General features: G+C 39.9%; 12 protein-coding genes across 17 annotated transcripts; 6 read left to right on the forward strand and 6 right to left on the reverse strand.

Annotated features, from left to right (window-relative positions):
• Positions 1-16,531: 16,531 nt before the first annotated feature.
• r3hdml (R3H domain containing-like) lies at positions 16,532-19,568 on the reverse strand. The gene is given in 6 exon segments (XM_076102631.1): positions 16,532-16,693; positions 17,562-17,677; positions 17,926-18,028; positions 18,147-18,265; positions 18,894-19,214; positions 19,554-19,568. Coding segments are annotated over 6 exon segments (807 nt in total). The 3' UTR covers positions 16,532-16,560.
• A 5,692-nt stretch (positions 19,569-25,260) lies between these two features.
• fitm2 (fat storage inducing transmembrane protein 2) lies at positions 25,261-28,022 on the forward strand. The gene is made up of 2 exons (XM_076098514.1): positions 25,261-25,446; positions 26,353-28,022. Exons 1-2 carry the CDS (start codon positions 25,274-25,276, stop codon positions 26,960-26,962), a joined length of 783 nt encoding a protein of 260 aa, XP_075954629.1. The 5' UTR covers positions 25,261-25,273; the 3' UTR covers positions 26,963-28,022.
• A 3,733-nt stretch (positions 28,023-31,755) lies between these two features.
• gdap1l1 (ganglioside induced differentiation associated protein 1-like 1) lies at positions 31,756-42,892 on the reverse strand. 4 transcript variants are annotated; one of them, XM_076091810.1, is made up of 7 exons: positions 42,713-42,892; positions 40,039-40,047; positions 38,071-38,263; positions 35,217-35,390; positions 33,736-33,830; positions 32,341-32,455; positions 31,756-32,257 (listed from the first exon to the last, which is right to left on the reverse strand). In XM_076091810.1, the coding sequence occupies exons 1-7, from the start codon at positions 42,890-42,892 to the stop codon at positions 31,914-31,916; spliced, it is 1,110 nt and encodes a 369-aa protein (XP_075947925.1). In that variant the 3' UTR covers positions 31,756-31,913. The 4 variants fall into 4 exon arrangements, with proteins under 4 accessions (XP_075947925.1, XP_075947934.1, XP_075947942.1 ...); XM_076091819.1 differs by lacking the exon at positions 40,039-40,047; XM_076091827.1 differs by lacking the exons at positions 35,217-35,390; positions 40,039-40,047.
• Positions 42,893-45,758: 2,866 nt separating this feature from the next.
• jph2 (junctophilin 2) lies at positions 45,759-63,970 on the forward strand. Its single transcript, XM_076091841.1, has 6 exons — positions 45,759-46,137; positions 49,000-49,816; positions 59,075-59,193; positions 61,461-62,350; positions 63,758-63,858; positions 63,947-63,970. The coding sequence occupies exons 1-5, from the start codon at positions 45,759-45,761 to the stop codon at positions 63,836-63,838; spliced, it is 2,286 nt and encodes a 761-aa protein (XP_075947956.1). The 3' UTR covers positions 63,839-63,858; positions 63,947-63,970.
• Positions 63,971-66,308: 2,338 nt separating this feature from the next.
• On the reverse strand, positions 66,309-68,762 carry LOC142956802 (tubulin alpha chain-like). Its single transcript, XM_076098550.1, has 4 exons — positions 68,646-68,762; positions 67,682-67,904; positions 67,448-67,596; positions 66,309-67,339 (listed from the first exon to the last, which is right to left on the reverse strand). The coding sequence occupies exons 1-4, from the start codon at positions 68,646-68,648 to the stop codon at positions 66,362-66,364; spliced, it is 1,353 nt and encodes a 450-aa protein (XP_075954665.1). The 5' UTR covers positions 68,649-68,762; the 3' UTR covers positions 66,309-66,361.
• Positions 68,763-71,142: 2,380 nt separating this feature from the next.
• Positions 71,143-75,215, reverse strand: LOC142956777 (tubulin alpha-1C chain-like). Of its 2 annotated transcripts, XM_076098527.1 has the most exons (4): positions 75,075-75,215; positions 73,283-73,505; positions 73,038-73,186; positions 71,143-72,163 (listed from the first exon to the last, which is right to left on the reverse strand). In XM_076098527.1, the coding sequence occupies exons 1-4, from the start codon at positions 75,075-75,077 to the stop codon at positions 71,189-71,191; spliced, it is 1,350 nt and encodes a 449-aa protein (XP_075954642.1). In that variant the 5' UTR covers positions 75,078-75,215; the 3' UTR covers positions 71,143-71,188. The 2 variants fall into 2 exon arrangements, with proteins under 2 accessions (XP_075954642.1, XP_075954637.1); XM_076098522.1 differs by lacking the exon at positions 75,075-75,215 and having other exon boundaries at positions 73,283-73,544.
• Positions 75,216-76,772: 1,557 nt separating this feature from the next.
• LOC142956791 (tubulin alpha chain) lies at positions 76,773-79,576 on the forward strand. The gene is made up of 4 exons (XM_076098539.1): positions 76,773-76,792; positions 77,668-77,890; positions 77,988-78,136; positions 78,248-79,576. Exons 1-4 carry the CDS (start codon positions 76,790-76,792, stop codon positions 79,226-79,228), a joined length of 1,356 nt encoding a protein of 451 aa, XP_075954654.1. The 5' UTR covers positions 76,773-76,789; the 3' UTR covers positions 79,229-79,576.
• A 2,663-nt stretch (positions 79,577-82,239) lies between these two features.
• LOC142956813 (tubulin alpha chain-like) lies at positions 82,240-83,800 on the reverse strand. The gene is made up of 3 exons (XM_076098561.1): positions 83,583-83,800; positions 83,332-83,480; positions 82,240-83,220 (listed from the first exon to the last, which is right to left on the reverse strand). The coding sequence occupies exons 1-3, from the start codon at positions 83,701-83,703 to the stop codon at positions 82,240-82,242; spliced, it is 1,251 nt and encodes a 416-aa protein (XP_075954676.1). The 5' UTR covers positions 83,704-83,800.
• A 5,203-nt stretch (positions 83,801-89,003) lies between these two features.
• LOC142956822 (tubulin alpha chain-like) lies at positions 89,004-90,477 on the forward strand. Its single transcript, XM_076098572.1, has 3 exons — positions 89,004-89,139; positions 89,237-89,385; positions 89,497-90,477. Exons 1-3 carry the CDS (start codon positions 89,019-89,021, stop codon positions 90,475-90,477), a joined length of 1,251 nt encoding a protein of 416 aa, XP_075954687.1. The 5' UTR covers positions 89,004-89,018.
• A 591-nt stretch (positions 90,478-91,068) lies between these two features.
• pmelb (premelanosome protein b) lies at positions 91,069-98,586 on the reverse strand. Its single transcript, XM_076091853.1, has 12 exons — positions 98,529-98,586; positions 96,173-96,268; positions 95,725-95,871; positions 95,030-95,158; positions 94,477-94,638; positions 93,638-93,970; positions 93,233-93,457; positions 92,197-92,334; positions 92,003-92,105; positions 91,704-91,909; positions 91,536-91,626; positions 91,069-91,228 (listed from the first exon to the last, which is right to left on the reverse strand). Exons 1-12 carry the CDS (start codon positions 98,584-98,586, stop codon positions 91,069-91,071), a joined length of 1,848 nt encoding a protein of 615 aa, XP_075947968.1.
• A 3,218-nt stretch (positions 98,587-101,804) lies between these two features.
• On the forward strand, positions 101,805-107,943 carry sarnp (SAP domain containing ribonucleoprotein). Its single transcript, XM_076098584.1, has 11 exons — positions 101,805-101,861; positions 102,803-102,902; positions 103,149-103,192; positions 103,285-103,361; positions 104,101-104,152; positions 104,367-104,440; positions 105,153-105,190; positions 105,894-105,919; positions 106,011-106,079; positions 106,564-106,641; positions 106,778-107,943. Exons 1-11 carry the CDS (start codon positions 101,829-101,831, stop codon positions 106,817-106,819), a joined length of 633 nt encoding a protein of 210 aa, XP_075954699.1. The 5' UTR covers positions 101,805-101,828; the 3' UTR covers positions 106,820-107,943.
• A 929-nt stretch (positions 107,944-108,872) lies between these two features.
• On the forward strand, positions 108,873-115,643 carry ccnt1 (cyclin T1). 2 transcript variants are annotated; one of them, XM_076098605.1, is made up of 9 exons: positions 108,873-109,074; positions 109,715-109,796; positions 109,890-110,018; positions 111,896-111,956; positions 112,642-112,704; positions 112,831-112,876; positions 113,062-113,225; positions 113,332-113,402; positions 113,498-115,643. In XM_076098605.1, exons 1-9 carry the CDS (start codon positions 108,902-108,904, stop codon positions 114,773-114,775), a joined length of 2,067 nt encoding a protein of 688 aa, XP_075954720.1. In that variant the 5' UTR covers positions 108,873-108,901; the 3' UTR covers positions 114,776-115,643. The 2 variants fall into 2 exon arrangements, with proteins under 2 accessions (XP_075954720.1, XP_075954712.1); XM_076098597.1 differs by having other exon boundaries at positions 112,642-112,703; positions 112,821-112,876.
• Positions 115,644-116,385: the final 742 nt, after the last annotated feature.

The raw sequence follows: 116,385 nt of genomic DNA on the forward strand, positions 1-116,385 counted from the left end.
GCTAACCAGAGAGAGGTGGAGTGTCTCTTTCTGGTTGATGGTTAACTAGCCCCTTCAATGTTGAATCACAGGGTTGTTTTTTGGAGGTTTATTTTGGAAGAGATAGCACAACTTTGATATCTGACATCTCTTCTTGGTTCCCTTGTCACGAATGGATAAACAATTCCTGCACGTGAGCTAAATCAGGTCAATCCTTTGCCAAATCACTCCTCCGTCACTTCAAACCCAGCTTTTTACAGCCAGCACATTCTGTAGCATGCTGTTATCACATGCACACAAATTTACAGCGTCCACATTAAGTTATAAAGCAACCAAGACCAAATGAAGGTGCAGCTTAGCTTTGAGTGTCTGCAGGGAGACCCAAAGTGATAAGTGGTTTTAATGAAGTACTTTACTGTGCAACGTTCAAGGTGGTTTTACATGAGTATTTCCACTTCATGCTACTTTATACACACACTACATTTCAGAGGGGGAGTTCACTACATTTATCTGAGAGCCACGGGTGGGTTATAAGACAGTGGGCCACAACTTCTCCTACATAAGTGTCTGGACATTTTGCAGGTGAAGCATAACTATCAGGTGTTAAAAAAATGCAAATGAACTTCAGTGTTAAGTTAAAATCTGAGATGAAGAGTCTGTCAAAAAGCTTCCTGTCACAGCAAATCCAGACTTAGGTTCTTCTCTACAGATATTATACAAAACATTATAGAAAAATATAACAGGAAACCATCAAAGAAAGCCTGAAATACAGGTAATATTTTCTGCTGTAAGACTGATTTAAGTTAATCATTGTATTGTACTTTATTGAAATTTTACTGCAGGGTTGAATTAAAAAATAAAGGTGGATTAGATTCTTAACATTAAAAGAGTCTGATCAGGAGCAAAACACACATGGCATCCCAACGTTTAACACTGTGACTAACATTCACTTACAAAAAACACAAATTCATTAATGCTGACAGCTAAATTCCCTTTTTGCAAGATTTGACTTACAACACATATGATCAATTTACAACCTGTGATGCATTATGATAGATGAAACTCCCCAACAACATATAGTGTCACATTAGAATGCTTCTTACATGTAAATGCCTTATACGTAAATTTCTGACTTCTGTTAAATTTGACTGCAGGACTGTTACTTGCAACAAAATATTTTAAATAAATTAATTTTACAGTGTTATTGCTATGAAACCCACGAGTCAGATCATATCAGTCCGTCACATTCAGACCCACTTCCATGTATAATACGACACTGGTAAATCTGACTTAATTCCAGCATAATTAACAGAGGAAATAACTCTTGCGAAAGCAAAGTGATGCCTTTATGTAAAAGCCTTCATTGTTTGTGAAAAGGGCTGACCCAAAAGCGCAACTCTTTTTGTTGGGAAGGCAGCTGCATTTTTAAGGTTTATTTTAGAAAAATATAAAGATCAAAGGATAAATTGATCAGTAGGAATGGAACCTGATTAATTATTAAAGGTATTTTCAGTAGTTCTTCATCATAAACATGTCTAGAAGGTCTTCGACTGTAAATCAATCACCTAAAACTCAATCAAAACCCAAATTATGTATTACAGTGATTCTCAACCAGGAGTATTACTTGCAGCTCAGCAGATTTGAGAAAATATAAATGATAATGGTAATAAATACAGTCTATATAAGTAAATGTGTGTGTGTTTAGGAGAAAAATAACCACAAATATAGGGTCACAAATTGGTGTGAGGCTGATCTTTAGTATATCTATTGTCACAATAACTAACAAACTATAGGATATGACAGGCAGACTGTGGAGCACGTAGAAAATAATTTATTTAGAATTTATAACTAATGTAACAGTTAAATAGATACAGATGCAAATTTGACCTGCTTAAAAAACACAAAGAGCCTAAACATTGACAATTCAGGGATCATTATGGCTAATGTGAAAATGTTTAGTATCAACTTATACGCATTTGGAACATGACGTGTGATGTTGATGAAAAGTTTTGCCGGGTTAAATTATAAAACTAGTTTAAAGGAACATTTCACTGAATTGAAGGTTATAAGAAAATATGTAATTATCCATGCGCTTATTGGTGTAATTCATTTATAAAATCTGAATGTTTGTGGCCGTGTTTTCAATTTTTAAGATGCGTTGATAATTATTTGTAATAATATTTTGTATGAGTATGTTCCAGGAAGTATTTAATACATTGATAACAACTAAAGATGTTTTGCAACTATATTTTAATGGGTTATAAAAAACATATCAAGTATTTATACTTCTTAGTGAGGCTACCTGGACAATTTAAATAATTAAATTATGATTAAATATTGCTAATCGAGTCGAGTTTTTAGTTTTTAGTTTTTAGTTCATGGCGACAGACTATTTACAAGGTGTGTGAGCGTACTAGAGACCAGCGTTGGTTAATACAACACACACACACACACAATGGTCAAAATATATTTAATTAATTAATATATTCTTTTGGGCCTAAATTCTTTGAATATTCATAAAAACTCCATCTGCTTGTAAATGCAACAGAGGTGGAAGACATTTCTGGACAAAATCCAGTAAGTGGACCTTAAGTTAGAATTTTTATTCATCAAACTATATATATATACTGAACCTGAGCACATATATAAACATATATAAACATATATAAACATATATAAAGCCATCTGTGAATGATTTAGATGATATGTATATAATCATAAATCATTACATGTCATTACAGTTATACTGTGATATCAAGCATTCACTAACAGTTAATGTGCCAGTTATGGATGCTTTACATGAGGAGTTATAACTTTTGACAAATACATTACACATTATAATGCGTTGTTAACTATTTATCAAGTGTTTACAAATGCTTATAATGCTAAAGCGACGTGTTACTTTTTCATCAACTATTTACAGTCTTTTGGGTGGTTTTCTTACACATGTGACTTTTTGAACACACTCCTGAATCCTGAATTCAATTGTTTTCAAAAAGTAAATTATCTGCTTGCACAAAGTGTTCAACTCCACATGTCACACACAGCAAACAGTAGTCTTGTATTTGAAGAGAAAGTGCCAGTACATAGCAGTAGGTCAACGATCCTGAGTTCAAGCCGGACCTCAGAAGCAGTAAACCCCACGTAGGTGAACCCGTTAACCACACACTCATATTATACTGGGGGCTAATAAAATCATCTTTATTCCAGCAGGCAAACTCCGTAACATTCCCGAGGGGCTCCTGCTTGATACTGAGATGATCTGTTTGATGATCATATTGACAAAAAAAAACCGCTTAATCCCATCAGAAATGAAATTAGAAGTGATCAACCTGTGATTAAACATACAGAAGCTATTCATTTCACTCTGTCATAGAATTAGATTAATTGTTCTTTGGAATCTTTAACAACCTGATTAACTCAGTCAGGCTGAACAAGTCATGATCAGAACATGATTAGCATCTTCTTTACACACGACACTACACTAACAGATGATTATACTGAATCAAACTCTGCAGCTCAGTCACACCATGTTGTTTCACTTGTGTGTACAGAGGTCGTGCATTACAACATTTCTGCATGTTCGATCCGTACTGCTCGTCTGCAATGCCCATATTTGCTCAAGAAGTGTGCTGATTATTTCAAAGCAGTAAGCAGAGGAGGAGGGGGGGGGGGGGGGGGGGGGGGGGGCTATGAATGAGTCACTCAGAGAAAATCTTATCTTCCCCGTCATTAAAGTGCTTTTATCGCTGCTCCCATCTTAAATTTCTGTGAACTCCTCAAGGAACAGTCGTATATACGGGACTATAAAGTATAATCTGTGGTTATAGCTTTGTTAATCACAAACTGACAAACTGTTCTGAGGTGTTCTATGAGATTCTCTCATAGTTTATCTGCATTTTCAGGTGGGGGGTTAGTCTTCATACTGTACCTACATTCCCGGCTGGATTGACACATGCAAGGGGCTGTAAAATACAAAGATCTGAACAGAATAAAGTTAAAGATGCTGTTCATTCTCGTGTCAAATACTAATGTCACGATGCAAAACCACAAAGTGTGAAGTTCTGCTGAAGACAAAACTTTCAGCTCCTGCTGTTATCTGGAAATATAATTTGTTCAGAAATCTATAGACTGTCTCAATATTTAATATTCTAAAAGTAAAAGCTTTTTGATTTGGAGGAATAAGCCACATTTCACTCCATCTCCTGCAGAGTAAGATGAGCAGTCCTTTCAGGTTAAAATATCTCAACAAATATTGGATGGATTGCCATGAAAGTTTGGACATTTGTGGTTCCCACACAATGAATCCTGGTGACTTTGGGCGCCACCATGAGATTGACAATCAAGACTGGAAACAAGGGGAAACAGCCTGGTCCTAACAAAATAGTAATCCCCCTACCAGCACCTCTAAATCTCATTAATCTTGTTTGTTTAATCCAAACAAAAACCGAAGTGAAAAACATTGTGTTGTGGTTTTACTGCAGCTAGCTGTTTGTGCCTGTTTTCTGTCTTTGTGCTAAGCTAAGCTAACCGACTGCTGGTTAGGCAGGCATGGTAGTGGTGTCAATCTTGTCATCTAACTCTCGGTTTTGAGTGTAACGCATCTATTGGATGGATTATCATGTTATTTTGTACAGACATGCATGTTCCAATCAGGATGAAATGGCTACCACCTTTTAATCTAGCGGCATCATCTTTGGTTTGTGACACCTGGAAACCCCAGAGGAACTTTATTTAAAGCTAATTAGCAAATCTTAGCATGCTAACTTGTTAAGCTAACTATGGTAAACATGGTAAAATATTATCAGTTAGCATGTTAGCATTGCCATTGTGAGCATGTTAGCATGCTGACATCAGCATTTATCTCAACTCTGCCTAAGTATAGCCTGCTATAGACTTGTTAAGCATACCATGGACTTTCTGCAAAAACAGATTTGACAAAATAAGATAAGAACACGGAAATAATACATACGTGTTTTCATCCTGTGTCATGCTTCAGTTTCATGCATAAAACATAACTTATTTAATTTTATTTTCCAATGTGGTTAATATATTTTATTTAGTTTTTATTCTTGTTTGTGTGTGTGTGTGTGTGTGTGTGTGTGTGTGTGTGTGTGTGGTGAATATTTTTGATTAGTGTGTTATGTGTTGTTTATGGCAGAATAAAATCAAATCATATTTTCTTATTGTGATGTTTGTGAGCACAAAATAAACAGGTGAAAAGCTGCTATTCATGCTGAAGCACATTTCCACAACACTTTGTTAATGGCTGCAGCTGACAACAACTGCCTGACGTTTAACTGTTAGATACCTGCTAAATACTGGCCGATCATAGTGCTGTCTTATAATCAGTCACCCAAACTCCTGCCCCGGGGCTAAAAGTCAAAGGATCGCTGAGACCTGATGTAACACTTGTGATTCTCCCCTTTGAAACTCCAGTTTGTGAACAAAGTCCTGTCTATCTTCTGAATAGGAATCTCCGACCACTGACCAAACTCCATTTGCAACCACAGCCTATTTGTACCTTCTCCTCAATGACTACATTTCATTTTCCCAAGTCCGATCTCAAAGGCAGGCGGCAGGGAAGCAACATAGTAAAAATCAAAATGACACGAACCGGCAGCTGGGAGGAAAAGACAATCATGGTGGCCTGGAATAGTTAATAAGATGTGGAATATACACTGTCTGTGGACTTATTTTGTTTCTTTCTAAGAGAGCTGCACCACAGGGGAAATGTGAGTGTTGGTAAAGCACCATCCAGGAGCGCGATGATGTTGATAAGAGTAAAACAGAAGGAGACAATGTGCTGGCTGCAGCATATTTGAGGCTGCTGCTCTGCTCTCCTGCAGTAGATGGAGGAGATAGGTGAGTAGAGTGTCATGGCAAAGACCTTGTCAACAGATAACTATCTGCAAATAACACAGCTTATGCAAGCCCCTGTGGCTGACCGCAGGAATATCATATTTTCTTTGCCATTACTTCTCGTTGCTTCCAGTGACACTGATTGATTCATTTTTGTCAAGATCCAATTGATTTTTTTAAAATCCTAGTGTTATGTTAGTGTGTTTAATCTGACAAGTTTTGTCAGACCTTTCTCCTGCTTTTATAGTGGAAACTACTTTTGGACAGTCCTGCTTAATAACTTATTTTAAATTTTTCTTGTCAAATAAAAACCTTTTATACCTCCAGTTATGTCCTCACAGGCCTACAAACCCCAAAACCATCCTCTGTAGTGGTGTACGGTGTGTTAAAATGACAAATGTAATTATGTATGTAATCAGTTTACCAAACAGATCGTTGAAGAGGCCTTTCTGTGTTATATAAAAAGATGAAAATGTACTGTCGAATGTTTTTTCTTCAGCGATATAACCTGACTTTTTTAAGGAGATGTTTAATTGTGTTTTATAAAGATGATTTCAATAAATTGAAAATGGAAAGACATTGAAATCAGCTCTTTTCTCTGAAAGAACAGAAGAGTTGACAAATCGTCCTCACCCACGATGACTCTTCGGTCTCACGGTTTAGATGAACGGCTAGTGCCTATTTAATTGCTCAGTATCTCATAATATTATTGGGTGACAAAATAATGAAGAAATGATTCAGTAGGAGAAGGATAATATAACACGAAGATGTGTTAGGTTGCTTTTCTATTTCTGACTGTGTGCGCTGTATTTGTGTCTAAAATGTCAGTAACAACGATTTACAGTGCATTTCTTTATATGAACTAACTTTTGTAAAGTGCACAACTTTCTAGTTCTCATGCAAAAACAAATATGTCTCCCCGTTACATACTGTTAACACCAAAATAACCCTTCAACACATCAAGTTTGTAATGTTTCAAGCTGTAGACAATATTCTCAAGATAAAATCTTTAATCTACAAAAAAACAGGTTTCATCTTGTTACACATCTAGTCAGACTGAAAAACTCCAGTAGCCTCTGTGCCACTAAATAAGTAAACAATTGCATCAATAAATACGAAGACCCATGCAAGACGTAAATCAATCACAGTTTGTGATAAGGCTCTGTAATCATTAACTCTGTTTTGCTGAGAATTCATTTTGACTGCTGGCCCAATCACCTCTGTCAGCAGCTCTGCTCTGAGCACTTTTATCTCTCTGATCCTCCATAAGGTCCTTCAGTCAGCAGCCAATCAATAGACATTTAACCTCCACCGCTTGAATAACAAGGCACTACATATTTAGGGATTCAACCTTATCCTGTCAGCGCACTATGGCCGACATCAAAAAGGACTTCATCCTAAATTAAAACTGATTAACACTTTTGAAGACATTCCTAAGTATTTGTAATTTTACTTCATTCAAGAATTTAAACCTATTACAATTCATCTGCTGACTGCATCGGTAACACTGACACCTCCTTACATTTGGGGGGGACAGTTTCAACTCATCAGCTCATTTTTCCTCATTCATTTATTGCTGTCTTACTACCCTCTGAGGTCACATGCTGCTCTCTTCTGGTCACGTTCTGTTTGAACAAACCAACTCTGTGGTCCGATCACACTATCGTTTTTTATTTCAACGTCACAGGCCAGTCGACGGCGGTGGAGGAAATTATCCAAATTCTTTTTCTTGTTAAAAAAGAAGCAACACCACAGTAAAAGAAGACAATGAATACTCCTATATAGACCTCTGCAGTGGTGTATTCAGATTCTTTACTTAAGTAAAAGTAGCAATATGCAATATTAAAATACTCCGTTACAAGTAAAAATCCAGCATGCATTGAAAATGTCACTTCAGGAAAAGCGCAAGCATTGTCAACAAAATTCCCTCAAAGTATCTAAAGTAAAAGTACTCATGATGCAGAAAAAAAAGATATGATCCGTTTGATGGTAATATAATATTTTTGGGTTATTTCTATGTTAACTTAATGTTAAATATATGTGAAGATGAGATGTAAGTTGTATTTTAATGTTGTGTAGATGATTAAGGTGGAGTTAATTTAAACTACAAACAGTTGAGTACTTTCATCTATAACAGTCCATCATATTTTATGAGCTCAGCAGAGGTATTGCATTTAAAAATATGTTTCACCTAAATCTGTCAGATAAATGTGGTGGAGTAAAAAGTATATTCTTCTCTGAAATTGAAAAGTATCAAGTAGCATGAAATTGAAATACTCAAGTTCAATTATAAATAAATTCAGTACATTAGTTAATGTACTTTGTTCCTTTTCACCACCAAGTTAAGTGTCTGAAAATCATACCTGAGTCTGGTACTTGAGTGTACTAGTTACTTTCTACCACTGTCAGTCAGGCAACATGAAATCACTGCTTACTACTGCCATCTTGTGGACACATAGCACACAACGTCTACATTCAATTCACTGTTCAGTTAACTAGCCTCATGCTAAAAGTTTCATTTACAAACAGATGAATTGCTGAATTATTCTGCATCCAAAATATTCATCTCATAGAATCCAATAATTGGGGTTGTCAAGATATTGTAACCAAATATACATGAAATATTTCCCTTAATGAACCAGCTCTTGTAAACAGTCAAAATTCAAAGCTTTCCTCTCTCAAAACACCTTAAACAACACATTTCTTTTGAATGATTCAAGCAGCAGTAAACCAAAATCACCCAGTTTCATAGGATCACTTTTCACACATCAGCACTGCTTTCAGTCGGTTAGCTTCCAGCTGCTTTACTTCCACAACCCCAGGGTTTTAACGCACAAACAGCAGCTTGTTGTTTGCCCTCGATTCTGGAATAATCTGCCTGATTCTCAGAGCTCTGTCTGCCTCCGTTACGTTTACCTGGGTCGGTGAGGTGCAGCGTCCCATTCTGGCCATACATCCCTCTGAAGGCCGAGCCCTGACAGCTGAGTGAAGGCCCATGAGCCTCAGCGGCTCTCTCAGGCCCGGCCAGGCTGAGACAGCCTGGGAGGAGAAGCAGGGCCGCTGTTACTGGATAGTGCTGTTTGCCGGGGCCACCGGGCCGGCTGTAAGGGCCCACAGCACCTAGGGATAATCCCCCCTAATGCCTGTCACAATGAGATTTGATTGGAGACTTGAACACCCGGATTAATAGTGTCAAGTGAGCAGCGTGTAATACGAACCCTCCAAACAGGCCAAATATTGGGTTTTCTGCCTCTGTTTAACACCAGATAGGCACATTTAGATCATATTTTTATTGCAGTACAGATTCAATTTCACTTCATTAGCTGAGTGATTTATTCACCAGGATGCTGTTGCTTTTATATAACAAGGATACTACTTTCTATACAGCTATAGGCTACTTTATAATTTTAATCTTATAGTAAATTACTTCAGAGATCAAGTTCATGTCACACATTACTGCTGCTGTTACTATCTGATCATATGGTGACTCGGGCTAAACTCTGGTGGCTAAAGGGAAAGGAAAGCACCTCGCCATGGACGCAGTCAGAGATTTTATTACTACAGTAAATGAAACAAAGCTGTACCTGTCTCAGTGTTTACATTCAAAATCATTAATGATAAACACTGAGAAAAAAAAATTCAACAAAAGGAATATTGTATGATATAGATTTAGATATGTCTGCCAAATAAGGATTCCATCTGTTAGCATCTTATGAAATTCACATTTGGCCGGTTAAATTGGCATTGTGTTTATGAAGAGAACCCAAGATGACTTGATGTTTCATTTCATGGATCATCAAATCTCACAGCTGACAGACCTGAAGGGTCTTTGGTATTGCATATATTTTTTAAGTGGGTAGAAATATGTGTAAAAGCACTCAATTTACTTCAAAAACTGTAAAGAAAAAGTCTATCAAATGCTTGCATGAGTGTTTTGTAAAGTAGCTGTTTGTTAATTGAAAATTAAGCAACACTAATGTCATGTGGCAAAGCACTACAAAGAAGCTAGAGATGCAAGTTGATGTTGAGTGTCAAAGCATGTAGGAGAGGAAAGTTAACGACTGAATGAGAATCATTCAGAATTAAATATCATTGCAGCTTAATACATGTTGATCCTGTGTACTGGGAGGGGGAGAGCACAATGCGTGTGTTGAATGTGTAGTGAGAGACGTTTTTGCGACCACGGTCATAATAATCCGTCCATGCTTCCTCAAAGTGTAGCAGCTCTGCAGATGTAAACTGTTAAAATTACTTGACTGAAAGAATCAAACAATGACTTCTATGTTGATGTCCAGACTACAGCACTTCAGTGTGTATGTAAAAAACGTTCACTGCATTGAGCTCTGCTGAAAAAAAAAGAGCTCAAAATCTTTTTAAAAACAGGTTTTGTTGTGTTAACAGCAGTCTGCAGGTGGTCTTTCAATGAAAGGATAAACATCTAATCAGTGGTGGACTCAATTACCTAATTACAATTTTGAAGTACTTGTACTTAACTTGAGTGCCTCTATTTTATGCTACGTTGCACTCATTCTCCAATATTGTACATTTTACTAAACTAAAGCTATGCAGTTACTTTACAGATTCATATTTTATACGCAATAGATGCAATCAACCTCTAAAATATGATGCATTATTAATGACCGAAATACCCAACAGTAGACCTTTATAATTATGGATTGAAATCTTTGAAACGGAAGTTGACCAACCAATCTCACAAGTGCTCAGAAAAAATGAATATGTGAACATTTCCATCACAGCAGGGCAACTCTATCTGATGAGGATGATCATGTGATACGGTTGAAAGCTCTAGGACAACTAATGGAGCTTGTTGTGAATACTTCTACTTCTTTTATTTTAACATTTTGCTGATAATACTTTAGTTTTGTTACTTAAGCAAAAATAATTAAAGACTTTTTCTATGTTTACTGAAGTAAAAGATGTCAATACTTTGTTTTAGTTCAAATTGATTTGAATCAATTCAAACTTTTCACATTCAAACCATGAATAAATGCATTGCAATGCATCCACTTTTAGTGATTTTCTAAAATGTTTTCTCATGACAAATCTTCATTACGACCCACATAGCAGCATGCAAGATAGTATATGCCACAAACGTTATTTGTAATAAGTGCCTGTGTAGACAATATGTTGTTGTGTTTGTGAATTCAGTTTATTTGAGCCGTTAACTTTGTCTTCGTCACTCACATTAAGTAACCTCTCTGTGCCCCTCTGTCAAGTAATTCAGCTTTGTAGGCAAACAAATATCCGCTGAGGAGCTGGTCAACGGCTGCTGTCATGTTTACATTCACCAAGTAATTCTGCCAACAGCAGAGTTTGGGAGTTTGTCCAGGCTGTGACCGTTGGGCAATTAATCCCATATGTCTGACACAAGTTGCACGTGTTTTAGGATATATAGTGCATGTTACTTTGCTAAGAGGAAGGTTTGTGAGCTTGTCTCAGTAGCTGAGACTAAAGGAATAAAAAGGCTGTTTTGGTAACTTGTACCAGACACAGCTCAGATTTTGTAGAAGTGTATCCATTTAAACTATAGCAAGCAGCAGTAATCTATGGTGGATACAAGCAATCTTAAACCTTTCAGTAGAAATTATAAAGAAATTTGAGCATGAAATTGTGATACTTGCTTGAGTCATAATAGCAGCGAACGTTGGAGGCAAGCTGAACAGTGATTTGCAGTTTGTTTGGACACAGAGGCATGTTATAACCCGATCTAGGCCAAAAAGAGGCTTAGTGTAGGCAGCTGCCAAAGAATGCATTTTAAACATGAATGTCCCCGTTTTGGAACATTTGTTAAGCATATATAAGGCATAAACAAGAAGAAAATGCTGCCAGTGTACTCAAAAACAGTGCAAATCAGATGAGACTACTTTTTGGTCATGGATGAAAGAGGTGGCTAATCAGTGAATGGGGCATACATAGATACATACATACAACACAGTGAGTTCTTATGCACTTCTTTGTATTGCTCTTATAGCATGAAGTCTGAAGGAAAAAGCTGAAAAAGAGCCAAAAGCAACAACATGTTAGTCCATCTCTCAATAGTTTCTTGGCTTCCCTACCCTGTCTGAAGCACATTTGTTCCCACTGAAGAAGTAAAACATTAAAACATGCCATGAATATATATTTTCATGTTTGAAAAAGGCCAAGTTATTTCCTTAAACAGCTGGGCACTGTAGTTTTTAGCAAACATTACACAAACAGGAGTAAACAGAGTGTCTGTGGCGCTCTTTTCAGTGGCAGATTAATACACAATTGGTGCTTTAGTGAAACTTTACAGCAGCAGATTGGTAAGTTCAAATAAGTGACCTTGTTCATCAAATAGACTGTCAGATGTGGACGTAAACACCGTGATGTCATCCATTGGTTTGTGGACTACAGTTTTGAAGCCTCGAGTTTGGCAACGTGGCCGCCACCATCTTGTTTCATTTGCAACCAGAAGTGAAACGAAAGGGTGGAGCTATAAGTACAACCGAATGCTAAATAAGACATTTTTAGGCAACCAAAATATTACGATTAAATTTCATGAACTGTAAACACACTACGAAAACATGTACAATTCCCAGACTGGACAAGCTGTGGTAGTGACCTGTCAATCACAAGATAGCCACGCCCTAAATCATATTCTTTATTGTCTATTTTACTTTAAATGGGACCATAATTTACCAAATAATCATCAAGTTGTATTGAAGACTTGAAACTAGTAATTAGAAGACCATAATCTCATGTATACAATGTTTACTGAGGTAATAAATCACGTGAGAAGTAGGGTCATTTTCTCATAGAGTTCAATGCAATCAGACTTCTTTTTGAATAGTGAAGAGTGCCCCCCCCGCTGGCTATTAGAAAGTATGCAAGTTTAAGGCACTTCTGCATTGGCTTCACTTTTCAGACCCGGAGGTTGCTGTCTAGTTCATCATGATGAAAGAACATGTCAGCCAGGGCAACAGCATGCAGTGGGGTGTGTTTTTTAATAGTTATTGGACACAAATGGAGGAAGACTGTCCTACAGATCAGTTAGCAGTTAGCTCGCCAGCTACAGTAGATTACCAACTAGCCTTGTGAGTAGTCACAATGTCACCAAGCTTCTAGAACAAAAATGTTTGCACTGCAGTCATTTATGTTCTTAACTCACATATTTTTAAAGAAATCAAGTTCATGTTGCACGTCACTGTCACTGTGAATGATCACATGGTGACGTTTGGATGAAAGAAGAAAACAGTGTTACGAACGGGCTAAAGGAAAAACAAAGGTTCCTTGCCACTGTCTGTTACCAGGTCTTTAGAGAGAAGTGATAGTAATGGGTTGATGCAGTAGAGTTCAAAGAAATGAAGAAAGCAGGTGTGGGATACCTAGAAACACTTTACTCTCAGGGCTTCCAAAAGAATATTTAGCTCAATGAAATAACATGAATACAGCAACATCTGTTCAGGGAAAAAACTAAATTTCAGCCACATTAATATATTTTTATCACAGTTTTTTCTCATTTGGCCAGGGCTTTGTGAAATTTGCATCTCCACATTGTTACATGCAAATCATTGAATGAATAACCTCACGAGTAAAAACAAAACCTTCATCTGCTGTATTAAAAAACTGTTGTGAGAGGCAGTAATGTACAGTAAGGCCTTCACTTTCTTTGACATGATTCAAAAGACAGCGGTAACACTCTGTATGTTCGATAGCCTGTAGCACGAATGTAAAGAGAGATGTGACTGATGTGTTTCTGTGTTTGTGTAGCATCATGTAAATGTAAGCTTCATCAAAGTTTCATATTTCAGGCTTTGCCCAGTTACAAAAAGAACGTTTTCAGCACCTCAGGTCGAGAATAAAAATACGTCAGACTTCATCCAGGACCGCAGCTTCTCACAACTCCTTGTTGTATCAACTGCACCGACAACATCAAGCTCAAATCCTCTCACCCCCTTTAGACTCTATGCACTGCAACGGCTCTGATATCTCAAAAACCTCTGTACCATCATCACCATCAGGCCCAGCTCCCTTGGCCTTTTTTAACAACCTCCATGTCTCTGACACACCTCCTGAATTACAGCCGTGTGAAAAAGGCAGACACAAATGGCGATGATATTTCCACCCTGAATCTGTTGTGATCCAGCAGCGCTCCGGACCTCGAATCACCGAAAGAGAAAGAAAAAGCAAGCAGCTGCCACACTCAACCTTTTTTCCCAATGAAACCACCGGGTTGATAAAAACAAAAGGAAGTGTATACTCACCAAATGGAAGTTCCATACTTGAACTGACTTGTGTATTTACATTGACCATTTCGTCCTCTGCTCCCTCTCAAACGTGTGTTTAAAATCCACTTTTTCCTCCCTCGCCATAAGGTGTAAAATGTGGAAGTTTGCCGCAGGTTGCTGTAGTGTGAGAAGGGTGTTGTTGGTGCAAGGTAAGGCCGGTGTTGCCGCTGTTATCTTATTGATTTTCCTAATCTGGGCAAATGTGGGTGGGGAGGTTAAACAGTAACCAGGCTCGTATGGACACCAATCTATATAGCAGCTGTAACTAAGGCAACACGATGATAGAAACTCAAATAGACATTAAGTTATTACATGCTTTTCCCTCTTTCTCATCACCAAACATTTCTCTATTCAGATGTGGAGTGAGTAAGAGCACTTAATGAGAAACTGAGTTTATAAAAAAAATGAAAGAGAAAAGCTGGAGGGTGGGGAGAGACATAAAAGACAGAGGAGTGGAGAATGTACTGAAGGTGGCAGCGAACAAACTGTGTATGATGAGTGACGTCACCAGTTTTTATTTTGACTGAGGGGGAAATTTCACTGACTGCTGAGCTGTTGGATGTATAATCACCTGCGAGACATCCACTGAAATCTATTTTTAAAATGTGATTTCCACAGTCTCCCAGCTAAAATGGTATTTTCACACCTGTTTCACTCCATAAAGGCAAGTTTTGCTCCATCCAGCTCCTTCTGATACAATTATGCCTCTTTCACAGGCACGTTTTCTTTGGACATTCTCAAAATACTATGACAGTTTAACCTGATTTACGTGTACAACCCTGTCCATATTAAGACATTCAGAATTAATCACACACTGTAACAACCATGGTGTGTTTTTATGGTCTTTATGTGATTTACGGTCTCTTCATGAATAATTCGACATTTGTGTGAAATACAGCCTTTTGGCTTTCTTGCCAAAAAATTGGATGAGAAGATCGATGCCATTCTTTTATTTGTACATTAAATATGAAACTACAGCCTGCAGCCAGTTAGCTTAGCTTAGCATAAAGCCTGGAAACAGGGCAAAGCTAGCCTGGCTCTTTCCAAAGGTAACAAACCCTCTAGTCTAAAACTTACTAATTAACATGTTAATGCACATTTGTTTAATCTCTCTTTAAAATATAGACAAAAACAAGTTATGGTTTTACGGGGGTTCATCAGCTGGACTATTTCTCTGCATGACTTCGGGAAAGAAAACACAATTTGTGGGTTTTACAGTTCAGTTTTTGAACAAATTAAACATGGTATGCTTATTAAGCAGCTTTAGATGTGCTGATAAGCAACTTTGTTACCTTCAGGCAGAGATTGTTTCCTTCAATTTATGTCTTATATGCTAAATTAAGTTAACGGTCTCCTGGCTGTAGCTTAATATTGACAGCACAGACATGAATGGCATCTAACTCTCAGCGAGAAAGTGAATACCGGTAAGCTTATTTCCCAAAATGTCAAACTATTTCTTTTAGTATCTGTTGAGGCATTAACGGGTGATTACAACTTGAAGACTACCAGTAATTTTATACAGAGTTAAAAACAACCGATGTAATTATAGCCTACTAACCAGAACTGCACATGAGAAAGCTGAGCAGACACTTTCCATTTCTGGACAAAGAGCTCTTAAATAAACAGTTGTTACGGTAAGTGAAGGGTTGAGCTTGGCTGCACTTTACGCTCTTGTTTTTTGCTGGGCGAAAATGGTTTCTATATAAAATATTTTACATGTTTGCTGTTAGTGGCTCAGTGTACGTGTGTGTTTATGAATTGGTTGGTAGGCACAGCTGATTCCCTCATATTACAGACCATAAAAGCTGCATTAGTCTCTTGTTTTATGGCACAGAGATTTAATGAGGTGAAATGCAGGACAGACAATTTCCTGCAGCAGCAGTGAATGAACACGAAGAAGTGAAAAGCCAATATATAAATATACAGGGATATACAGAGTCATCAGTTATTTATAACTTAATTAATGTTCAGTCAGGCAAACAGACAACCGTGATTTAATCACGTTGACTGCAGGAATGACTTGACAGTTTTTCACACTGAACAACAATATTTAATCAGGTAAGAAAGAGAATCAATAACATATTCAAGGTTATATATAATCTGTACAAGAAAAGTGCTTCATTTTTGCTCAATGCCTCTCAAAAGTCAATAAAATTAATCAATTACAAGTGCAAAAACTCTAGATAGAAGTCTTCAAGAAGTATAAACTGGGCAACTATTTCAAGAAATGAAAGACATTATTTAGTTTCTCACAAACAGCAACAAACAAATAAACATTCATACCATTAACTCACTTGTGTGTGAAACATTCATTCATTAAGATGTACTTTGAATGTAGTGGTAACTGGACAGCTGCATCATTTTGTTATAGCCTTTGTGTTGGTTAAAACTTGACTTTGGATGATGACTTTTTTCTTCCATTAAAACACGTTTCAAACACTGTGTTGCGTTAATATCTTGTAAGTCTTTTGGGTTTTCTCTTTGGGGAGCACTGGTTTCTCCAGCAGGAGCCGCCGTAGCTGGACGGACAGACAGAACAAGGCTTCCCGCTCTTATAGGGAGCCTCTCCCACCCAGTTCCCCCTGAAACACAAATGAACATAATAATATAGCCATAATATTAATAATAACTTTATTCATGTAGAGTTGACAAAGTGCTTTGACAGACAAAGCAGCAAGGCAATAATAACAACAGAAAGCAGTGATGCCCAACAAAGCAAGACAACTAAGGTAAGAGTTAAACCTGGATAAAACAGTACAATAGATGAAATGGGGAAAAATACAATAAAAATAAAATTAAAATAAATACAATAATTTAGTGAAATAATTTAGCAAAATCAACAGTAAAAAATAAAGCAGTAAAGCGACGACATCACATAAAAGCCAGTCTGTAAAAATAGGTTTTAAGAAGTGATTTAAAAGAGATTACTGATCGTTCCAAAGCCGAGGGGCCCTGATGGCCAAAGCACGGTCACCTTTAGTTTTCAGCCTCGACTTTGGAACAGAAGGGCCCCACCTGAGGATCTAAGGCTGCGTTTTGGCTCATTAGGATTCAATATTTCCTCTATAGATCTCTGTAGTGTTGTAAAAATCACAATGTTTGCATATTTTCTGGACAAGAAATGTGTTTTGAGTTGTTTTCTCTTTTTGAATAGCCAACGATCAATAAAGAAAAAAAAATGTTAATGTTATTAATGGCCAATTTATTAAGAAATTCACACCACTATTGCAGAATACAATTTTTTGCGGAAATACACTTATTGTTATATCGTAACCACTTTCAAATCTTTACACTAAATATCATCTGGTTATCTTATTAGCAGACTTTCCTACAGAGCTAGCAAGTTGTTTCCCACGTTTGTAGCTTTTCAAACTTCTCCTCTAACTCTCGACAAGAAAGTGATTAAGTGTATTTCCCGAATGTCAAACTCTTCCTTTAAGCTCTTCTTACTTTATGGAGTAGTTGCAGACCAGCAGTGTTGCCTCCTTCCACGTGCTCCCAAACACGTACATGTTAGAGCACTTCTTCACAGCACATCCCACTCTGTTGGTGCTCGCCCACACCATCTGAGAGGAAACACAAAACACATGTTGATGCTTTTATTCTAGTGGTGTTGCAATATACCCGTATTGACAATAACCACGATATTTAAATATTAAATACAACATTATATGCAGTTAAACTCATCTGTCCAAGTTAATACCAACGTAATTTTTAGGGGAGAGCTTTTATTTAATAGTTATAAACGTCATAAACATATTTACTTAAGCTTCGCTGAGCTTTCTTTAAATGCACAAGATGAATAACTCATAACCTGAGTGTAGTGAGAGCACACTGATCCACTGCATCAGTTCGGGAAGGAGAAGTGATGCCTCTCCTCGTACCAGGACCGGACCAGATCAGTGATGGGCTGGTACCTGTCACATCCAACACACATTCATCCACATCTTCCAAGATATATATATTTATGATTTATCCAATATATGTTAAGACCATAGTCATAAAACCAAGAGTTGATTCTTGTGTCTGAACTACCTTCCTGAGGTGATTGACAGGTTTTGGCCCATGTATCTCATGGCTTGTGTCGGACCGTGATCCCAAACGCATCGTGATGCCCAAGAGCCTGCTGACTTAGCGAGTCCCTCATCCCAGAGCTGTAGAGCCAAGAGGGAGGAAAAGAGAAAGAGACAGGGGTTGTTCATTTCACTCGGTTCTGTATGGAAACAAATAAAAAAAATAAAAACTCTGCTCTTTGCCTTAAAATACACTAAAACATCCATCTGCTCCCTGCTGTCTTGGTAGTTTTTTGTACCACAAAATAAGCAACATGTTGTTTTGTGTTACTATAAAATGGAGTTTTTTTTTTGTTAGATACTAGGATATATTTTAAGATTTGTGGGATCAGGTGTGCAGTTTTTCACTTGAGATGCACTTTTTTTCTCTCTCAAAATCCAATGGGTATAAATGTATTGAAGTCATTTTTATCTCCTCAAACTGGGCTTCCACATATTATAGAGATCACAAAATATATTAAAATATATTACTTTATTTATATTGTGTGTTAATAATCTAAGTCTGCAAAATACCTTGTAACTAATGCTTTAAAATAAATGTAGTTGAGTACAATATTTGCCAAAATGTAGAAATATAAAAAGTAGCATTAAATGGAAATACTCAAGTAAAGTACAAGTACCTCAAAATTGTAGGCTACTTAGGTACAGTACTTGAGTAAATGTACTGAGTTACATTCCAATACTGGTCTGAATCACCATGTTTCCTCACCAAGAACTCCATATTAGCTGCAGGAGGGAAGACCTGAGAGCGGACTCGGTTGTGGTAATCCAGCAGAGCGTTGATCTCTCTGGATGAAATGGCTCGTTTACGTCTGCTGACAGCTCCAGTGAGCATCCTAAAGCCTGACTGTGTCTCAGCTCCGGACCTGGTTGTGTTGAGCAGCTCTGTGGAGCTCGACAGCACAGCAGCAGCTCCCATGTGAGGCGTCATCCACAGGGTGGCAGCCAAGAGGAGCTGAACACCAGCAGCACCCATCTGAGGCCTGTGGAGCAGGAGGAGGCTGCAGCTGCACCACCTCCCTGCACGACTCTGAAGTGGAGGCGAGTTTACATCAAGACTGACATTGAAAGAATCTAAGAGAGGTTTTTTACGATTGCACCCTATTCTTTTGGAAGATTCTGATATGTATTAATCGAGGGATTCAGAACAATGAAAATAAACTAAATCTCCAACATATTAAGTATTGCTGCCAAACTCTCTGAAGACTTCTTTTGCAAAAACAGATGACGGCAATTCTTAAAATGAATAGACCAACACCAGTTTAACGGATATTTCCTGGTGGGCACAAAAATATGATTTAGGAAAAGCAGAGATATCCGTTTTTGCAAATATACCCTTATCAGATAAATAAAAAACATAATGACGAACACTTGCAGTCACCATCTCCGACAAAAACATGCAGCGTGTTTAATCAATCAATCAGTCAACAGAGAGCACATTTGTTACGTAAAAACAGGGGGAAAAAACGAGTTTCATACCTTCCTCAGTGGATCCTTTCAAAGAGCAGAGAGCGACGAGGACATCCTCACTTCAACACGAGCCTCTGCAAACAAGCCGGGTTTTCATGTGTGGCTTACAAAAAAACCTCCCGTTTTTCTTCTTCGTTCCTGAACCTACAGTCTGTCTCTGACTTTCCCTCCACTGGAGAGGAAATCACAACCACGGGAAATTGGCTTTCAGAACACAAGTCATGAAATATTTTACTGGTTGTTGTTTAAAAGTTCAACAGCATGTCGGATTTGTTTTATGAAAGAAATACACAAACACACATATATGTATATACATATGAGAACAAAGATCAGACACATGGAGAACAACTGGAACATGAAATGAAAGCTAGGACACAAAATCCATTATGAAATTATATTTGGTTACCATCGTGTGATTGGCACCTTTTGGAAACCCACTGCAATAATGTATTCATGCCCCTTAATAAGGCAAGTTTAATGTAAATTATAGATATGCCATAGAGAAGGTCACATGATCAACTTCTCTGTCACCTTTAGAGTCACTTTTTCCCTTCCGCACCCTGGTAGTAAATGAAGTTGTGCTGGATAGCAATATGTGACTTCTGCAATAGCTCAGGTAGAAGAGAGATAACTCAATTGTCGAAAAATAGTGGTTTCGATTCAATAAGGAAACAAGTGGAATCCACCTGAATGAACAAAGTATCACTCTGAGGATTTTTGTGTGACACCTGATCACTCAGGTAAGCTCTCTGAAGTCAACCCTTCAAAGGTTTTCAGCAGACTTCCACACAGGTTGGGCAGAGTGCAGTCAGAATTTGTGACGTTGTGTCTAAAATGCACAGAGGGCTCCATCAAAGAGACTGCCAGGGCCTCTGGCATGGGCCTACAGAAGGTCAACAACATTTATGGTTGACTTAAAACCCAGGGTCACATCTTGTTGTTGGTCTTGACAACTATTATCTGTGAACCTTTGCACTTGTAGAGTCAGACAGTTAAATATAGCAGTGGCCACATGCATGCCAGTTCTGTCACATAGTTAATATTTCTATCATCGTACATCAAAGAGGGGAGAAATGTTAAGCAGCAATATAAAATAGCAGACAGAATGACACATGGAGGAGTGAGTGCAGTATGTTTGACTGAGGAGTTAAAGCCCTTGTAGATTAAAGATTTTTGGAAAATTCGTGCTGGATAATTTGAAAATCTGAAGTAAAGGAAGAGCGGTGCAGCCAGAAAGTAAATCTACTCAGTGAGTGAGCTGCTTCACACTGAGCAGAAAGAAGGTGGAAATGTGAAAATGATCCATACAGACTTTAGGCTAAAAGAACAGAAAATTGCACTCAGCTGAGCACTAATCTCATCTGAGAATGATTGGATTAGTTTTGCAGGTATGAATATGAGTATTGCACACATAATGTCGATTGATGAAAAGAAGAAGGGATTGCCAAACAAAAATTGCAATTTTTCCTGAGGGGGACATGAATATGAAAAGCCAGAACATGTCGAGACATTTCAATCAAATCCTTAAAGCGAACCTCCTGGTGGTGCCAGAGGAAAGGTCAGAGGATCATCAAAAAGTCAGTAGGATGCATTTGTGCCAATCCATCTAGATGTGGAAATAATTCACGATAAGTGACCTGTTGGTGGCGCTACAGGAAAAGTCAGGGTAGTACCAAATTCACTAGGATTCATTCTTTTTGCAGTATGTATTTCTGTACCAAATTCCATGGCAATCCATCCCATATTTGCCATCGAGCAGTCTGAGGACTGGTTTCTGGGTAAATGACATCGCAAGGATGTCACAACATACATATGCCATATTTGTGTTGAAGCTATAATGAGTGAATGCGCTGATACAATCCACAGCTTTAGTTACTTTGACTTGAACAACAGCCTGAAAAATTGCAATAATTTAATTTCCTATACTGTTTTGAAAATACTAAAACACAAAGCAGTGTCCAGGTGGTAACAGGGGACATTTCTGCAGGCATGAGTCAGGAAATCTGAGAAGAGAATCTTCTGCAGGACAGTCCAAAAGGGACCGGACCAGACCAGACTCCCTACAGCATGACATCATCCGTCTGGTCCGAGACGCTGTCGGGCTTTCATGTACAAAAGCTTGCAGTGACCTTGTCGTGTCTGAAAGGTGAAGAGGAGAACACAGTGGCCTTCCGTATTTACCCGAAAGGGAACATAAAATAAACCTTGCACCAACTGTATTTGAGGTCCCCTGAGCCGCAGCTTTTCTGGTGTCAGAGTGGCCTTTCAGCTGTCTGAGTAACAGCATAGCAGCTGGTTCCTCTCACAGGGTTGGAGTACCACACAACTCTTTCACAGCAGCACTTACACTAGAATTACAGCCTGTTGAATTACATGGCGAGCCAGTGTTTCTGAGAGATTTATGTGTTAAGCAACCTAACCCTAAAACTTGTCATGGGTGGAACTAAATGCTTTTGTCTGAGACGTATGAAGAAGATGCATGCTTTAATCAATGATGAACTCAAAGAGAATCACTAAACTCTGCCATTCCTCCCGACTTTAAAGAGCATTTTGGCATCTTTTTGCTCGTTGTTTTGTTTTTCCAGTAACTTTACTGCTGTGGTTCACTCACAGCTCTTTTTGATGCTGTCCAGCTGCCGCAGGGAGCCGGTATTAATCAAAAAAGCTGTGACCCGACTGTACGCTACCTGCTTAGCACCAAGCAGACAGGCTAGCAACTAGCTGGTGAACAGAGTGGAGCATTTATCAGTGAAAGAGACAGATAGTTCTCACAAGAGCTGGTTGAGACCAAAACAAAGCTAAAAGGAGAGTGAATATTCATTAGGTAGCCGGAAACACAATTTCAAATGAATGCTGCATGTAACTCTGCTGGAGGTGCATAGAGAGGCAACAAGTTAAACTTAGGATCAATGTTATGTTTTAAGGTTATTGCCTTGCCCCCAAGTGGAAAAAAATATTAAATTAATGCAGGTTTAAAATGATTTCCCCTGAAAAGATTCTCTGAAAGGTATGCGTCCATTTTGCAACGGATATAATCAAATGTTCTTACTAGTCATTGAAGGAGAACAAAGCATCGTTCTTAGCAGTGTGAGCAGGCAGCTGGACAGTAAAACAGTGTTGTCAATGGGCAGCCTTTTCTCCTGAGTGTTGGAATAATCTTAGAGCTCAGTGGGAGAAGTTTGTTTTTATAATTCACAGTAACATTTTCCACTTTGCACAGAAAAGGCCTCAGCCGTTTGATCAACCTGACAAGATGTCTCAAGGAGTTTCACCCCCTTCCTCATATTTGCTTGAGATATTCTTTCTCAAAGAGGCTCCTGTCAGTGTTTGCATTTAGCATGTTCACATCGGGGATTTCTGCAGTCTGGCAGCAATAGAGGCCAATTGTGAATGTTCTGCATTATATGCATGCATGTTTTATAGTGTATAAAGGATTTAATCTAACCACAGAAATACTTTAAATTAAATTATGTTGGTGAGATGTCTTCACTGTAATATGAAACCCTATGTTTAGATGCATTTATTTGTGTCCTGCCAGAGTTTGTAGTCTTGCATCAGTGCTTAAAGAACAATCCGTCAAACACCAGACGTGCCTGGAAAATGTCCTTTCTGTGAGGCTTGTTTGCCAAGTCAGAGTGCATCAAGGACAAACTTTGTCCTGCATTCAGATGGGAAAAGATGTATCTTCCTCCAGTGCAATCGTAATGACTCAGCTAGTTTGCCATCATCTGCACCAGGCAGTGCATGAATTAGAATGTTGCACACAATCAGTGAAGATTTATCCAAGTTGTTTATTTTTGATCATTTATTTAATCCGTTTATTCAAGTACTCAAATTCAAGATATCTTTTTCAAGAAAGACGTGTGCACAAGATAAGACGTAAGCACTACAACACATCATAAACATACACAAAAGACCACATAAAGCAAAAAGTTACAAGGGGCATTCAAATGCTTGTGTACAATGTTTGATTTGTTCAGTTTGAACATGCAGTATAGCTCAGATCAGAGGTTGGGTACTTGTTACAGTAGAGCTTTATAGATAAATAATGTAGAAAGTAAGATACCAATGATGAGTAAACGATGTATTCCCTGTGATAAAGCACAGTGAGACATGAATTATTGAGGTATTTTTTAAATTCAATTTTGACTTTTCGTTTTCTTGTCCATCGGTCTTAAAAGCGAGTCTGTCATCCACTCAGGTCCACAAATATTTACAACATTTGAATTATTTCTATCTGGTTACATTGTGTCTGTGACTGCGGTTTCATTGCATTGTGGTGGTCTCTTGTTGAGGACAGCTTGTGCCATAAAACCTGACACCGTGACCCCCTGACTTACATCCACATGCCACACTACAAAGCGCCGTCTGAGCAAACACGAGCCACAGCAAGAAAGGAGTGTCTGGCTGAAACTATCTCTCATTCAATACTAAAATGTCTCTCATATGTTCAAATATTTCAAACAATGATCCTGAAAGATACTAGATTCAAATTTATGTCAACGGTCCTTTTTTGCAGCCAATAAATAACGTCTTTGGTCCCTAGCAACAGTTGCTGTGGAAGAAAATAAATTACCACCAAAATAACGACAAATAGGACACAGCCTACAGGACTTTATATGTGTTTCTGCCTGATGACCCCATTGAAAGCGAGATGGTGTATCTCAAGTTTAATGTTTATCCTCAAGTTAAAAATGTACATAAATGAATGTACAAATACAAGTACAAAACTTGTACTTAATTACAGCACTTGAGTACTCAGTTACATTCAACTGGTTTATTCACTTCCTTCTGATTGGACATATTTTCAGTCTCATTTTGGCTGTTTTAAGAAAAGATTGTGTCTCTGGGTTTTTGCGGGTGCATTATTTACAGATCTGACAACATATAATAAGAATTTAACAGTGGGGGAAAGTAAGTAAGAAGAAGTAAGTAAGTAAGTACATTAACTCAAGTACTGTACTTAAGTACACATTTGAGGTACTTGTACTTTGCTTGAATATTTCCATTTCATGCTGCTTTATACTACTTTATACAAATATTGTACGTTTTACTCCTCTACCTTTATTTTAAAGCTTAATTTCCTTTGTATATTTATTTAATTGATACACAATATAAATACTAATATAGAAGAACTATTATATTATTATGTTTCATTACAGGTTAAGCTATACCCAACTGTATATAAAATAATTAAATTCAAGCCCACCCTCACCAGCTGCAACATTTAACATGATGTACACATTAATGCATCAATAATCACCACACATATAACTTAATATACATACAACTGAAATGGACCATTCTGCATGAGTACTTTTACTTTAAATATATTTTGATGACAATACTTGATTAAAATATCCTACTTCTCCACCGCTGTTTACACTTGTGTTTACATATCTTTAATAAAAGTATAATAAACATGTAGTCACAAAGCAACTACTGCGATATGGTAATACGGTCGTACACTATTATAGACAATAGGTGGCGGTATGCACCTGAATTCAGCGACTTGCTCTCCACATTTAAAAACAGAGCGAAGAAGAACACCCGGCCGAAAAGCCTCATTGGTTGAGCCGCAGTGACGTCAGAGTCACTCGGCTGGTCAGCGCTGTCAACATGGCGGCGGTGGATGTCATTGTGGACAACTTGGTGACTCTCTGGAGGATACCAGCCGTCCGACAGAACTTCCACTGGATGTTTTTGCTGATTTCGGCGGTGGGATCGATCCTGAAAGAGCTGGAGCTCGTCCCACAGACATATTTCAGCAGCAGCAGAAATGCGCTGAATGTGTGAGTAGTGCTAATAGGGGGTTGTTTTGCAAGCTGAGGGTTGACGTTATCTAACAGAAATAATGAGTTTAAACTCTTGTGCTCACTGTGGTTAAACGCTTTGTGGTGACCTGCTGGTAACAGTGAGGTGAAATGACCATCTTCTGATTTTCCCGGACTGCGTTGAATTAAAGTTAAGCTCCGCCCACGTAATTTGGGTCAAAGGTAGAATGTGGCTTCTGCTGACCGCTTGTGTAGGCTAATGTTAGCAAACTATCGGTAAATGATAACCTCTAGTGTTCCTGCAATATGTTTCAATGTCTTTCTCAGTGAAACCTCAGGCGTTATCCTCTTATTAAAATGTTGTATGCTAGAATTCATTAGATCCATAAATAAATGTCAATATTTTAAAGCTCACCTCTTTAGCTTTAGTAGGAATTATTAGAGACAACTGATAACATTTGCTGATTCCAGCTTCTCAGACGTGAGGATTTGATGCTTTCCTTCATCATGCATGATAGTAAACTGAATATATATTTATATATATTGGGGTTTTGGACTGTTGGTCAGACAAAACAAGACGTCTGAAGGCGTCAACTTGGGCAGTGGAAACATATTCCAGACATTTTTCACCTTTTTATGACATTTTATAGCCAAAACGAAAAACTGAACTCATTTTCTTCCAGTGTGAAATATTGCAGGAACACTTGTTATCTCCTCATTCTAAGGTGTGTTAAATATGGGAGTATTCATGAAGTAATAAAATGATTTTCATGGATGGAATTACTTAAGATGGATAAATCTATGTATTAATACCCAAAGGGGAAACTAGTTTGGTCGCCCATGCACAGTGGCAAATAAGAGTGCTGATAAATGTAGTCATGCTAATTATTACATGCTAATGTCAATGCCCCTTTCCTTTTGCAGGTATTTTGTCAAAGTATCCTGGGGGTGGACGTTGCTGCTGCTGACCCCCTTCCTCCTCCTCTCCAACTCCACCTTCAGCAGGAGCGCGTCCTTCCTCGGCCGGCGGCTGATGTCTCTGGCGGTGGCGACGACCATCTGGTACGTCTGCACCGAGACCTTCTTCTACATCGAGGACGCGACGGGCTCGTGTTTTGAAACTGACGGCGTGGACGTTATCAACAAGGAGTTCACATCCAAAGCCAGCTGCAGGCGGGCCGGCTTCCAGTGGCACGGCTATGACATCTCGGGGCACTCCTTCATCCTGGCCTACTCGGCTCTCTTCATCATGGAGGAAACGGCACCCATGGCCTTCCTGAAGACGGCCAGTCTCTCTGCACTGCCCAGGATGGTCCTAAACCTGCTGTACGTAGCCTTGAATCTGATAGTGATCGTTTGGGTGTGGATGTTTGCCTGCACCTCTGTTTACTTCCACGACCCATCTCACAAGTTGCTAGGGACCATATGCGGCGTGCTGGGGTGGTATCTGACATATCGGGTTTGGTATCTCAAACCTTTGTCACCAGGACTCCCTCCTCAGCGCCACCCAAAAGGACTGAAACAACACACCTGAGCTGCAGTCATACGTTCCTGTTGTTGCAGCCATCCTCAAAACAACGCACTACTTTTCACGTTATCTGTCGTCTGGTCCAAGCTGGCCGTTCTATTTTAAGCTATTCCCTCCTCACAGAAAGGTTGTTTAGTACAGGATGGTGTTTGGCAGCTGCTGTTCCCAAAATGACTCTTGGTAATCTGAGATAAAAAGCAAGACGCTGCTCTGCTGCCCAGCTTTCAGCCTCTCACCTTCAGCCTCTGAGGCTTGCATGCTGCACCATTGTTTCTACCCCAGTTTGTTGCCTTATAATGTTTGACTTTTGGATGAGTCATCACATATTTTAGATGACTGAGTGGGAATATTTGAGAATGTTTACAGCTCCAGCTGCATAGCACTGATGTGTATTTTTTACCAATGTAAAGAAGCTACACTTTCTTTTCTTTTTTTTTAATAGGAAACTACCTGCAGAACAAAGTCAGATCAGACACTAACTGCAGTGGGCCTAAATTATTTACTAATTGATGAGACGAGCTGTCGCATATGGTTTGGAGTTACTGTGACTGTGTGCCAACACTCTATGTAAAGTTTGCTCAGAGGATGGAGAGCTTGAATAGCGGGTTTAAAGTTAATTTTAGTTGATCATCATACAGACTTTAGCTGTAAGCCAGCTCTGCACGTGGCAATTATTTAAAAAATGCGCTCCGGTTTAGGCTGGAAATATCAACAATTGTTGTCGTTATTAATTAATCTGCCCAATATTTAAATGGTCAAAAATGTCCATTACAATTTGTATTCAAATGTGATGAATGCAACAAATCCTCACAATTGAAAAGCTGGAATCAGAGTGTGTTTGGCTTTTGTGCTTAGAAAAATAACTTCACGGATAATTTGATTATCAAAAGTGTTGTAGTTTAGTTTTCTGTTATTGAACTAATCGATTAATCAACTAATAGTTTCAGTTGTAACTTGATTTGTTGTCAACACCATAAAGAGACCAAAACTGAATTGATCAAACGCCTGATGTATACTGTTCCTCTGTACCATGGAGCGCCAAACTATTAAAAACACATCAATGATTGATATGGACACTGACCTTTATTTTCACTCCCTTATACAGCGTCCCGCTCTGATACGTACTCCCTGGATAATCTGTTTCATTCTGCATCTGAAAATCGTCCCCAACAAATGCTCTATAATCTATAATGAGCTGCCAGGAAGTTACTTTTATTAATAATCTGAAAGTTTAAGTAGAAACCAATGGGCTTGAGTCTGAGTGCCACAGACTGAGCAGGAAAGTTATAAAGTGTTAAAATAAGGTTAAAAAATGTGTTGGTTTTGGTACCAGCCTTATCTATGGGTACATGTAGATCATAGTGGTATTTTTTATGAATATAGATTTCTAGCATTGATGTGTGCAGTTTCTTGATGTGTCAAATACACAGTTACAAGCTCTATAGAGCAGGAACATATAGGTTAAAATAAAAACCAGGATCTGTTTCTTCCATTTTCATTATTTATTTGTCATTGATGGCAACTGAATAAATTAAGGCTTATGAACAAACATCATAAAAAGCACCATAAATAAATGCATATATATATATATATATATATATATATATATATATATATATATATAGAAATATAAAAAAAAAATGAAAAGTAAAAAATAAAAAAATACTATAGTGAAACATAATGGCCACAAATCACAACTAGGATTTCTTGACTTGAACTCTTTGTGTGTGTGTGTTCAAAGAAGTACAGATCCGACCCCTCGGGCGGCGTGATTTCAGTCTGAAGAAGCAGTGGAGTCTGAACCGCTGTGCTTGTAATCGAGAAGCATTCACAATGATTGGCTGATTGTGAAGACTCTTGACATTTCCCCCTGCAGTGTCATCTGCTGTTTCGTCAATTAACAAAAGAAGTGAGTGTCTGAGAATCAAAAAGTAAACATAAATGACAATTAAGCAAATTTTATAATTAAATGGCAACAGGAAATAGTATTTTACACTTTGTGTCCTCTTCCTTACTTCCAAACTGGGAAAAATTCAACATATATATTTTTTTTAAATCTTCTCTTTTGTGCCATTTACATCACTGCTGGTCATGCAAAAACAGTTTGAAACCAAACACCCTCCATGTTTCCTTTAATGCACATCTCAAACGTCTTCTTTTCAAATGGCTGTACAGCACTATCCATATCAAACATGAATCTGAACACAGTGAACTCCAGGTTCTACACCTCTGCTTTCTGCACAAGAATCAGATTTATTATCGGCTGTGACACAGCAAGTGGATGCTGCTTTTGAAAGGAGCATTGGGCGTCGTCTTTGGTTCAACGTTTTCTGCCCCAGCAGCTAATCACCACCTGCAGAGACGAGTTTCTGTAGCCGGAGAAAACAGTGAGCCTCCTAACTGGGGGAAAAATAAATGACCTTTCATTATCAAAGGCTTGAGCTGTACAGAAACACTGTACTGACTCCTTACTGCAAGAAATGTCTGTATAACCAGCCATAAAACCAAAAGCAGCTTAGAGCTCCAGCCAGTACCTCGCATAATGAGTCAAACCTAAAGAGCGCACTGTTCAGGAGCAGAATTAGAACATGTTAAACCCTGGAATTCTGACGAAGAAAGGCTCCCATTAGGGGTGAACAGAGTGTGGAGCGGGAAATGTACACTGCATCGACAAACAGCGAGACAGCTGGCAAGGCTAGCCAAGGGGGGGGGGTTCTTTTTTCTCATCGTACTCCTTTAAAGCCTTCAGATGAGTCAGCTTCTCCTCCCCTGTTCCCCTTATTCAACCTTTAATCTCATTAAAAGTTCAGCCCAGTAAAATGAATGAAACAAATGTATAATTAAAAATATCTATCTGTAAAAACAATCTTGCATCTGTCAGGAGGAGTCGGCGACAAACAAACAGCAGTTAAATCCAGTTTTTCTTTGCTCCGTATTGCTGGAGGACCATTGTTGAACACACGGTACACTGCAGGTGCTTCAAAGGTTACAGTTAGCAAGAGAATATTTAGGAACTCTGTGGTTTTAATGTTCGGTAGTGATCATAAATTCTGCCTCTGGGCAGCGTTCGTCCATCACGAAACGCTTACACAATGAGAAAGTACCCATGCAATGAGATATACATCCTAAACCTAATGCAACACTATTTGTGCACATAGATGCAGAATTTACAATTTTACTACCAGTTCAGCCAAAGTGTAACTTTTCAAACACCCAAGTTTTGTATCGTCTGAACTCCTGCTCGGCGACAGAGAGGGTGACGGTGGACCAGTGTGTGCCGTGTGATCCGTGGTGCTCTAAATAAACTGACTTAGTGTGTGTCTCTTGTGTTTTGCTGTGTGAAGGGTGTACAGTTAGTTCAAATGAGTCGTTCCACATTGTGGGAAATGCAGTTATTCACATTCTTGCCGAGAGAAGATCGACAGCTCCAAGGCCCGTCCGTAAAATTGTATGCAGCAGCTTGATAATTTAGCTTACACATATAACCCCAATGTGTGCCCGTCATGTACAGTGCATTCAGAAAGTATTCAGGCTCCTTCACTTTTTACATGGTATGTTGCAATCGTTTCTTGCTCTGATGTGCATTCTCAGCTGTGAGTCATTGAATAGACAGGTTTGTGCCTTTCCCAATTATGTCCAGTCAGTCGAAATTGACCTCAGGTGGAATCCAATTGTACAAGGTGTAAAAGCTTCTGAAAGATGATAAACGGGAGACACCTGAGCTAAATGCCAAGTATCATCGCAAAGGGTCTGAATACTTTTTAATGCTTTTGCAAAACAAACTCATGAATCTGTTTTTCTCCTGGTCATATTTGGCTATTGAGTGTAGATAGATTTGAGCAAAAGGCTTCAACATAATGTGAAAAGGTGACGGGGTCTGAATACTTTCTGAACGTATACAAGTAATCTTTGATAAACCCAGAAGGTCATTTAATAAAATCTTTCCAATGAAATTTCCTGAATCGTCAAATACACTTCTGCCCATCTGGATAAAAGAAAGTTTTCTGCACAAACAAATAAGTGTTTCTTTTCAATATTTTACATTTTCAAATGAAATAATGTATATGTTTGACTAACAGAGCGTAATTTCTGGCTACTTAGATAAAAAATAAAAAAAAGAATACAGTCACAACTTGGGAGACAGGTTAAAAGAGTCTTTAAGCATTGTTTCCAGTAATAATGCTAAGCTAAGCTAACCAGCTGATAGGTCCAGCTTCAAAATTAGTGTTCACACACGATACCTTCAGAACAGGAGTCCATCCTTCTGGGTTTTTCAAAGATTGCTGGGTTTATATTTTTCCGAAAGCTAGCTTTGCAGTCTTTATGCTAAGCTAGGCTAACCATCTCCTGGCTGTACAGCTTCATATTTAACGGACAGACTTGAGAGTGGATCCACGTCTCTGTGAGAAAGTTAAAAACAAATTTCCCCAAATGTCAACCTATAGCTTTAAGTTTGCCTCCATCCTTTCATCATTCTGGCAGTTTCTGGCAGCAGCACTTAACAGAAAGTCTGTGTCATGTAACATCTTCCTGCGGTTTTTAGTGGGTGAACCTCAGGCTGATGAAGGAGTGAACAGCAGGTATGAGTAATGACTGTAATAGTGGCATGCGAAGGTCAGTTAACCCCTGTTGGTGTTACTGTGTTTAACATTTCGTCTGGGTTTCTCCTTTAAGTTTTCAGTATAAGAAGACCCGATGCGTGCCTGCAACAAAAGTTAAGCAAGGACTTGTTGGCCGCAAGTTGCCAGAAATTAAACTCGATGAAGGCCTTGATTACCAGAAAATGTGCTGTCAACAATTTCTTATTATGGAATGTTTTAATATTCTTTGTTCACCCAGGTAAGTAATAGTGTTCTCTATATAGATTCATTATGTTTTCCTGCAGTCATAAAACATTACAGAAAAGTTGAAACATCACACAAATACACAGACATTTAACACAACAAGAGGGCATTCACTACATGTATTTCTTTTTTAAATACCAGTAGGCAAAGTAGCCCATTCCTCCCAGCGAGCCCATGAGAAAAGAGGCCCCGAAGAAGGACGGCGGCTTCTTTTTTACCATCCGGAAGGCATTGGGTAGGACTGCAGACAGAAGGGTTGTGTGGATGTCGCCCAAGACCTTGCGGAAAGCGTAGCGTTTTTGCACACGCACAAAAAAGGACTGCAGGTTGGCTCGGCTGCCGTCCTCCCAGTATTTCTTAGAAAGTCCCAAGAACTTGAGCCTGTGCAACAAAGCTCCGAGGCAGACGTCAGCTAGTGTAAATTCAGGTCCACATAGCCACAACTCACACTTTTGACCTGCAAGGAAATGAAAAATTCATAACTAAACGTTGTTGGAACATGTTTTGGTGCCATTATGATGGAAGATAACTATGACATACCTTGATACTCTAGTTTTCTTTTCTCCAGCTCAGCCTCCACTTGATCTAGAACCATAGCTAACTCCCCCAGAATTTTCTTCAGGTAGTTCACATTATCGTGGTCCAAGATTTTTGCCTGACAATCGTTTACAAAAAGAATTTTAAAAATATATAGTTGTATAAACTTAGATCGAGCACGCATAGCTAGGAAGTCCATCATCATAAAGTAGAATTATTGTGATAAATATGGATTGCGTTTTTCTCCAAGTACTTTAAGATGAGTGACAGCTGATTTGAAGTTCTCACTAATAAAATGTTAAACACAAGATATGCATGCCCCCCAGTACTTGCATGTAAAGGGATGAAGTCCCCATGTTTGAAAATACCCACAGCCACAAAACCAGCCGCATGAACTTGTTGTGTTCGACCCAATCAACATATTCGACCGACATCCAGTCAAATTGCAGAGTTCATCCATGTCTGTCCAATATGTCACCCCTTCATTAGTTTATCTTATTAGAGATTTGTGTGAAATTGTCAAAATTAGCAAATTTATTCTTGAGTTATGGCCAAAAGCGTGTTTCTAATCAGGTCATTCTTAAGTCAAAGTAGACATCTGTTACAGGATTTTTCCTTTTTTCAGCTCTTCAGTCGTGTATTAAGAGGAAACTGCTGAAGGCTGTTCATTATGAAACTTCCCTCAGCTACAGACGTGTGAATTAAACGATCTGTTAGTGTGTTAAACCTTAATAAAGACAAGTGTGACTTTTGGTGAGCTTGTCTTTCACAAAATATTAAGGCAGTAAATAAGCCAGTAGAGCTGTAAAACTATTATATCCATTATAGTTATGCTACTGTTCATGGGTCTGAAGTATTTTCAGGATCAAATTGATTTTATTTAATTAGATTTTTAAGGCCTGGATTTGGCTGAATCAATTAACTTAAATATCAAGTTTTGTTTTTTCTTTTGAAAATAGTATTACAATTATATTTTAATTTGTAACTTAAAAATAACTGATGATATTTTTTCAGGGGTTCGTCTGTGAAGGGGTTTTAAGAGGATAACCTCCTTAAAATTACACCAATTTTCAACTAATTTGAAATACAAACACCCTCACAGTACAAAGTAAGGGATGGTTTTCATATTATTATTAATTTTGAGGAATTTTTACCCCTTAAACTGAAACTAATCCATTAAATAATACCTTAATTATTACAAACCATTATTTAGTTAATTATTTTCCCTTCAATCACATTAAAACGACTTGTTTTCTATCATCAGTAATGTGCACATTACTGATGAGATTCAGGGGTGGTGCCTCCCTTATACACAACATTATAATACAGTATATATATATAATGATGACAAGTAATAAATTAAATTTTAAATCACATTAATGAACACATAAAACTCACCATGAGCTTCTTCTGCTTGGACAGATACGGTTCTGTGAGCTCTGGCTCCTCATGGTCCAGCTTCATCAGCTCTGTTGCAGCATTAGCCAGATGTCCTGAACACACACACACACACACACACACACACACACACACACACACACACACACACACACACGTAGTCTCTCAAAACTGATATTTGAACAAATCTAAATAATGTAGTTTTTTTGTATAATCTGTAATATCCACATTGCCTTTTAGAAGATGTTGCTTCGGAGATAATCTATGTGTGCTACATTCAGCAGGCAAAGTATTACGTTGTAGATATTATTATGCTTAATCTTTGCACAGAACAGACATATTAGGTATGAGAGTGTTTAATCCCCCCACAGGAATTATCTGACTGTCTGGAGATTTACTCTTATCTGTGCTCCCTTCAGGGTCCCTTGCAGGCAGAGGGAGACACTTGTGTTGTTATAATCCATACTGAAAAATATATTATGCTATATATCGTTGGATATTCTGAAATGTTTCAGTTTGCAAAACCCATTATAAGTATTTATTGTTGCTGCGAACAAGATGAACCCAGAGCTATGAAAATGTTTTTAGCCTTCAGTCAGCCACATAGTATTACAACTCAGAAGTTTTCAATGTGACTCTGACAAGAGTGTTTTTAATACTGCAGTGAAATATGATTGAATGTAAAACAAACACAAATGGATAATCACATACAAAAATCCCTGATTCTTTCTATTAAATTCTCCATGAAGTTGTTATATTAGATACACAGACTTACCGGAGTTTCACTATACAATAAAATGTGCTGCAGAATTTAATCTAGTCCGGCTCATTTGATTTGATTTACATGCCGAGGTCAATTACCTGATGGAAAGAGCACTACAGATCCCTGATATCAGCTGTTGGCATTTATAAACCTGGCGTCACTGCAATATGCCGCATTTAGGCAATTCTGGTATTGAGTAGCGTTAAATTACACTGATGCACATAAATGCTGCAAGGAAGATGCATAGCTTTGCATTCATATTTTTTTTTTGCTGAGGCAGATCAGTTGGTCCTGAAGTTGGAGCTCATTCAGCTCACCACCTCGAGCTTGTAAATGTTCAGAATAGTGAGTTCAAAACACTGAAATCTATTTGTATTACTTCAAGAAAGCAAATCAGAGTTTGTCCCAAATGTTAAACTGTTCCTTTAAATATCTTCCTTAAACATACTCCTATTGATCAGTTTACCCTGATTTTACATGAATCGTTTTATTTAATTATTTGATATACTGGAATTGGTTTTATCTATTTTATTAAAAAATCGGATCCATTTGGACTTGATTTTCACTTTTAGGTTGATTTAAATGTTTAACTATAATATATACAAGTTACAAATTGTAAATAATAACACACACAAAAAAAAAAATCCACGCTGTCTACTTGTAATGCTGAATTGTAAACAACCGTGTCTACACAATACGGTGAGCTAGCTTCACTTACTACGTATTTCTGCGGTGGCGTACTTTGGGATCATAGAGTCGGTGGTGAGCTCTGGATGGAGGATGCAGCCGTGTGTGTAAGCGTCCATAGGCAGATCGTCCAGTAGCTGACGGTACTGCTGCACACGGTCGTGGAGAGGCGAATCTGCTTCAGGAACCAGCTGAGCCACCGTGTCTGCGGGGGCGAGACACCGATGTGACAACAGCAATACAGAGGAAATATAGCTCAGGACCTTGTCATTGCTCTCTGAAGATGACAATCACAGGCACAGAAAAACATGCATGAAGTTTCAACAAAATGTGCAAGCAAAACAATAAAAAAATTAATCCTGAGCACAGTTGCACTTTGGTATTATTCTTGGTATATTTTCATAAACTTCCCTGAACACTTGAGGTTTCTAAGCAACCGTTATTAAGCTTTTGCTTTTACATCCCTCCAACATAACACAATTCTCCCTGCTTCCAGCATGGCAACCTGGTAACAGATGACACCTCTCGTTCTCTGCAACACACCGGCGCTCACTTTTCACAAAGCCTGACATTTAGACAATACGGAAGCAGTAGGAAAAAAAACATCTGGAGAGTAAAAAGGGCTTCTGGGAATCTATTTGGAGTGGAAGAGTAAACAGGTTTAAACTAAAAACACAGTTCAACCCCATGAGATGAAATTCAAGCACAATCCAGTTGAACAACAACACAAAATGCTCAGGAACGTGTGGCCACAGTTTCATAATACACACGGGTCAATTCTTCTATGACAGCACCAATCCTCTACTGGCCTGATCTGCTCTATGCATCTGCTGTTGCTCACGTCAAAGGAAAAGCGCTTATTTGCTGTCATGCCGAGAGCTATAGATGAGAGGATGAAGACGACTCTCACATGGTATCTGTCCGTTATACTGTACTTTTATTAAGTCATGATACTCTTAAAAGACAGATTTTAAAAATGTAGAAATACTAAAGAGACAGATATTAGAGTGATATCGATTTTCTCATCCAACTCTCTGCCATAAAACCACTTTTCAGATTTTTGTACAGATCATTTCCCGAAATGTTGAACTCGTACTTTTAAAAATGAGTGAGAGAACCAGCTTTTGTATTTTGCTGTCTCAATTCTTGTGCTGACTTCATGCTGCATGGCTGGGAGGGATAATGTTCAACGTAATGACCTGCTGCTGAGGTTCAGAATTAAGGATGAAACAGGTTAGCAGAACAGAGTGAGCTTTTATCTCTGTGCAGGGTCACAGCCAGCCGAACTCAGGCGCGGCATAGCTGACAGTTGGCTGGTTGAGGATGTCCGGGCCGACGGAGAAGCTTGAGGAGGGGTGGAGCTGCACCTGGCAGAGTTCCAGAAAGCTGAGTAATCACTCCCTGAACCTGCATGCTGACCTGGGCATGCCATGCGGCGGTCCTCTACGTGGTCTGCTGCAGCACAGGGGCGGAAGTATCATGTCAGTAACTAAGAGCCATCTGAAGAACAACGCATTGTCTTGGGGACCGCGACGCTCAATACAGATTATAAGAGCAACTGATTGTTTGATTGTAAGTCAACAAACAGTTTAACACGGTAAGAGCCATCTGCTGCATCTCAACAACACAGTGGAGTGGTCTGAGTTGGCACCACGTTGCTCTGTGCCGGTATTAGAGTCTCTTTTCTGAGACATCTGCACTTTCCAGGCCAGCTGCAGCCCACGTCGCCAGCATCCGTGAGGGATTTACACACAGAGAAAAAGCATTTATTTATGTCTTTTCTAGCAGGTTGACTTCTGGTTTCTAAACGTGTTGTATGTTTCACAGAATACCCCAGCTGAAGTGTTACATTACACTTCATAGTTGCAGACTTCAAACCAACTTGTTCCAAAAGAAATGAATGCAATGACCCGCATGCAGCCCTCTATCAAACAGCTAAAATGAATGTGTCTGAGCGAGAACAAGACATCGAACACCAGGGTCCGTAACCGCCTTCTATTACTGAGCGAGCAGTCAACCAGATCGTCTGCAATGCTTTCAAGCATTGCTGCTCCGAACGAGTGACCACAAACTATGCTAAGACAAGGGAGATAGTTACTGGCCAACATCCCTCAGGCCTTTACTGGTTTGAGGCTCGCCGGACAATTACATAACGGCATAATGTCTCAACTGACAAATAGGACATGCCACCCACAGAGATTCAGAGAGAGCAGGATTCAGTGTATGCATCATAACGTTTGCTTACTCTTAGAACAGCATAGGCAGTGGATGAACCTGAGTCACCGCCTCACAATGCACATTTCACATATTTGCACATCTTTACTTATTCATTTGTTGGGCTCAATGTTTTAGTAATAATTCATTCAATCAATGAAGTTCTTGCCACATTTTTCTCCCAAGAGATCACTCCAGTTTCATCTGATCTAATCCGAGGAGTTCACACTGCTGCAGAGGCATCGTCTCAACGACTTGCACAGTTTCACAGCACAGTACACATCGACACACACCATACACGGACGACAGATGGCCACGAAATGATGGCTTTCAATGGTCTTTGCTACTCCAGCTCCACAAACTGGGAGGTTTGCAGCCTCATATTCTCAGGCAACTGCCCCAGAAAACCCTGGATCATATGTGTGTCAACTGGTTTGTAGTAAATTAATTAATTAACGGAAAGTTTATTTCACAAATGCACAACTAAAACTATGGCGAACCGGGTCAAACTGTTGCTGTTTGGGTTCTATATGTTATTAGTAATGTTTGACAGAAGCAGGCATTTCATTTTTAGCTTTCTTTTTAGATCCATGAATTGGTTGGAAAAAGCTGTCTGTTTCTGATGTTTTAATATTTGCAGGTGACATGTTTTAAAACGGACCATACCATACCTCCCACAAAGTGTTTCTCCAGGTAATCTATAATCTGATTGTAGTCACTGATGATGGTGTCGCCGTGGAGGAAGACGGGCACCTCCTCACCCAGGTTCAGCCTCATGAACCAGGGCTCCTTGTGCTCCTGCAGCGGCATGCTCACATCCCTCTCCTCGCAGACCAGACCCTTCTCATTAATGACTAGACGTACCTGCAATCACAAGCACATGCAGCTGATGAGCAGGAAGGATGAGACAGGAAAAGCGTTCATCGTTGCACTGTCTGTCTTTTTGTTCTAGGGAGTCAAACTAAAAAACAAGACTGACAAGAGGAAAGAAAAGTTAGCCTAGGCTCTAAACAAAACATATTGAATAATGAATCAATATACATGTGAATATCTGTATGAGGCAAAACAAAAACATTGCACAATAATCTTGTTTGTTGCTTGTTGAAAAGGAGTATTTGCAATAACACCAAAGCTGTGCAGGGTAGCTAATACATTCAGCTGTTAGTTCATGACATAACACAACTTATCATGTTTGTGTTGTGTATAATAAATAACCTTATCTGAATTGTTTGTATGGTCTGGAAAAGTAACGAGATGCTTTACAGCGTGCTAACGTTTCAGCAAAAACCTTCAGGGATGAAGGATAAGCCAAGGTCCATGGAGAGCTATTAGTGGGAATAAGATTAGAGAAAGTAGATGACACTTGGGCTATAAAGTGCTACATTTGGCCGCTTCGAAAGAACAACCAAATGGGAGTTTTGCCGAACATGGTCAGACATGGTGTAATGAAATAATACTGAATGATTTAGTAACACAATCACAGTAATTACAGCCTTGTTCAGTAAGAAGAACAAATCTATGATTGCAGCTGCAAAGTCAAACCAGAAAAAATAGCTTTTTATATCTCTATCGCCAGAACTTTACACACTTCATCAAGGATGTCTATACAGAACTCTGTTTCAGGTTCCAGTCATACACTGCTAGGTGAAGCCCAGAGCAACATAGTATCTGCTGCTTTAAGAGTTTGTTATATAATAATATTAGTCACCTCTTAGTAATGATGCCAAGTAGTTCAGCTGCCTGGGAACTACAAAATAAACACCTCTTACTTGACTTCAGGTACATGCATGTTACTATGTTTGTGGTTAACAGTGGTGGAAAGTAATCAGTAATACTGAACTTAAGTACAATTTTGAGGTACTTCTACTTGACTTGAGGATTTCTATTTCATTTTGCTTAATACTTCTACTCCACTATATTTATCTGCTATAGTTACTAGTTAAAATATTACGTTTTTATAGAATAAAAACATATGATAAACTTATAACATACAACATATAATTATATTAGGTGTGACGCCTTATAAAAAAAGCAGTGTCGAGTTCTTCGGTCATGGTTTCATTTAAATGGCCAGTGTGTAGGATTTAGGGGGATTTATTGGCAGAAATTGAATTTAATATTCATAACTATGTTTTCATCACTGTATAATGACCTGACACTAAGAATCGTTGTGTTGTCGCCAGCTTAGAAAAACTTATACATATTTACATAGGGAGTGGGTCCATGAAGTTGCTGACAAATACGTGCGTTATAAGTACAAGAAAACATTCGCAAGTAAAAACACAATACATCTGTTCAACCAACATGTACACAAAAGCGATTATATGTTCCTGTATTAGGATTAGCAATAATCTAATACAAATATCTGCAGAATGAGTACTTTTACTGCTAATAATTCTGTATTTGTACTTAAGTAGGACTTTGAATGAAGCACTTTTACTTGCAAATTAGTATTTTTTCATTGTTGTATTAATGCTTTAATACTTTCTAAGATGTGAATACTTCTTCCACCACTGGTTGTTAATGCAAACTCTTAAATGACTGACCAGATACTTGCTGGCGTCCTGACACACTGCCTCTACACAGACGGAAAGTGTTACAGCCTCACTGAAGGTGTGTTGAAGGTGTAAATCTCTAACCTGCAGGCTCTTAGGTTTGCAGTGCTCTATTGATTTGTGAAGCTGGCCTCTAAATGTGCCGTTATTCCAGGGTATTGAGCTCTATCTGTCTCTATCTGTATTGAGCTCTATCTGTCTCATCTTTATCATATTTGCTGTCTTCTCGAGACATCACTCATGTGAGGTAGATGAATATAGTGTATGACCCACTTCAGACCATGGGAGCACAGTTACATAGGCAGTTGTTCATGAAGCATTATAAACACAGGAAGGATAAAGAAAGTGTCGTGCAGGAGAAATGCAATGGCTCAGCTTCCCTCCTCTGCTCAGGAATTTGCTGAGGCATACAAGGACTTCCCCCTGAATATCTGATGACAATATCGTCTTCACAGGGTTGTTGATCTGTTGGAGAAGTGATTCCTTTGTCATTGTCACTTGCTCAGTGTCTCATTGCCAAAGTGTTATGTGCAGGTTGTCTTTTTAGTAAAAAAAAAGTGGTTTCATGTCACACAAGATTGACTAAATATAACACTACCTTTCAAGGTGCTGCGGAGAAACTTCGCCAATCACGACGTAAGCATTTGTGTTGCATTTAGGCCCAAAATATGCAGTTCAATTCTGGTGGAGTGGACAACCTAGTGCTTGGCCCCTTAATCTCATAAAAGCCATCCTCAAAATGCAGTTTAAAGCACGCATCAGCTTACATAACAACAAATGTCACACGCTGTTGTACAAATACATAGAATCAAGAATTCCGTGCTGCAATTTTATTGAAATCCATGTGTGTTGTTCCTAAAAAAATGCATGCCAAAGTATCTGTTCATTGACAGCACAGTCACACATGATCGTGAAGTCACTGCAGCTACTCCAGCTCCAGGACGAAGGCAATAATCATGACAGTGAGCCTGGTGTTTACCCTCTGCTGAGTGACAACCGGCACAATCAGCAGCTCAGACTTCGGTGGCTGTGAGCAAACAATTGGTCCTCATAAGTGACGTACCGGCATGAGACTGAGCATCCACTCAAGGTTGTTGGAGAGTATCTTAGCGACCTTTACCGAATGCAAGTCCATGAGCGAGTTGAGGGGCCAGCTGGTTCAAATATGTATATAATCACCAGGGCTACAACTAACAATCATTTTTAATATAAATTAATCTTGCGATTATTGTCTCAGTTCATACTTTAATCTGTGAAATGTAGAAATATACTGAAACCGGCAATCACAACTTCCAAAGTCCAAAGCATCAGTCCAAAACAGAAACAGAAATAATATACAATTATATGTGACAAAAAGACAAGCAGCAAATCCTTGTAAGATACTGAAACCAGAAAATATTTCGCTTTTTCGCATTAAAAATGACTGAAACGATTAACGACATAAAACAATTCAATCAGAATAGTTGCTAATCAAATTTCTTTCAATCGACAAATTGTTGCAGCTATAGTAATAACAGCGGGACAAAGGACCGAACACTGTAGAGGTTTTCAAACCGCAGAGATTACAGACGAAAAGTATGAAAAGTATGGATGTCACAAAGCTCTTGCTGTAAATACCTGTGCTGGTAATCGCTGTAGTTTTTTCTGCCCTCGCAAAGAAAAATCACAAAAGGTTTCAGTTTCTATCAGCAACAGCTGTAGTGGATGCCAGTTTCTCTTAGAATATGAAAAGCAAACCTCAAGACCAGCATATTATTTTCATAAAGACTGACGAAACAAATGCAAACTGAGAGATTACATCAAGTTATGGGAGCGACTGGAACAGAGACAAGACACGACGTGACATCAGGACTTCTGCTCTCTATCAGACCCTCACTGTCTGGCAAATATCATGTCCTTCAGACTCCACACCCCCAGTTTGAAAGAAATAACCCCTGTGATACCATAGTGATGTCACCCGGGGGTTATTTATTTTAGGACTTCTCAAAGCTGCAACACAGCCTGTAGAAACGCATCATGTACAGTGTCTTATGTGGCTCCAGAGCACTACCTTTGACTAGTGAACTGAACTTTATCTGTACAATTCATGGAGTGCCCCTTTAATATGCATGCTGCTTGTGAGGTAAAACCCTATGGATCATACACAGAGCCGAGCTTTATAGTTATTTCTGTGAATGAATTGCTTTCAGAGCTTTATTTTTTTCAAACATGCTCATTTAATATGGGAAGGTACAGGTTACTGTCTATGTTACCAATGGCAGAGTTAAAGAAGCCCTTGAAATAACAACATATGGTATGATTCGGCTGCAGAAGGGGTGAAGATGGCCTTTGGTTTGTTTTGCACATCATTTCAATCAATTATTTAGGATGTCATGTGTCAGAGCACATAGGTTGTAGACACATTTACCAGCCATAGGGAGCCAGAACAGCTTCAACGTGTGGTTAAAAGGTGGAAGCTCATGAGATATGAGGGGTGATTTATACAGTGGTAAATAAACTGAATATTTGTCACCAATCCAGATCAATGTCGAGGAAATGAGCCCTATGCTGCAGCGCATTTCTAAGCGTCTCAAACGGGAGACCTGCCCCGCTGCATGATCATATTCATATTCCGGGGCAATATGTGCAAGAATAAACATGCACAGAAAATCATGTTTTGATCATAATAAACAGACAAGAGCTCCATGCTGTAGCATCATGCAAAGGGACGTGGAGCCACCTCCATTTTCAAGCTCTGCCCTTTTTCTTTTTTTTTTACCTTTTGGGAGGTGAAAGACTGCGTCCAGTGGTACAAAACGAGCCTGTCTTTACTGAAGGGTTTGGGCTCTGCCGTCGGTTCTTCGCACTCCTCCCCGTCTGTGATTTTGCCGTCTTCGTCCATGGCTGAGATGGGCCACCAGCTACAGTTGGTGGGGGTAACATTGTTGGAAGACGCCATGACAGAGCGTTTTGTGCGTGTGGAGGAGAGGAGCGAGGAGGGAGAGAAGAGGAGAGAGAGAGAGAGAGAGAGAGAGAGAGAGAGAGAGAGAGAGAGAGAGAGAGAGAGAGAGAGAGAGAGATTTCAGCAGCTCGAGCTCAGCAGCATCATCAGTTCACGCGGCAGCAGCATCCGTCAGTTTCGGACAGCTCCGGTGCTGAAATCGGCTTCAACGAATGAAAACCAATACCATTTTTTATTTTTTTCTAAATCAAACAAAATCCATATGCAAATAGCTACTTACTCGAGCATACCGCTGCACTTTCGATTCAATCAATGTGTAACCGAGGGCTATTACATCACATGATGAGCCACGCACAAACATGCGCGGTGAAACCCGCGGAGGAAGCGTTTTTTCACAGGAAGGTCAAGCGGCTCTCTGTAAGGACATGGAGGCTGTAGACTGTAGGGCTGGAGTCAGGGTTAAATTATTTAAATTGTATACGCCTACACGTGTTATACTAGACAAAAAAAGGAAGCAGTTATTAGCAACATGTGCCTATAATGCCTCCAGCAAAACAATAAACTTTACTCAACACTTTACTTAAGTAGCCTACTTTTCTTGAGTTTTTCTGCTTTATACTTCCAATGGAATGTTGTAGCCCACTTTTTACTCCACTCGGAGCTGTTGGTCAACTGGTACATTTTCAGATTAAGACTTTAAATTTGAGAAAGAAACATGATAACCCTATAAAATACAATGCATTTTTTTTTTAAATGAACCAGTCGTTTCCTAATAAGTTTTGTCTTGTGATCCCTTAAAATAAAAATAAAAATTGTATACCCTACTCTTTTCCTTCATTTTTCTTTCAAAAAACAAGGTCGATATAATAGTCTTTTTAGAGCCACGAGTAAACAACAACAAGTCATATATTATATCAAACGTAAGCTAATCAAATGGTGGTGGAATGTAACTTGTAGGCTATTTTATACTTCTACTCCACTACATCTCAGAGGCATGTGGTGTACTTTACTGTGTTTTACTCCTTTGACTGCAGCTTAATAAGCTACTTACTCGATTACAGTTTTTCATACCCTTCCTTCTCAGTGAAAAACATAAATGTATCTCCCTCTGATTAACGATTTAAACCACTATTGCAAAGTAGCCTGCTAGCTTAATGGGATGTGTACTGCATTAAATATACTAGCCACCAGCGCCATTCTTACTTTTTAGATTAAGCATTTTGACTGAAAATAGTATGATTTTGACTTAAACTTGTATTACAATGTTCTATAGCATATGATGCTTTTAATTAAGTAAAATATCTGAGTAGTTCTTCTATCACTGCTCATTTCGAAAAGTTTAACACAGTTTACAGACATTTTTGAGTAGGATACTTTATATTTAGCTGATTGTACTTTTGCCCAAGTAGGATTTTGAATAAATCAATATATACTTTTATTTGGGATTAATTGTTTTAGCATTAATGTATTTGTATTTTTATTTAAGTAAAATATTTCAGTACGTCTTCTGTCACAATTAGTATTCTAAAAAGGTTTAACACCTATGAAATTTGAATATCTATGATGCAGTTACCGACATTTGCCAGCAGGAGGCGTGAAGAGAGTGAAGAAGGCACACTGTACAACTTGTCCCATAGTGAGAAACATTCATTCCCACTGTTAGTAAATTAAATTAGGTCACAATAATAAAAAAGGGATTGATTGGGTAGACTTAAGTAAACTCCTCTAGCTATCTGGCAAACTAACATCCGATCTATGATACATGCTTTTATATTAAATCAATAGGCATATCACAAAATGTACTGTAATGAGAACGCCATTATTAATATTAGATTATATAAGATATGAGACCACATGGGTTCAGCAAAATTGGCCAAAATCGTTATTTTATATCTCAAAAACAAAACATATCAAGATATAGCATGTTTTCTGGTTATTTAATAAATAGTTGATGGAATAACCTCATGGTTTTGTACCCTTGTTTCGATTAAATATACTTGACAGGTGAAAGCACTGAGTATTTTCTCATTTAATTAAGACCTTTAGAGCAAATAATCATTTTGGTGCTTGTGATCAATTTAGACGAAGTAATGGTGTCACAATATATCGTTATGTGATTGAATGACGATATTCCATTGAAAGAAAAATAAATCAGCCCTATAATACCACAGAAACATCAATGGGAAATAACAGGTCTGTATCAGATATCTCTTTTATCAAGCTTAGCCTTTATTACATAGTTACTGCATTAACTGCAGGGGGAAACCTTTTGGGGGCAGAGTCCTCAATGGCATGCACTTCAGCCCCGAGGTGGCAAGACTCTGGCATGGCTCCTTGCAGGCAGCATCATAAGGATTGGGTTGTATTTTTGGAAGGGTGTGGATTGGTCGCCTTGTTGGGTCTGCTGAAATATGTCCAACGGCAGCGACTGTCAAGAGAGCTGGGTGGCAGGGACAGGGGGAAAGGGGCTTTTCTCTGTGGCCACCTGAAAAAAGCCATGTAAGATCAGTGGCTCGTCAGGACATAAATAATTCCATTTATTAACCCAGTCATCCAAAGAAGAAAGAGGAGATTGATGAGTGAATTCGACGAATCCAAGAAGAAGACACTGGAGTTCAAGAGGACGAAATAAAAGTTTCTGTTAAGGGTGAAGACGTGCGCACTGGAGCTTCATGGACACGCGCAGAAATCCTCAAACCAACTCCAAAAAAAGAAACCCCCACAAGTTCAGCACCAAGGATATCTCCAATCAGTTTTGATGTCAGGTGAAGGTGAAGTCAGACTGACGGAGGTTTTATCTTTAGCCAGGTAACAGACTCAAACTTAACTTTCCGATCGGTGGTTTGTAGGGCTGCGGGGAGGCATGAGTGGAGGTCGCTTTGAGTTTGACGACGGCGGAGCTTATTGCGGAGGCTGGGAGGGAGGCAAAGCCCACGGCCATGGCATCTGCACCGGACCCAAAGGCCAGGGCGAGTTCTCCGGCTCCTGGAACTACGGCTTTGAGGTGGTGGGAGTCTACACATGGCCCAGCGGGAACACTTATGAGGGGTACTGGTCGCAGGGGAAGCGTCACGGCCTGGGAGCAGAAACCAAAGGACACTGGATTTACAAAGGGGAATGGACTCATGGCTTCAAAGGGAGATATGGCATCCGGATCAGTATTGGCAGTGGAGCGAAGTATGAAGGAACATGGAATAATGGGCTTCAGGATGGATATGGAACAGAAACATATGCTGATGGAGGTGAGATTTACAAATTGAGACTTTTGACTTTTTTATAATGCAAAAAAAAAAAGTAACAAATACTGTAAAAGTAACAAATACTATCTTACAAGGTGAAGTTGTAACAGAGTTATATTTCTCTGAAATGTTGTGGAGATGTATGAAGTTGCATAACATGGAAACACTAAAGTAAAGTAGCCTTCCAGTACCATAATATTGTTCTTTAAATGCAGTGCTCGAGTAAATGTAGCCTACTGGAGCTCAGCTTTACTGTGATTACACAGTGGTGGAAGAAGTATTCACATCCTATTAGGCCAACCAAAATGTAGAAAGTCTCTACAAGTAAAAGTTCTGCATTCAAACGTTTATTTCACTAAACAAACAATAGTATTAGCATCAAATTATACTTACAATTATTTTAAAGCTATTCCAAAGTTGCTGTTTTCAGGAGGACCACAATTTACCTGTCAGGAAGTTTAATCCCAAAAGTAAAATGCATTTCTTTTTTATTCAATTATTATTTGTTTAAATTAAACTGCTTTATATATTTCTGGGTAGGTTGTGAATTTCCCTCTAGGGATCAATAAAGTCATATTTCATGATTATATTTGTATTGTCAATCTGAAAAGTAAAGTTATCAAATAAATGTAGGAGAAAAACGTAAAATATTTGCCTTTGAAGGATATAGTAGTATATAAAGTATTAAGTACTTGGAAATGGAATTACTCAAGTACTTAAATTGTAAAATGAAAAAAAACTACAATACTTAAGTAAATGTACTTGCAATGTGGATGTGCATTCAAATTGCAACTGCAGCAGAGGATACATTCAGATCCTTTACTTAAGTAAAAGTGACTCCTAATTACTCTATCCTAATCCATACAATGTGTCATATTTTATTTGTTAATCATATGTTGTGTGTCTAAAATGTGAACCTGTAAAGTAACTAGAAAGATAAATGCAGAGGAGTAAAACAAATAAAGTAGCATGAAATGGAAATACAGACGTAAAAGACGGACTTCAAAATATTACTGAGGTACAGCACTTGATTACTTTCCCACCACGGAAATAATAATAACTAAATAATACAACATTAAGACCAAAACCCCCGAAGCCAAGTGTGGCCATAAGGTCCACTGTACAAAGTTCATTGCAGGCAACATGGAGACAAATCACAAACAGGGCAGCCTAATGATCCTCATGGTCGTTTGCGATGTCTGTGTGTAACCAGAAGAAAATATCACCCTGCTGCTGTCAGTCAAGAGCTGCTCAAAGCTGGTTGGAAATCAAAACCCCACAGGACTCTTTCCATTTTGTTAAATTACACCATCAACAGTGGTGGTGGAAGTAGTATTAGACGTTTTCAGATGTTTTACTGAAGTAAAAGTAAAGATGTAAAAATACTTAGTCACAGGGGGAAAAAATTCATGATACATTATATGGATTGCTGTATAAGCATTACTTTCATACACTCACTCACACACACACACACACACACACACACACACACTGTTGTGTAGTTCAATCTATACAATGCATCATATTGTATACACTAATCAGTTGTATTTGTGTATGTAAAACCTGGATCTGCAAAGTAATAACCAAAGCTGTCATATAAATGTAGTGAAATGAAAAATAAAGTAGCATAAAATGTAAATACTCAAGTAAAATACAAGTACTTTAAATTGTCCTTTGGATAAAGTTCTTGAGTAAATTAACTATTTTTACTTTCCACCACTGATCATCAAGACGTTCTTGTTAACAGGTCAGATTAGGCTAGATAAAATGAAAGGTTACAAAAAATCCTGAACATTTAAAGTTAAGTTTTACTTCCGGGAAGCTTCTGGTGCCCCACCATCCATCTGATCCCCCAGCTCATCCATTTGAATGTGTAGAGGAAACCAAACAGCTCAGACAAATAAAATTGATTGTGTTGATCTCTGCTTGTATAATAGCGGTGGTTCCCCTCTTCAGCAGCTGACTCATCAGCTTTAAAGCCCAGTCTGGTGGAAGTAGCAGTGGGGGATGTGATAGCATCAGATGTCAGGATGTAATAATAGCCCACAGGCCCCATGCACTCCTGGCCTCACGGGTTGAGACCTAGCTGTCACTATAATCCACACTCATGTCAATTTTAGCATGAGACCAGACCTCTAGATGACTAGATGTCAGTGAGGGCATTAATGCACATTTCACACTAAAGATATCCATGACATTCTGTCAAAAAGTGAACAATTTTCACTCCAAGCCATGTTTTAAAGTCTACAGCCATGCTAGCAGCTCTGTGAGGCTGTAGACGAAATGCTAACATACTCACAATGACAATGCTAACATGCTAATATTGGGCAGGTAGAGGCTAATGCTCACCAGGTTCACCATCTTAGAATGCTAACATTAGCTAATACGCACGAAACACAAAGTACAGCTGAGGCTGATGGGAATTAGTTTTTGCTGGCATTTGGTATTTTAACAGTGTTGGACATTAAAATGTTCACTTGATAATGGTGCTATACAAAGTCAGGAGATCACCAAACATGAAGGGGTTTGCTGTCTAGAAACCACGAACGTCTGTTCAAAATGGTGTGCCAATCCATCCAGGTGTTGAGGTATTTCACAAGATAAGTGATAACTTTGACCTGCTGGTGGCATAGAAGTCAGGCGATCGGCAAAATTGGTAGGACCTCTGGGTTGAGTGAATGTTTGTACCGAATTTCATTGCAATCCATCTGACAGTTGAGATATTTCAGTCTGGACTAAAGTAGTAGACAAACCAACCATGACAAAGCCATCTAGAGCTACGTTACTAGCATGCCTATAAAGTAGCCTCTGATTGGTCTGTGGTGCAGTTGGAAAACAATGATTCCCTGTTTTTTCTGTGTCCAGGTACTTTTCAGGGTCAGTTCACTGGCGGGATGCGGCACGGCTATGGAGTCCGGCAGAGCGTCCCTTATGGCATGGCAGCAGTTGTCCGCTCCCCTCTTCGTACCTCCCTGACCTCACTTCGCAGCGAGCACAGCAACGGCACCGTCTTGCAGCAAGACATCCCCATCATCACCGCCACCAACGCCTCAGGTGAGGAGTCACCCGTCGCCACCCCTACCCATCTGGGACCGTCCCGCGGAGGCTTTGCCCTCACTCTCCAGGTGGACCCAGAGGCTGTGAAACCCAAGAAGAGGGGTCTGTTTCGCAGGGGCTCCCTTTTGGGTAAGCTGAAGAAGTCCGATTCAAGTACCTCGTTGTCCAGCCAGAAGAGCAAGATCAGCTTTCTGAGGACAGAATCGGCTCTCAGCTCCAACGCCAGCGACACCAACTCCACCATCAGCATTGGGGACGAAAGCCTAGCCGGAGCCGAGGATTACCCCCCAGTGGAGGCCGACATTGACGCCACCACCACAGAGGTCTACATGGGAGAGTGGAAGAACGACAAACGCTCAGGATATGGAATAAGCGAACGGTCCAGCGGGCTGAAGTACGAGGGCGAGTGGCTGAACAACCAGAGACACGGCTACGGATGCACCACCTTCGCCGAGGGAGGGAAGGAGGAGGGCAAGTACATGAACAACTTGCTGGTGAAGGCCATGAAGAAGAGAGTGATCCAGCTGAAGGGAACCAAGATCAAACAGAAGGTGGAGCGTGCGGTGGAGGGAGCTCAGAGGGCTGCAGCCATCGGCAAGCAGAAGGCAGAGATCGCTGCTTCCAGGTAAGAGCAGATGGGTGGAGACATGATTTTCCTTATTCATCTTGTTTATAGAGGAAATATTTATAAAGACAAACAAGACTCTTGAGTTTTCTCTTGTCCTAGTTTGTATATCTCATGTAGTCACATTGCTACAACAACACTTTCTCGTTAGTGTGTTAGTCCAGTCCAGTTATAATACACTGCAAGTTTAGGGGAATGGTCTGCAGATACTACAGAAAGGAGAGATAATGTGACACTTTACATGAGGCATTTATTGCCAATTAGCGCTTTCTAAAAGCCGACAGTGTACTGCCACCGGCTGTGAGCACAGCTGCTCTGTCTGTCTGTGGTGGTTGAAGCTGTGGATGTGGTTATTGCTCTGACTATGGCTGCACTGGTGGTTGAAAGACAGCTACAACATCATCCGATTACTATAATCATCATCAGCTTTGGTTTACTTCTAAAAAATATATATATTACCTGGTGATGAAAAACACAAAAAGTGATTTAACAAAACGTAAAGCTGTTGTGAAGGTATTTCCACAATACTCAAAGCCTCCTCTAACCATCTGGATGAAGAAATATTCTATCCACTGCAAGCTGCAAAACCTGTTTCTTGTTGTTCCTCTTTTGCCAAATCCAAACTAAGATGGTAGACAGGAATTGTGTGTCCATGCTCAATTTGTCAACATTACATTTAAAAAAAAAGTTGTATTATCCATTTTCAGTGATATACTACATTTATGTTATATTCTATTTTGTGCAAAATAAAAAATTTTGCCAAAAAAATGTAAAACAGATAGATTTTTTATTTATTTAAATGGTTAGAAGGATCTTTAAGGATTCTGGAAATACCTTCAGAACATTGTTAGGTGATGTTAGAAAACCTTCCAGGCTTTTCTAAGATGACAGAGCTTTATTGCCTAGAGGCACAAGCTGGTTTTTGGTTTACTCAGAGGGCAGTGTATGAAGGTAAATGAGGTTCATGTAGAGATAATAGCAATAAAAAGAGACACTTCATTCATTCAGAGTCACTAACTCCCTTCACTGACTCTGGCTGCTGGCCACAATAATTCCCATAATAGAAAAAGCAACCAAAGAATCGTTATATTTTCTATTACTGTATTACAGACAAGAAGTAATGAGCGCAGTGGTTGAAGAGGCTGTTTAGAGTCACACTGTTTGAACCACAGGATTGTATATCACGCTCTGGATTACAAAATGTTCAACCCATCATGGGTTTCCATAATAAATGTTGCAATGATTGCAGCGTTAAGAGAAAAAGAAAACCGAATTTCCCCCTCTGTTTCTCCGTTTCTGTAGCCTAATCTGTCAGAACTGTAGTATGTATGACATTTCAACAACCTAGGTTATAGCCGTAAATGTTAAAATTGGTAATTTCATCTTCACCAGTGTTCTTTGTGCATGCAGAGATGGTGGTAATATTAACAATACGTTTTCATTAACTTTTCTAACACATTAAGACCACAATGCAACACAAGATGGTTCCGCGGATATAAATACAACACAGCTCATAAGCAAGTGCCTGGGTATGAAGGGTTGGCATATATATATGTACCACACCTAGCTTTAGTTGTGAGGCTTGGATTACATACTACACTGTACAAGATCTTACAGTAAATCATAGAAGAACAGATCAACTCTGGGTTCAAACGAGCAGATAATACCAATAAAATAAGACAAAAACAGAAAAGTGCAGATAAATACAACTTAAATAATACAAATTTGATCAGATTCAAAATGGCCAATATCCATTAATTTCACCATTCAGTAAAATCTTTTGGCTTTATCTTACTCTTCCAGAAGATTAAAAACTTAACTTTAAAATGTTTAGGATTGTTTGTTACCTCTTGGTGTGGAGGAATTACATTTGATCTGACCTAATATGGTATGTTAACAACAAATTCTTAATGAGTGGTGGAAAGAAAAGTTATTGATTTACCAAAGTACTGTATTTAAATAAATCCAACTTTTAGATTTCACTTTCTGGGTTTAGCTGATCACTTCCTGAGTGGCCCAAGGATTTTGCCACCAGTAAAAAAATATTGACCCCCGCAATTAATTTGAGCAATACAGTATGAACATTTATTGGATATCATTGCAGACAGGAATAGTTTGGGGATTTATTTCCTAAGTAAAGATATATATATATATATATATATATATATGCTTACAGGCAGGTACAGGTACAGGTACTACTGGCTCACAGTCAGAGTCAGAGTCAGGTTCTGATGAGTGGAAAGCAAAGGCCCAAAGCAGCATGGCAACTGTGACGATCTGGCAGGGTAGGAGTGGAAATAGGCCAGTTATATACTGCAGACTGCAGACTAACGAGAGAAATGGGGAACAGGTGAGTAGGGGGGGAGGGGTTCCTGCAGGGCAGATGAAGGAAAGTGGAAACCGGACAGAGAGACAGAATATGACAAAAAAAACTATTGCTTAGTGCAAGACTAAAGGAATAGTATCTCGCCAAGAGCTTTAAGAGAAGACCACTCTCATATGTGTCTGTTAAATATGAAGCTACAGACAGTTAGCTTAGCTTAGCATAACAACTGGAAACAGACGGAAACAGATAGACCGTTCAAAGGTAACAATTTCTGTCTTGTTAGCTGGTAGATATTATTGTTCATATGTCTACCTTTTACCGTTGCCTGTGACCGTACAAGGCGGCGATATTTTTCTCCGCAGTCGTCTTCAGCACCTGATGTAAGCTCAGTGTTTACAGCAGTGAGACTCGCACTGATGGACTGCAGACCTCTGTCCCAGCAGATTGAAATCTAAATATTGTACTCGCAAGGATAAGCAGTATATAAGAGTAATAGGCCAGTGTTCATTGCATCAGGGCTTTAAGCTCACCTACAGCACATGAACAGGCGCCTGGACAGAGCTGAGACTGGAAGCTCAGTATTTATGTAGGACTGCATTCAGAAACACCTCGGTGGCCTTTACAAACCAAACACGACCTGAGAGGAAATACGGTGTACCTTCAATGTGTGAAACTCCAGACTACTGGAAGACCAGAAATGGATTGTACATTTACTCAAGTACAAGTACAATTTTGAGGTACTTCTACTTCCATTGTATTCTTTATGCTTTTCCATTACATTTCAGAAGGACATATTGTATTTTTAAGTTCACTACATTTTTCTGACAGCTGGAGTTTCTACTTTTCAGATTACTCTTTTAGATAGATAGATAGATAGATAGACTTTATTTCAGACTCAGGGTCCAGAGAGACAAATACATAAAAGACAAACACAAACAATAAAAGTACGGAGGCCTAGCAATGCCTTACAAAGAGACAGCTGTACCAATGTCGCCACAGCTGGGACTGGTAGCGTGTGGCTACCAGTCCCAGCCAAACGTTTGCCAAACGTTTAGAGACAAACGTTTGGCAAAATTTCTAAAATAGAATGCATTTCTATTTATTAAACCAGTGGTTCCCAATCTTTTAGGCTTAGTGCCTCATATCATGTTTCACAAATCTTTGTTTAAGTTGTTTGCAGTTCCGGCAAAGAGACATTTTCCCTCTAAACTATTATTTGAATAATTATTTTCTCCAATATTTCACAAACAAGCTGAGAGATTTAAGTCCAGAAAATGTATCTAATTCGTGTATAAAAACTTTCTTCTAACATTACTCATCTCAAGACCCCTCACATTTACCTTGTGACCCTTTGGAGGGCCCTGATCCCTAAATTGGGAACCACTGGATTAAACTACCATATACTAGTTAAACCTATAGCTACAACTTACTGCAAGACTTACATTATGCATATGAATCAGTCACAGGGGCCGTTTTCTGCAGAAAGAGTAGTTTTAATTGTAATACTCTAAGTGCATTTTGCTGATACTTTAGTACTTATAATCAATACTTTGAATGCAGGACTTTTACTTGCAATGGAGTACTTTTACATTGTGGTATTTTCTATTGAAGTAATCTAAATACTGACACCATACAAACTAAACAACAGAGTGTTCCTGCACGTTGAATTGGAATCTGTTTATTATACAAGCAGTGGAGACATGACACATCTGTTCCTGGCAGTGGCTTCCTCACTCCGTGATCCTTTGGCAATGAAGTCGAAATGTAAAAATACATGTGCAACCTGTGCACTGCATGGGATGCCAGACCTGGCCTCTTCAAGTCTAGTTAGCTGAGCGTTCACTGGCATCCAGTCACTCTGTGGACATTGTTCTGTAGCGTGGGCTGGCTGAAGGAGGACCTGTGTGGTAGGACAGGGTGTAAATGACGCACACACACACAGGGGCCCTGTAGTCACGGAGGAGCCCTGACTAAATATGGGCAGGCGCACTCTTGCTGTATCACAATCACAGGGGAATGCAACAGCTGATTATCCCCCTCCCCCCACCTCCAAACCCCATCGTTCCTGCCTAGTCAGAGACACACACCCAGACTGTTTTCATAAGCTGAATCACAGCAGCTCTTTATGTTTGTCTGCATACCCTTTACCTATTGCTTTACTCACTCGTCTCCTGTTAAAGCAAATCAAATATTCGTTTAAATGGTGCACAACTCTGCCTGAAACAGTCGTCTGCTTGCTGATTTAGTTTCCATCACCCACTGCACGCTTTAGCGCCACTACTCGCCGTTAACAGTTTGAGATCACAGATCTCGGTCCATCTTGCGTCAGCAGTGGTGTCAAATGGTTGGATATAAATATGACACAGCTCATAGGCAAGTGCTTGGGTATAAAGGGTTATATATGTACCACACCTAGCTTTAGTTGTGCGGCTTGGATTACATACTGTACTGCTGATACGAGCATTTTGTGTGCAACACTTGTAAATAAAGTTCTAACCTCAGCTCAGGAGATCTTTGTGGCTATTCCCTGATGGGAAGTAATTAAGTACATTTAATTTTGAGGACTTTTACTTGTCTTGATTATTTCTATTTTATGGGAATACTTCTACTCACAATTCAGAGGTATTCATTTAATAATGTTAGTTACTAGTTAAAGATCCAGATTAATAACAACAAATAGATTATGATTGATCCCTTGGTGGGATTCAAAAAGATATGCAAAGTTATCCTCACTTTTACCAGCTGCAACATTAAGGTGATGAACATATGAAAGCATCACTAATTATAATCCAATACCACAATATATATTATGCATAATGAGTCCTTTTACTTTTTAAAATAAATTATATCTTCATGCTGATACTTTTGTACTTTTTGAATGTTTTACCTTTACATGAATATTTCTACACTAAAGTAAATGACTTCTTCCACATAAGGTAATCCTTATATGACCTCTCAGCAATGTGGCAATAATAAGTTTGCAATTAGCTCTTAATATAGCCCATGTGTATTTTGACAAAGTGATTTGATTATAGTCAGAAGCATTAAGTCGTCTTTATATAGACATTAAATCACTCTTTGACACACGCAACACTCACACAGATGAAAGGGGCCCTCCACAAAGATAAAGTGACACATGCCAGAATGCCAGAATATCTTTGCCATCAGCAGCCTGCTGTGCAACTGCAGCATGACGAAAAAGAAAATGATTACAAAATAACACGCCAACATTTTGCATCGGTTCCAATTTAAGATTTAAGGTGTAAATAGCTTTGGGTGTTTCTTCCCACAGCTGATGTCTCATCTATCCTCAGAGTACAACAAGCGTCTTCGTAAGGCCCTACAAGCATAAGGGGTATTTAGGTCACAGTGTCAAATGTCATGTTTGGTTTGCAGAGAAGCACTGGAGGACTATCACACACTGCAGCAGTTGAAAAACGTTAAGGTCTTTCTGACCTGAATCCCTTTGTTCTATTGTAGGAGGAAGGCGTGTACAAATTTGACAGATATTTCTAGAGAACGAGCACCCCTACTTCCTCTTCCTGCTCCCTAATAAAAGATTATATATGACTAAACTAAACTAAAAACAGTAACGCAAGTTAAATCTACAGCCTCTGTTTCCCCATTTTCACCTGGATCTTGTTTGATATTTTAATCACTTAACCACGAACCAATTTCCAGCATCTGACGGACCAAAATCCCCCAAAGTTCTTAAAACCTTGTGAAATATTATAAAAACATTAATTAAAACTACATGACTCCTAGGAAATGTTTGTCATTCATTTGATTTTATCTGTATTTCTGGCAGTTTTCTGCAGATGTCATGCTCTAAGATGTCTGTTTTGAACTTTTGTTTTCAATAGATTAAGTTGTTTTTTAAAGCTGGCATGGCAGTTAATACAGTGACTGAGTGATATACCAGAGCATGTGGATACAAATGAAATCACAATTGGATTCAACAGCTGAACAACAGCATTTGTGTTCAGTAGGGAATCATCTGTCCCAACAATCCCCATATTAGCTCTGCCACCTACCATGCTATCAGCAGCAATGCTAACCAATATTAGCAACTACGACCACAGTGGAGACATATTACTACACTGTTGACCCTCTACAAATATAAGGAAACACAGCTCAGTCTTCAGCTTAATTCCAGCCGGTGGTACTGGTTGTTGCTGATGATGCAGCATCTACTACATTTGGATAACTTGAGTGGTTATTTTAGGGTTAAATCTGTTTTACTTAGCAATGCAGGTGTGAACTCTTGCTTCACTCACAAGGACGTGTGATGGTTAGCACTACTCAAGTCTGAGGTTTCTCCTGCACATTTATGGTGCTGAGAGTTGTGCTGGTCAGACACACACACACACACACACACACAGACACACTAGTGCATTGATACCAACACACTCTGTGAGGGTTGTGAGAGGTGGTGGAGTAGCTTCCAGTTAAGAATTATGGAGGCCACTGTGCTCTTGGGAACTTTCAATGCATCAGATCTTGTCTCTAAACTCTGCAGACTAATCCTTCAACCTCATGAGTAGGTTTTGTCAGCTGTGAGACCTTAAATAGACAGAAGTGACACACTATTGCACTGGGTGACATGTTTCTTCATTACCATGAACACACACGCTGTAGTTTATTTTGAATGAATCGTACAGCGTCCTGCTGACCCAAACACTCAGTAGAGCACCAAATGTGTATTAATCCTCCAGTGAAAATAGTCCCCAACAAAGTTGTATTTGCTCCTGTTTGAGTCACTTTTTGGAGGAAGAAAAAACACAGTGACCAGCTGTTTAGTAAATTACTGAGCCTATAAAACTATATCTTTGTGACCTGTTGTGGTGTACAGTTGGCCAAATTAAAATGTGTATTCTTAAAGTCTGTATTATGTGTGCTGTAGTTGAAAAAAATTAGTCTTAAGTTGTCCCATTGCCTTGGTACCAAAACACTTGTTTCCAGTTGTTGTTATCATAAATCTACATTATTGAAAGATGAAACATATGAGATTTGAGGGTGTATTTGTTCCTGGAAGAAGACGGAGATGCTGACTGTGAGTGGACAGGTGGAGCTCATCTATCTCCAACAGGGAGCCTCAGGAGTCTCTAATTGTTCCAGTGGGAAGCACCTTCCCCACTGAGTCTTCAAGTGGATCTTCAAGTGGACCAGGGATCTATTTTCAGCACAGTGTAAAGTTACAGTATGTCAAGTATCCACAGAGTAATCACAATCAGTAATTATCCCTGAAGTGCAGCAGCGGCCTTTAGGTCAGGTTTTTAGCTGCGCTAGCGGCCTTTTGGTCGTTCATTTTGTTCCAGACTGAAATATCCCAACAACTACTGGATGGGTGGCCATGAAATCTGGTACAGACCTTCATGTTTCCCAGTAGATTAAGTTTAGTGACTTTGGTGATCCCCTGACTTTTCATCCAGCACCACCTGCAGGTCAAACACTTTCAGTTATCCCAGTTGTCCCAGTCAGGATGAAATGTGGTAACTTTTATGATCTCTTAACTTTTCATCTAGCACCACCATCTGGTTAGATTGTAATTTGTCCAATAATTTGTTCATGACTAAATACATTCCATCACACACAAAGCTACAAGTTGGGATTTGTGCTAATTAACATATGCTAGCATTCGTTTTGACACACTAAACTACTGTGGTGAACATGGGAAACATATCTGCCAAACATGAGCTTGTTAGCATTGCCAGTGAACATGTTAGCATTTAGCTCCTCTGTGACAAAGAGCCTCACAGCACAGCAAGAGACTCCTTAATTTATGAGAAGATGTAAACATAATAATGATAATAATAATAATAAATAGTGCTCCTATCTTTTTATTGTGAAAGTGTGCTTGCCCATTTTTGCATCATAGTATGAAACCAGTAACTGTCAAATGGAGTAAAATAAAAAGTACAATATTCATATCAGTTATACCTACTGTATGTAGTCAGATCTGTCCTGTTAGTTCTGTTCCCTGTTCAGAATTACATTAGTGTTGCATCAAATCCTCCAGATGTTCCAAACTCTTCTGAAGCTGATTGCATCACTCCAGTGATTTTTCTCTATTTCTCATAGAAATATGTGTGATGATGGAGTCTTCAATAGTCTTCCAGCTGTAACTCATTGTCTGGCGATAAAAGCACAATTTATTTCCATCCCAGCGCAACAGCAGAAAAGGACACCTCCTCTCTCGATAGCTAATAATACTAATGAGCCATCTGACCAACAGCCACCCACCCCTGATTGAATACTATAAACAATCCCCCGCACTGTGGTATTTTTGGTTAAACTGTTTTAAGCCACCATCTCTTAAGGTTTCACATTCAAAGTCCATACTTTAAAAGGTTAAGATCATGGTCAGCATGCATTAAAACACATGTAAAGATAGGACAAAATGACATGTAACATAATGTAAGACACGTAATGTAAAAGTAAAAACATAAGTTTAGTAATTCACAATATTCATAGTAATGCATTTTGCCAATTTTAAAACTGCAATATCAATTAGTCTCCATTGAACAGTGGCTCTTTCAGCAAGCTGATGGCTGAGAGAACAGGAGTTGTAATAAATAACAATATTTTCATCATCGATTTATCTGTAGATTATTTTCCCGGTTAATCAATCAATAGATTGGTCTATGAAATGTCAGAAAATAATAATAAGAAATGTCTGTACAATGACAGTTGCAGATCCCAAGGAACTGTCTGCTAATTGCTTTTTTTCCAACCAAAAGTCCAAAACCCAAATATATTCACAATAGCACATAATGTAAACAGAAAAGTAGCAAATCCTCACATCTAAGAAGCTGAACGTTCACTTTTGCTTCGTCAAAAGTTATTTGTATTAAAACACGAAAGGTAAACATCTCCTTGGCTGTTGTGGTTCCAGGAATTTATGAATTCTGTCGCATCTGTTCCCTCTGCAGGACGACCCATTCAAAGGCCAAGTCAGATGCAGCTGACCAGGCCGCCCACGCTTCCAACAGTGAGTCCAGCATCAGCCGACTGGTGGCCAAAGAGCTCTCCCCTTCCTTCTACCAGCCAGGTCAGTGGACTTCTCATCTGTGAGCAATACTGTCAAATGGATGTTAACATGTAAAGCATAGCAACATTAGGACTCTTTGGAAAAGGATAATACAGAAATAGATATTATTTTCACCTGAAATTGGATGCCATAAATAACTTGTCTTGAATGACATGAATGCACCACAAAAGGCACACCACTAGTTTTATATTTTTGGAATCAATACAAATCTAACATACATCAATATTTTGATCAATCCGGAGCAGAGATAATATGACATTAACATTACAATTAAGTTACTTAACTTTCTGAAGAAAGGAACAAATATGAACTGATAACTGATGATGCAAAGTGGTGCAATGTAACTAAATACTGTCAAGTACTGTACTTAAGTACAATTTTGAGTTATTTTTACTTTACTTGAGTATTTCTGTTTTCTTCTACTTTATAATTCTACTCTACTACATCTGAGAGGGCAATTATGATTATTGACTTTCAACTACTTTTACTAGCGAAGTATATGTAGTAAAAAAATACCAGCTGCAACATTAAAGTGGCAAAAATCATCAATAATTATAATACAGTAATATCTATTATTCTGAAACTAGCCATTCTGCATGATTAGTACTTTTATTTGCTGTAATTTAAGTATGTTTTGTTGCTAATGCTACATTTTTTAATTCAGGACTTTTACTTTTGTATTGGAGTATTTCTACAGGGTGGTATTGCTTTTACTCATAAGTAAAAGATCTTAGTACTTCTTCCACCACTAAACACGCATGACGTTTATAGTGTGTCCCTGTGCATACCTCCAGCTTGAGAGCAGCAGATCTTTGGCTGCGGCTCATCACAGGGGTAGTCGCATAATGTCTAAAAAAAGAACATCTCATTGGGTCGAAGGGATCATATCAGTTTCATTGAGAGTCTGGCGACACTCACACTTACACATTCAAACAAAAGCACACCAGCCATTTAGGAGCCTTTTTCTCTTGCTTTCTCCCTCAGCAGAGAGCTTTAAGGCATCAGACAGAAAGTCATCCACGTTTCTGAGTGGCTGCACAAATTGTCTCAGACTAATACTAAAAATGGATGAAGCCTGGCTGAGTCCTGCTGTGAAGCAGTCTCTCATGAAAGATAACACAGACATACATTGTCAGCGTGGGCACCATCTGGTTTATTTGTACCGGGGAAAGCAACCATTTAGCCTCACATTAAGGATAAATCTGGAGACATTAGTTTCCTATTTTCAACAAATTCCATGAAAAGATCAAAACCAACAATGGCTTGATCCACTAAAAAGTATTATTTGCATTCCCAAAGCCTGATTTATCTTATTCTTCTGTGCCCTAGAGCTCTAATGTTGTCCAAAAAAAAACTATTAAAAACACTGTTCCTTCATTACCATGAACACACACACTGTAGTCAATTTTGACTCAATCCCGCACACAGCGTCTTGCTGCCAAAAAAGACTCGCTTAGAGCACCAAATGTGGATTAATCCGCCCCTGGAAATAATTCCCCAAAACTGCATTATTTCCTCCTATTTGAGTAAAGTGTTTGCTAAAAACTACAGTTCCCAGTACGCTTTGGGAATAATTTAGCCTTTTTTTTTTTTAATTAAAGAATATGCTTGTGACCCTTTTCCAAAGATTTAAGTCTCCAGAAGGAAAAATCGTCCTGAGGCTGACAGCCGAAGACGAGCCGAGAAAGTGAATCACAAAATATGGAAAGATAGACTATAATGCTTGATTTGTTGAATAACAAGAATTTTCAATACCGCCAGCCTTAATCTTTCTTATTAGGAAGTTCACTTTTATTTATTTTTTTCTACTCATCTTATGATGAAGTGTTGTTCTTTCGTAGTTGTACTCCTTTTTCTCAAAGTGTGAGCAAAAAACAATAATCTTGTGAAAAATCTGCATTCAAGTCGAGAGTTAGCTATCTGTAACTCAAACAGCATCTGTGGTCACGGGAAATTAGTGTAGTTTGAGGACAGCAGGGGATTATTAAAAAGTCAGTTTTTAAAATGACTTCCATTAGCTAGTTCTCACTATAGTCAACTTAATTAGTTTTGCAGGAGGAGAGAGAAAGGAGAACTCCATGATAACTGTTGACTTGGAAACAACAGAAATATATTTTTATAGCGTGATGCAATCAATCATTTTGAACTTTTTTCATGTTTATAATATCGCATACTCTCCAGAAAACAGTGCTTATCATTGTTCTTAACATATTGAGACTCTATGATGAGAAAAACGCTGATGTACTGGTTGGACTGATCTCACACAGGTCCTGAGTATCTGAAGAAGAGAGTGTTGCTGGAGGTCCTTGAGGGAAGTGAGAACACAGAGACTGTCATGCACGAGCCGCTGTTAGCCGAAGAGGAGCCCCTGCCCACGCCACCCGAAAGCCCACTCATGAATGAACTGGACAGCCTCATGCCTGGCTCATCCCCAGCCCGCACCCCCTCCCCCAGCCCAGGCATCATCAACAAGGAAGACCCCAAACTCCTCAGTCCAGGAAGCTGGAACGAAGACAAAACCATTAAAGGTGGTGGCAGTAAGGGTAGCAGCAAATCCAACAGCAGGCCCAATAGTCGCCCCACTACCCCGTCTCCTGCCACCTCGGCTGCACCTGAGGTGGCAGGTTGCTCCTCTCGGACCCCCAGCCGCCAGAGCAGCAAGAACGAGCAGGGCTCTGACCTGGAGATAAAGCCACTGCAGAAGTTTGACTCAGAGGTGGAAGGTCCAGATTTCACTCCAGCCCCTGCTGCCCCTGTAAGGAATAGCCTCATCTCGTCAGATGAAGAAGAAGCACCATGCCCCACCTCCAAAGTGTCCTCCAAAGCTGTCACCCCCGAGCCTAAAACCAGCGAGGGCAAAAATGAAAGAGCTCCATCAGTCCACGAAGGAGCACCGTCCGTCTCTGAGAACCAAGTGGAGTCCAGGGAGGTGAGCAGGCCGTCCAGCAAAGCAGAGACAAAGCCATTACCAAAATGGCAACCCAGCCCAGCTCCGTCCCCAAAACCTGCACCGAGTCTTGAACCTAAACCAGTACCAAAGCAAGTGGAAGCCAAAGCCACTGTTGCCAAACCAACCCCGAAGGTAGAGCCCAAAGCAGAAGCCAGACTGAAGGCCGTGGTGTCGAACCCAAGTCATGAGGAGTCTTTGGAGCTGGAGGTAAGAGAGTAAACACGTTGACTCGTATTTGATTATTTTAAGGCATGTTAACAGCACGACTATATGGCTGGTAATGTCTGTCTGTCAGTCGGTCCACCACTTTGGTCCAGACTGAAATATGTCAACAACTATTCAAGTTGACTTGTTGCAAAAGTTTATCTCTCCTTATATGACATCAGAATCAGAATCAGAAACAGTTTTTTGCCAAGTACGTTACACATACAAGGAATTTGACGAGGTGAATGGTGCGTATACAGTAAACACAGTGCAGACATAAGACATAATTAAAAATAGAAAAATGTGAAAATTTACAATAAAATATGGTGAACAAACAAACAAATAAGAGTACGTTAAAACAAGTATGTTATTAAAGTGTCACGTGTATATTAATAGAGAAAAGTTTTGCAAGGGTGTGTAACTGTAATAAATTGTCCTGTGGATGTAAGAGTCTGAGTCAGTGGGGGTCCAGGGCTTTATTGATGAGCCCAACAGCAGATGGGAAGAAACTGTTTTTGTGGCGTGAGGTGTTGGTCCTGATGGACCGCAGCCTCCTGCCAGACGGAAAGGACTCGAAGAGTTTGTGTCCAAGGTGAGAGGGGTCGGCTACAATCTTTCTTGCCCGCCTCAGGGTCCTGGAGGAGAACAAGTCGTGGAGGGACGGCAGATTGCAGCCAATCACTCTCTCAGAAGAGTGAATGATACGCTTTAGTCTGCCCTTATCGGTGGCAGTGACTGCAGCATACCAGATGGTGATGGACAACATGCACTTATTGTTGTCTGTAAATCCCAGCTTTAGTCTTACAGGACTTTCATTTTTACAGTGTTGTCAATTATGGTCTCCATATGTGTTTGAGGGATACATTTAATTCAAGTAAATCACTTAAAACTACTGTACCAGCACAAATTGCTTAGACATTAACCTTTTGGGAAATTTGCTTATTTGCCTTCTAGCACAGAGTTAGATGAAAATTTCAATACCACTCTCGTGTTTGCCTGTTAGATGTGAAGCTAAAGACAGGAGATGGTTAGCTTAGCTTGGCTGTGCTTAGCATAAAGACTGAATGGGGAAACAGCTAGTCTGGCTCTGTCCAAAGGTAATATAATCCTTCTCCCAGCACCTTTAAAGCTCACAGACTAGATACAATGTGTTAATTAGTGAGATTGACAGAACCAGGCTAGCTTTCCCTGCTATTTCCAGTCTTAATGCTGAGCTAAGCTAACCGTCTTATTGCTGAAACTTCTTATTTAACACGCAGACAGGAGAGTGGTTTCAATCGTTTCATCTAATTCTCAGCATAATAATAAGCCTATCTCTCAAAATGTAGAACTATTCCTTTAAGTAGTCATTTTCCCAAAGCGAAACTGAATTCACTGATCTCGTTCCTCATATGCTCCTTTCTTTTAAAGGGCCCAAACACCATAATGATCTGCATGGTCATCCTGCTCAACATTGGCCTGGCCATTCTCTTCGTGCACATTTTGTCATGAGACATTGTCCACCACCTCAGGTAATAAATAAATATGATGTCAAAACCTGCCTGGAAAATGATAATCAACAAATTCAAGTGAAAGACAAATTGTTTTTGCTGCATGCAGGTCACAAGCAGGCCGGCCTCCTCCTCAGTTAGGACCAGAGATCAACGATGAAGAAGCCTCATGCAGACTGCCGCAGCTCCTCTAAAGGTTTTTGCTGGTGTGACTGTGTGAGGCTCTGTGAAGCTCCTCTGGTCCCAGAGGTTTGATAAAGGACTGAAGGACATGAACAAGATTCAGTACATCTGAATATGATGGTGTTTGTATGTTAAAGTCGGGGCTGGATGGTAGAACATGTCCTCAGTGCTTACGCTGGAGAAGCAAGAAGTCTCATTTCAACTTCGTCACTGTGTGTCACAAGTGTGTCAATTATTTTTTTTTGCAAAAAAAAAAAGGCTTTTAACTCGATCTTTAATTGGCACACACTGGTTGATTAGACGATCTCAGTAGATAATTATAGTTTGTCACAAGATATGCTGGTGTTATGAAGGAATGTTTGTGCAGACTGAATATTCTCTCCACTGTGCCTTTAACTTGGTTGATGAGACACAAATTCAACTGCAGTAGATGCGTGAAAGATTTAGGAGTTATAACTCCTGCTATCATTGTTTTAATTAGCAACAATGTCCAATGTGTGGCTAAAAAGCTGAAGAAGATTCATTAAGCAGGAGTCTAAACTGCGTCTCCAGAAAATACTTTATAATACTGTTGAAATACTTCAAACTGTAATCCATCGCTACTGTAAAGTCAGTTTATTGGTTTCATCTTGCTCTTCAGTCTCTTAAGACTAGAGTTACATTTCGGCTAATTGCATTTGAGACTGTGGTGTACTACACTGTGAAACCATTTATTTTCACTGGGATTTACATGCATTTACTGTTATTCTGCTGCTTTGATTTGAGAGCTGATACACCAAATAGAGAAGGCAAATAAGAAGCTTATGAGTGTCACTGTACTGTATCTTCCTGTGGTGTTTCTCATGCAATGCGGTTTAGCACCCAGGTGGTTTTAAATGAGAGTTGTGTATGTTTTGCAACAGAGTGAGCAAGCAGAAAATTGAAGGCTGGGATTTATCTTGTTTAAATCAATCACTATGTTGTAGTAAGGTTTCTCCATCTCCAGATTGATATAAATACAAGAGTAGCAGCAGGAGGTGGGTTAGGATGTTTTCGCCTGTGAGCTTTTCATGGTTAAATGTATGTTTCAGTGGAGAAAAGTGTCCACTCTGTTCCACGCTGCATTATATTTAGGGCCCGTTATGCTTCAGAGCCAAATAAGACTTCAACTTTTGTACGCATGAGGGCACTTTGTGTGTATGCGTCAGTGTTTTTGTATAGTTTTGAAGTGCACATCTTTTCAGCAAAATATTGTCAGAGGCAAATATGCAACCCTAAATGTATTTATTTCCCAAAAGGAGTCAGATAAACCTGTGATTGTGAGATGGAGAAAAAATGGTTCTTAACGCCATGTCTTACATTGAGAAGAGCACTCTCCAGAGGTGCTGTTTTACGTTTCTCCCTTGTTCTTTCAGCAGTGTAATATGTGGCTTTTTAAAAAGAGGTTTTTAAGCTGAAATTCTTTTTGCCTTTGTGTTTGCAGATGAACTCAGACCACTGGTTGTGCATTGTTTTCATGCAAAAAAAGGAAAATGTACAATGAGTTAATTTTGATAAATCTTGTATTCGGAATACACTTTTACCCAATAGTTTATCCTTGATCTAAAAAAAAAAAAAGCCAATTGTAAGATGACAATTGAAAGTGCAATAAAAATGTATTCACATAAGTCAGTGTATTGTAGAAGCCATTTTGTTTTGTGTTTTAGAGCATTTAATTCTAACATTGCCTAATTTGATTTAATGCATTTGTAGCCAAACCTGGTCAAAATAAAACTTAAGCCAAATTTAAAAAAATATATATATATTTTATTGCCTCTCTAAATTTTAACTTTACAAAACATCCAGATTTATTCCATGATATAGTGTCATTCATTGTCCAGTCTGGTAAAAAGAGAACCACCACCTGTCTCCTTGCATGAGACAACACCCTATCCCTCCCTTGGGCCACAGTGAATACCACAGTATTTTTTTTAAAAACGGACCGAGGTTCTTCTCATTTAAAGCACAAATCACACTTTCAATGAGTAAATGAGAGCCCTGCAAATAGTATACTGAAAACACTGGATGCTGTAAAATTAATTTAGTAGGTAAACTACCTGCAACAATTTGAAGTGTTAGAGTAGTTTGCCAGTTCTGTTGAACACCACTGCCCCCAAGTGACGAACATGTGCAAGATCTCTGTAGTCAAAACTATTTTAAATGAAAGTCAATATCAAATGTGTGTGTAACCCAGCTTAGATACAAGTTAAATGTAACTTAAGAGTGTATTAAAAAGAGAGAAAACAATTAGTTCAGTCAATGAACAAACAGTCAATGAACAAACTTTATTTGCCACAGATCAATTAGAGGAATGCATGTCTGTTTAATACTCTTCTCCTTCTTCCTCATCGTCTCCAACACTGTCGGCTCCAACCTCCTCGTAATCCTTCTCCAGAGCTGCCATGTCCTCTCTGGCCTCAGAGAACTCTCCCTCCTCCATACCCTCACCCACATACCAGTGCACAAAAGCACGCTTAGCATACATCAAATCAAACTTGTGGTCAAGCCGAGCCCAGGCCTCTGCAATAGCAGTGGTGTTGCTCAGCATGCACACGGCCCTCTGGACCTTGGCCAGGTCTCCACCAGGAACTACAGTGGGGGGCTGGTAGTTGATGCCAACCTTGAAACCAGTGGGGCACCAGTCCACAAACTGGATGGAGCGCTTTGTTTTGATGGTGGCAATAGCAGCATTCACATCTTTGGGAACCACATCACCACGATACAAAAGGCAACAAGCCATGTATTTACCGTGGCGAGGGTCACATTTTACCAATTGATTAGCTGGCTCAAAGCAGGAGTTGGTGATTTCGGACACCGTTAACTGCTCATGGTAAGCTTTCTCAGCAGAGATGACGGGGGCATAGGTGGCCAGAGGGAAGTGGATACGGGGATATGGCACCAAGTTGGTCTGGAACTCTGTCAGATCAACATTGAGGGCACCATCAAAACGAAGGGAAGCAGTGATGGAGGACACAATCTGACTGATCAACCTGTTCAGGTTGGTGTAAGAGGGACGCTCGATATCGAGGTTTCTACGGCAGATATCGTAGATGGCCTCGTTATCTACCATGAAGGCACAGTCAGAGTGCTCCAGGGTGGTGTGGGTGGTCAGGATGGCGTTGTACGGCTCTACCACAGCGGTGGACACCTGGGGAGCTGGGTAGATGGAGAACTCCAGCTTGGACTTCTTGCCGTAGTCAACAGACAGACGCTCCATCAGCAGAGAGGTGAAACCAGAGCCGGTGCCACCTCCGAAGCTGTGGAAAACCAGGAAGCCCTGAAGGCCGGTGCACTGGTCAGACTGAAGGAAGAGAGGGAGAACCAGAGATTATATATGAGATACAGTCATGTCATTTCATTTCATTTCATTTTAATTCAAGAAAGGATCCCCTGATATCATGTTACCCACCAGTTTGCGGATCCTGTCCAGCACTATGTCGATGATCTCTTTGCCGATGGTGTAGTGTCCACGGGCGTAATTGTTAGCAGCATCCTCCTTACCAGTGATCAGCTGCTCAGGGTGGAACAGCTGGCGGTAAATCCCACTGCGCACCTCATCTGAAGAGACAAAAATAATAAATCAGTTACAGCTACTATTTACATTTTCCAAAATGAATGTTCAGCCAGAAGTGATGACACTTACCGATGACGGTGGGCTCCAGATCCACAAAAACAGCTCTGGGGACGTGTTTTCCGGCTCCAGTCTCACTGAAGAAGGTGTTGAAAGAATCGTCTCCTCCTCCGATGGTCTTTCCACTGGGCATCTGTCCGTCCGGCTGGATGCCATGCTCCAGACAGTAAAGCTCCCAGCAGGCATTTCCAATTTGGACACCAGCCTGACCGACGTGGATGGAGATACACTCACGCTGTGGAAAGAGGGGGAAAAAAAGATTGTAAAGTAACTACAATCATTTTTTTTAAAGGGCATGCCTGGCTGGTTCTTGTGCTAATTTTAACTAATTAGATACTTAAGGCTACTCATCACATGTCAAGGACTGCTCTGACATGAAGAGGGTAAAACAGCTCTTCTGTAAAGAACCAGATACCAGGCTCTCATGACTACAGTAACCTGACACACAGACACTGGCCCTCTGAACAGAAAGACTTTTTCCGACATGAGTACTCAAAGAAAGAACATTTTCACCATGATCAGTCTGTGGTGAACCTTGTCAAACACAGCTGTAGGTACAGATATTCATACAAAAGTAGTTAGGACATCTAAGGTAAAATATGAAAGACTGAGTGAATAGATTTTGTTTAAAAAGCCTGTGGTCGCAGTTTAATAAAAGGCCTCTTCAAACTGGCGGTTAAAATGAGGAATGTTTCAGGCTGAACACACGATGACCTGCACTAACTGGGTCAACGTGCAGACATGAAAACCGGAAATTGGCGGAATTTGAATATGGGCTGTGCCCTCTCGAGTTACACCAAATGTACCAACATCACCGTTAAAATGACCGCTCTACACATAACATTTCAGTTACTTCTTTAAAATTGATAACGGTGGTTAAGGTAGGTTGGCACGTGATGAATGATACTTCCAGAGCGTTGAATTCGGTACAAATAAATACACGATAATACACGATACACAATACTTTCATACTCACCATGTTTTCGTGATTCGGTATAAAATTTGATTTAGAAGAGGACAAAGGCAACGTTAGCTCTCACAGCAAGGGCGTTATGTGTCCAGTGTGAGAAGCAACTGACGTTTTTTTATTCTAGGTGGGGCTATTTATACTCTCTTACCCGGCGGAAACATGCTGATGAATCCGATTGGTCGGGAGTGACATGGTCCCGTCTCCTATTGGTTAAATTGAACATTCATATGCGGCACAGGCTACGCAGTAAAATTGCACAATGGACTGCAGCCGCAGGAGCTGCAATGCCCGAGTAGATGATTGGTTTAACGTAGAACAGGAACGCCTACTGGCTTTCTTGCCCAGTAACTTCATTGTCTCCTTCCTGTCAATCAAATTGGTGGCATTAGATCCGTTTTACGCATGATTTAAGTCACTTTTGGTCTATTTCTTTTATCATTTTTTCCAGTATGTGTGACTTTGATTAAACAAGTGGGGCAAACTAAGCTAAATAAATGCTTAGTGTTACATTCAGATGGGTAATTTGTACCAACTCGATTTAAACAAAGCCGGCTAGCGTGCTAGCTTAACAAGCTTCCAGCAATGAATCAACAGCTATTGATGCTAAAAATGTATTGGTCCTCACATAGCCTACATTAGATACCCATTGATAAGTCATACCATGTGAATACAGCTCATCCTGGTTTGTTGTCCGCTTTCATTTTGTGTGTCTTCCCGATGGAGAATGTACGTTTCATGGATGTACTGATGAACTATTTATAAGACCACAAATGAGACAGGTGTTAGCATTAGCTAGCTAGCGCACCCTGCGTTCTACCTCCCCCTCCGGATATTTCTTTGGCGCTTCCATCTGCTCTCCTGCGTAGGTACCACAACTAACAGATTATTCGTGGTAGTCAATTCTCACTGTGGGGAATTGTGGAAGAACAGCATCTTTAATCAACTCTCTCCATCGTACTGCACTCTATGTAAGGACATAAGTCACACAATGGAGATCTACGAAAGAACTGTTCTAGTCTGCCTCAAATTCAACTCAAGAAGAAGAAGCTGTTTATTGTGAAATAAAAGGAAAAAAAGTGGGCGTTCCCGTACCCCACGAGCCAATCAAAGCAGTCGGTGTTCGTCACCATAGACCATATATAAGAAGTGGACGTAGTCATCGTGACGTCACTCATTCGTTTATGGACTGCTGTTATGAAGCCTCGAGTTCGGTGATATCGCCGTCGCCATCTTGAAATATGGACGTCGCCATCTTGGCTTTTTTGCATCCGACGAACGGAAGTTACTACTAATTTCCTACTAATTCACCGTCCAGTCTCACGTTCTGCATTAACATATCTCACAAACCTTGAGACTCAACTATTTACGGATGAGGATCAAGCAATCACCTTGGTTTAGGGTCTCAATACTCTTAAAGGGTACCTAATGACCTTTACTAAAGATAAATTACCATATTTAGAATACGTGTTAGTGACGTGTGACTTTGGATACGGCTCTGGTAGCAGCAGCAGCGACCCATCAGTCACAGTAAGCCCGCCCTAAAACATACTCCGCTTTATAGTCTATTTTACTCCAAATGTGACCATAATTCGCTAAATGAACATGTTGCATTGAAGAAGACTTGAAACTAGCGATTGAGACGACAAACTCATGTTTTAAATGTTTACTGAGGTAATAAATCAAGTGAGAAGTAGGGTCATTTTCTCAGACTTCCATACAGAATTATGTTTGCTTCCAGAAGAGTCGCCCCCTGCTGATCAGTAGGGAGAATTTAAGTATTAAGACACTTCCGCATCAGCTTCACGGGGCAAGACCGGAGGTTGCCTTCTGTGTAATACACGCAGCAATCATACTCTATTGGGAAAATTAGGTAATCAGGCGTGTACATTTTGGACCAGAAGTGAAAACATTGCTCTTTTTGGTTTTGCTGCTATTTATGCATCAGTATCTTGACAGTCTACTAAATATAGGCATTTCAGGGTCTCGGTTTCTTGTGTGTTGATTAAAAGTTATTTTTGTCCATTTTATCCAACAGTGGTGGAAAAACTACTCTGCAGGGGTGAAGAGTAACTAAGTACATATACTGAAGTACTGTACTTAAGTATGGAGGACTAAAGCCAGCATCATAATAGGTCAATAAATAAATGAAATAAGAAAAGTCAAGAAATAAATGTGCAGGTTAATTTGATGCAAATTGTTTTTGATTGAGAAGAACAGGTTAGATAATTTGGCCATTAGTCTTTTCTCTGTATAAAGACCGGCTACAGCAGAATCTTGGGACTGGCTTGAGACTTTCACTAAATAACTTTAGTCACATGTCTGGAGCAGAGAAACTGTTCCCCTAAAACTGTACAAACCAGTTTGATACTGCCCAATATGGCATCATGCATTTAGCAATAGTGACAACTACAGACACGGAAAAACAATCTGCACTGCTCCATTAAAAACTGTCCGACAGTACTTCTGCCCTTTGGAATGAGTGTATTAAAAGACAACAAAGGTGGTCAATAAATGAACTTTATTTTTGAAGTTATTGAAAACACTTTGGTTTAATACTCCTCTACATCATCCTCATCCCTCACACTGTCGGCTCCAACCTCCTCGTAATCCTTCTCCAGAGCTGCCATGTCCTCTCTGGCCTCAGAGAACTCTCCCTCCTCCATACCCTCACCCACATACCAGTGAACAAAGGCACGCTTAGCGTACATCAGGTCAAACTTGTGGTCAAGCCGAGCCCAAGCCTCTGCAATAGCAGTGGTGTTGCTCAGCATGCACACGGCCCTCTGGACCTTGGCCAGGTCTCCACCAGGAACTGCAGTGGGGGGCTGGTAGTTGATGCCAACCTTGAAACCAGTGGGGCACCAGTCCACAAACTGGATGGAGCGCTTGGTTTTGATGGTGGCAATGGCAGCATTCACATCTTTGGGCACCACATCACCACGATACAAAAGGCAACAAGCCATGTATTTACCGTGGCGAGGGTCGCATTTCACAAATTGATTGGCTGGTTCAAAGCAGGCGTTGGTGATTTCGGACACCGTTAACTGCTCATGGTAAGCCTTCTCAGCAGAGATGACTGGGGCATAGGTGGCCAGAGGGAAGTGGATACGGGGATATGGCACCAAGTTGGTCTGGAACTCTGTCAGATCAACGTTGAGGGCGCCATCGAAACGAAGGGAAGCAGTGATGGAGGACACAATCTGACTGATCAACCTGTTCAGGTTGGTGTAAGAGGGACGCTCGATATCGAGGTTTCTTTGGCAGATATCGTAGATGGCCTCGTTATCTACCATGAAGGCACAGTCAGAATGATCCAGGGTGGTGTGGGTGGTCAGGATGGCGTTGTACGGCTCTACCACAGCGGTGGACACCTGGGGAGCTGGGTAGACTGAGAACTCCAGCTTGGACTTCTTGCCGTAGTCGACAGACAGACGCTCCATCAGCAGAGAGGTGAAACCAGAGCCGGTGCCACCTCCGAAGCTGTGGAAAACCAGGAAACCCTGAAGGCCGGTGCACTGGTCAGACTGAAGAAAGAGAGGGAGAACCAGAGATTAGGGCTGGCGATACGGCCAAAATCTTCTATACCAATATAGATAATTTCATATCTCGATAATGGTATAGCATAGCAGGTAATTAAACATATAAATAAATAAATAGTTCTATGAAAATTCAGATGGTAAAGCTTATTTTTGTATATGCCTTTGAGAAATAAATACAAATTTTATTAGGGAACTTAGTGCAAAATGAACACAGTATTTTTACAATAGCAAGGTGATTTCTAGAAGAAGAAAAAAATCTGCACCATGTTTTATATTCCAGAGTAACAGGGCCATTTCTGTCTTGAAATTGGGCCCCTATTTTTATGCTGTAAGCACCAGTAATTAAATTACATTCACACAAACAATATTGGTCTGGAGACAGACATCTGAGAGATCTAAAAACCTGGACAAATTACAGCAAAATATCCTGCATGCCTAGATACTAGTAGAGGCAAGTCAGCTAATGTGTTGTAACCTGGATGAAATGACCCCTTAAATTCACCATTAGAATCTTAGTTATGGGTATTAATTGTCGTCAATAATGCAATGCTATCCTTTCCTGATCATCCATCCATTTTCCTCCGCTTATCTGGGGTCGGGTCGCAGCAGGCTGACCCAGACTTCCCTCTCCCCCGCAACATTTTCCAGCTCATACTGGGGGATCCCGAGGCGTTCCCAGGCCAGTTGGGAGATATAATCCCTCCAGCGTGTTCTGGGTCTTCCCCGAGGTCTCCTCCCAGTTGGACGTGCCTGGAAAACCTCCAGTGGGAGGCGTCCAGGAGGCATCCTGATCACTTCTTTAGAATTATACATTGTTTCAGGCTTTCAGCTGAATTCAAAAGGCTTTGAATTTACCCACCAGTTTGCGAATCCTGTCCAGCACCTGTTCAATGACCTCTTTGCCGATGGTGTAGTGTCCACGGGCGTAGTTGTTGGCAGCATCCTCTTTGCCAGTGATCAGCTGCTCAGGGTGGAACAGCTGGCGGTAAATCCCACTGCGCACCTCATCTGAAGAGACAGTTTGAATCAGAAATCACTTGAGTGTTTGACTTCATGAAATAATATATATAGTGAGATATGGCATCTATATTAATGAGTGTTTACCGATGACGGTGGGCTCCAGGTCGACAAAAACCGCTCTGGGGACGTGCTTTCCGGCTCCAGTCTCACTGAAGAAGGTGTTGAAGGAATTGTCTCCTCCTCCCGTGGACTTGACACTGGGCATCTGTCCGTCCGGCTGGATCCCATGTTCCAGGCAGTAAAGCTCCCAGCAGGCATTGCCAATTTGGACACCGGCTTGACCGACGTGCACTGAGATACACTCACGCTGGAGGACAAGAATATGTAACATTTACCATTAAATATTTCCACATCTATAACCATGTCTAGATACTTCAGATCAACACATGTTGAACAAAGCTAAAAAGAAAGAAAAAACGACCTTTTGTAAGAAACCAAACACCAAAACATCATGACCTAGTAATGAAACATTAATTAAATCCGTTAATTAAGACAAATAGCTTATGACAAATCATCATCTTGACAATATGTATAATATAAAACAGGGTTGCACCGATTCATCGGCCAAATATCTACGGCAATATGTATCTGTTGTGGTTTGCATACATTTAGCACCGGCTACGTTCACACCAAACGCGGCGCGCGTAGATTACATAAAAAGTATATGCGGTGACGCGAATTTGCGATGGCGCAGCGCGATTGACGAATCGCCAAAACTCCAAACGGGTGAGTTTAAATTTTTCAACTTCGGAGAAAAAAAATGGCGTGACGCTGCGGCGCGATAGCCTATCAGCGTTGAGATGTTTCTCCTGTCATCACTGACGTCGTTGAACCAGGAAACAAATACTGTATCCGATACCTCATATCAATAGAGACCGGACCAAACTATGTATACAAGTGTGTGTACACCATATGGTACAAACAATGAATAGACGCTGTCGTATTTACGTCTATATGACGTTATTGTGAGTGTTGAAGGAGCTGCTACAGTGTTGGCTTAGCACCTATCGATCCGAGCTCCATTGAGAAAACAAGTATTTTAAAAGTGATTTGCTTGTCGTCTTGCGGAGAGAACTAACAAAACATGAATTCAGACTTTTTACAAAGCGGCGTCATTACGTGGTTATTTCGGCATCCATTTTTGTCCGTTTATTGCAGTTAAATCACAGCAAAATGTGTTTATTTTGAGTTCATACAGCTGTAGTAAACCAGCAGACGTATGGCTTGCTAGACACAGTGAATACAGCTAGATACAATCCACGGAGCTCATCAGGACTATGTGATGAACCCAGACACGACGGCGTTTAGTTTCCCGTGATATCTGGGAATTCCACAACACGTACTAAGCAGAAATATAGGTTATTTTTTTCCATAGTTGATGGCGGACAGTTGAACAACTTCCAGGGCGATACGCCACGCCCCCTCTCTGGGGCGTCCAGCGCGATTCACGCAAATGAACACAAATGGTCCCCGGCGAGACCGGCGACGCGATTAACTCGCGCCGCGTTTGAGGTTCTTTGTTCTCGGTTTCGCGCAACAGTAACTACAGAAGAAGCCGCTGGCTGGACTGACTCTGGCGTGACGACAGGTGGCGCGCGACCCATGCACGTCCGGTTTGTTTACAAACAAAAAGAGAAAGAATAAGTCGACCACGTGGAGAATCGTCTATAAAAAAATATAAGCGACGAGAACATTGTTACGTTCCACGGTCCTCACAAACCAGACTCCATTAAAAGGAAATGTTAGCTAAAGCTGAACGTTCGGTAATGAGCGTTAGCTAATGCTGATAAATAGCTTAAATTGAAAATTAATTGACAAAATGAATTGGCTGTGAGACTGGTTAAATCATAAGAAAACGTCACATTGTTCCACTCACCATGTTTCCCGACGCTGTGTCTAAAGAGGTTGAAATAAGAAAGAAGAGGACGATAAACTCTCACAGCTGCGTTTCAAGGAGTGCTGTCTCATGCGTTTGCCTGGGTGAGGCACTTTATACTTCTCTTCCGGGAACGTAAACACTAGCTGAATCCGATTGGTCGAGAGTCACAAGAGGTTATTTTCTATTGGTTAAACGAAACCACTCGCCCCCTTCATGGGTGTTTTCGATAGGTCAGCCATGACAGCTGTTTTTCCAAAACTTTATTCTGTCTCAACATTATAAAAACAAAAAGGCAGCTCAACATAACAGAGAACTACGAATAGCAAACAAAACATGATGATGGAAAAAATATGAGCGATAAATAAACAGTCATCCCGCATATTTTGTTTCCAATTTGAATACAATAAAAGTAAATTACATGATACTGTCAAAGAATGTTAACATTTAGATATTTTACTTAAGAGAAGTAACAATACCACAATGTATAAATACAAGTACTGATTAAAAATGTTACTGATGTAAATGTACAAAAGTATTAGCATTAAAATATACTCAAAGTAATATCCCTCATTATGCAGAATGGCCAATTTCAGAATAGTATAGATTATATTATTGGATTATAATTATTGATGCATTCATGTGTTCATCACTCTATATGTATCAGCTGATAAAGGTGGAGCTAACTTTAGTTTAACCATAATCTATGAATTATTCAGTCATTCTGTTTATTTTGTTGTCATACAATTTAAACAATTGTAATGTAATGTAAAAGTTATTTACACTGTGCTATAAAATAAGATGAACATTTAGATATTTTACTTTAGTAAAATTACAAAAGTATTAGCATTAAAATACACTTAAAGTACCAAAAGTAATAGTACATATTACGCAGAATGACTCATTTTAGAATAAAATATATTTGATTGGAATGTGTGATGCACTCATTTGTTCATGTTGCAATTGGTTCTTATTAATTGTTTTCTGTATAAATAGGCCTCCAATATTGAAGCACTTGATGAAAAGAAAGTTTGACTGGTTGTATTGGAAATAACAACTTCTTTTAATAGAATATCAATGTCTCAAAGCCTATAATAACAAATTTAAACCTTTGTTCAGAGAGTATATAATATTTTAATAACACACACTATAACACAATTATTGATTTAAGAGCATTCAAGCCAACCTTTCCAGTAGCTATTTAACCCAGACAGATACCAGGGTTTACAATGCTGAAAAGACATATCAGAAATATCCGAATTATCATTGTGATGTCTTTTTGCAGATTATTCCACGTGGCTGAAGCAGGAAACATTACGTCTTTTACATCACTCTCAGACGGACTGTATATTTTGTGCATCCACATCCAGCTACTTTGACAGGGTAGGCTACCTTCTGGTTCCAGAACATCTCAGGTTAAATTTAAACCTATAATTTGGCCATTAGAATCTATAGCCACCTGTACCAAATCAATAAGACGTCTTCAAAGTCCACATATCTCGGTTTGGGTACCATTTGTTCTGGTTATGGATGTTACTGCGGCAGAAGGAGGAGGAGTTTTTTTTATTTCTGGCGCAGTTCACCAGTTCTCCTCAAGAGGCAGATCGAGTACATGAGTGTGGTGCATCTGCAGATCTGCATCAAACACCGCACCCCTCAGACACAAACACTCCTCTGGCTTGTCTCGTTACATTGCATAATATCGACGAGCCATCATGGTAAGTAACATTTTAAGTAAAAATGTCATGTTTCATTTCCAAGGTTGTTGTTTACAGGGTCTTACAGAACGGGAGGAAAGGAGGTAGCTCATATGATATTGACGTCATCCTTTCTCCTCTTTATTATAGTGAATCGTGGCTGTATATAGCTTTATTGTCAATATGGCCGCTAATAGACAACTGAAAATATTGGTGAATCGCATTCGAAATGTAGTGTATTCCTGCACTGCAAACTGACTCCTAATCCTCTCCCCACATACCTCTGTTGAATTAGCTTAATTAGCTTCATAATCAATCTTTTACTAGTTTGTAATCCTGATTTGAAGGCGCTTTTGTCGATTTTATATGATTATAATTTAGTACACCTTGTTCTAAGGATGTTCAATACATCCCACTGGCTCATCAAGACCGCACGCCTTCTTAAATATGACATATAGATAAATTTAAAATGTAAAACACCTCTGTTCATTCTTCACTGTTAAGAAATATGAAAATATATGTGAGCCTTCTATTCCCAGTGGAGGATGTGAATGTGGCAGCACACTGCAACATGTCTGACCCAGATAATCCTCTCCCTACAGTAATTATGTATGCAATGGACCCGAACTTATGTGGCAGCAGAGAGCAGGAAAAAATAGATGTGTTCCTGTAAAATAAACGATAGACTGAACCTCTATACAGACATGCTATCACAGAATATGAGAACTGTAAAGGCCTTTCATGCAGGGTGAGAAGAACTAATTGAAACAGTTTATGATGCACTGCAGTTTTAGAGTTCTTTTAAAATCTATTTGACAAAACAAATGTATACGTGTTTAGCTCTTCTATTTCAACAGCAGTTGTTAAATAAATACCTTATTTTTTCTGCTCCACAGCGTGAGTGTATCTCCATCCACGTTGGTCAGGCTGGTGTCCAGATTGGCAATGCCTGCTGGGAGCTTTACTGCCTGGAACATGGGATCCAGCCAGACGGACAGATGCCCAGTGACAAAACTGTCGGAGGAGGAGACGATTCCTACAACACCTTCTTCAGTGAGACTGGAGCCGGAAAACACGTCCCCAGAGCTGTTTTTGTCGACCTGGAGCCCACCGTCATCGGTAAGTGTCATCACTTATGGCTGAACTGAACATTAATTTGATAAATTATGTGTGTTATAAGACATAAAAGATTCAATGTCTATTTTTGTCTCTTCAGATGAGGTGCGCAGTGGGACTTACCGCCAGCTGTTCCACCCTGAGCAGCTGATCACTGGTAAGGAGGATGCTGCCAACAATTATGCCCGTGGACACTACACCATCGGCAAAGAGATCATCGACATAGTGCTGGACAGGGTCCGCAAACTGGTGGGTAATATGATGTCAGGAGGGATCCATTTCAAATTTTGATTTCAAATATTTAATTAAATGACATGACTGTATCTCATGTAATCACTGTCTCTCCCTCTCTTCCTTCAGTCGGACCAGTGCACCGGCCTTCAGGGCTTCCTGGTTTTCCACAGCTTCGGAGGTGGCACCGGCTCTGGTTTCACCTCTCTGCTGATGGAGCGTCTGTCTGTCGACTATGGCAAGAAGTCCAAGCTGGAGTTCTCCATCTACCCAGCTCCCCAGGTGTCCACCGCTGTGGTAGAGCCGTACAACGCCATCCTGACCACCCACACCACCCTGGAGCACTCTGACTGTGCCTTCATGGTAGATAACGAGGCCATCTACGATATCTGCCGTAGAAACCTCGATATCGAGCGTCCCTCTTACACCAACCTGAACAGGTTGATCAGTCAGATTGTGTCCTCCATCACTGCTTCCCTTCGTTTTGATGGCGCCCTCAATGTTGATCTGACAGAGTTCCAGACCAACTTGGTACCATATCCCCGTATCCACTTCCCTCTGGCCACCTATGCCCCCGTCATCTCTGCTGAGAAAGCTTACCATGAGCAGTTAACGGTGTCCGAAATCACCAACTCCTGCTTTGAACCAGCCAATCAGATGGTAAAATGCGACCCTCGCCACGGCAAATACATGGCTTGTTGCCTTTTGTATCGTGGTGATGTGGTGCCCAAAGATGTTAACGCTGCCATTGCCACCATCAAAACCAAGCGCTCCATCCAGTTTGTGGACTGGTGCCCCACTGGTTTCAAGGTTGGCATCAACTACCAGCCCCCCACTGTAGTTCCTGGTGGAGACCTGGCCAAGGTCCAGAGGGCCGTGTGCATGCTGAGCAACACCACTGCTATTGCAGAGGCCTGGGCTCGGCTTGACCACAAGTTTGATCTGATGTACGCTAAGCGTGCCTTTGTGCACTGGTATGTGGGTGAGGGTATGGAGGAGGGAGAGTTCTCTGAGGCCAGAGAGGACATGGCAGCTCTGGAGAAGGATTATGAGGAAGTTGGAGTCGACTCTATTGAGGGAGAGGGAGAGGAAGAGGGAGAGGAATATTAAAAGGGACAAAAAGGCACTTAAACAGAAAACAATATATTTAATTAGTCCTTAAATACATTCCAAAAGACACATCTGTTAATTACCCGTTTGGCTGTTCAGAATAAACCTCCTGAAAATCACAATTTGGATTTTAATTTAATGTGATATAAGGTCAGAGAGGATGTAAGGTTGTTAGGTTGGAGTTTACTCCTTCGCGGGTGAGGAAGAGGAGTATTAAAAGGGACATAAAGCACCATTTAAACAGAAAACAATTGCTTCAAATTAAAGGAATTCCAAATGAAACATTTGTCTATCAAATCTAAGTTTGGCTTTTCAGACTAAGTGATCCAAGAAAAATGTCAGTTTGTCTCTGTTCTAAATAAATATCCTGTAACATGAAGTTGTCTATGTTGTTTCTTATTTCTTTTTTTGGTTTAACAATGAAAAATAACATTTAGTCAGGAGTTTAGTTGATGTGATTATATAAGGAAATTAATTTGACAAATTACTGAATATAGACTACTCACAGTGTTAACATTCTACTTTAAAATCTTTGAAATTAGTGTTATGGTTTGTTAAAGCTACGGTCAGCATATTTGAAATATGGCTTCCCTCTACAAATTTACAGTGTTTTCTTTCAAGCAGGATTTTTGTTTAGAAAGAATATCAGGCTCAGTAGTTGATATAAACCTACAAGTTTAACTTGTGCCCCATTATGCAATTCAGTGTTTGATCTATGAAAGCTTAAACTATATATTAGCCATTTTACTTGAGAAGTCAACCGTATTTGCTAAAGAAAATCGATAAAAAAATGTGTGAATATTATATAGCTCTTTTTTCTGGATCTGGATTATACACAGTCTGCCATAGACCAGTTTACACAGACTGTTAATCCCACTGGACAACACACTGTCTAAGCATAGTCTTTGCTTTGTAAATGCTGAATTTTCCCTTTTTATTACTACAGGGCCATACAACAATATGTTTACTTTAAGTTATGCAAACATAATTTAAAAGCAAAAGTGGTCTGGTGTTGTTGTTTTTTTGCTTAAGAGAAATTTCAAAACAGTTCAAATTTGAGTCAGTGTGCAAGTTTGTTAACCATTCAACTTGGATTGCAGGGAAGGCAACTTGGTCAAAATACCATTACAATTTAAATGGGACCTACAATAGCTCTTTTTTCACGAGCAGGATTAGCTATAGGCCTGTCGGCCTACAGTATGAACTTGGAAGCTCAGCTGTTTTTTGTGCTGAAACCAGCATTAAAACGGTACCTATAAAAACACATTAGACCACTGTCTAGTTGGTATATTTTTATGTTGTTCCATAAGGCTCAGTTAACTCAATTTTCAGTTTCAGCCCAACCGATAACGCTGTTTCTGTCCTTAGACCTCTGTGAAATGTGGTATAACATGCAAAAACCTATATGTTCAATGTTTTTTCCAGTGAATTTCGGTCTTATTTGTGTTTTCTTACTTTGTTTTTTCTAAAAGCTTTACATGTGTTCTCGAAATGCTTCTGTTTTGTCTATCTGCATGTGTCTTAAATTGCAGTGCATTGATCTCTCTAGGCCACCGTAATATACTGTTGTTAATCCTGCCAGTGTATATGACTGCTACTGTGATGAATGAATCAAAGAAAGCAATCCAAGTTTGATGGTAAACACACTTAAACACTGACTCAAATTCGCATGCAATAAAATCACAAGACCACCAATGCTTTATAAGTTATGTGTGAATAGTTCAAAGTAAACGAATTACTTTATCGCCTTGTGGTAATACAAATGAGAAATCCAGCATTAACAAAGCAAACTGTGTGCTCAAACAGAATGCAGGGGGATTAACAGTGTTTCTGTGGGGAACAGAAATAATGTGGATGTCGTGAGCTAGTCAGAGGCAGGTTGTTTATAATGAAGATCAAATGCCTCTTATATCTTTTATAATAACCAAATGTGGCCTACGTCGTGGAGAATACACCCCTCTTTTTCTCTTTATAGGTTGTTCACCAATCCGGGACTGTCAACTACATGTAGCTCATATTTAGACCTTCGTAATAATGTTACGTTTCATTTGAAAATCAGACAATTCATTCGGACAAGCAGGTTAATGAGTCTACATGTAAACCCTGATACTAAAAACACATTGGTGACATATGTTTAGGATAAGTTAGATACACTGTCCTCTTCTATAATTGCATTAGATTTCCAATGCGTGTCCTGAGGTGGTGTGGTGGCCAAAGATTTAGCTGGAAATGTACCAAAAAAGGGTTAGGTCTCTTCTTTTCAAGAAAACTAAGGGTTATGTGCAGCTGTGCATTAAGTCACAGAAAACTTAAATTATAAGATGTTTTTGATGTCTTGATCTGACACTTAAAGAAGCTGCTGTTACTGTTGAAAGGATAAAACATTACCATCTTGTAGTTCCCGATTACGGATTATTCACTTGGTTTAGCTCTGTAGCAATAACATTCACACATTTCAATAATGTTGATTTCTGGTCTGGTAGAAAGGCTAATATTTAGCTTAAGTTTCCATAGATCAAACACTCACTTGCATAATTGGGTACAAGTAAACTCCCGACTGAAGGTTATTTTTCATTATTAAACCAAAAACTAGAAAGACAGAAATAACACAAACGACTTTATTTTACAAGTTGGAATTTATTTAGAACATAGTCAAAATGGCATATTTTCGATAGCTTAGTGTGAAAATCAAAACACAGAATACTATAGACATTTCTTTTGGAATGCCTTTAATTGGAAGCAATTGTTTCCTGTTTAAATAGTGCTTTAAGTCCCTTTTAATACTCGTCTTCCACACCCGTAACAGAGTAAACTCCAACCTAACAACATGCTTATGTTCTCTCCAACCTTTCCAATCACATCAAATTAACATTTGTTAATGTTAATTTGATTTAATAATGAGTTTTATTGTGACAGCCAAACTTGTATTTAAGTGACAAATATTTATTTTGGAATGTATTTTAGGATGAATTGGAGCAATTGTTTCCTGTTTAAGTGCCTTTTTGTCCCTTTTAATATTCCTCTCCCTCTTCCTCTCCCTCTCCCTCAATAGAGTCGACTCCAACTTCCTCATAATCCTTCTCCAGAGCTGCCATGTCCTCTCTGGCCTCAGAGAACTCTCCCTCCTCCATACCCTCACCCACATACCAGTGCACAAAGGCACGCTTAGCGTACATCAGATCAAACTTGTGGTCAAGTCGAGCCCATGCCTCTGCAATAGCAGTGGTGTTGCTCAGCATGCACACGGCCCTCTGGACCTTGGCCAGGTCTCCACCAGGAACCACAGTGGGGGGCTGGTAGTTGATGCCAACCTTGAAACCAGTGGGGCACCAGTCCACAAACTGGATGGAGCGCTTGGTTTTGATGGTGGCAATGGCAGCGTTAACATCTTTGGGCACCACATCACCACGATACAAAAGGCAACAAGCCATGTATTTGCCGTGGCGAGGGTCGCATTTTACCATCTGATTGGCTGGCTCAAAGCAGGAGTTGGTGATTTCTGACACTGAGAGCTGCTCATGGTAAGCTTTCTCAGAAGAGATGACGGGGGCATAGGTGGCCAGAGGGAAGTGGATACGGGGATATGGCACCAAGTTGGTCTGGAACTCTGTCAGATCAACATTGAGGGCACCATCAAAACGAAGGGAAGCAGTGATGGAGGACACAATCTGACTGATCAACCTGTTCAGGTTGGTGTAAGAGGGACGATCAATATCGAGGTTTCTACGGCAGATATCGTAGATGGCCTCGTTATCTACCATGAAGGCACAGTCAGAGTGCTCCAGGGTGGTGTGGGTGGTCAGGATGGCGTTGTACGGCTCTACCACAGCAGTGGACACCTGGGGAGCTGGGTAGATGGAGAACTCCAGCTTGGACTTCTTGCCGTAGTCGACAGACAGACGCTCCATCAGCAGAGAGGTGAAACCAGAGCCGGTGCCACCTCCGAAGCTGTGGAAAACCAGGAAGCCCTGAAGGCCGGTGCACTGGTCAGACTGAGGGAAGAGAGGGAGAGACAGTGATTACGTGAGATACAGTCATGTCATTTAATTAAATATTTGAAATCAAAATGAGACATGGATCCCTCCTGATATCATGTTACCCACCAGTTTGCGGATCCTGTCCAGCACTATGTCGATGATCTCTTTGCCGATGGTGTAGTGTCCACGGGCATAATTGTTGGCAGCATCCTCCTTACCAGTGATCAGCTGCTCAGGGTGGAACAGCTGGCGGTAAATCCCACTGCGCACCTCATCTGAAGAGACAAAAATACTGAATCAGGTGTTGTTTCCAATTTTCCAATATTTCACTTTTAATTTGCCTAAATTAATGTTCAGCCATAAGTGATGACACTTACCGATGACGGTGGGCTCCAGATCCACAAAAACAGCTCTGGGGACGTGTTTTCCGGCTCCAGTCTCACTGAAGAAGGTGTTGTAGGAATCGTCTCCTCCACCGATGGTCTTGTCACTGGGCATCTGTCCGTCCGGCTGGATCCCATGCTCCAGGCAGTAAAGCTCCCAGCAGGCATTGCCAATCTGGACACCAGCCTGACCAACGTGGATGGAGATACACTCACGCTGTGGAAAGAGAACACAAGAGAGGTTATTTACCTGTATGCATTGTTCACATGTGACACTGGGCAGAAAAAAATAAACACTGTCAATCTATTAGGGTTTTTTTTTCGGAAATTGTTGGTGAAAGCATGTAACGGATTTAAAATATAACAACCAGTTATAAAACAACAGGCGATGAAGTTCCCCTTTGCGCCGCAGCGACGCAGTGGCATATCAGGAGGCACTCAACAGTGTCCATTCATAACGACCAGCCTGATTATTTAATGCCTTGCGCCATGCTGACATGTGCATGTTTCTCTGAGTGTGGGACATCTGAAGACGAGCATCCTCCCTGGCGGTATGTTACAGTGAATATCCCTGTAACGATTGACGTGAGGCCTACTGCTCATAGGTGCTCAGAGAGAACAAAACACCCCCAGAGAGCCGGTGATTGGGACCGAAGCCGCATCATTATTCATTCTGTCCACATTGCCAGCTTAACTGATGAAAACCTCTTTTGTTCAATCTGCCCACCACGTAACGTGAGCGAGCTGTTTCCCCATCCATAGCTCCGCCTTAACATCTCCCCACATCAAATCTTATATGATACGTTTAATGATTTAAAGTGAGTTATTTAAGAAAGGTACTTTAAACCTTGTATGATGTCTCAAGCTTATTCCCGTTTTTCCATCAATGTTAATGTTCCCTCCCGCCCCCCTCCCATCACTAAAACAGATCTCAAATGTTTCTATTTATAAAAGATGTGAAAATAGCTTACCATTTTGTTCTGTTGCAGTTGCTGTGGAAAATCTTACAGTTCGACAGTTATGGGGTCGATGTAAGATATAATGGCGTGCTTGAGGATGCACAGCGGTATATATACAAGTGCAGCGCCAGAGCCGGTGTCTGCTGTGTTTCTATTGGTCACTTCCTTGTCAGTCGGACGCTCCGAAGCCATCCGCGGCTTTCTATTGGATGAGCGTCTCTCTCGCTCCACAGACCGCCTCCCCGACCACACCCGAATCCATTCATCGCCCAGTTATTGTGCAGCGCGTCTGAAGAAAAAATGATGCCTTATTTTCTGCATGCTGGTACCACACAGGCCCAGTTTGACATACATGAAACAGTTCGTTTGCATGTCCACATTACAAACAAATGAATGCATGCAGCATAACATAACAGGTTATAGAATACAAAAGATAAAATAAAACTATCTTTGTGCATGTATTTATGATAGAACAGAGTAGAATATAATAGAGTCTGCAATTTGGGAATATAGATATCACTCTGTTGTTAGGGTTAGGGTTTGTAGGCCTTATACACTACACATGATTGATGTCTGAACACCAGTCAGTGCACAATCAACCAGGCAATGAGTCAGGTAATCCAAAATATGAATAGTAACCATCTGCTTCACTGCCCAACCATCCAAATCATGTTTAGCTTCCAAATATTGGGACGCTGGTACAGTGTGTTATTATCTGCCTAAAGACAAAAATTCAGATTTTTATTTTCAGTCACAGACAAAAGAGGTCAAACTATCCTGTCAGAGACGAGAGACATGTAGGCCACAGAGATCCACAGACGCCCAACCCCCCAGCCTCCCTCCTAAGATTTAACGTTGCTAGGAAATGAACAACATGGTTGCCTGGATACAGCCTAGTATCCAGACCGCCTTTATCTGGCAGTCACGTGTCTCAGCTTAAATGGCAGCATTACCGGGCTGCAGTGCAGCTGCCTCGGTGGGGGGATGTGAGGCGCATCAGCCATCTTTTTTTCCAAAGATCTTTCCGCCTGATGTCCTGTGTACGTTAGGAAACACACTTCCGCTGGCATATAAATGCATGTGTTCTCCATTTCTCGTAAAACTGATGACAAAAATAAATAAATACAAATTATCTTGAGGATGTTAGGGTGTGGTCTCTGCAAACTCAAGAGTCCTGGCTTCAATATGGGTCAGCTCTTTTGTTCAGACACATCAAGGCAGTTCTTTGTGAAACAGTAAAGTAAATGTGCATAACAGCTCTGTTTGTGTTATACATTCAACTTTCAATGAGAAAGACAATAAATTGTTCTTCTGTAGACCTAAAGAAAAGAAGAGCAAACTAACAGACAGTTAAGCCATAGTTGCTAACAACAAAGGAAACTCTATGACAACAGTTGTCCCAGAGGCAGAAATGATGCCTCTTTGAATTTGGGGTGCCTTAAAATATCCCACTTTGATTATAGTCAAGAGAAGCTGATCTCTGTTTCAGTGCTTGCAAGCTACCTGCAGCCACAATCACAGTGAAATCATGTTTTTTCCCCTTCTTTTTGGTGAATAATTTTCAAGACGACCACTCAACCTGTGTTTTTATAGATATGCAATTGCGTTTTTGTCTGATGACTGATGCCTTTAAGTTTTAGGCATTGAGCCAGCTGATATGATGTATTCATTATGAAATAATGAGTCATTTTTAGAAAGAGCTACATGCCATATAGATTGAATTTGAAAGAATGCTGTGGCCAAATTAAATATTAATTAGCTTGTAAACATTTAGCTGTATAGTCAATTCTGCTAGGTCTTCCTCACTCATCACTTTAGATGCTAATTCAAATGGTTGACAGGTTTTTAAGGCTAGAAGTGGCTTGGTTTCCAACTTCTAAATATTTGTGCTATGTTAATTCATAACAAATATGATAATTTAAGTATCCAATTTTCTTTTATCTGACAGACCACTTTAGGTAACTTGCATATGCATTAAAACATTCAACATTGTTGTTGCAGATGGGAAATATGCTTTGTCACTTTGTTGGGTATCAATTCTCTCTTTGCTGGATGCAGTGCGGTCAGTTTCATGCTATTAAGGACCACTCCCATTTCCAGCATTCACATCCTCCCTCTCTCCTCTTGGTGTGCAGTTGCTCGGACCTTCCCTGTTTCACAGCTGCTGGGGAGGAGTGGAGAATGTTCTCTCAAGAAGTCCTGGCTGAGAGCCATGGCTGCTTCCTGTCCTTCTCTTTCATCCCCTGCAGTTCTCATTGAGTACAGCAAACACAAAAGCTGATTGTAGATTATACATATTCAATTCAATGCTGAATAAACAACGATAACTCCCACATTATGGTGGATCCTTTGACAAAAGCAAGTCTTGAGTCTGAAGGTGCTTATTATATTAGAAGCATTACGCAAGCTTATTTTCCTTCCCTGTAGGATTCCAGACAGCTTAACGGGCAGGGCTTTAATCTTGTAGAAGCCACACTGTGAGCAAGGACCTTATGCACATGAAGTGCTTCAGTGCAACCATTATGCTACATAAACTGCAACTCAGGCAATTTAATTTCCTCAAACAAGACCAGAGGAAGTATGCTCCAAAGTCATTGCAGCTGAATGGCACACAGAGGGACGGGCTGACATGCTGCCACGTGATCAGCCCATGAATGACATCATTGCAGAGAATCTGGGACAAAGAGGGAGGGGAGCTGGCGAGCTGGCATGCCGGGCAGATAAAATGGCAGGCATGGATGCCCAGCTGATATGAGCTCGAGTGGAATGGAAGCATCTTGTGCAGCAGAAGTATTCAGCCATCTTGCATCATTTATAATGCATCGGTTGTGCAGGCGCAAGAATAGTCACAAAATTTGCTGAAATGCTTTGTATTGATTTGCAGTTTGCCACACCTACATCACAGATGTCCTTGCTCAATCCTCTGCCACCACATTGCCTCTGCATGCATAATAAATTGGCTTTGTTTGAACTAGTCCTTTGTCCATAACAATTACCTTTAATTTATCCACACAAACAATATGGGGAAATTACATTACAACCAGATACTGTATAAAACAGATTATTAAAAATAAAGTGCCATCACATTATAATTATGTTCGCATCAAATATACCCTGAAAATAATAGGCTGTATCTTATTGTAGTGCACTTTAAGTCCAGGTCTGACAATTTTGTTCAAATTTGAATACAAAATACAGAACAGATTGGTTTAAACAGCATCACCAAATGGAGGTAGTAAAACCTTTTTTTGTCCACAATGCACAGAAGCAAATCCCCCTCCCTGCGTGTGGGCCTATAAATCCGGTAGCACCGCCCTCCCAGTCAGCAGTTGTTGCATCGACCCCGTTGGGTACAACACGCAACGCAAACCACACCGTCTTTAAAAAGCCCCTTTCTTCACATTTTCTCCGTCTGCTCTTCCTCCTTGAGCCTCAATCGAAATAAAAATGGTAAGTCTATTTTTCTATCTGTCTGTCTGAAGCAGTATCGTGAGGTACAGATGATCAGCAGCCAGTTTTTCCGCTGTTACATCACGTCATTAACGGCCTGGCACGGTGTGATTGTCATTGTGTATAGAGATGAGAACAATGCACCGACTGTCTACATTCAAGCTTTAGTAACAAGACGCTCAGGTGGATAAATCTGGTGTTCTTTAGCAGCATTACTGTCTTTATATTTATATTATTGTCAAGTTTATCGCGAGAATATGCTAAAATTAAACACCTTGCAAATGCCCCGTCTGAAGGAAAGGAGGGGCCGATTGAGTCATAGATGATGTTTAATTCAAGTAAATATGTTTTTAATCTCATTCATAAAAAAAAAAAAATGTATCCAACACAAAAGCCTCTATTTTAAGCATGACATGAAATATAAAGGGTTAACTTAAAATAAGTCCTCACTCATTTCATTGTATCTAAACTGCTAATTTAATTATATGCAAATATAATATAAAATGTTGTTATTGGGCAGATGATCTCCTTCAAGCATCTGCTGTGATTGTGCGTCCTCAAGGCACAACAGCAAGTGGAATATTTCCAGCTGATGATGGGCAAGGGCAAATTAATTTGCATTTGTGCTGTGTGGAGGTAAAAAAGACAAGATGAGAAGAGCGTTCTGCCTCGTTGGAGGCAGCCTGCAGGCATTTCTGTCCCCTGCAGATTGTGGTGCAGGGAGGTGCCTCCTGCTGCACCGCCTGTGTATCTCAGAAAGGGGGAGCAAGTGAATGTTCACAATGTTGAGAAGCATGTATGTTGCAATTACTGTGGTAGATTTCATGTGAAAACCAGAAGCGTCAGAATGTAAATTAACGTGAAAACATCATTAAATGCATACAGGTAAACAACCTCTTGTTTTTGTTTTTTCCCACAGCGTGAGTGTATCTCCATCCACGTCGGTCAGGCTGGTGTCCAGATTGGCAATGCCTGCTGGGAGCTTTACTGCCTGGAGCATGGGATCCAGCCGGACGGACAGATGCCCAGTGACAAGACCATCGGTGGAGGAGACGATTCCTACAACACCTTCTTCAGTGAGACTGGAGCCGGAAAACACGTCCCCAGAGCAGTTTTTGTCGACCTGGAGCCCACCGTCATCGGTAATCTCCAATTAAATATAGATGCCATAGTTAGCTTTTGATTATTTTTTTTTAAGTCAAACCCTTTAGTCATTTCTGATCGACTCGGTCTCTTCAGATGAGGTGCGCAGTGGGATTTACCGCCAGCTGTTCCACCCTGAGCAGCTGATCACTGGTAAGGAGGATGCTGCCAACAATTATGCCCGTGGACACTACACCATCGGCAAAGAAATCATCGACATAGTGCTGGACAGGATCCGCAAACTGGTGGGTAATATGATATCAGGAGGGATCCATGTCTCATTTTGATTTCAAATATTTAATTAAATGACATGACTGTATCTCATGTAATCACTGTCTCTCCCTCTCTTCCTTCAGTCTGACCAGTGCACCGGCCTTCAGGGCTTCCTGGTTTTCCACAGCTTCGGAGGTGGCACCGGCTCTGGTTTCACCTCTCTGCTGATGGAGCGTCTGTCTGTCGACTACGGCAAGAAGTCCAAACTGGAGTTCTCCATCTACCCAGCTCCCCAGGTGTCCACCGCTGTGGTAGAGCCGTACAACGCCATCCTGACCACCCACACCACCCTGGAGCACTCTGACTGTGCCTTCATGGTAGATAACGAGGCCATCTACGATATCTGCCGTAGAAACCTTGATATCGAGCGTCCCTCTTACACCAACCTGAACAGGTTGATCAGTCAGATTGTGTCCTCCATCACTGCTTCCCTTCGTTTTGATGGTGCCCTCAATGTTGATCTGACAGAGTTCCAGACCAACTTGGTGCCATATCCCCGTATCCACTTCCCTCTGGCCACCTATGCCCCCGTCATCTCTGCTGAGAAAGCTTACCATGAGCAGCTCTCAGTGTCAGAAATCACCAACTCCTGCTTTGAGCCAGCCAATCAATTGGTAAAATGTGACCCTCGCCACGGTAAATACATGGCTTGTTGCCTTTTGTATCGTGGTGATGTGGTTCCCAAAGATGTGAATGCTGCCATTGCCACCATCAAAACCAAGCGCTCCATCCAGTTTGTGGACTGGTGCCCCACTGGTTTCAAGGTTGGCATCAACTACCAGCCCCCCACTGTAGTTCCTGGTGGAGACCTGGCCAAGGTCCAGAGGGCCGTGTGCATGCTGAGCAACACCACTGCTATTGCAGAGGCCTGGGCTCGGCTTGACCACAAGTTTGACCTGATGTACGCTAAGCGTGCCTTTGTGCACTGGTATGTGGGTGAGGGTATGGAGGAGGGAGAGTTCTCTGAGGCCAGAGAGGACATGGCAGCTCTGGAGAAGGATTATGAGGAGGTTGGAGTCGACTCTATTGAGGGTGAGGGAGAGGAAGAGGGAGAGGAATACTAAAAGGGACAAAAATACACAAGTTAAACAGGAAAAAATTCTTGAATGCATTCCAAACAGAAATGTTCATCAAATACCATTTTGGCTCTGTTCTAAATAAAACTCCTGTGAAATGTGAATGTGTTTGTCTTTTTATAAATTCAACCTACATTATAATGAGTATCTGACAAGATGTTGAATTCCACAGTTTTGAGCTATCCAATGTCATCAAGTTGGAGGGGTAGATTCGGGAGTCTGTCATAACTTAAGGAGCTCATCTACATCATTCGTTTAGCTGCTTCATCAGTAAATGTATTGTTAGAAAGGTGTCATGAATCACAGTGAAACAAAACTGTTTTGAGCAAAGTTTATTGGAAAAACATTCAAATTCCGTTTTGTCCAAATTAAAGTATACATTTTTACTACCAAACTTATAGGTACAAAAGATCAGAGCATGTCTTTAGTATAATTCCGGGAAAACCCAAATATTACACACACATGAGTTTGTCATTAGAAAATATGTAATAAAAAAAAAAGTACAAAAAGACATCTCTGGTGCAAAAAACTTGCAAATCATAAGTTTCTTGGTTTTCTATTTGGTGGTGTGAGGCTGGTTTACACCGGTCGGTCCTGCAGCAGAGGGCAGTCGTCCACAGCTCCCCGACTGTTCAGAAGCTTCCAGAACATCGAGGCTCCGGAGGTGACGTGAGCCCGTCTGTCCTGCAGGTCTGCAGCAATCAGTTCTTCCTTAAGAGGACGGTAGGACTTAAAGCGCCTGTTGAGTGAAGCACACAATCCAGACAAGTTAATTGAATTGCACGTGCTTTACGGATAAAGCTCGTAATGTTTTTGTTGTCTTCCACACATAATCTCATGAAAAGAAGTCTCGAACCGCGCTCGCTGGTACATGGTCGCGGAACCTTATTTGCGCACGCGGAGCAAACGTGCCTGGATTTTAGGTGCCCAGGTTTTGACTCTATATTTTCACATTTCTCGCTCTTCATTATCATTCTCGGTCTCAATACATGAGATTGTGCATTATGTGTATAAAATGTATATCCACAAGTAAAGTCAGTTCTTACCTATAAGAATATGCCACTATTGCTATTGCTAGAACGAGGACCAGGACACCCAACACCATGCCGATGGTGCCAGGAGAGGACAGACCTGAACCTGAAACAAGGATCACGCGTTCAGTCAGCAGGATCAAGCAGAAACGTTCTGGACTGAACGGTGGTTAAGTTGCGTACCTATATCGACGTTGACTCTGGCACTGGTGACAGCTAAACTGACGTCGTTGGCCAAGGACACGTTGATGCAATAGACACCAGAGTCGTTGAAGAAGTGACGCAACACCAGCTGGCACTCCTTGGAGGGCTCCACCATGTTGCATGCCGTGTGAATCGGCCTCAAGCACTCTGCATCCAGAATCACGCTGCACACCTCTTTTGGGAAGCTGGAAGAAGAAGATGCTGGTGTGAGTCAGAATAAACAACACCATGCTTTTAAAGTATAGTTTGACAAAGTGTAGTAGTGCAGGAGCGTTCACCTTCCCTGGCAGGTAACAGTGATATCCAAAACATTTCTGTTCATGTCCGGTGCTGCCATCACAGCATTGTCCATTTGTACAATCTCTACTTTTTCAATGCCCTCTGAAAACAAAGACAAGAGATCACTGACAAAGGTTTCCATTGTTTTCATTTGACATATTGTTGAACATATCGCTGATGGAAGGTAACTCACCAAACACTTCGATGCCTGTGCAGAAAGAGCCATAACGATAAATCACACAGTCGTCGTCGGACGGTGTGTCATCAGCATCCCTCTTAGCAAGGACTACCACTGTAGCTTGGCCTGTCAGGGTCACTGTTTGCTTTGCACCTGGAGGAAATAACCAGAGCAAGGGAATTAGTTTAATATAATAACAGATCATTTTTACTACTTGGTATAGTGGTTTGACCGTAGCGTTATTACTGAATGTATCTCCTTTAGTGGTGGAAGTAACTAAATACATTTACTTAAGTACTGTACTCATGTCCAATTTTGAAGTATTTGTACTTTGCTTTAGTGTTTCAAATTTCTGCAACTTTATACTTCTACTCCCCTACAATTCAGAGGGAAATATTGTACTTTGTACTCAACTACATTTATCTTTAAGTTCCTTTGCAGATTCAGATTAATAATACAAAATATGATCAACAAAAACATCATGATGTGTTATCATGGATAAAGATAAAGACCTTTTTTGAGCTCTTGGTGAAATTCACAAGCTACCCCGCAGAAAATAACCTTTACCAGCTGCAACATTAACGTGATGTACAAATAAATGCATCAATGGTTATAAATCAATAATATAATACACATCAGAATATACATTCTGAAATGGGCCATTCATACTTTAACGTGTCCCTTGGATTGGTGTGTTTTGAAGGCCAATGAATGAATCAAATTAGATCAGAAAAACTGAGCTGAACACTCTCAGTCAGCATGCAAATCAGAATATAAACGATAAAGCACAATAGAGCATGTCATTATCATGTGCTCTGCGTGTTTAACACAATGGCAGTGCGTCTTTGAAGATTTACATCACATTTACATTTAAGGAAATCAGCCTCTGCTTCTATCTGGCACATCTCGGTCAGCTGGTACCAACTCAGTACCTTTCAATTTCACAGGACATATTTCTGTTGTTGCACACACTACCTCAGGTGGGGATTAAACAAGTTATCCTCGAGTACAATTATAGTCTAAATTTTGTACAACTATTTAAAGAGCTTACTCGTCCGTGCCCCATTGCCAGCTGGCATTTCATTGACGTGATTGACGGGGGAGGGAGTCTTGGCCACTGTGGCTGCTTCCTGGGCCGGCTGAGTGTTAGGCGCAGTGGAGGCCTCATCCTCAGTGTTGTCCTCCTCTGTGTCCGAAGATACCATGTTGACAGTCAGACCAGTGGCCTTGGTGGAGACCAGTATGGGGACAGCAGACGCCAGTGCAGCAGCTTTCACTACACACAGGGAGGACTGTTGAGTGTGTGTTTCCATAACACATGTGAAGCCGAGATAATATACATGGCTACAAATACTGTGAACATTGTTTCAGAACATAATTGCAACAGCTGAGCTTAGCATAATGACTGGAAGCAAACCTTAACATGTTGCATGTTTGTTTAACACTTGTTCTTTACCTGTGGTGCCCTTGTGAGTAGGTGGACTTGGGGCCTTGGTTGGGATATCAACTGGTGGGTCGCAGGCCTTATCTGGGATGACCGCCTGGATCACCACCTGAGGCTTGAACGAGCCAGAGTTGATGTAGGTGTGAGTGACAGTCAGCTCTCTGGATATCAGGGCTCCGCTGTCATCCCCAAAGTCCCAGTTGAAGGTGATGTCTGCGTTGCTGAGGTACTGGCTGGGGTCGTGGAGGGTGATGGTGAAGGCAATCGCCCTGTTCTGAATGAAGCGCAGGTCCCCGGCCACGATGTCGTTGACTTGGTCCAGGGAGACAGCGAAGGGGATTTGATCTGAGGAGAACACCAAAAAATGATGTCAACAAAAGTTTATTTGACTTTTTTAGGCTTTTAATTTGAGCCAATCCTACCTTTCCTAATGAAGGTCTTTAATGGATCAGTCAAATTGGTATATTTTAATGGATAACAATCCCTAAAATGGTTTAAAGTACTTTAAGTAAAGTGTAAAACCCCTTTAAATGTGCAAAATAACATTGTAGGTGTCTAAACCTTAATTGTTACCTTAAGGAGCTGTTTTAATTGTTTATCGCACACAGTATAAGATGTTTGTTTTTTTAAGACTTTAGTTTCTTTTGTCTTTTAGTTTGAGCTGATCTTATGAATCTCTGAGTCATGTTTGAAAAAAACGCAGCGAAAGGGCCCTCTCAACCTTCTAGTGGAGAAAACCTCATGCAGTGCCATGAAGGAAACATTTTTCGTGTCAACTGAACACATGGGAATGGGGAATTCTTTGCTTTTTAACCTTTTTTCAGTTTTTCCTAAAGTCCCCTATAACTCACCAGTGATGGAGAACTGAGTGGAGGCATATCCCAGAGGAATGAACTTCTCTTTGCTGCGGTAGTGGTAGATAACAATGTCCATGGTGTAGGAGCCCAGCGGGATGTCATCTGTATCGATGGTCAGGGAGGAAGAGGAGCCGTCTGCCACCTGCCAGTACTGACCTGCAAAATGAGCATCCAGAGTATGAGATACACTCTGTGCCCCTTGACTACAAATAACTATACGTTTTCTTAGTGTATTCATCGAACCACATCAGGTTAAACACTTTTTGTCTGTGGTGTACACTTCACAATATGTGACTTTTTAGATATAATTGAAGCCTTGATGCTACAATGTAGAAAACGTCTGAATCCCTAAACTGAAAATCATGGATTGTTTGTTTAAAGGATTTTGTTCTTACATAGAGGACAAGTGAGGTTATATAATGAGGTGATATAATCTGATCACATGTTGAGGCTCATACATAATCCTGGCTCAAGTTTCAGGTTTCAGGTCATGGCATGCGCCTCAAGAAACTCTGGGACCATCAGAAAAGACGACAGCTTCACTCACTCCAGGCTTTCCAGACAAACACATAGGCTGGCTTCTTGTCCTTCTTAATTGGTGTTCCATCAGGAAAAACAGCTTCCCAGTCTGTGGTCTGAGTTGGGTATACTGGCTCAGACTCGTGGTACTTTGTTCCTGTGACAGAAGCAAGAGTGTTGTGACTCGAAGAGACTCTGATAAAGACATTTTATCAGAAGAGTTTGCAGGCATGCTAGCAGCTGATTGAGGTGATACACAGCGCAAAGTCTCTGAGCTAAATGCTAATGTCAGTATGCTAACATGCAGATGTTTGGCAGGTATCATCATGATGTTCACCATCTTTTTTCTGTAGCACTAAACACATAGTGCAGCTGCAAATAAGAGGAATATTATTATTATTATAGTATGAGTGTTTTGTAATAAATCCAAAAACAGTTTGACCCGGTGATGGTGCCAAATGAAAAGTTAGTATACATTCATCCTGCGGAGGACATTGATTTAATGTACGCACTAATCCATCAAATAGTTGTTGAGACATTTCACCAAATAACACAGATGTGCACCAAATTTCTTGACAACCAGTATAGTTGTTGAGATATCTCATTGAGCACAACCGCTATCATGGCTAATACAGTAAAGTGTGTATTTTGCAGTGTATGCGTAGCACACCATTGTGTGTGTGTGTGTGTGTGTGTGTGTGTGTGTGTGTGTGTGTGTGTTACCATTGACTGTGCAGTCTTCGGCCCAAACAACGTCTCCATTAGGCTGCATCTTCTGGTTGTGTGGGAACTCCAAGTCGATGGTGAAAGTCACTTTGGCTCCAGTCAGAGTCGGTGAATCGTTCCCCACATTGAAAGTCACTTTTCCACCTGGACGAAGAAAAACAAGAAAGCGCTGAGTAATGGACACAAAATGAAGTCTCCAAATAGGTTTAATGAGCCTCAGATCAAATACATCATTCTGACTTTTTGTTACTTTTCCTTTTCAGAAGTATCAAGTAATTAGAGGTGTGTAAGAACATTTCATCACAATGTCCCGAGGGACATACAGTACATTCTCTTTCTCCTATTTAACAAAAATGCCCCAAACTTAAACTTAAAAAGACATATAAAGTAAAGAAAATATGATCATTTGAAAGTAATTATGCCAACAACATTTCATTAGATCTACCTTTCCAGGAGTCTTTGTATCGCGGGTCTCCATCTTTCCAGATTGGGTACATCTTATTGTTCCATGATGGATAACGAGTGAAACGGTTTCTGGGCTCTGAAACATAAAAAAGGATTATTGAAAACAGAATGTACTGTCCAGCAACGCTTTTTAAGGGTCTCACATTTCCAAATAACTTCCACACTTTTCCTGGAAAGAACTGTTTATTATTAATATTATTAATAACAAGGAGGATTATAGAGGATTTAGTATCATTATTATTAAGAAGAAGAGGGGAAATAGAGGGACAATCCTCCCTTCATAGACTTGAAATTAATTCCAATTAATTCTTAATCTAGAGACACTTTCAATTAGTGCCCTGCAGGTCAGCTGAGGTCTACAGCAACCATACAACTCAAGATAGAATCAGAATAAAGATTCCAGTAAAATAAATAATAATGAATGGTAATCATTTGGGTTAGATTTGCTTTTGCTTTAAGGACATTCCTGTCTTTAGCTTTAAACGTCCATGGAAATGATTGTGATGTCACAGACCCCTAAAATAAAATGTTCTCTTCATGTAAGATATTTTGATGTATATATTTAAATTTGTTTGACTCTTAAATGCCTTTTCAGGGAGATTTGGTTTTACAGTTTCCAAAACTCCATTGTTGGATATTACTTTAATATATATTAATTGTAATATTTACCGCCAATGATTTGACAAAAGGTGAAAGTGAGTGAAATTGCCCACCAAAGCTTAAATGAGTTGTATTGCCAATGTAAATCTATCATCCCTTCAATCCCTCTCATGTGAGGCTCAGCTGAGTCGGTGCAGGATTTCTACCACAGATTAACAATGTCACACGGCTGCATTTGGATTAAACACAAAGGCAGATAACAGAGCGAATCATCAGACTTCTTTTGAATGCGATGATGAATTCAGCCTGCATTATTATTTCAGAGTAATCGCTCTCATTTTTCTTTTCTCTTGTGGTTTCACTGTAGTTTTGACTGTAAAATGAAAGTTAATACAATCAATGTGCAGGAGCAGCTGGACAAAAGACTCATTCCTCTGACTTCCTTAAAGTCATGACACTCCATCTCTCAAAAATATTATATATATTCATGATTTGAGATGTATTTCTTTATGCTTTAGATGTTGTTTTTATCTGTTCATATTCCCCAGAACAATAACTTCAGAGCCAGTATGGAGAGGAGGAATTATTATAATGACCAAAAACTCTTTCAATGCACACCTAATGCGCCTAATGCTTCAAGTCCTACTTGTAAGAATGTCGAACTTACCCTCTTTAAGTTAAGAATAAAAGGATTACGATAAATCGTCTGTGCTTTGCTTTACAAAGGTCACATTCATGCATGGTTGAATAAGGAGGTCATGGGAAAAAAATACATGAAACTGGATCTTGAACATCAAAAGACACACAGTATGTTACTTAGTAGAAAGCTGGGTTTACATCCATGTAAGGAAAGAAAATGAGTATGTAAAGGTCGCCTCACTAAAACTTTGATTGACAACTGTGTGCCAGTTAACTGAATATTGTCTTAAAACAAACTAATGTATAAAGATTAAAGAAAGTTACTATACGTCCCTGTGCTGGGACAATTATGACAAAGAAAAATACAAATTAAATTTAGTTAAAAAATGAAATCTTTCCAGAATAACCTAATTAAAACTCTAACTGTAATTTCATGTAATAAAAAGTCTGTTTATGTTTTGGAAAGTAGTGATGGAAAGTCAAGTATATTTACCCAAGTACTGTACTTAAGTACACATTTGAGATACTTTCCACAAGTACTTCCATTTCATGCAACTTTATACTACTACCTCCCTACATTTCAGAGAGAAATGGTACTTTTCACTCCACGACATTTATTGTAATTAACAACTAACAAAATAGTTTTGTAGATTTTACATACAAAACATATGATCATCCAAAATAAGATGCTTAAACTATCAAACAATATGCAAATAGTAGTTGAAATTAGCTCCCTCTTGATCAACGTCAACAATAAAATTCTGCTTGCACATAAATGCTTCAGTAATAATAATCGAATAATATAACATATAGTAGCGTAACACTCAATGGGGCCATTTTCCTGAATTGGGAGGACTTTTACTCAATTTATTTAGTAATACACACATATATGGCATTTCGAATGCAGCACCTTTACTTATTAAGACATTTTATAAACTGCAATATTGACACTTCTATTTACGTAAAGGATCTGAATATTTCCTGCATCACCTTTGGAAGGACTGATAACTGATTATTAGCGTTCACTATCTTTAAGTTTGTGAGACTCTCAGGTACAGAGTCATAGAAGTCATAGAAGATGTATTTTCTGTACTTACTTGCCACAGTTTGTGAGGCCACTGCCAGCAACACCAACAGCACCACAGACGTCCACATTGTCAGTGCTCCTCCTCTGTGTGAGATATCCCTTTTGTGAGGACCAGACAACAGGACTCAGGCTTTATAAACGGTGTGATGTTTGACTTCCCTCAGATTATTAGAAGAAGAAACGCCTCCTTCCTCACAAAGCCCTCTAGACCTCCTCGAATCAGATTTTAGGGGCGCCTGCACTGTTTTTTTTAACTGTGTATTTATAGTTAAAAGCACGTCTCAGGGATTAAAGTTGCAAATACAGTAGAGAAAGGAGCTCATAATCACATAAGAAATGTTGAATTCCACTTTTCTTTTGCATGCATGCATGCAACAGATTGGGTCACAAGACATGCTCGAGTTTGCATAAACCGATCAAAAGAAATAACAAATAAACATCCTAACAAAGCTGTGGTTAGTGATATCATTACAGTTAGTGGTGGAATGTAACGTTGCTTATATTCTGCTTAATATTTTCATTTTATGTCACTACAGTATTTCCCAGCTGCTGTGACTTTAGAGATCAATTTAGATACACAATAAATGATTAACTCATAAAATATGATGCATTGTTATAGATTAAATTACCCAACAGTGATAAAGTAGTTTAAATTAGCTCCAAATAGACGAGCTAAAACGCTTAAAATGTTGCTTACACATGTGATAACAATATAATAAACTGCATAATCAAGTTGATTGAGCTGGTAATAGCTCTAGACTTTTACTTAAGTAACATTTTGAATGCAGGAATTTGACATGCAAGTATTTGTACATTGTGCTATTGGTGCTTTTATTTGAATAAAGAGCTGAAATACTTCTTCCACCACTGAATATACTGCAGTGCAGTTATATATGTGTAAATATGTGTTGTATCATAACATCAACCTTATGTGATTATTCTTTCTCATGCTGATTCTTAAGATCCTTACAGTTAATAACCTGTTTGTATTTTATTTTTGGCATGTGTATATTTTGGAATTGCAAACAGTGTTTTATTAATTAGGCTTTTTAAAGGTCAGTACAATACCAATGGATTGTACTGAAATCATGAGGTTACATGTCATTCAATTTTGGGTCTTAGGTGACAATCCCACATATCATGTGTTTTCAAATACAATATGAATGGTCACCGAAATCTCTGCTAAAATCACCTGACACATTTTGGGGCTGCCCGTCTAATTGTTCCTAATTAAGTGCGGATTTACGCTGAAATTCATGTTGCTGCTGCTGATTTAATCCATGAACTCTAAAAAAACCTTAAAATTCGTAGAAGTCATAGAAGCTGACATGCTTGAATATGACGCTGTGATGAAATATAGTGTCTTAAATATTAAAGTGTAACGGGAAGTTGTTCATTTCTGTGTCATTAGAACAATAGCTCACACAGTCGGCTAAGAGACGCTGTGCTTGGGGGGAAAAAAGGGAGGAATGCAGCTTTAATGAGGATTATTGAAGCACTTGTGACTCCCTAAATTCATCTGGCTTTGTCCTTCTACCCCCCCCCCCGAGAACTATCAAGTGACTTTGTTGAAAGAGTATTTGTCTCCATATCATATGTGCCAAACACATACACATGTTTAAACCTCTTTTTTAAACAATGTCAGCATTCACACCTAATCCTGTTCAGACCTGTTTCATCACGAACCCTTTAACTCCCTTGACCCCACAACATATATGTACAGAACCATAACATGAATTAAAGCATATAACATGACGTCTCAGGTCTCTGGTTAAAAAAGGCTGATGCATCAGATAATGTGGTGAAACTTAAACCTGGCTAAAGCTTCTCGTGAACCGTTTGATCAGCATGTCAGGTTGGTCATGGCCTACAGAGAGTCGAGAAAAAAGAAACAGAAATAAGCAGAGTTATGAAGCTTGAGACCACTCTCATATCAACACAAATAGGCTTAAATATCGGCAACCTTTTAGTCCCAAACCTGGTTAAAGGCGTTGTTCTTCTTCATTTAAGAGAATCTGATGGCACCTTTTCATCACAGCTGCATGAAGAGAAGACGTTAAGACGACCATTTCGATTTGAGGCCTCTGAGGCTTCATCTCGTTCTCGAAATTAGTTTAAAATCTGGAATGATAAACCTACTTAGGCTTTCATTTGTGGATTTTAGGACAACTTTGCTTTTGTTCTACTTGTTTTCTGAACAATTTCGACCTGTGACACACAGAAGCAATGTCTAGTGGGGGCCTCTTGATATTTCTCTTCAAAACTTCTAAGATGGTTTCATTTCAATAACTGTTTTTGAATTAAAAAAATATCCAATATTTCACCAAAAAATAGATAAACTACCTGCACCTTGGCCATCTTATGCTGTTTATTCACTGATGTAGAAATAGTACCATTATGAGATTAGATTAAAATGTATGGTCATTGCACAGACTATATGTACCGAGACAACGACGTGCAGTTGAGCATCTAGCATCTAGTACAGGTAAGTGTATAGTGTGGCAGTAGTAAGTGAAGTGCGTAAGTGACTTGTAATGTTCATCCCAGTTATGGAATCGGTCACATGAAGAAAATAAGCTGAGAAGAAAGATATTCATAGCCTGTGGGATAACAATGGCTCTTAGTTGAGAGATGAAACACATTTGTCTCTAACTTTGGGTTTGGTGAGGCATTTCTTATTAACGAAAAGCTCAACATATGTATGTTAAGAGAATCTGTGTTTACTTAGTATAAAGTGCAATGAACTGATGGACTAAACCCAAACTGCATAGGATGATGAAATATGAATTATATTTTATATAATTGATCTAAAAAGCAAAGAGCCGAATGTGTCGAGCTAAGAACTGGTATTTGACCACTTACAGTTGAAACTGGGCAGTATGTCAGTCTGGAGGAAGAAAAGCAGATTTGTTCATTTGCTGTTTGACTGATATAGAAATGAGAAATCATCATTGCAAATATGTCATTTGAAAAATATATGTACTTTATAATGTGGTAATTTATTTTCACTGGAAGATGTATGCTTTGTAAAATGGTGGTGTCTTGATATTTGACATGACACAGAAATTGAATTAAACTAACTAACTAACTAGTGTTTACTTACCGTGATGGAATATTTTTTGCATTGCTGTATTAGTACTTTTATCACAATTAAATACTTTTAGGTTGAGAAAACTTGCTTAACACGGGCCTGCCGTTCGTCCGTCCGTCCACCAGGCGGCGCTGTGAGCTACAGCGAGTGAGAGCGGAGGTGTTCAGAAGTAGAGCCTCTCCAGTTTGATTGGAGGAAGTAATACATCAACAAAGAAAGATGGCCGAAGTCATAGAGTTGCAGAAACTGAAGGTTGGTAGTGCCGTAAAGACGTATTTATATCACACAGAAGGTGCTTTTATTAGTAAATATTGTGTTGTAACCGTTGTTAGTTGTGATAAGTTACCAGAGAGCGAAGTTAAAGAGCGGTTTGAAGCGTTAAATATGTCCGTCGTGAGTGCAGGCTAACAACCGGCGTGTGTTCACGTTGTTCATTCAGACGCGAAGCGAAACGAGTCAATCATACAAATATATTATTTAAAAGCTAACGTAGCGGTTAATACGCCGCTGGGGAAGTTAACTTATATTGTAACGTTTAATTAAAACTCTAAATGTTGCCCCTGATGTTTAGATATATATAGTGTCCCGCCATATATGTCGCGGGTCCAATTAAATTAGCTAATTTAACATCGTGTTAGTGTGTGTTTGACCTTCAGCGGCCATATTACGTTAATTAATGTTATTAAAGTTTATTGTCGTATGTTCGTCGTGTTGTCCAGTTCACGAGCCGTGTGCAAAACTGCACGCCTTCTATAAAAGTACAATGGCGTGGATGCTAAACCACTTCCTACTCACGAGCAGTGGTGGAAAGTAACACTACAGTTCAGACACTTTTCTTTTACTAGGGTGTTTCCTTTTTATGGTTCACTTTGTATACTTAGACTCTACTACATTTCAGATAGGAATATTATTTACATTTGTATACCGGTGCATTTATCCGACAGCTGTTTCGGGTCAAGATTTAACATTTGCTCTCTTTAAGAGATATTATTCATACTTAAAATATATTAAATAGTTAAAACCCACCAATCCACCACTGTACTTGAGTACTGTGGGTTACAGGGGATTATCCACATATGTCACTACGAGCAGTTTTATTTAGGACTACTTAAAGTAATTGTCCCATCAACAGCAAGGCTTAATCGTTAAATGTTACTTGTTGTATTAAAAGTGCTGTTTTCTGTTCCTTTTAGCTTGCTGAGTTGAGGCAGGAGTGTGAGGCCCGAGGTCTGGACACCAAGGGAAACAAAGGAGAGCTCATCGCTCGACTGCAATCCTATCTGGAGGAGCACGGTGAGGCAACGTTATATATAGATACAGTATGCAAATGGTTGCATGGACTGTAATCAGAAACACATGAAATGGATCAAGTTGTGGTGAATTGTGTCTATGTGCAGCTCTGATGTGAGATGCTGTTGGGTCCTGATATATAGTGAGACTGTGTCTTGTTCGTTGTCCTTTGTGGATTTAAAAGCACTGATCTGTCCGTCTGACCCTCTTTCTTTCTGCTCTCTGGTTTCTTTCTCCTGTAAACAACAGAGGAAGATGTGGACGTGGATGACGTGCTGGCAGAGGACACAGAGGTAATGTGATTGTTGATACTTTCACTTGCTCTCTCAGACCTCATTAGACCATTCTGTGGACTAGTGATGAATGTTTCTATTTTCCTTTTTAGGACTTGGATAAAGTTGAGATTGCCAACGATGTAAAAGAAGAGAAGATTTCCGAGTCTACTGAGGATGAGCAAGAGCCGTAAGTTTATTCTCATTTAGTCTACAACAAACAAAATAAGCATATTTCTCCAAAATGTTGCACCTTTCCTTTGATTTTCGAAAGTATTGTTTATCTATGACCAAAAACTGCGTTTATTAAAAAGGCTACTTGAGGCTCCAAAAGCAAGTCAATCCCCATAGACCCCCATATTAAAATGCCAAACTACAGCAGAAATAGACACGTTTACAGCCGGGTACAAAAGCAGTTTGGGTCTCTGTAGCTAATCTCCCTGTTTATGACAACCATATGGGGGTTTGCATTTTATATAACCTACCTGTTGAAATGATATCAAGGCTTAAAGTTGGGGAACATTTTAAGTTTAAGTTCTAGGTGGGTGCCGTCTCAGATCGCCAGCTTCAAGCTGTCTGCTCTGCAGCGTCACACGAAAACCGCCTCAGCGCCACCAACTCTTCACCTCTTTGCCCTTTTTTAGTCGTCGCAACCAAGATGGCGACGGCCGAAGCCGTCACGGAGACTACCACCTTATTTGATACAGTCTATGGAAACAATCGAAGCAATCGTCTTTAACCTAAGATTCGGCTTGTTACTGAAATTCTCTTATCTAGAGATGAGCTGTTATAGCTATAGATATAGCTGTTATTAAACGGGTCACTCAAATTAAGCAATCTGATTGGGTCATAACCGTGATGTAATGGGTCTTCAGTTTTCACCACTAATCAATCTTGTGCTCATCCCACTTCTCCATATGTTCTTTCAGACCTGCTGATAAGAAGGTGGTGAAAATAGCTCCTCCATCATCTTCCGGTGAAGTACGTATGACATGTTTGCATGCGCTACTAATCCAATTAGAAGCCTTCAATCTGCATATTTTAATATTAAAATCAATGTCATGTGTGTAAGAGTGTAAAACCTTAGAATTCATAATAAAACATAGCAGAGTCATTATTCCTTTCAAATATTGATCAGCAGAAGCAACACCTTCATATTGTGTTGTGATTTTAAATGTGACGTTTTGTTGAGCAGAGACTACAGAAGAGGGCAGAACGTTTCAACATTCCTGCAACAGCCGAAAGCAAAAAGGCCATACGTGCAGCAAGGTAAGACTTAACCAGGGTCCTTTTTAAAGGTACTTCCTGCTTGTTGCAGTTTTATTTTTGTAGTTTTGGGTAACGATAACATTGTATTTATTCACTGAGGTCCTTTCTGGGATTTGTGGATGCAGCAAAATCACTAATTACTTGATCGGATCGGTTTTAAATACAACCTGAAAAGAGCGACACATACGTGTAATTGTACAGAAACAAAGCCTTCACAGGGCATATGTAATGTGTAGTACCGTGAACTATCACTAAATACCTCACACTAGCCATCATGGTGTCCACAGGACAACTTATCTTCCATTTAACAGAAATACTCTTGAAAGAAATCAAAACTTTGCTTTATATTTGTTCAAAGATACTTGACATAAACACAGAAAGTAAAGTGACTAAAGTCCAAAACTTCTCCGGTAAAAGTCCAGAACAAATAGAGGAAGTGCGGCACATTCGGCTGCTTTTGTTAAAATGCTAAATGTTTCCTTTTATTGGAAATTGTACGTATTCTACATTATGACCATTTCACTCCTATAGCCAGTAGAGTGATCCTGTACACTTAAATAACGGTCTATGCCCTACTACACATCACTGCATCAGTAAATAGTCCACTGTTATCATTACTTGTTGCCTAAACTGTGAAAATAATAGCCAAGTTGCCATAAACTCGATTTATACTTGAAGTAAATGTTAAATTGATTATGCTCCTTTTCTTCAGGTTTGGTGAATCCACCGAGAACTCCAATCCCGCTCCAGGTGTGTAGTCTTTACTCGTCTACTTAACTGGCTTTCTATGTTCTCAATGGAGCAACAATAGATGTGCAGTGAAGTATTTTTTTAACTGTTTCCTGGGATTTAAAAAGTATTACTTTCAGTCTTTGTTTGAGATTTCTCACCATAAGTGAAGTTTGATTTTATATAGAGAGCTCTGGATAACAAATCAGAAAATTGTTGTTAGTTATCTTTGCAGGGCGTAGCCTGAAGAGAGTATGTCTTTAGCTGTGTGTGTTTGTGTGTGCACACACATCTGTCTGTCCGTCTGTGACCAATCTTGAATACTTCTGGAGCCATCAGCCTCATGTTTTTTGTGCTCATGTATGAATATATGTTCACATACCTCTTTTGGTTGCAGTGATTTACACTTGTTGGAAACTTATTCTATTGACTGTTTTACACCGTCATGGACTGCTGACTCTCACTACTCTTAACCAGCTGGTAGGGGGCCGCACATGATCAACAGCTGCTTCATTTTGGACTCTGGCGAACTGTATTTTAGCTGCACAGAGATGGTGCAGACGGCTGCATAGATTCAAATGAAACTTAAAACTTAAATTCTCAGGAAATACCAGCATCTCAATTCCCAGCCTCCAAACGCATTAACCTAATAGTACTTACGTACTCACTGGTCTGTACCTGCTGCTTCTCACCACACCATTTTAATAATCTGTCTCTCAAACAGGTGCCGTTGCGAACAGTAAAGCTCCTGTAAGTGTCGCATCATTTACTCTACACATTTCTCAAATTCCTCCAGTTGATGAGATGATATTGATGGAGAATTTGTTTGTGTCTCATGAAGGTGAACGTCGATCAGCTGAAGAAGAGAGCCGAGCGATTTGGCATCAGCGTTTCCTCCGTTTCACAAAAGGTGACTATGAGCTGTGACTGAGCTATATGGCCAAAATCTTCCATCACGTTTATTGGTCATTTCATATCCAGATAACAATATGTATCACAATACAGCATGCTTTCTGGTAATTCACTAAGTAAACTGTCTATATATAATAACCACATGGTTTTCTATACTCTTGTGTTAATTAAATACCTGACAAATGAAAATAATTGAGTATTTTCTCATTTAGTTAAGAATTTCAGTGCAAAATATTCCAAATTTTGGAGAAATTTGAGTTATAATTAATTTAGACATTATTGTTTATCACAATATCTCGAGATGATTTCATCGTAATATGATTCCATTGAAGGACGATACATTATCATATTGTATTTAACGCCCAGCCCTACTATGAGCTTCTATTCATGGCTTATTTATATTCTTATGTTGACACTTTTTCTGTCCTTTTGGAGTCAAACATTTGGCTTTAAAATGTTGTTGTTGTTGTTGTTGTTTGCAGATTGAAGAGGACGAAAAGCTGAAGAAGAGAAAGGAGAGATTTGGGGCCTCGGCAGGTCCCGTTTCAGCCGATGTTGAGGTGTGTGTGTGTGTTTTTGTTGTTTAACACAATTGTGGTCATTTATATTTTATAATGAAGCTCATTACAAGTAAACACACCAGAGGGAATAAAAAAGGTTTTAATGTTGAGGATTTCTTTTTGTCTTTTTCTACAGGCAAAGAAAATGAAGCGCGCTGAAAGATTTGGAAAAGTTTGAATAATGTTTTAAAGCCTATGATTCTTTTTTTCTCTTTTCTTTTTTTTTTTTGTAAAACATCTTCATTGCTGCACAACAGAAATCCCTGCAGACGACGAACGTCACTGATAGGATTCCTGTAAAGCAAAGGTACAATTAAATGCAAAGATACATTTGTGAGTTGTCATTAAACAGTTTGGAAAATAAAATAATAAAAAGACGCCCTCGATTATTTACTAAGCCTCGATGTCAGTGGATAATGCAAATTAGAAAAACATTTAATACAAACCACCTATTTTAGTTTTTACTGGCGCACCGTTTTCTCAGGCCTTAGAGGCCTTCGATCATGTCATTTTTAATTTGCGTTCTTTTTATTTAAGGAATTAGAGGTGTGTTTATACAATACGTGGCCAGTGTTATTGGCTCATATGTAACAGGTTTTGTTTTCCCCTCTCTACTAAACACACTGTTCACTGCTTCCTCTGAGCTGCAATGAAATCCATTCATCAAGTCTATACAGCAAAAGCCTGTTCGTACGAGATAATTAGTGATCCCTGCGTCAGGTGATTCCTCACAATATATTCTTAAATCAAAATGGTGCATTAAACCACTGGAAATTTCACAAACCAAACAGAAAATGTGGGCAAAGCAGGGAATGAATTTACTGTGAAGCAGCTGTAGGACCAGACAAAAATAGAAACTGAACTCAAACTGTATCGACTCCAACAGTGTGCAGGAGCTAAAAACCAACCCGGTATCTAAACGTGTCCTCTCGTTATCATACATGCATCAAGGAAAATGGGAACTTTTGGTCGTTGGAAATAGAAAATGTAACAGATTCCTTCAAAGAACAAAGAGATAAAGTCAATTCTAACAGCAAGATGATCTAGTTCATGGTAGTTGAACCGGTACAAGGTAAATCCTTTATACTAGTTCATTGTAAGTCATGCAATTAAACAAACCTTTTTTTAATAATTCATGAAACATTTTTAACTCACTTATTTCTATTTAATTGTACTTTTGATTTTTCAGATGGCTTATTATTTTTGTGTTTTCTCTTTGGAAATCCATCGGTGCACTGCTTCAGTTATCTGTCCATTTTATAACATTTTGTGATTTAAAATAAATTGTTTTCAACTTTTTGATATCTGCTTCACTTGACTCCTGTTTATTTTTATTTTTAAATCTACGGTATGTGTGTCTTTATACCCATGCAAGTGTGATAAATGTCACTCATGAATTCATACTGAAAGTTGTTTCAGTGTCACAATAAAAGTACAAAACAAATGAAAGCTTTTGATTGTTTTTATCAACAAAAAGAAAGAAATAGTTTAGGTAATAACCCATTAACTCAGGAGTGTTACGTCATCCTTTCTTATTTTTGTGACTTCATGGTTACATTTATATTTGATATTATTATATATTAAGTTAACATAACTCAAGAGAATTCTGGCTGGGTTCATGAAAAATTAAAGAAAATGGAGTTCAGCCAATTAAACAATGTAAATATATTCTTAAATGGTTGCTAAAGTGCTGCATGGTTTGAATCTACCGTTACATTTAATTAACATTTCTCAGACATTTTCTGTTAGAATTTGGTTTTCTGTCACATAAAATGTACTTTTGTGGATATGAATTTATAGAAAGACTTATATAATACTATTTTTGTTTTATGTATCACAAACGTAAAATACAAAGAGCACCTCTTAATACAGTAATACATAATCAATAATGTTACAACAAACATAAAAAATGTCTTGACATTTGCAGTACTTATACTTTTATTATATTTGCTTAAACTCTCACTCTATTCATTTGCACTCTTTCCTACTTTGCGCTGCATCTGCTGCACAACAGTTTCCCTCAGAATAAATAAAGTTCTACTCAATGTACATACACAGAAAAAGACATAAAAACAAAGCTGGTTAGGCAAATGTGTGAATGTATGTATGTATGACCCCTGCTGGTCATTAACGGAATTACGCCAACGTTACTACCCAGTGACCCCTGCTGGTCATTAACGGAATTACACCAATGTTACTACCCAGTGTGACGTATGTTCCTGTGACGCGCAGAAATTTTAAACTATCGTCCTTCTCAGTGATGGCGGCTTCGTCTCGTTCTCTCCCTGCAAGCTGTAATAACAAATGGTACTACACCCGACAACAGATCGACAACAGCCCATCTCGGAGAGCTGGACTTGATCCGGACAAGGAGCTGTCCTACAGACAACAGGCGGCCAACCTGCTGCAGGACATGGGACAGCGTCTCAATGTGTATCTTTTGTCGAGGGACGACTTGCTACCTAGCCAACATTAGCTTGTTAGCTAGCGAAGTTTATCTTCTCGTGACACCGGTTGGGCACAGAGCTACGACTTATGTTTTGTTATTGTGTTTAGTTCGAAGGCCTTTCGGTTGTTTTTTGTGTTTCACGCGGTGGTTTGTGATTTTACTACGTTAACGTTAGTTTGTTAGCTTTATCTGAGAGCGGCGTAGTGGGCTAAATATACTGGATCCACGAAGGCCTGTGTGGTCTGCAGGCCTTCAGGACGTTAGCATTAGCTTTACCTCTTACTGTGAATGTTCGTGAGGAAAGGGTGTAGCTATAGTGGAACAACAACCATTACAAACATTATGTTTTAGTGTGTTTAAGTGTTTAAATATTTTATCTATTGAGCCAGCCCTTTTATTTGTTAAAATAGAGGCTCCCGGCTAACATCCGAAGCTAGCTATGGTTTCTGTTTGTCTCTGTGATATTTAGTTTCAGTAAGTCATGAGCTTAATCCAACCTATTTCAGGTATGTTATTTCACTTAAAGAACAATTGACCCCTTGTCATATACAGGGTATACATTAGTGCAGATGTTGCGATCTGTTAGCACTGTTTGCTACTTTGTCCTTAACTTCCATGTATCAGGTCCCAACTCACAATAAACACAGCCATCGTGTACATGCATCGATTCTACATGGTCCAGTCATTCACCAGATTTCACAGAAATGTAAGTATCGATGTCACCAGAAATCCCACATACAGCTGTCGGTACTTAATGTTCAATCAACTCGTGAACTTCTTTTTGTTTTCCCCTCAACAGGTCATTTCTCCTGCAGCACTCTTCCTCGCTGCTAAGGTCGAGGAGCAGCCCCGAAAGCTGGAACATGTTATCAAGGTGGCCCATGCATGCCTCAATCCTCAGGATCCTTCACCAGATGTACGCAGTGATGTAAGTGTTGGGCTGTTGTCAAAATTGCCTGCAATTGTGCTCTTGTCTCCCCCTGAGCTTACCTGATGGGGTAGAGGTTTCATCTCTACAACACTACGGCTTAAAGGGAATGTATTGTTATTCGTCAGTAGAATTTGTGAAGATTAATATTGCTTTATTCATTTGACTGATTATTTTGTTGTTGTTTTTCTAATTCCAGCTTCAATGCTGATGCTCTTATATGGAATGTATTTTGGCAATAAGTTAACCGCTGAGTTTTCTTCTTTATTCTTGGTTTTCACATTGGATTCAAACTGGGTACAATAACTTGACTTGGTGTTTTGTTGTGAGCCACTTTAGGTTACTTGAAGCTAGCTACTTGAAACTTGAAGGCGTCCACAATCTAGTTTTAAAGAGATTGTGGTATTTTAATGTCTTACATCTTTTCTCAAACTTCACATAACCTCAGTGACCAGTGGAACAGTGCTATGTGAACAAACCAATAGAGTGATCCAGCTAAATGGATGACTATGCTGATCGGATGTGGCTCTTCTTTGGGTGATGTATTGCGAACAATGCAACATCAGTTCTAGCTATCGGCATGGCGGATGTAAACCTTATAGGCAGCTGGATTGTCACAAGAAAATTCAAGAAATACGTTTGATCTGGTAGGCCAGAGCACGGACTGATCAGTGTCCTGTGAGGAGCTAATGGCAGCTATGGGTGTGGTGTAGGTGTATGCGTGACGGAGAGGTGACTGTTCGTTCAAAACAACAATGGCGGCTCCTAAAGAGATGTAGATGCTGCAATCGTATCAGTTATATCAGAACTGGACAGTATTTCTTCATTGAAAGAAGAGGAAAGAACGGTACTGAAAGCTTTTCTCGGTGGAAAAGATGTTTACGGTCTTCTCCCGACTTGCTTCAGCAAGGGTTTGATTGACAGATGGTTTATCCAATCACGTGCCAAGTATCCAATGACGGCTTCTCAGATGGTTCTGTGTAACAAACCATCTCGTGGGTCAGGTGATGGCGGATGAGGAGCTTGTGCCAAAAAAGATGTCAGTTGTATTGGAATGGTTTGGTTACACGGTGTCAGATATTTCCCACGCCAACGTTATCTGTAAATTTTGTTGAGCAATGGTGGGCTCTTCTAGCGAAAACACAACTTATTCAATCGGCTTAAAAGAAAGAACCTGAAATAATATGCCGACATCAGCTCATCACACCGAACAGAAACAGAACAGTTGCCATTGACTGGAGCTTATGAGCAGTTGAATACACATGACCAAAGCAGCAGATACATGAGACGTATTAAGCAAAGGATGTGCTGCCATTCAAAGCCGTTCACAATGTTGGATTTAAAACGCTGCTGAAAACTTCAGATCAGAGGTTTGAGCTGCAAAATGTTTCCTATGCTGACGCCCAATAGTGTTATTTTCAAGACTTGTGTGACATTTACAGAATGTGATATTTTGCTGCTTTGTTTTGAGTCCTTGAAAAGTGTTATTTTATGATGTTTTATTTTTGCTTCTGTTTATAAATTCAGGTTTTAATCACCGCTTTGAAACCTGTTTAGTATCTTAAGCAGTAACGCAACGGCGTAAATGGAGATTGTGATATTATATTTTTGGCCGGATCGCCCCACCCCCTACCTCAGGTGGTGTTTCTTCTTGATACATGGGTCAAGAAAGCAAAAGACAAAAAAAATGTATCCGAGTGTCTTTGTAGGTTTTCAGTGACCCGGGTTATGTGATGTTTAGTAGTAAAGCAAATGTACTCACTGTTAAGCTTTTAATCTGTGAGGCTCCGTCAGCTCTACGTCAAAGGTAGGTTTAATGTGTTTGACGACGGATGGAGGCCTCTCAGTGAGTAACGTGCCTGTCTCCTCAACCTCAGGCCTACCTGCAACAAGCCCAAGACCTGGTCATTCTTGAGAGCATAATACTTCAGACCTTGGGTAAGTTGGGAAGGAAAAACTGGGTCCCTTGATTTCCCTCCTGGAACACATGTAACTATAAAACTAGTGCTAACCCGTTTCACCTTTGTCCACAGAAAGCACAGGAGGCATTTACGCTTGATATTAGCAGCACTCACCCACTGTTGCGTTACAGTGTTTCTGCTTTTGTTTCTATTATGTCCATAACTTTTTACATTTCCCCCCTTTTTTTTGTCTACATTTTTTTTTTTGCCATTTGTTGTTGAGGACCATGTGCAAAATCTCCTGAACAGTGGCTTTTAGTATGTTTTTAATCTGATTTAATCCTTTCCCATGTTTTCAAGCTTGTAGGCAGTTGAAGAAGATAACTGGTTTTAATTAAATTCACCAAATTGTGTTTTTGTTGTTTTTGTTAAACAAGACTCAGTGTCATGCAACAAAGTTTGGGAATCAAGAAGTGTATCGGCATGCCTTTAATATTTTTTCACATTCATCTGTTTTCATGTCGTCCAGGTTATTATTGGGAGACCAGTTAATCCAAGTTAATCTGTGCAACACGTAGTTTGGTTTAACAGTATTGATTTTCTGGTTTTCAGGGACTTTAATGATTGAAATCTCTGTGGTGCACATATGTTAGTTTGACTTCTGCATTTCATTTATCGAGCTTTGTCTCTTTTTGTCCTTTTTTTTTTTTTTTAAATTACAGCTTTTGAAATCACCATTGACCATCCTCATACTCATGTTGTCAAGTGCACTCAGCTTGTCAGAGGTGAGCATCAACTCTTCAATTTTGCGAACTTGTGTTTGTATGTTTCAGCATGATGGGAAGAGTGCATGTTGCGTTGTTAAATCGCAGGTTTTAAGTGTGTTTTTTTTTGCTCTATTGTTGTTCCAGCGAGTAAGGATCTGGCTCAAACATCATACTTTATGGCAACTAACAGGTATATTCACAGTTCACTGTAAAATGTTAGCTTCTGTAGTTTTTTTTGATATATGATGTTGCAGCATGTCTTCATATATTTTGTGTATATTGTGTACAATCCTCTAACTCAATATGTCTGCTCTCTCTTCTCTCTCTTCCTGTTTCTGTTTTTTATTGCCTTCTGGGATGTATCCTGCCACGTAGTCTGCACTTGACCACGTTCTGCCTGCAGTATAGTCCGCCGGTTGTGGCCTGTGTGTGCATCCACCTCGCCTGCAAATGGTCCAACTGGGAGATCCCCGTGTCTACAGACGGCAAACACTGGTGGGAGTATGTTGATCCCACGGTTACCCTCGAGCTGCTGGATGGTACGTGTCTGAAAAGGAACTACAAGTCATACATCAGTTAATTAATCTGAAGTTTTTTAACTTCCTCCATTTGATCTTGTCTTCACTTCTTCATAACTTATTTCAGAGCTCACACACGAGTTCCTGCAGATTCTGGAGAAAACACCCAGCCGGTTGAAACGGATTCGCAACTGGAAGGTAGATATTTTTTTGTGACCCAAGACATCCTGCATTGTGTGGACATTTATCGTTGAATGACTTAAACTGTGAGGCTCTGTTTTCTCTGCTCCCAGGCTGGAGGTCAGACGCCAAAAGCCAAGACAAAAGTTCAGGAGGAGGGTGACCAGAGGGACACCATGATGAGCATGATCTCCATGGCCTCATCGGAGAGCACCGTGGCAGGCTTGATGAGTCTCTCGGCTCCACCTTCCGGCTCCTCTTCCTCATCCATCGGAGACAAGGACGGGGGTGAACCTGGCAGTGCTGCGACTTGGAGTGGAAAGGGTCAGGCTGGAGCTGAGCAGCAGCTGCCCAACAACGAGGTTCACGCTCCAGCTAAGGTGTCGCTGAGTGAGTACCGGGCCAAGAACGCAGATGTCCTGGCTGCCCAGAAGAGGAAGCTGGAGAACATGGAGGCCAGCGTAAAGAGGGACTATGCCAATGCTGCCCAGGCTCTCATTGGTCAGCAGCAGAGGAAGGAGAAGCAGCAGCATCACCAGCAGTCCAGCTCATCCTCGTCCGACGTGTCCAACCCGTCGCCCATTATTCTGAAAATCCCCCTGGAGAAGGAGAGGCATGAGAGGACCTCTCTCAAAATGCGCTTTCCCCTTGCTGGGGGAGGAGGCAGCGGGCACAGTGGCAGCGCCCGAGGTCAGGAACAGGACATCAAAGTTAGAATACGTGTGCCTGAGAAGCAACGGGGGAGCTCGGGAGAGGAGGGCAAGAGCAGGGACAAACACAGGGAACGGTCTAACCACCACCATCATCACCACCACCATCACCATTCCTCCTCTACCGGCGCTTCACTCTCCTCCTCACACAAACATTCATCTAGTTCGAGCGGGGCTGTTGGAGGCAGCAAAAAAGTCCCCAGCGACTCGTCTCGAACAAGCTCTTCGTCCTCTTCTGCTTCGCGTAAGAGGACGCACTCTCAAGACCCCACAGCAGCCACTCACCCCACCTCGAAAGTCAGCAAGTCCTCTAGGAATCCCTACCAGCTACCCTCCCTGTCTTCCTCCTCTGGGCAAACTCTGGGGCACGGCTCTGACATTCTCCCCGCCCTGGGTCTCCCGCACCACCAAGGGAGCTTTCCCCACTCCAAAGGCGACAAGACGGACACTAATGGGCACGGTGCAGCGGGGGGAGCCCAGTCGAACGAGTACCAGGACACTTTTGAAATGCTGAACTCACTTCTGAGCGCACAGGGGGTCCAGCCGTCGCAGCCGTCCATGTTTAACTACAGATCCCAATATGGGGAGTACCGGTACAGTGGTGGCTCCAGAGGGAACAACCAGAGGCCCCCACCCCTTCCTTCAGAACCGCCTCCCCCAATGCCGCCGCTACCCAAATAGGTTCCTGATCGGAAGACGTATTATGTACTTGACATCCCTGACATCCATCTTGTTACATAAAGTATTGTATGATGTTTTTTTTTTTTTTCTTTTAACTCACCCGACATTTTTTTTTATAGGTTTCAGTGTGACAGCAGTGAAATGTACCGGTGAGATAAATGAGTATTCAACTTTTTTGTTTTTACACTTTTTGGGCAATAATGAGTGGCTTCAAAAGCTTGCAAAATGTGAGGAAAAAAAATACAGGAAAGTGTAGATAATATTTTTTTGCTCTTCTGTTGAACTCAAATGAAAGGTGATAATGGGACCTGGTATTTTTAGCATCACTGTTTCGGAGGAAGTCGTCTTGAAATTATGAGGAAACTAAAAGATTTCCGTCGCATACCTGTTAGGTCTTCTTTCCGATTGTCTTTTTATAATGTTTTTATAGTATGTTATTTATTAATTGAATGCTTTTAAAAAAAACATCGCCCTCTTTTATACCTTTTTTTTAAGGTTCCCCCTCTTCGTTCTTTAGGGCAGAGGGATATTTCTTCATCCCGACTGTACAGGCTAGTGTGAGTGTGCATGTCTCCAAAGCCATCTTTTCAATATTTTTGTCTTTTTTTTTTTTTTTTTTTTGCGTTCAAACAGCCATAGCCTAAAAGAAATGTGAGAGCCCATCCCTGGTGTTTATCTATTTTATGTCTTTCATTATTTGGTAAGCTTGTACAAAGACTGTAAAATGTTTAAAAACAAACATGAAATATTTTTTACATTTTGTTATGAAAAATTGCAAAAAAAATATGTAAATTAAGGAATCTTGTACTTTTTTTTTTGTTTTTAGATTTTGCGTGTTGCAGTCATTGTTTTAAATGGTTGTAAAATATTCATATTCAGTTGTCTAATTATTACACTAATGGACAAAGTTCATACCAAGGATAGACATCTATGGTTTTCTCAAAGGGTTCAAACATACACAGTATGGTCACAATGAAGGAATTGCCAACACAAAAAAAAAATCCCTCTAGAGAAGAAATGTGAGTTTTTAATTCTGTCATGTAATTTAACACACCAGTCTTTTTATGATCAAATAGGCAGAATGTATAGACATACAACACTCTAAATGGTGTGGACAGCAGCACCCTAAAACTGCTGGTGCTTACCTGCTCTAAGTAGTTTAATGTATGATGAAATTGTTTTAAAAGATAGTGGAAGAGGTGCTACTTCTTGGCAAGAGAATCGGGTATCATCTGTACATTTAATTCATACTAAGCTTTATGTGGTTTTGATTGTATATTATTACTGCTCTTAACCTGCTTTCTTTTATCAGTTCAACTTAAAAAACACTTTATTACCTTCGTTATAGACATACAGGTACATACATGAACAATTACCTCTGTATTTAACCCGTCGTGAGCGTTTCAGAAGCAGTGGGCTGCTGTAAAGTGGCCAGGGAGCAACTTGGGGTTCAGGGGATCGAACCCGCCCAACCGTAGCCTCCCTCAAAAACACATTTGTTTTAGACAGTTCACAGTAATGCAGTACAACAAATCATCAGCCATACAATTGTAATATATTTTTTGTTCCCATGATTATATGGAAGATAAGCTGAAAAGATTACAGCTCTT

This window comes from Anarhichas minor, unplaced genomic scaffold (assembly GCF_050575085.1).
Source record: "Anarhichas minor isolate MPS153535 unplaced genomic scaffold, ASM5057508v1 ptg000003l, whole genome shotgun sequence".
Classification (NCBI taxonomy): Eukaryota; Metazoa; Chordata; class Actinopteri; order Perciformes; family Anarhichadidae; genus Anarhichas; species Anarhichas minor.

What these genes read in the sequence shown, in the direction of transcription:
- fitm2 (XM_076098514.1), top strand. Translation starts at nt 25,274, where the DNA reads ATGGCGGCGGTGGATGTCATTGTGGACAACTTGGTGACTCTCTGGAGG. An exon ending in AGCAGAAATGCGCTGAATGT is followed by an intron (nt 25,447 to 26,352) that starts GTGAGTAGTGCT and finishes TTCCTTTTGCAG; the next exon opens with GTATTTTGTCAAAGTATCCT.
- gdap1l1 (XM_076091810.1), bottom strand. Translation starts at nt 42,892, where the DNA reads ATGGCGTCTTCCAACAATGTTACCCCCACCAACTGTAGCTGGTGGCCC. An exon ending in GGAGAAACACTTTGTGGGAG is followed by an intron (nt 35,391 to 38,070) that starts GTATGGTATGGT and finishes TCGCCCCCGCAG; the next exon opens with ACACGGTGGCTCAGCTGGTT. An exon ending in CCAAGCAGAAGAAGCTCATG is followed by an intron (nt 32,456 to 33,735) that starts GTGAGTTTTATG and finishes AACGATTGTCAG; the next exon opens with GCAAAAATCTTGGACCACGA.
- jph2 (XM_076091841.1), top strand. Translation starts at nt 45,759, where the DNA reads ATGAGTGGAGGTCGCTTTGAGTTTGACGACGGCGGAGCTTATTGCGGA. An exon ending in GCAGAGATCGCTGCTTCCAG is followed by an intron (nt 49,817 to 59,074) that starts GTAAGAGCAGAT and finishes TTCCCTCTGCAG; the next exon opens with GACGACCCATTCAAAGGCCA. An exon ending in CCCTTCCTTCTACCAGCCAG is followed by an intron (nt 59,194 to 61,460) that starts GTCAGTGGACTT and finishes GATCTCACACAG; the next exon opens with GTCCTGAGTATCTGAAGAAG.
- LOC142956802 (XM_076098550.1), bottom strand. An exon ending in TCTGGAGCCCACCGTCATCG is followed by an intron (nt 67,597 to 67,681) that starts GTAAGTGTCATC and finishes TTGTCTCTTCAG; the next exon opens with ATGAGGTGCGCAGTGGGATT. An exon ending in TGGACAGGATCCGCAAACTG is followed by an intron (nt 67,340 to 67,447) that starts GTGGGTAACATG and finishes CTCTTCCTTCAG; the next exon opens with TCTGACCAGTGCACCGGCCT.
- LOC142956777 (XM_076098522.1), bottom strand. Translation starts at nt 73,529, where the DNA reads ATGTTACATATTCTTGTCCTCCAGCGTGAGTGTATCTCAGTGCACGTC. An exon ending in CCTGGAGCCCACCGTCATCG is followed by an intron (nt 73,187 to 73,282) that starts GTAAACACTCAT and finishes CTGTCTCTTCAG; the next exon opens with ATGAGGTGCGCAGTGGGATT. An exon ending in TGGACAGGATTCGCAAACTG is followed by an intron (nt 72,164 to 73,037) that starts GTGGGTAAATTC and finishes CTCTTTCTTCAG; the next exon opens with TCTGACCAGTGCACCGGCCT.
- LOC142956791 (XM_076098539.1), top strand. An exon ending in CCTGGAGCCCACCGTCATCG is followed by an intron (nt 77,891 to 77,987) that starts GTAAGTGTCATC and finishes TTGTCTCTTCAG; the next exon opens with ATGAGGTGCGCAGTGGGACT. An exon ending in TGGACAGGGTCCGCAAACTG is followed by an intron (nt 78,137 to 78,247) that starts GTGGGTAATATG and finishes CTCTTCCTTCAG; the next exon opens with TCGGACCAGTGCACCGGCCT.
- LOC142956813 (XM_076098561.1), bottom strand. Translation starts at nt 83,703, where the DNA reads ATGCCCAGTGACAAGACCATCGGTGGAGGAGACGATTCCTACAACACC. An exon ending in TCTGGAGCCCACCGTCATCG is followed by an intron (nt 83,481 to 83,582) that starts GTAAGTGTCATC and finishes TTGTCTCTTCAG; the next exon opens with ATGAGGTGCGCAGTGGGATT. An exon ending in TGGACAGGATCCGCAAACTG is followed by an intron (nt 83,221 to 83,331) that starts GTGGGTAACATG and finishes CTCTTCCCTCAG; the next exon opens with TCTGACCAGTGCACCGGCCT.
- LOC142956822 (XM_076098572.1), top strand. Translation starts at nt 89,019, where the DNA reads ATGCCCAGTGACAAGACCATCGGTGGAGGAGACGATTCCTACAACACC. An exon ending in CCTGGAGCCCACCGTCATCG is followed by an intron (nt 89,140 to 89,236) that starts GTAATCTCCAAT and finishes CGGTCTCTTCAG; the next exon opens with ATGAGGTGCGCAGTGGGATT. An exon ending in TGGACAGGATCCGCAAACTG is followed by an intron (nt 89,386 to 89,496) that starts GTGGGTAATATG and finishes CTCTTCCTTCAG; the next exon opens with TCTGACCAGTGCACCGGCCT.
- pmelb (XM_076091853.1), bottom strand. Translation starts at nt 98,586, where the DNA reads ATGTGGACGTCTGTGGTGCTGTTGGTGTTGCTGGCAGTGGCCTCACAA. An exon ending in GTTTGTCTGGAAAGCCTGGA is followed by an intron (nt 94,639 to 95,029) that starts GTGAGTGAAGCT and finishes CTCATTTTGCAG; the next exon opens with GTCAGTACTGGCAGGTGGCA. An exon ending in ATAGTGGCATATTCTTATAG is followed by an intron (nt 91,229 to 91,535) that starts GTAAGAACTGAC and finishes TTCACTCAACAG; the next exon opens with GCGCTTTAAGTCCTACCGTC.
- sarnp (XM_076098584.1), top strand. Translation starts at nt 101,829, where the DNA reads ATGGCCGAAGTCATAGAGTTGCAGAAACTGAAG. An exon ending in TTGCGAACAGTAAAGCTCCT is followed by an intron (nt 105,920 to 106,010) that starts GTAAGTGTCGCA and finishes TGTCTCATGAAG; the next exon opens with GTGAACGTCGATCAGCTGAA. An exon ending in CCGTTTCAGCCGATGTTGAG is followed by an intron (nt 106,642 to 106,777) that starts GTGTGTGTGTGT and finishes CTTTTTCTACAG; the next exon opens with GCAAAGAAAATGAAGCGCGC.
- ccnt1 (XM_076098597.1), top strand. Translation starts at nt 108,902, where the DNA reads ATGGCGGCTTCGTCTCGTTCTCTCCCTGCAAGCTGTAATAACAAATGG. An exon ending in ATGGGACAGCGTCTCAATGT is followed by an intron (nt 109,075 to 109,714) that starts GTATCTTTTGTC and finishes TCCATGTATCAG; the next exon opens with GTCCCAACTCACAATAAACA. An exon ending in TACTTTATGGCAACTAACAG is followed by an intron (nt 112,877 to 113,061) that starts GTATATTCACAG and finishes CCTGCCACGTAG; the next exon opens with TCTGCACTTGACCACGTTCT.